The sequence below is a fragment of the Dendrobates tinctorius genome, unplaced genomic scaffold (assembly GCF_039654945.1).
Source record: "Dendrobates tinctorius isolate UK_male_01 unplaced genomic scaffold, ASM3965494v1 ptg000384l, whole genome shotgun sequence".
Taxonomy (NCBI): Eukaryota; Metazoa; Chordata; class Amphibia; order Anura; family Dendrobatidae; genus Dendrobates; species Dendrobates tinctorius.
The window spans coordinates 2,139,038-2,283,216 of record NW_027362050.1 but is presented as its reverse complement, the minus strand read 5'-3'; the positions used below and the strand labels follow the sequence as shown (position 1 = coordinate 2,283,216).

Here is a 144,179-nt window from a genome sequence, read left to right as displayed (position 1 = left end):
GGCAATGAGAAAGTTTCCAGTAACATAAGAGGGCTGGCTTCTTATTGTGGTGCTATTGGGCCCCACTGCACTTATCCTACAATGGCAGGTTGCCATAAGACTTGCCAGTGTGATGAAGATAATAAATGAGAGACCGTAAAAGCCAATGCCATATAACCAATGTTGGAAGAAGATGATGCACAGAGCCGAAAAGATTTGCCCAGACTCCTGGAACAGTAAACACATTTCCTGGGCACTGCTGAAACTTCCAGTAAAGGATCGCTTCCATCCCTGTGCATAGCGCAGAGATGCTCCATCATCAGGCAGAAGCCAAGTGTCTAATCATACATGCAGGAGGTGGTAAATGGGATGTAACCTGCTAAAGAGAATTTGTCATATGGTTCATGATTCTCAATCCACGGGCAACATGAATCAGCTCAATAAATTCAGTTATCTTAGAAAACTTCATTCATGTCAAAGGTTTTCTTATTTTATTTGATGAGTGATCCCATTTCCTTTTGGCACCTACTATTTGGAGTTGTGCAGACCCCTTATATAGTCACTTTGGAACATTGCAGCCTTTAAGAGAAAATATCCTTACAAAGCTGGGACTATATACTGTATTTTTTGGACTATAAGACGCACTGGACCATAAGACGCACCCCAAATTTTCAGAAGGAAAATAGGGAAAAAACTGAATGCATCAAATGGGGGGTCCATCTTACAGTCCGAATTCAGCTTATGGGGGTGTGGAGGGAACGGCAGCATTGGTGGAGCGGGGGTACAGGAGATTTCGGTGGTCTGGCGATGATTTGACTCCCATCCCAGACTGGTGAGGGGCTGTTTGGAGAAAGGGGTGATGTAACTCCTTTGTAGATAACATAGAAAAAAACAGCCTTAATCATGGATGACTGTTTTACAGTCAGAAACGCATACAAGATTTATTCTATGCTGCTGGATTAAATTTAAGATTTCATTCTTTTTTTAATTGCACTGGAAAAAATTTCTATTTTGTACCTGGATTTTCGGCTAGAGGAGTTTTCTATTGGATCTATACAGCGCCAAGTCTAGCAGGAGTGTCTTTCCCCATGCCAAGCATCTCAGTCATAAAGCAGGAGTAAGCTGCACCTTCAGAGTCTTCTCTATATGGCTTAAGAACCCCTCAGGTAGTTTGGGCACAAACAGAGACACAGTCCAGTTGCAACTTAAAACATAGAACTTTACTTCTTTCTTTGCGCAGCGCATCCATATTAGATACAACATCAGCATAGGGTTCCATACAATCCACAGTCTTTTCTATCCCTGCACTCTTTCCTATGTCCTTCAGTACGTGTCCAGGTCGTACTGTCTCATCCGATACCGCAGCATCCTCCCTGTTCAGACTGTGAAGAAGAAGGGGTAGGGAGCACCACCAAGGGGCAAAAAAAACATATAAATTAGAAAATAAGCAAGAGGTGCTGCAGAATGCATAGGTAGAGACAAATGATCAAAAGGAGAAAAAAAACCTCAGCATATAGAGCGCACACCCAAGACAATGAGGTATGTGATCAATACATATCAATTTTATTAGAAGACAAAAACACACAATAAAAACATTTAAAAAAGCAAATATAGGAAAGTTATAATCACTGCTTGGTCCTTGGATTAACTCCTTGTGAACTTTGGACTGGAACAGCGCGATCCTGAAAGCCGGACTTCTCTCCTTCCTATATATGCAATTCTAGTGACCGGCTGATTGCTGCAGTTCATCGGATCCTACCCATTTGTGCTTATGGTTGTTGTGTTCCACACAACTGAACCAGGTGAGTGGATCCATATCTGTTGAAACGTTTATATCATTGGATAAGACCCTATTGTGCGCTTCTGTCTCCCCCTTATTTAAAAAAGCAAGGCACACCCCCAAATGTCCCAAACAGATCAGACAATAAACCCTAATAAACAGACATCACTAGTAAGAGATGTGTAATTAGACAAAATGTACATAATAATACATAGACCATGACCCAACAACCCTAAATCTGGGCGTCCCCAGAGGAAAAAAAAAAAGAATGACACAGCGGCTCACTAAAAAATGGTTATCAAGAGACCCAGGAGGCACTATAGGTGATGTAGACATCCACTACAGGAGTAGAGAGAGTAAGGGTACCGTTACGCATAACAATGTCCCAGCGATCCCACCAACGATCCGAAGTGGATGGGATCGCTGGGACATTGTTAGCTGATCGCTGGTGAGCTGTAAGATAGATGAGTCGCCCTCCCAGGGCCGTGGGGTACTCGGTACCAGGCCGGTGTCTGCGGGATGTGTCACAGCAGCGGTGACCCAGTTCATGGCCCTGGGCGCCCAAATCAATGGGGGAATGTAAATGGTGGAATGGAATAGTTCGTGACGCCACCTGTGGTGTTCGGCAAGTAGGATGTTAGGCCGACGCTGCATGCAGATCCTCTGGGGCTAGTGGTGGGTTGCAGCCTAGATGGTGTAGCTCCCCACAGGTGAAGCTGTAGCCCCAGGGCAGCGTGGATGCAATGAAAGAGGAGAGGTGCAGGGGGTGTGGAGAATGGTACCCAGCTATAGCGGTGCTGAATGTGTTAGCGCACAAAAGAATGGAGGACACCGGGGCTTGTAGTTCCAAAGCTTTACTCACAGTCCGTTGTACACACACACAGGTGCCTGCCTCCGAGTCGTGTCCTCTGGGTCAGAGACTCAATCAACCTCCGGGCAAGTTAGGATTCTCCCCTCCAACACTCCGCCAACATGTACCTTTCTGAACGACTCCTCTATAGCGCCTTAAAGTGTGAAGATCTCCTAGTACTGAGTTACACTGGAGTTCCTCCTGTCAGATGTTCCCAAGAACTCTACTTGTACGGCAGACAGCTGTAGCCTGCTTCAGGGACTCCCTTCTCCTGAGTCCCGGCTCTCTATCCGATTGCTGTTGTGCCCCTAGTCCTAGATGGGAGTAGTGCATTTACAGCCAACTACTCCACCAGTGTCTGCTGCAGAACCATAAGTGTCCATACAACCTCGGGGACCGGGCCCCGGCCTTGCGCTGAGAACCTATAGGAAGGGTTCCTCCTCTAACCCACGTCCTCTCTGTTCTCTCTACTCCTTCGTTCCGTACTTGTCTTTCTTTCTTATGGAAGCTTAGATTTCAGTTCTACGTCTTTCTCCTTCTTTTCCTTTCCCATGCCAGCTGGCTCAGATCACTGAGGCAGCTGCAGCACTCCTTCCTCCATCCCTTCTTCCAGGGATCCTCACTCCTGTCTGAGTGACTTCCTACCCGACTGACCTTCTGTCAGACTGACCTGTCCTCCTACACTTTCCTACTATTTTATGTATCTTAACTCCACCCACCTCCCAGCACGTCCAGTGTTCCAAGCAGAGAACCACCAAAGGTGCTCTGCTACCCTCTGAGCAAGGAGCCGCAATGTGGTTGTGCAGAAATACCCTGTTGTGTGGGGTGCGAGGGTTGGAGTGTGGAAAGGAGCTACCAGCTTACCCGGATAGTGGGGCACTACACCTTAGGAGAAGGTGCAGTACCTCTGTGGCGACTGAGCCTCAGGGGCGCCACATACACAGCCCCTCCAGCGAGCACGCAGCGAGCACGCAGCGAGCACGCTGGTTACCATCGTAAACATCGGACTTCACTTGCCGCGGGGCCCTTAGAAACCCGATGTTTACCCTAGATACCAGTGTGCACTGCAGGCAGGGCGGGAGGTGGAGGCAGAGCGGCGCAGACAGATCGGTGTAGCTCTGCAATCTGCTACTCCGGTCAGACAGACTGAAGTAGCAGATAGAAGAGCTACTCCAGTCTGTGCGCCGCTCTGCCTCCACCTCCCGCCCTGCCTGCAGTGCACGCTGGTATCTAGGGTAAACATCGGGTTTCTAAGGGCCCCGCAGCCCTTAGAATCCCGATGTTTTCGTTGGTAACCAGCATGCAGCATCGCTGGCTCCCGCTGCAACACGCAGCGATGCGCACTGGCCAGCGGGAGACCAGCGATGAAAAAACGGGCCAGGACGATCCAGCACGATCAGCGATACCCCGCAGGGGGGCCGATCGCTGCTGGATGTCACACACAGCGATCTCGCTGGAGAGATCGCTGATGTGTCACAAAATCAGTGATCTCGCCAGTGAGATCGCTGTGTGTAACGGGCCCTTAATACACCAACAAACACTCCAAAAAAAGGCCACATAAAATAAGAGGGGCCCTATAGGGAACCCTGGTAAAAGAGGGAGCAGGAGACCATCCAATATAGGGATGGACAGAAAGTCAGGACTGAAAAGGAATAACTAAGGGCAGAAAGATATATAAGGATGCCACAAAAAAACATGAGAAAATGGTAAAAGATGGAGTCACCATAAGAAGCAGTCCAACATGCAACGTCAGGGCTCAGGTTGTCAGTGGAAGGTGGTCCCGGGACGAAGCTGCACTTAGCAGCGATATGCGTGGGGCTCCCCACACCCCCTCGGTCCCGGGACCACCTTCCTCTGACGACCTGACCCCTGACGTTGCATGTAGGACTGCTTCTTATGGTGACTCCATCTTTTACCATTTTCTCATGTTTTTTTGTGGCATCCTTATATACCTTTCAGCCTGTAGTTATTCCTTTTCAGTCCAGACTTGCTTGTCCATCCCTATATTGGATGGTCTCCTGCTTCCTCTTTTACCATGGTTCCCTATAGGGCCTGTCATGATCCAGGCTGGATCTGACAGTTTAAATGGACAAAGTTGAACTTTTTTTCCTTTGGCTAGGTGCCAAAGTGATGTAATTGCCCCCAGTGGCCATTAGAATTATTACACGTGGTGTTTCATTCTAAGTTGCCCGGTGGTGGTGAGTGGTATCGCACCTTAGTTTTAGGGTTAATGTGCACGCAATTACAAATCAGGTGTTAGGCTCAAAAAAAGGGAGCCAGGTGGGTTCAATCACTGTTGGTGATATTGTGTGTTAGTCATTCACAAGGAAGCCTGGGTGAATGAAGGAGCTGAACATGAGTCCTGCGCAGCCCAGCCAGAGGGGACGAGTGGCAGCTAGGTGGTCTGCAAGAAGGGCTGGCATGGCGTGGTAGAGTCACAGTTTATGGTGTTGGCAGGAAGTGCTTGCATGGCTTGGTGGAGTGACGACTATGGAGAGAGTTGCACTCAGCTTGCGGGACTTGGTTGCTGAGAGCTGGACTCAAGCATGCTTGACTTTTTGGGCAGGAGCTGAACTCATCTTTGGGACTCTGTTACTGGACTTCTACAATTGGTGGTGGACTCTGCTCCAAGGCTGCACTATGGTGAAGGATCCAGTTATGGTGATGGATCCGGGTGGAGGAGAAGATGCACACAGGTGGTGGTGTTGTTAGTTCATTTTCCCCTTCACCGTCGATGTCTGATGAACTCCCTCTTCTGGTGAAGGAAGGTAGTGAGGCTGATTACCAAACACCTGATCTGTTAGATGATGACTGGTTAACAGGAACTTCTGACTGGATGTAAGGCAGCCGACGCCCTTCTGAGTCGCTGGTGATTTCTCTGCTGGATTCTTGGAGACCAGTCTGATTCCTGCTTCCCAAAGATAAGTTTTTGCTCTGCTATTGAACTTATTAGTTTTGTTTTGTTTACCTTGTTTTTTGGAGTTCAGCCATCCCCGGTCGGGGGTGTGCTGAGTTCCATTTTTGTCTCTGATCAGTTTGTCTCTTTGCTCTGTCTCCAGAATTTACCTGAGTGCTGATATAGTCATTTTGAAGTCCTAGCAACTTCAGGGCCTGTTTTTCCTATCAGACGGTTGGGACATTTTTTGGTAGGGTTTTTTACGGATTGCAGACAGCAGCTTTTCTATCCTGTCCTTTTTAGTTAGCTTGGGCCCCATCGTTTGCTCAACCTATCTTTCTATCTGTGTTAGTGTTTTCATCTTGCTTCACCGTCATTATATGTTGGGGGCTGCCTATTGCTTTGGGGTCTGCTCTGGGGCAGTTTAGATTTCCCCTTTCTTTCTTTAGGCCTATTTAGTTCTCCGGCTGTGATCGAGGGGTCTAGGGCATCGTAGGAACCCCCCACGGCTACTGTTAGTTGTTGTGGATAGGATCAGGGGTCTGCAATCCGATAGCTACCAACCTCTCCGGTTTTCTGGACTTAGCTTGTATTTTTGTTTTTTCCTCCTTCGGTGACTCATTCATAACAGAATCACCAGCCATACCGCAGATCCTAGGGTACTCAATAGCAGGAAAGAATTGTAAAAAAAAAAAAGAGTTTGTCAGAATTTTTTTTTTTTGTGTATATTTTTTCCTCTATGTCTCTGAGGCCGTAGTGGGAATTTTTTTTTTCTTTCTCAATGGAGATGAAGCAATTGTCTGATCGTGTGGAGCAGCTCACTGCTGAAGTGCGGGGAATTTCCGCCTATCTTGCTCATTCACATGCTGCTGAACCAAAGATCCCTACTCCTGATGTGTTTTTTGGGGATCGGTCTAAATTTTTGAATTTTAAGAATAATTGTAAATTATTTTTTGCCTTGAAGCCTAACTCGTCGGGGAGTTCCGCGCAGCAGGTTAAAATTGTCATCTCTTTGCTGCACGGCGATCCCCAGGATTGGGCGTTTTCTTTGAAACCTGATGATCCTAATCTTACTAATGTCAACGCATTTTTTCAAGCCTTGGGGTTGTTGTATGATGAACCTAATGCTATTGATCAGGCTGAAAAGGCCCTGTTGGCATTGAGCCAGGGTCGGGATTCTGCAGAGTTGTACTGTCAAAAATTCCAAAAGTGGGCGCTCCTTACTACCTGGAATGATGGTGCCTTGGCAGCTCTCTTTCGGAAGGGTTTGTCAGAAACCGTAAAAGATACTATGGTGGGATTTCCTGTTCCCTCTGGTCTTGACGATTCTATGTCATTAGCCATTCAGGTTGATCGGCGTTTGCGTGAACGCAAAACCGCACGAGAGGTGTTGCCACCTGTTGAACAAATGTCTGAACCTATGCAATGTGATAGAGTTTTGTCTAGGGCGCAACGTCAGGAGTTCAGAAGGCGTAATAAGCTGTGTTTCTTCTGTGGTGATGCCTTGCATATTATTTCTGTCTGCCCTAAACGAGAGAAACGTTTTGCACACACATTTGCTGTGGGTGGTGTTCAACCTAAGTTTCTTCTGGCAATTACTCTGATCTGCTCCCTGTCCACATTTTCCGCTAAGGCTTTTGTAGATTCGGGAGCAGCTCTGAACCTGATGGACTTGGATTTTGCTAAACGTTGTGGATTTCCTATGACATCTCTGCGGACGCCTATCCCTTTGAGGGGTACTGATGCTACTCCTTTGGCGAAGAATAAACCTCAGTTTTGGACCCAGGTGGTAATGCGGGTCGCCCCAGACCATCAAGAGAATTGCAGATTTTTGGTGTTGCATAATTTGCATGATACCATTGTTCTGGGGTTTCCCTGGTTGCAAATCCATAATCCAGTTTTGGATTGGAAATCTGTGTCTGTGGTGAGTTGGGGTTGTCGGTGTGCCCTTAGTGATGCTCCTGTTTTCTCCACCTCTCCCCAGTCGCATGATGTTCCTGACTATTTGGCTGATTTTTATGATGTATTTAGTGAGAATGAGTCTGCGTCTTTGCCTCCTCATAGGAGTTATGACTGTGCAATTGAGCTGAGCCCTGGGTGTAAATTTCCCAAGGGTCGACTTTTCAATTTATCTGTACCCGAGCACGAGGCTATGCGATCCTATATTAAGGAGTCGTTGGAGAAGGGTCATATTAGACCATCCTCGTCACCCTTAGGTGCTGTTTTTTTTTTCGTGGCTAAGAAAGATGGGTCATTAAGGCCTTGTATTGACTATCGTTCCCTCAACAAAATTACTGTTAAATATCAGTATCCGTTACCCCTGATTTCTGATCTATTCTCCAGAGTTAAAGGTGCTTGCTGGTTTACCAAGCTTGACCTCAGGGGGGCGTATATTCTTATTCGCATTAAGCATGGGGATGAATGGAAGACGGCGTTTAATACTCCGGAGGGACATTTTGAGTACCTGGTGATGCCTTTTGGGCTCACTAATGCCCCTTCTGTCTTCCAGTGCTTCATGAATGAGATTTTCCGAGACTTTGTGGATAAATTTTTGATCATCTATCTGGATGATATTTTGATCTTTTCCAAGGATTGGGACTCTCATGTGGAACATGTTTGGACTGTGTTCCGGATTTTGAGGGAGAATTCCCTGTATGTCAAGGGATCGAAATGCCTTTTTGGTGTACAGAGGATTTCATTTTTGGGATTTATTTTGTCTCCGTCAACTATTGAAATGGACCCGGCCAAGGTACAGGCCATTTATGATTGGGTTCAGCCCACTTCTTTGAAGGCCCTCCAGAAGTTTTTGGGTTTTGCTAATTAATTTTTATCGTAAATTTATAGCTAATGTTTCTGGAATTGCCAAACCATTTACTGATTTGACTAAGAAGGGTGCTGATGTGCTGAATTTGTCTCCGGAGGCTGTTTCTTTCTTTCAGGAGCTGAAGCGAAGGTTCACTTCTGCTCCGGTTTTGCGGCAACCTGATGTCTCACTCCCGTTTCAGGTAGAGGTGGACGCTTCTGAGATTGGTGCAGGAGCTGTTTTGTCCCAAAAAGATCCTGTAACATCTAAAATGAATCCCTGTGCTTTCTTTTCCCGAAAGTTCTCCCCATCTGAACGCAACTATGATGTGGGGAATCGGGAACTGTTAGCCATGAAATGGGCATTTGAGGAGTGGAGACATTGGTTGGAGGGAGCTAAACATCAAGTCGTGGTCCTTACTGACCACAAGAATTTGATTTACCTGGAATTGGCCACAGTGGCGTATCCAGGGGGGGGCAGCCGGGGCAGTTGCCCCGGGCGCAGGCAGCAGGGGGGCGCAGTCGAGCCGCCCGGCCGCCTAATGCAGCGGTCCGCAGTATGCCAGTATCCACCCACCCCCCCCCGGCGGCTGTGTTCTGCCGCTACCAGTCCTGGGAGTCGGCGGTTCTCTGTGTCGGCTGTCAAGCTGACAGCCGACGCAGAGAAGGAGGCCGCGCCGACTCCCAGGCAGCAATTGTACTTGGCGTCTATAGACGCCAGTACAATTGAAGCTCTGACCGCTGGGTCAGAGCGACGTCAGCAGCGTGATCAGGTCATGTGATCACGCTGCTGACGTCACTCCCGGCGCCCAGAGCGAACGCTGGTGGTAAGTGTCCTCCTCTGTGGAGCTGAAGAACCACCGAAGATGGGGATGGGGGTTAATGAGCGGAGATGGGGGTTAATGAGTGGAGAGGGGGGTTAATGTGGGGGTGGGGGTTAATGAGTGGAGATGGGGGTTAATGAGTGGAGAGGGGGGTTAATGAGTGGAGATGGGGGTTAATGAGTGGAGATGGGGATTAATGTGCGGGGGTTAATGAGTGGAGATGGGATTAATGTGGGGATGGGGGTTAATGAGTGGGGGGTTAATGAGTGGAGATGGGGGTTAATGTGTGGGGGTTAATGAGTGGAGATGGGGGTTAATGTGTGGGGATGGGGGTTAATGAGTGGAGATGGGGGTTAATGTGTGGGGATGGGGGTTAATGAGTGGAGATGGGGGTTAATGTGTGGAGATGGGGTTAATGAGTGGAGATGGGATTAATGTGGGGGGTTAATGTGGGGATTGGGGTTAATGAGTGGAGATGGGGGATTAATGAGTGGAGATGGGGGTTAATGTGTGGAGGGGTTAATGAGTGGGGATGGGGGTTAATGTGTGGGGGGGATTTGGAGTGGGGGTACATAATGTGTGGGGGGATTTGGAGTGGGGGTACATAATGTGTGGGGGGGATTTGGAGTGGGGGTACATAATGTGTGGGGGGATTTGGAGTGGGGGTACATAATGTGTGTGGGGATTTGGAGTGGGGGTACATAATGTGTGGGGGGATTTGGAGTGGGTGTACATAATGTGTGGGGGGATTTGGAGTGGGGGTACATAATGTGTGGGGGGATTTGGAGTGGGGGTACATAATGTGTGGGGGGATTTGGGAGTAGGGACGAGGGGTTAGTGAGTGGGGATGGGGGGTACTTAATGTGTGTGGGGGATTGGGGATGGGGGGGATTTGGAGTGGGGATGGTATTTAATGTATGTGGGGAGATTTGAGGACACAAAATGAAGAGTATGTATGAGGGCATGTATGAGGAAACAGTATGGGGGATGGGTGCAGACAGTAAGGGGTGCGAACGGGTGAATGCATGTGGACACAGTATGGGGAGTCGGGGATATGTGTGAGCAGACAGTATAGAGAGTGAGGGGGTAAATATATGAGGAGACAGTATGAGGAGGGAGGGGAATAGTGTGAGGAGACAGTATATTGCAGATATTTGTATTTAGGGACATTATAATGACACTTCTATCTTTAAGGGCATCGTGTGGGGATTTGCTGCAGAAGACCGTTGAAGATGGAAGTCTGCAGAGACGAGATGTGGATGAGAAAACTCATCATGGGGTCTGGACAAGAAGAAGAAAAGGAGACTGACTCCAGAGATGACGTCATCTATAAGGTACCTGGATGTAAATATTATTTGTGATACTGACTAATTCTCATGTTTTTTATTTATGTCAGGAGCATTACAGGGGTTGTCCAGGTCTGTGCTGAGTCTGCAGACATTCTATGTGACTGCAGACTTCTGAATTCTCACAGTGCTCACTGAATGCTGTCAGGATTCTCTCATGCTGGTAATTTGCATACATGCGGTCACATGCTGACTAGACATGTGTGGCCTCACTCAATGAAAGTGAACGGAGCGAGGCCGGGCACGTCTAGTTGGAATGTGGCCAGAAGTATACAAATCACATACTTGTGTTGACATGACTGTATATCGGCAAGGGAGAATCCTAAATGTGTGCAGTGCATTCGTTGTGAGAATTCAGAAGCTGCAATGTCAGGATTCAGCTCTGCAGGTTCCAGTAGTCATCACATGGACACCTCACTCATATGCGATTTTCATAGTTATGGTCCTGTGACAACGAGCTTCTCTTCCTGCTTTCAGTTTTTTACTGAACATTGAGAGCATTAGGGAGAGCAGCTCGTGGGTACATGACTAACTGTGCAAGTCGCATTTGTACTTGGGGGGGCGCCGAACCAAATTCTTGCCCCGGGTGCCAGAAAGCCTAGATACGCCTCTGGTTGGCCAAACGCTTGAATCCTAGACAGGCTAGGTGGGCCTTGTTTTTCACACGTTTTGATTTTGTGGTCTCTTTTCTTCCGGGCACTAAGAATGTCAAGGCAGATGCCCTCTCTAGGAGTTTCTTTGCTGATTCTCCTGTTGTGACCAAGCCTGCTACCATCTTAGGTGAGGGGTACATAATGTGTGGGGGGATTTGGGAGTAGGGACGAGGGGTTAGTGAGTGGGGATGGGGGGTACTTAATGTGTGTATTTCTGCCATCTCGCCCGATTTGAGACGTGCTCTGGAAGAGATTCAGGAGGACAAACCTGAGCGCTGTCCCATTGGAAAATTGTATGTTCCTGACCAGTGGAGGAAGAGAGTGATGTCTGAAGTTCATTGCTCTGCATTAGCTGGTCATCCAGGTATTTTTGGTACTAGAGATTTGGTGAGTCGGTCTTTTTGGTGGCCCGCCTTGTCTCGTGATGTCAGGAATTTTGTGCAGTCCTGTGGGACTTGCTCTCGCTCTAAACCTTGTTCTCGCTCTAGTGGGTTGTTGATGCCTTTGCCGGTGCCCAGGAGGCCATGGACCCATATTTCAATGGATTTTATCTCTGATATGCCTGTCTCTCAGAGAATGACTGTTATTTGGGTGATTTGTGATAGATTCTCTAAGATGGTCCATCTTGTACCATTCCCTAAGTTGCCATCTTCCTCAGAGTTGGTGCCCTTGTTTTTGCAACAGGTGGTTCGCTTTCACGGGATTCCTGAGAACATTGTATCTGACAGAGGAGTTCAGTTTGAGTCTAGATTTTGGAGGACTTTCTGTTCCAAGCTGGGAATTCAGTTGTCCTTCTCCTCTGCGTTTCACCCTCAGACCAATGGGCAGACGGAGAGAACAAACCAGACTTTGGAGTCGTATTTGAGATGTTTTATTTCTACTGATCAGGATGATTGGGTTTCATTTTTGCCCTTGGCCGAATTTGCTTTAAATAATAGAGCTAGTTCTGCCACTTTGATGTCACCTTTTTTTTGTAACTTTGGGTTTCATCCTCGATTCTCTTCAGGGCAGGTGGATCCTTCTGCCTGCCCAGGTGTTGACACTGTGGTGGAGAGAATGCACCAGATCTGGGACCAAGTGGTGGATAAGTTGTCTCTCTCCCAGGAAAAGGCCCAGCGGTTTTCCAACCGGCATAGGACCATTGGTCCCCAGTTTAAGGTGGGTGATATGGTTTGGTTGTCATCAAAGAATATCGCTATGAAGGTGGCTTCTCCAAAGTTTAAACCTATATTTATTGGACCTTACAAGATTTTGGAGATTCTTAATCCAGTCTCTTTTCGATTGGCTCTTCCTGTTACATTTAAGATCCATAATTGTTGAGCCAGTAGTTCCTGTGGTGGCACCTCCTGACCCGGTATTGGTTGAAGGTAATGTGGAATATGAGGTTGAGAAGATACTGGATTCTCGCCTGGCTAGACGGAGACTCCAGTATTTGGTTAAATGGAAGGGTTAAGGCCAGGAGGATAATTCTTGGGTCCCTGCATCCGATATTCATGCCGAAAGATTGGTTCGTGCCTTTCATCTGGCCCATCCTGATCGCCCTGGTGGCGTGGATGAGGGTTCGGTGACCCCTCCTCAAGGGGGAGGTACTGCTGTGAGTTAATTTTCCCCTTCACCGTCGATGTCTGATGAACTCCTTCTTCTGGTGAAAGAAGGTAGTGAGGCTGATTACCAAACACCTGATCTGGTAGATGATGACTGGGTAACAGGAACTTCTGACTGGATATAAGGCAGCCGACGCCCTTCTGAGTCGCTGGTGATTTCTCTGCTGGATTCTTCGAGACGAGTCTGATTCCTGCTTCCCAAAGATAAGTTTTTGCTCTGCTATTGAACTTATTAGTTTTGTTTTGTTTACCTTGTTTTTTGGAGTTCAGCCATCCCCGGTCGGGGGTGTGCTGAGTTCCATTTTTGTCTCTGATCAGTTTGTCTCTTTGCTCTGTCTTCAGAATTTACCTGAGTGCTGATATAGTCATTTTGAAGTCCTAGCGACTTCAGGGCCTGTTTTTCCTATCAGACGGTTGGGACATTTTTTGGTAGGGTTTTTTACGGATTGCAGACAGCAGCTTTTCTATCCTGTCCTTTTTAGTTAGCTTGGGCCCCATCGTTAGCTTAGCTTGTATTTTTGTTTTTTCCTCCTTCGGTGACTCATTCATAACATGGTGGGCTCTGTTGCTAGGAGCGTACGCAACAGAGCAAAGCTAAGTGGTGTTTTCCCTGTTTTGTCATCTTTCCTCATGTGTGTTTTAGTGCAGTGGTGGGATTAGTTTCCGCACCGACCAATTCCCTAGTGAGGGTTTAGGCCAGGACGAGCTAGGGTTTTTAGGTTCCTGTTGCGCGCCCGGTGCGGAACCGGCATAGGGAACGTTAGGAGTGCAGGGACACTGGCTCAGGGGAGCTCAGGAGGTCTCTACTTCCCTATTCCCTATCACAGGTCCCACCATTGTTAATGTTTCCCAGGTTTTCCTTATTATTTAAATTCGCCTTACTGGAGGCGGGGTTTCCAGACTTGTATATACGTGTAATGTCTAAATTCGCCAGTTGGAGGCGGTGTATCCAGCTGCACGTGTTTATTATTTAAATTCGCCTCACTGGAGGCGGTGTATCCAGGGTCACGTGCGTCACATGGGTTCGCCTTGCGTTACTCGCTGCGTCCAGAGACACGTGATCGTGACAGGGCCCCTCTTATTTTAAGGGGCCTTTTTTTGGAGTGTGTGTTGGTGTATTACTCTCTCTACTCCTATAGTGGATGGCTACTTCACCTATAGTGCCTCCTGGTCTCTTGATAACCATTTTTCAGTGAGCAACTGCGTGTCATTATTTTTTTTTCTCTGGGGATGCCCAGATTTAGGGTTGTTGGGTCATGTTCTATTTATTATTATGTACATTTTGTCTAATTACACATCTCTTACTAGTGATGTCTGTTTATTAGGGTTTATTGTCTGATCTGTTTGGGACATTTGGGGGTGTGCCTTGCTTTTTAAATGTTTTTATCGTGTGTTTTTGTCTTCTAATAAAATTGATATGTATTGATCACACACCTCATTGTCTTGGGTGTGCGCTCTATATGCTCGACTCCCTGTTCAGACTCACTATGCTTAGGAGTTCCCTCATCCGTTTCGCCCCAGAAATGAGGGCATCTGCCCAAGCAGTGAGCTGCCACATTGTAGAGCAACCTGTGTCCCTGTACTGTGGTGACCTCTGCTGTAGCTTCTGTTCCACCACTGTTGTCACCACTGCTGCCTTGGCTGCACTTCTGATCCACTGGGCCCTGGACGGCTGGGTCCTTTACTTTCAAACGTTACGGAGCTGTCTTCCCTAAATGGGCTACATGGCCCTACTCCTCTAAAAAGGGAAAATCCTCTATCTTATACACGGTTGGCTACTCCTAATGAATTATTTACTCTACATACCCCATCTAGTAGACCGACTAAGGTACTGTGCTTTCCCTATTTAACACCATATATACATTATACTACATATATTCCTATACACTTAGTAACAACAGATAAATATATATATGTATATATCATACAAGGCAATAGCTAAATTAAGGAAGGGAGTGGCGTATTACACGGTCCCGGTACACCCCTTACATTCTCCCTCCCTTTAATAATGGTCATCCTTGACCATTCACACGGAAAATTTTATTATATACAGGGCATACTCCATGCAAGGAGGCAAAAGAGATTAATATACACCGCTCAATGTGAGCAAAGTTCTTTTAAACGACGCTTGAGAGTCTCTCCTCTCTTAAGAGGTGCCTGGCGCACAGTCCTCCTGGAGACACCCGCAGTATATAATCCAACGTATCTACAAGCACATGACCTTTCCATACATAACGTGAACAATCAATAGTACTTGGGGAAAGGCGCCCCCCTGAATTTAAACTGAGTACTGCCCTTGAATGACAGGTGCATTGCCTTTCCTGAGAACAGTCTGTTGCTGCAGTTGCACACAGTCCTTGACCCAGTATAGGGAACAGCAGGAACGCGGGATGCAGAAACGGACTGGAGGCAGAGCAAGGGTTAAAGGGAGTTTAATAATACAGTGGATACTCCATGGAGGGAGAAGTGGGGAAATGGGCCTACTTCAGCGGGGATATTATAACTAGGAAAAACATGTTTAGGCAAATAAGGCAAGAAGTTCAGAAGTTTTAAACTTATCAAACCAGCGACTTCAGCAGTTGGAGTCCTGGGTGTAAATGTTGGTGCCAAGGCTGTGGCACATATGGGGTCCGGCGTGGTCGTGGAGAAGGTGGCGTCCTGGATCCTGGCGACGGCGGTGATTCCTCGCGGTCTTGGTGACAGTCTTTGGTCCGGAAGATGAGGGAACGGAGAGGATAAAGTCTCTATCCGGGGCAGTGTTTATCACTGCGCGGCAACTGTATGCGGACTTATCAGGGCACAGTTCAAAATGGGTCATACAGCTTTCCTGCCAGTATGGGCACGTGTTTACATTTCTACATTCCTACCACTGGCCTTATGACTCACTATCAGATGTGTCAGCGACGTCAATGGTGTCAGCGGTAGCAGCGGGGTCGGAGATGTCAGCAGTAGCAGTGGAGTCAGTGATGTCAGTCAGTGGTAGCAGTGGAGTCGGCGGACACAAGGCAAGTGTCTGTCGACAGTCTCTGGTGGTGGCCCTGCGGCCCTTCAGGCTTGGACCTGCTCCATCGCGATGCTCTGAGGTCGGAGCACTCACGCTGTCCACTTGAACGATGTGCGTTCCCGCCAAGTCTGAACTGTTTCCTGCACGCTGCAGCCTTTTTAGCTTAGCCGTGCCCCCCCTGACACTGGGTGCAAAAGTCGGTCCGGGGCCTTAAGCTTTCCCCGTGCAACAGAGGTGACAGCCCCGACAGTTCCGGATCAGTGCTGGAAAAGTTATGCCTGTCTTGGTTCTTCCCCTTACAACAGTCCCAGAGCAAGGTCCTGCTTTCCTGCAGAAAAGGCGCAACAGGCGCAACAAAACATATCTTCAATGGAAACAACATTCACTCCTGGCCGTACCGGCTGTATTACTCCCAACTCTAAGAGAGTTCCAGGGCTTCTCTGCCCATAGGGACGCAGAACAGTCCCGTATGATCCTTTACTCTGTCATGGTGCAACGAGCACAATTTTTTTTTCTTTTACAGAAAGTTCCTCACGGTTCTGCGGCATGCGTCCCGTGCCGCTTTATCCAATTTAACATCCCATGCCTGTGTTCAGGCTGAAGAGGACTCTGCAGCCGCAGAGCCAGTGGGCTGCCAGGAGATGGCAGGGGCAGTGTTGGACTGGAGGGTAGATGGGGTACAGGGAACCGACCGAGCCTGGTCCGGACCTGTGAACAACTCCAAGTCCTCCTCACTGCCACTGCAAAATAGCCCCTGGGACAGTCTTCTTTATAGAAGGAGACCCAGTCCCCCTCATCCAGGTGTCTCTCAAACTTTACAGAGGTGGCGATGACGTATATCTTATCGTTGGTGCCAACCTCATGTGCCCCTAACAGCCGTGGGTGGAACTACGATCCACCCGCGGCTGTTAACATGTTAAATGCTGCTGTCAATCTCTGACACAGCATTTAACTTGTGCTTACCGGAAGCGCGTCACTAACTACACCCATCAGCAGAACTGTCACATGATCGTGGGGCACCGGTAGGTTGGCATGACCACCCGAGGTCTCTGGGAGACCCTCATGGCTGTCATTGCTGATCTGCTATGAGCGCCACCCGGTGGTCGGTGTTCATTGCAGATGTGCATTTCTTCTACACATAGCAGGGCAGAAGCCTGCTCTGTTTAACACAAGTGATCAGAAGATTACAGGTTGAAGTCTCCTAAGGAGACTATTGAAGCAGCTAAAAAGTGCAACAAAGTTAAAAAAATACATTAAAAAATGTTTAAAAATGCAAAAACATGGAATAACGGGTGATCAAAACATCATATGTATCCCAAAATTGTATCAATAAAAACGTGAGCTCGGAGTGCGAAAAATAAGCCGTCACCCAACCCCGGATCCCAAAAAATGTAGAAGATACAGGTAGCGGAAAATGGTGCCATTTTATATTTTTTAACCCCTTTCCTACATTAGATGTACTATTCCGTCCATGTGACCTGAGACCTAAGTCCCAAGGACGGAATAGTACGTCTAACACGATCAGCGGCGCTCACGGGGGGGAGCGCCGCTGATTGCGGCCGGGTGTCAGCTGATTATCACAGCTGACACCTGGCACTATGTATCAGGGGCGGTCACGGACCGCCCCCGGCACATTAACCCCCGGCACACTACGAACAAACATAATTGCAGTGTACCCGAGGATCAGGGAAGCATCGGCAGGGAGGGGGCTCCCTCTGTGCTTCCCTGAGACTCCTGGAGCAGTGCTGCTGCGGGGGCCTCCTTCCCTGCAGGTCCCCGGATCCAATATGGCCTCGGGGGCCTTCAGGGGCCTGCAGGGAGGTGGCTTCCTCAGTGCCTGCAGAGCGCAGGCATGAGGAAGCCTTGTGCAGCGCCTGTCAGATCGCTGATGACAGTAATGTCCCCCCCTGGGACAATGTAGTAAAGTAAAAAAAAAAAAGAGTATAAAAATAATTTATAAAAAATCGCTAAGTAAATAATAAAAAAAAATATTCCCTAATAAATTAATTTTTTGAAAATAATAAAAAAAACAATAAAAGTACACATATTTAGTATCACTGCGTCCGTAACGACCCGCCCTATAAAACTGTCTCACTAGTTAACCCCTTTATTGAACCCCTTAAAAAATAAAAATAAAAAACGAAGCAAAAAATAATCCTTTATCATCAAGCCGCCGAACAAAAAGTGCAATGACGCGCGATGAAAAAGACGGATATAAATAACCATGGTACCGTTGAAAACGTTATCTTGTCCCGCAAAAAACGAGCCACAATACAGCATCATCAATGCAAAAATAAAAAAGTTATAGCTCGCAGAATAAAGCGATGCAAAAATAATTATTTTTTATATAAAATTGTTTTCATTGCATAAAAGCGCCAAAACATTAAAAAAAGACATAAATGAGGTATCGCTGTAACCGTACTGACCCGAAGAATAAAACCGGTTTATCAATTTTACCACACTCGGAACGGTGTAAACGCACCCCCCAAAAGAAATTCTTGAAATGCTGTTTTTTGTTCATTCTGCGTCCCAAAAATCGGAATAAAAAGCGATCAAAAAATGTCACGTGCCCGACAATGGTACCAATAAAAACGTCAACTCGTCCTGCAAAAAATAAGACCCCATATGACTCGGTGGGTCAAAATATGGAAAAATTATAGCTCTCAAAATGTGGTGATGCAAAAATTATTTTTACAATAAAAAGCGGCTATTAGCGTGTGACAGCTGCCAAAAATAAAAACCAGCTAAAAATAGTAAATCAAACCCCCTGTTAGCACCCCCTTAGTTAGGAAAAAAACTAATAAAATTTAAAAAAAATGTATTTATTTCCATTTTCCCATTAGGGTTAGGGCTAGGGTTAGAGTTAGGGCCAGGACTAGGGTTAGGGCTAGGGATAGGGTTGGGATTAGGGATAGGGGTGTGTTGGGGTTAGGGTTGGAGTTAGAATTGGGGGGTTTCCACTGTTTGGGCTCATCAGGTGCTCTCCAAACGCAACATGGCGTCTGATCTCAATTTCAGCCAATTCTGCGTTGAAAAAGTCAAACGGTGCTCCTTCCCTTCCAAGCTCTGCCATGCGCCCAAACAGTGTTTTACCCCCACATATAGGGTATCAGCCTACTCAAGACAAATTGTACAACAACTTTTGGTGTCCAATTTCTCCTGAGACCCTTGGGAAAATAAAAAATTGGGGGTAAAAATATCATTTTTGTGGAAAAAATATCTTTTTTTATTTTTATGGCCCTATGTTATAAACTTCTGTGAAGCATTTGGGGGTTCAAAGTGCTCACCACACATCTAAATAAGTTCCGTGGGGGGTCTAGTTTCCAAAATGGGGTCACTTGTGGGAGTTTCAACAGATTAGGCACATCAGAGGCTCTCCAAACGCGACATGATACCCGCAGACCATTCCATCAAAGTCTGCATTCCAGAACGTCACTACTTCCCTTCCGAGCCCCGACGTGTGCCCATACAGTAGTTTTCTCCCACATATGGGATATCAGCGTACTCAGGACAAATTGGACAACAACTTTTGGGGTCCAATTTCTCCTGTTACCCTTTGGAAAATAAAAAAATTGGGGACTGAAAGATCATGTTTGTGGAAAAAATATGATTTTTTTTATTTTCACGCCAAGAACTTGGGGGTTCAAAGTGCTCACCACACGTCTACACTCTGTACAGAATTATTAGGCAAATGAGTATTTTGATCACATCATCCTTTTTATACATGTTGTCCTACTCCAAGCTGTATAGGCTTGAAAGCCAACTGCCAATTATGTAAATCTGGTGATTTGCATCTCTGTTAAGAGGAGGGGTGTGGTCTAATGACATAAACACCCTATATAAGGTGTGCTTACTTATTAGGCAACTTCCTTTCCTTTGGCAAAATGGGTCAGAAGAGAGATTTGACGGACTCTGAAAAGTCAAAAATTGTGAGATGTCTTGCAGAGGGATGCAGCAGTCTTGAAATTGCCAAACTTTTGAAGCGTGATCACTGAACAATCAAACATTTCATAGCAAATATCCAACAGGGTCGCAAGATGCATGTTGATAAAAAAGGCGCAAAATAACTGCCCATGAATTGAGGAAAATCAAGCGTCAAGCTGCCAAGATGCCATTTGTCACCAGTTTTGCCATATTTCAGAGCTGCACCGTTACTGGAGTATCAAAAAGCACAAGGTGTGACATACTCAGGGACATGGTCAAGGTAAGGAAGGCTGAAAAACGACCACCTTTGAACAAGAAACATAAGATAAAACGTCAAGACTGGGCCAAGAAATATCTTAAGACTGATTTTTCTAAAGTTTTATGGACTGATGAAATGAGAGTGACTCTTGATTGGCCAGATGGTTGGGCCCAAGACTGGATCAGTAAAGGGCAGAGAGCTCCACTCCGACTCAGACGCCAGCAAGGTGGAGGTGGGGTACTGGTATGGGCTGGTATCATCAAAGATGAACTTGTGGGACCTTTTCGGGTTGAAGGTGGAGTGAAGCTCAACTCCCAGACCTACTGGCAGTTTCTGGAAGACAACTTCTTCAAGCAGTGGTACAGGAAGAAGTTGGTATCGCTCCAAAAAAACATGATTTTCATGCAGGACAATGCTCCATCACATGCATCCAAATACTCCACAGCGTGGCTGGCCAGTAAAGGTCTAAAAGAAGAAAAAATAACGACATGGGCCCCCTTGTTCACCTGATCTGAACCCCATAGAGAACCTGTGGTCTCTCATAAAATGTGAGATCTACAGGGAGGGAAAACAGTACACCTCTCCGAACAGTGTCTGGGAGGCTGTGGTGGCTGCGGCACGCAATGTTGATCGTAAACAGATCAAGCAACTGACAGAATCTATGGATGGAAGGCTTTTGAGTGTCATCGTAAAGAAAGGTGGCTATATTGGTCACTGATTTTTTGTTTTTTGTTTTTGAATGTCAGAAATGTTTATTTCTAAATTTTGTGTTGTTATTTTGGTTTACCTGGTGAAAATAAACAAGTGAGATGGGTATATATTTGTTTTTTATTAAGTTGCCTAATAAATCTATACAGTAATACCTGCACAAACAGATATCCTGCTAAGATAGCCAAATCTAAAAAAAAATCCCACTCCAACTTCCAAAAATATTAAGCTTTGATATTTATGAGTCTTTTGGTTTGATTGAGAACATAGTTGTTGTTCAATAATAAAAAGAATCCTCTCAAATACAACTTGCCTAATAATCCTGCACTCAGTGTAGATAAGTTCCTTAGGGGGTCTAATTTCCAAAATGGTGTCATTTGTGGGGGGGTTTCCACTGTTTTGGCACATCAGGGGCTTTCCAAACGCGACATGGCGTCCGATCTCAATTCCAGCCAAAAAAGTCAAATGGCGCTGCTTCCCTTCCGAGCTCTGCCATGCGTCCAAATAGTGGTTTACCCCCACATGTGGGGTGTCAGCGTACTCAGGACAAATTGCACAATAACTTTTTGGGTCCTGTTGTTAGGGCTAGCGAAACGCACCAAATAATAAAATAATAGTCCATCGTGCAGGGGTGGTAAACTGCTGCTTAGTAATGGCGGAAGTATAAAGTGGTGTACAAAAGGTCACACGTGGGTTAACGTCACCCAGTGTGAACAGAAGCGAACTCTGTTAACTCACAGAGCCGCGCTACTGCAGAACATAAATGCCGGTGCCTGTTTAGCTCACAGAGCCCGGTAACGGAGCGCACAGAAAGTGGTCACAGAGCTCTGCCCCAAGGACACGGGGTCAGAGTCCCTCTAGACCTTCTGAGCGCGCGTCGTTGCACCTGCGGATGCCACTATAGACGCTGACCATGGAGTGTTGAGCATGTGTGCCATGGACACTGATGCCTGTCTCAGACTCTGTCCTACCTACAGTTGTGGCCAAAAGTATTGACACCCCTGCAATTTTGTCAGATAATACTCAGTTTCTTCCTGAAAATAATTGCAAACACAAATTCTTTGGTATTATTATCTTCATTTAATTTGTCTTAAATGAAAAAACACAAAAGAGAATGAAGCAAAAAGCAAAACATTGATCATTTCACACAAAACTCCAAAAATGGGCCAGACAAAAGTATTGGCACCCTCAGCCTAATACTTGGTTGCACAACCTTTAGCCAAAATAACTGCGACCAACCGCTTCCGGTAACCATCAATGAGTTTCTTACAATGCTCTGCTGGAATTTTAGACCATTCTTCTTTGGCAAACTGCTCCAGGTCCCTGATATTTGAAGGGTGCCTTCTCCAAACTGCCATTTTTAGATCTCTCCACAGGTGTTCTATGGGATTCAGGTCTGGACTCATTGCTGGCCACCTTAGAAGTCTCCAGTGCTTTCTCTCAAACCATTTTCTAGTGCTTTTTGAAGTGTGTTTTGGGTCATCGTCCTGCTGGAAGACCCATGACCTCTGAGGGAGACCCAGCTTTCTCACACTGGGCCCTACATTATGCTGCAAAATTTGTTGGTAGTCTTCAGACTTCATATTGCCATGCACACGGTCAAGCAGTCCAGTGCCAGAGGCAGCAAAGCAACCCCAAAACATCAGGGAACCTCCGCCATGTTTGACTGCAGGGACGGTGTTTTTTTCTTTGAATGCCTCTTTTTTTCTCCTGTAAACTCTATGTTGATGCCTTTGCCCAAAAAGCTCTACTTTTAGTTACTGCCAACACCTGTTAGGTGCCACAGGTAAGTTACAGGTGCTGTTAATTACACAAATTAGAGAAGCATCACATGATTTTTCGAACATTGCGAATACTTTTGTCCACCCTCTTTTTTATGTTTAGTGTGGTATTATATTCAATTTGGCTTTAGGACAATTTTTTTTGTGTTTTTTCATTTAAGACAAATTAAATGAAGATAATAATACCAAAGAATTTGTTTGCAATCATTTTCAGGAAGAAACTGAGTATTATCTGACAGAATTGCAGGGGTGTCAATACTTTTGGCCACATCTGTACACCTAAGCCTGGGCGCTTAACAGGCTAGGCTGCACAACACATGCATACCAAGGGTAGGGGTTTCTTAATGAGTCATTCACCAGAGACATTCAAACATGCATACGACACTCAGTCCTCATAGTCTGATAATGCAGTCTATACTAGCGCATGGCCGAGCGGCCATGCGAACCTTTTATAGCCGCGTCCTTCCGGGACCTTCCTGACCTTTCTGATGGTCCAATCCGAGCTGGAGAAGGACCTGAGCATGTGACCTCCGATCTCCGATGGGAGATCGTCCCTGGAGTAGCTCGCTGCTGACCTGGGCCAGAGGTGGCAGCAGCAGCAACCAAACCCACAGAGCTGGTTTGAGCAGAGCACTGGGCTCAATGAGTCTGCTGAGCAGGCTCTTCTGCGGCCGAAGAGTATTGGGAGACTGCCAGATGCAAGGTTTGGGATTCCTGCTGCGCATTGACTGGAACCTAACACCTGTTACCCTTGGGAAAATAAAAATTAGGGATGAAAAAATAATTTTTGTGGAAAAAATATGATTTTTTAACTGTACGGCTGTACGTTATAAACTTCTGTGAAGCCCTTGGGGGTTCAAAATGCTCACCACACATCTAGATAAGTTCCTTTGGGGGTCTAGTTTCCAAATGGGGCCACTAGTGGGGGGATTCCACTGTTTAGGCACATCAGGGGCTCCCCAAACGTGACATGGCATCCCATCTGAATTCCAGCCAAATTTGCAGTGAAAAAGTCAAACGGCGCTCCTTCCCTTCCGAGCTCTGCCATGCGCCCAAACAGTGGTTCCCCCCCACATATCAGGTATCAGCGTACTCAGGACAAATTGCACAATAACTTTTGCAGTCCAATTTCTCCTGTTACCCTTGTTAAAATAAAAAATTTGAACCTGAAGTAATTTTTTTTGTGAAAAAAAGTTAAATGTTCATTTTTTTTAAACATTCAAAAAATTCCTGTGAAGCACCTGAAGGGTTAATAAACTTCTTGAATGTGGTTTTGAGCACCTTGAGGGGTGCAGTTTTTAGAATGGTGTCACTTTTGGGTATTTTCTATGATATAGACCCCTCAAAGTGGCTTCAAATGTGATGTGGTCCCTAAAAATAAAATGGTGTTGTAAAAATGAAAAATCGCTGGTCAACTTTTAACCCTTATAACTTCCTAACAAAAAAAAATTTTGGTTCCAAAATTGTGCTGATGTAAAGTAAACATGTGGGAAATGTTACTTATTAAGTTTTTTGTGTGCCATATCTCTGTGATTTAAGAGCATAAAAATTCAAAGTTGAAAAATTGCGAAATTTACGTTTTTTTCACAAATAAACGCAAGTTATATCAGTGAAATTTCACCACTAACATGAAGTGCAATATGTCACAAGAAAACAATGTCAGAATCACCGGGATCCATGGAAGCGTTCCAGAGTTATTACCTCATAAAGGGACAGTGGTCAGAATTGTAATAATTGGCCCGGTCATTAACGTGCAAACCACCCTTGGTAGTGAAGGGGTTAAGAAACTTGGGATTTTTTGTTCACCACTTAAATAAAAAAGAACCTAGACATGTTTGGTGTCTATGAACTCGTAATGACCTGGAGAATCATAATGGCGGTTCAGTTTTAGCATTTAGTGAACACTGTAAATAAAAACCAACAACAACCAATTGTGGAAATTTCCCTTTTTTTTGCCAATTTCAACCCATTTGGAATTTTTTTTCCTGTTTTCCAGAGCATTGTATGGTAAATTCAATGGTGTCTATCAAAAATACAGCTCGTCCTGCAAAAAAACAAGCCCTGACTTGGCCATATTGACCTCTGGGAAGAAGGGGAGCAAGAAAAAAAAAAAGAAGAAAACTGAAAACGGCCCGAGGGTGAAGGGGATAAAAATTTCACCCCCACTTTTAAATTCAAATCTACAAATAATAAAAAAAAACTTGTACATTCACAAAGAACATAACAAAAATAAGAGCAAAAATTAAAAAAAAGAAAAAAAAAAAAGTAGAAAAAATATCCTTGGAGGTTTAAAGGGATTTTTATAACAGGGAAATCTTCAATGCAGTACTTATAAAAGAGCCCAGTCACGATTTCTTGTCTTATTCAAGATATATTGTCATTTCCTCACATTTAATGTTGAGAATATGAAATGTTTAAAAAAAAACTAAAACATCTGGAGAATGCGGGCATCGATCCCGCTACCTCTCGCATGCTAAGCGAGCGCTCTACCATTTGAGCTAATTCCCCTGCTTTATGTTGCTGTGTGGCGCTTGGTAACAGGAGGGTGATCCCGGCACCCAATAGGAGGACAGCTTTTCTGGCGCCGGGCTTGACTGTGCGCATGCTCCAATGTGACTGGCGGCTGCGGGGGACGTGGCTTTGGTCGGTTCTGAGCGCTGTCGGGCGCTGCTCTCTCTCAGCTGTAAGCTGCGCCTGGCGGAGGAGGAGGATGCGAGCGGCGGAGCCCGGTGTCCATCTCTGTGACCGGGAGTAACGAGGTAGGAGCGGGGCCGGAGGTCCATCCTGCGTTATCGCTGCGCTCCTATATATAGCGCTGTGTGTGTCAGATGAGGGGCTAACAATGGCGCAGTCCCGGAATCGTGTCCATCCCCTGTATGTGTTCTCTGGGGGCTTCAGGGCCCGGTGCTGTCACATTTACCAGCAGGTATATGGCGCTGGCTGCGCGTCACATTCACCATTACTTGCGCCATATTGGGCCACCTGCGCCGTATTCCACCGTGCCGTCTGAACACGCTTCCAAAAGCGACGCGTCAAAAAACTTTGCAGCATCTTCCAACACTTTGGTGCAATTTGAAAGACAGGCCTCTTGTTACCTGGAGGCGAGGGGTTAATGATGGAGGTGTTGGGCGCCACGACGATGGCAGGACGGTCCTCCACGGTTCCCCCTCAATATGTGGTCCTCGGATACGGCGCAGAGACGGGTTTCAGACCTCCGCCGCGTATTCAGGATGTGAACATGACTGAGGATGTGGTATTACAGCGGGTTCCTGAAGGTGGGCAGAAATGTGCAGAGCGCAGAACGTGATTTTGTCATTTTCTCACTTGGTGGTTTATATCACTAGTCATCGTGGCAGGAATGCCTGAAATGTGCCCGAACGCGTGCCCCTTCCATGAGAGCATCTGTCATACCGGATTTTGGCCCCGTCCTGCCATGTTCTCTGTGTGGCGGCTGTTTTCGGTGTTGCAGCTTTGTGAATGGCACTACACGATGCAGCCGCGTCTCCTCATCCGTCCGGCACTACACGATGCAGCCGCGTATCCTCATCCGTCCAGCTCTAGATGGTGCCAGCCGCTTCCCCTCATCCGTCCGACATTAGACGATTCAGCCGTGTATCCTTATTCATCCAGCTCTAGATGGTGCCAGCCGCTTCCCCTCATCCGTCCGACATTAGACGATTCAGCCGCGTATCCTTATTCATCCAGCTCTAGATGGTGCCAGCCGCTTCCCCTCATCCGTCCGACATTAGACGATTCAGCCGTGTATCCTTATTCATCCAGCTCTAGATGGTGCCAGCCGCTTCCCCTCATCCGTCCGACATTAGACGATTCAGCCGCGTATCCTTATTCATCCAGCTCTAGATGGTGCCAGCCGCTTCCCCTCATCCGTCCGACATTAGACGATTCAGCCGTGTATCCTTATTCATCCAGCTCTAGATGGTGCCAGCCGCTTCCCCTCATCCGTCCGACATTAGACGATTCAGCCGCGTATCCTTATTCATCCAGCTCTAGATGGTGCCAGCCGCTTCCCCTCATCCGTCCGACATTAGACGATTCAGCCGTGTATCCTTATTCATCCAGCTCTAGATGGTACCAGCCGCTTCCCCTCATCCGTCCGACATTAGACGATGCAGCCGCGTATCCTCATCCGTCCAGCTCTAGATGGTGCCAGCCGCTTCCCCTCATCCGTCCGACATTAGACGATTCAGCCGTGTATCCTTATTCATCCAGCTCTAGATGGTGCCAGCCGCTTCCCCTCATCCGTCCGACATTAGACGATTCAGCCGCGTATCCTTATTCATCCAGCTCTAGATGGTGCCAGCCGCTTCCCCTCATCCGTCCGACATTAGACGATTCAGCCGCGTATCCTTATTCATCCAGCTCTAGATGGTGCCAGCCGCTTCCCCTCATCCGTCCGACATTAGACGATTCAGCCGCGTATCCTTATTCATCCAGCTCTAGATGGTACCAGCCGTGTATCCTCATCTGTCCGGCACTAGACGATGCAGCCGGGTATCCTCATCCGTCCAGCTCTAGATGGTGCCAGCCGCTTCCCCTCATCCGTCCGACATTAGACGATTCAGCCGCGTATCCTTATTCGTCCAGCTCTAGATGGTACCAGCCGTGTATCCTCATCTGTCCGGCACTAGACGGTGCCAGCCGCTTCCTCTCATCCTTCCGGCTCTAGACAATGCAGCCGCATCTCCTAATCCGTCCGGCACTAGACGGTGCCAGCCGCTTCCTCTCATCCTTCCGGCTCTAGACAATGCAGCCGCATCTCCTAATCCGTCCGGCACTAGACGGTGCCAGCCGCATCGCCTAATCTGTCCGGCTCTAGACGGTGCCAGCCGCTTCCTCTCATGCGTCCGGCTCTAGACGGTGCCAGCCGCTTCCTCTCATCCGTCCGGCTCTAGACGGTGCCAGCCGCTTCCTCTCATCCGTCCGGCTCTAGACGGTGCCAGCCCCTTCCTCTCATCCGTCCGGCTCTAGACGGTGCCAGCCCCTTCCTCTCATCCGTCCGGCTCTAGACGGTGCCAGCCCCTTCCTCTCATCCGTCCGGCTCTAGACGGTGCCAGCCCCTTCCTCTCATCCGTCCGGCTCTAGACGGTGCCAGCCCCTTCCTCTCATCCGTCTGGCTCTAGACGGTGCCAGCCCCTTCCTCTCATCCGTCCGGCACTAGACGGTGCCAGCCCCTTCCTCTCATCCGTCCGGCTCTAGACGGTGCCAGCCCCTTCCTCTCATCCGTCCGGCTCTAGACGGTGCCAGCCCCTTCCTCTCATCCGTCCGGCTCTAGACGGTGCCAGCCCCTTCCTCTCATCCGTCCGGCTCTAGACGGTGCCAGCGGCGTCTCCTCATCCGTCCGGCTCTAGACGGTGCCAGCGGCGTCTCCTCATCCGTCCGGCTCTAGACGGTGCCAGCGGCGTCTCCTCATCCGTCCGGCTCTAGACGGTGCCAGCGGCGTCTCCTCATCCGTCCAGCTCTAGATGGTGCCAGCCGCTTCCCCTCATCCGTCCGACATTAGACGATTCAGCCGCGTATCCTTATTCATCCAGCTCTAGATGGTACCAGCCGTGTATCCTCATCTGTCCGGCACTAGACGATGCAGCCACGTATCCTCATCCGTCCAGCTCTAGATGGTGCCAGCCGCTTCCCCTCATCCGTCCGACATTAGACGATTCAGCCGCGTATCCTTATTCGTCCAGCTCTAGATGGTACCAGCCGTGTATCCTCATCTGTCTGGCACTAGACGGTGCCAGCCGCTTCCTCTCATCCTTCCGGCTCTAGACAATGCAGCCGCATCTCCTAATACGTCCGGCACTAGACGGTGCCAGCCGCATCGCCTAATCTGTCCGGCTCTAGACGGTGCCAGCCGCTTCCTCTCATCGGTCCGGCTCTAGACGGTGCCAGCCGCTTCCTCTCATCGGTCCGGCTCTAGACGGTGCCAGCCGCTTCCTCTCATCCGTCCGGCTCTAGACGGTGCCAGCCGCTTCCTCTCATCCGTCCGGCTCTAGACGGTGCCAGCCGCTTCCTCTCATCCGTCCGGCTCTAGACGGTGCCAGCCGCTTCCTCTCATCCGTCCGGCTCTAGACGGTGCCAGCCGCTTCCTCTCATCCGTCCGGCTCTAGACGGTGCCAGCCGCTTCCTCTCATCCGTCCGGCTCTAGACGGTGCCAGCCGCTTCCTCTCATCCGTCCGGCTCTAGACGGTGCCAGCCGCTTCCTCTCATCCGTCCGGCTCTAGACGGTGCCAGCCGCTTCCTCTCATCCGTCCGGCTCTAGACGGTGCCAGCCCCTTCCTCTCATCCGTCCGGCTCTAGACGGTGCCAGCCCCTTCCTCTCATCCGTCCGGCTCTAGACGGTGCCAGCCCCTTCCTCTCATCCGTCCGGCTCTAGACGGTGCCAGCCCCTTCCTCTCATCCGTCCGGCTCTAGACGGTGCCAGCCCCTTCCTCTCATCCGTCCGGCTCTAGACGGTGCCAGCCCCTTCCTCTCATCCGTCCGGCTCTAGACGGTGCCAGCCCCTTCCTCTCATCCGTCCGGCTCTAGACGGTGCCAGCCCCTTCCTCTCATCCGTCCGGCTCTAGACGGTGCCAGCCCCTTCCTCTCATCCGTCCGGCTCTAGACGGTGCCAGCGGCGTCTCCTCATCCGTCCGGCTCTAGACGGTGCCAGCGGCGTCTCCTCATCCGTCCGGCTCTAGACGGTGCCAGCCCCTTCCTCTCATCCGTCCGGCTCTAGACGGTGCCAGCCCCTTCCTCTCATCCGTCCGGCTCTAGACGGTGCCAGCCCCTTCCTCTCATCCGTCTGGCTCTAGACGGTGCCAGCCCCTTCCTCTCATCCGTCCGGCTCTAGACGGTGCCAGCGGCGTCTCCTCATCCGTCCGGCTCTAGACGGTGCCAGCGGCGTCTCCTCATCCGTCCGGCTCTAGACGGTGCCAGCGGCGTCTCCTCATCCGTCCGGCACTAGACGGTGCCAGCGGCGTCTGCTCAACCGTCTGGCACTAGACGGTGCTGCCACATCTTCCCCCACCACGTCCGGCACTAGACTGTGCAGCCTCATCTTCCCCCACCACGTCCGGCACTAGACGGTGCAGCCACATCTTCCCCCACCACGTCCGGCACTAGACGGTGCAGCCACATCTTCCCCCACCACGTCCGGCACTAGACGGTGCAGCCACATCTTCCCCCACCACGTCCGGCACTAGACGGTGCAGCCGCATCTCTTCCAAATATGGACGTCCGTGTCCTCACCAGCTGTGTCTCCTGATTCAAACTCAAGTTTCATAGACAAATATGATACTGTTGAGTTCAGGAGACTCGTGGCTGGTGTGGACATCATCATCCGTACTCGGATCTTGAGTGCTATACACATGAATCTGGCTTAATGTGATATCCACGAGGGTTGGAGTTGTTGTGCCAGTGCAGGAAAATCTGCACCAAATCCTGTAGATTTTGGTGAGGACTTCCATGCAGATGGCAGCTAATCTGCAACCACGGCGCTGCGCTAGGCCGGCTAATCAAAAGAAGAGACGTGGATGTCTGAAGTTAGGAGGCATTTCTCAGGGCTCCTGATCACTGACGTGGCTGGTGTGTCGGGTCCTGTGAATCGACTTGCACCAACTCTAGTTGCATTTTTGATTTTCCAGGAATTTTACTTTGGGTTTTTTATCCTCACGCTTTTACATCTTGGCTAAAAAAAAAAAAAAAAAAAAAAATCTGCATGGGTTTTCCAACCTAATGGTTGCGTTCATACAAAGCATTTTTTTGCCACAATTTTGCAAAATTTCAGCAAAACCGCAGCGTTTTTTTGCCTTGATTTTGGAATACCGCGATTAAAAAAAAGCAACATGCCAGCTTCCACTTACCGTATTTCTTTCAATTGACAACTCTCGGGTCACCAACCATCAGCACTTGTGTCGCTAGCTGGCATTGTTTCATCAGCGCTCCCCCACTCAATCAGGTTTTTTCTCTACAGGGAATACAGCCATTTTACCTGCAAGACAAAGTGGCCGATCAAAATAGTCACAAAGTTTTGCAGACAAAACGCTGTTTCCTTTTAATATGTAGTGATTGTGCCGGGGAGCAGTGGTAAAACTGCGGCGACGCGCCGGCCACCATGGACCCTCCATACGTCCGTTAGCTCTGGCACACTCTGGGAGGCTGTGTTCACACATTTCAGGATTTTTGAAATTTATTTATTTTATTTATTTTTTATACATTTTTAACTTGTTTAAGTCCAAATTTGAACATGTTTCATCAGAGAGAACAAATTGGAAACAAATTTCCAGTAGCAGATTTATGCACATATTATTTGGAACCTTTGCATGCCACATGTACCGGAGTTATTAAAAGCGATTTCCAGCCAATTATATATTCGCTCGTACTTTTCATATTTGCAAATGATAATTTTTTTCATTTTTTGCTGTATAACCTGACCTGCAGTGTGTGATTGAAATAATACATGTCAATTTCTCTTGCGGGTATGATGAGTTTTATGTGCGGATTATCCCAAACATTTGCATTAGATTCAGAAAATTTGCAGGTAAAAACTAGTGATGAGCGAACGGGCCGGGATAAGGTGTTATCTGAGCATGCTCCGGTGATCTTCGGCGTGCTCAAAAAATATTTGAGTTCTCGCGGCTGCATGTCTCGCGCAGGAATTACCTAACAAACAGTTAATCCCTGCATATGTAATCCTCACAAGACCTTATCAATAACGTTTCGTATCAAAAATAAAGCAACTTTATTTAAAACATGACACACCAAAAAGAGACAAAAACACCATTGTCAAAAAGTTGATTAAAACGCAAATGAAAAAAACCCAAGTGACCTAATTTACATCATAGGTGCCGAAAATCTGCAACAACAAAAACTCAACTAATACTCACTGTTGGAACATATTTATTCCCAACTTAAAATTGATTCTTAGGATGGGTTCAGACTGCGTCTTTTTCTGGCAGTCAAACATATCCGTTGTTTCAGGAACCTCTCACTTTTTCTGGAGTTTGGTAAACTTGAAGCAACTTTTTTTTTTTTTTTTTTTACTTTGTCGCTTTTTGTGCACCTTTTTTACTTGTTATTTAGTAAGGGAATATATATAACATATATATTTTATCTGCCATTTTTGTCACTTTTTTATAGCAAAAAAAGAGAAACTGAAAAAAAACGATGACATAAAAGAAGCCCGGGCGTCTTCTTTACATCTTTTTAGCTTTCCCATCAACTTCTACCATAAAGTAATGCCCGTTTTGCCTGCAGAAAATGGCCAAAGAGTTTTCCCATGCAAATAAGTAGGGCCATTCTTTTGATCGTTTTGTTAGCTCTTTTTCCGCCATTTTTCTGAGTGGACCCGCTTAAAAACATTAGAAAAAAGACCTGTTTGAACATCGCCTTAAAAGGACTCCAATTGGTTAAAAATAAACACATAAATGATCCCGTACTTGCTCTCAGAGATCCCCATGACGCTTGCACGCTCCCCGCTGGTCTGTGCTTCCAGTTCCCGACCCACTGGAAATGCCTGCTCAGCCGATCAACCAGGGACGCCGGGAGGGTAAGTTATAATTTTCTTGATTTTGTCTTTTTTTTTTTTAACCAGTTGAAGCCCTTGTAAGAGTAAGTGTCATCAGTTGGAAAATCCCTTAAAATAGTCAAAAAGCTTTGTCTAAATCAGTATTACAAGTGACTATAAGAAACCTTTTAATATTTCAAAGAGGAGAAATCTGCTTCTTTTACCAGTTATCCGCCACTTCTTCTCCCCTTCCTTTGACTTCTGAAATTATCGTTCACTCTGCGGGAACGAAAAAACAAACAGATATTTTGGTCAAAGCAAGGTGAACTGCCATGTCACTGAGAGATCACATTACAGCTATTGAAGTCTACAGAGAGCGGAAGGAAAATTGCCGTTGTGGTGCCAGGGCGCTACCATGTAGGAAAGGTGAACTTGCAGTACCTGAAATAGTTGATCCAACTGCGAAACGCGTTGTTTTAAAGCTTTTTAAAATAAATCTGATCTCCTACACTTGGTTCACCTTTACTCTTTGGCAGTGCCCGTACACCACCGCCACAATTTTCCTCTCGCATCTTGATTCTCTCCTCCATCTGCTGGGTGCAAGTTCAGCAGCCTTCCATCCTTTGGCTCTATATCTACAATGGAGTTGTGCCGCACACAACTCATCCAAGTGATCGACATACATCCTGCCATCCTGTCAATCACTCTGCGGTATTGTACAGGGTGCGCGCCCTCTTTCTTTTTCTCTTTGCAGAGAGTGAGAGGGGCATGGACATCTTTAGTAATTTTCTTTCCCCAGTGCTGGATTTACAGCTACACTGCTCAGTAATGGTGTATAATGTCCTCCATGCAGCTTCTAAATATGTGCTACATACAACAGGAGAACCAAATTCCCTCTTTTGTGTGTGGGCAATGCACAGAAGACATCATAGCAGGTACTATCCACCCACTAGCTCAGCGGCAACTGAAATTTGGAAATAGCGCCTGCAGAGGGGACAATTTAATAAAAATATAGTATATAAGTCATATGGTGGACAGAAATTGTTCTATTCTTCATGTACACACATAATTTTTTTTTTTTCCAGATCAGCAAGTCGGCTGGTTTACACAGATCGGTAGGAAGGAAATTCAGTGAGAAAACAACTAGAGGAGAAGGATGGCCAGAACCTTGTCCGTTCTTCTCACATGCAAAACTGTCGTATAAATCAACGTCACAAGCGGTTTTATAGAACGACCTTCATTTACAAAGAGTCATCTCATGTAGCCTTACACCAGAGCTAACGTTGAGAGTATCCCACCTAAGATAGGACGTACCAAAATAGAGAAGACTGAAAAGCGGTCGTATTAATAGTACTTACTAGCTACTAAATAAAGAGAAGCTAGTCCAAAGGTTGAGCTGATGTTTTGTAAGGAGCTGCTGGGACCCCTCGTCTTGTGAACATCGAGGTTTGAGCTTTCACCAGAGTAAGTGGCTGAAATCGGAATACACCTTCAACAAATCCGTATATTTTGTCAGGCGGATCTCAATGTCCCATTAGATTTTTCTAAAGCCCCTAAAATAATAGTATATAACTTACACTTTATAGACATTGTGGAGGTCATCACACTGCGCCATACTGGCACCTAAACAGGGCTATAAATTGAAGAAATGCGCCAGTAAATGCCCATCTACCACAACCTATCTTATTAACATTTTAACATTAAAGGGGTTGTCAACTACACAAACAACCCCCTCTCAATTACTATGTTCTTGTATGTAGAATAAAACCATCCTGTACTCCTCTCTGATGTGGGGGCGCCATTGCGTCAATGTCTGCCGCCACCAATTGATTGTAGGGCTCCCGTGAACGTGACACAAGTGTCATGTGAACTCGTGTTTTTACGGTGAGTACAAGCTGTTTCGATTTTATTTTACATAGAGGGAATATAGTAATTGCGGAGTGGTTATCCAGAGTGGTGGACATCCACTTTAAGTGCCATTTACCTGAGGTTTACCTCTATATCTGCAGGTAAATTGTGTTTCTAAAGGTGACCATATCCCTTTAAATGAAACGTTTGCCTACGTTACAAATTATATGTAGACATTTAGAACATCTCATCAGATATGACACTTGTACACACAGACTTAGGTGCTTAGGTCCTGGTGGACTCCGACCATCCATTATTATGTCCAGTTACAATCAGGGCTGTGGAGTCGGTAAGCCAAACCTCCGACTCCTCAATTTCCATAACACTGACTCCACCTCCGACTCCCTCCTACCAGGGCTGTGGTGTCAATAAGCCAAACCTCCGACTCCTGAATTTCCATAACACTGACTCCACCTCCGACTTCCTCATACCAGGGCTGTGGTGTCGGTAAGCAGAACCTCCGACTCCTCAAGTTCCATGACTCTGACTCAGACTCCGACTCCACCAAAATGGGCTCCGACTCCGCAGCCCTGTGGCTGCATGCAATACTAACTTTTTCCTGTAGTAGGTGCTGCAGCGAATTTTGGCTGCCACCTCCAATTTTTCTCTAGGCAAGAATAACCGTTGTCTTTGGGTCTCATTTTAAGAGATATCTTAAGTGAAAGAGTCATCCATTCATCTTGAAATAATTCGTTTTTACAATGACCATTCGAACATGTCACTGTAGGTTTGGGGGTGTCAGAAGTGGGCAATGTTTTTTAAATAAAAACATTTTAGGGACTGCCTGTTTAGAGCCTCTTTTTTTCCAACACCCCACGCTTATGCCAGAGATGTCATTTTTCAGTCATCTGCTCACCCCCAAAATATGGTAAAAACAAAAAAAGCCAAGTCGTATGTACCCCAATATAAACTACAGATTGGCAAGAATACGGTGACATAGAACAGTTTTAATGTCTTCTTTACATTTTACCGTAAAAATAAAGTTACGACTTTGGATGGGGGAGAGTGGTGGGGTAAAGCGAAAAATAGCTGTGGCTGGAAGGGGTTAACAAAACATTACAAAAGCGAAGGCCTATAGCGAACCGGGATTCGATAAGTTTTCTGCATTCGAGCCGACCTTACATCATGTCTCCTGGCTTCTCTCTGGATATCATTATGTCGCGGGGATTTAAACATTTACATCTGCAAATGTAAACCTGGGGGTTGTTAGGGGAAGTTTACAGAAAGCTGCAGCAGCTTCTTCGTACTGTCTGTCTGCGTGAATAAAGAAGAACTCCAGTTTTTGTAAGGAGCTTGAATGCTCGATGTGGATTAAAGAACATCTGGTCGTTGCGTCTGGAATACAGACGGCAAACTCGTGGATGAGATGTTAGACTGTGGCTAGTAGCCCCATGTAAGAATTGTTGTGTAACCTATGCTAGATTTCTCAAAGAAAGAAGTGGGAGTAGGAAGACTTTTTTTCTTTTTTTTTTTAGCGGTATAACTACCCAAAGATATTAGATGGCTGTCGGCGAAACTTCAGCTTTATCTCTGGGCCCAGGAATGTTTGACGCCTTTGTGTTCTATAAGAGAACTGCTGCTGGACTCCTTGACAAAAAGAAGGAAATTCAACAGGTCAGACCCTTCTTCTATCCCCACTGACATCATCAATTGAGAGAAAGTCAGGAGGTCCTATACATTAGATGGCTGTTTGCGAAACATCAACTCTCTCTCCGGGTTCAGAAATGTTCGGCGCCGGTGTTCTTGTTTTCTATATAAGAGAGCTGCTGCTGGACTCCTCTGGTTCGGCTTACCTCTCTGGCAAAAAAGGAAATTTAGCAGGTCAGATCCTTTCCCCCCTCCCCCCGACGTCATCAATCGAGAGAGAGTCGGGAGGTCCTATTCATTAGAACATTAGCTGGCGAAACGTCAACTCTCTCCGGGCTCGGAAATGTTCGGTGCCTGTGTTCTTGTTCTCTATAAGAGAGCTTCTGCTGGACTCCTCTGGAAGCGGCTTATCTTCCCAACTAAACCCAAGAAATTGAACAGGTCAGATCACTCTCTCCTCCAGCCTTTTCAATCGAGGGAGATTCAAGAGGCCACATGCACAAGATGGTCAGCTGAGCCCACTGAGATTGGTAGGTTTTGCCATCCTATCTAATGTGTACTAGGGTCTTTACTCCATGGTAATTATGTTGGAGGTTTTTTCGTATAAGGATTTATTTTTTTATGTAAATATATGAGTTATCCAGCATGAATTTGGATGTTTTGCAAATTCATATTAATTAAAAAGTTGTGCATCCCTGAAGAAATATTTTGAAAACCCTGCAGCTTCCCGAATCTTAACAGTGTGTAATGTACACACCAATAGGATTTGGCTCACCTTGTCACGTGATCAAAGTATGTGATTTGCAAAGTTGGGGACATGGGTAAAGTACAGTTTTCCACAAAGGTTCCACTTGCCACAAATTAATTCAATGGTGGGGAACCCCTTTAAATTTACTAATGTGTTTTAATCATAAGATCTGCTGCACGGTACTGATTTCATATTCTCCTCTGCTTCTTATTTCATCACGAGCTTACCCTCGATCCTTATTTTTCTATGAATTGATTAAAATGGATCTGCTCATTCAACAAACTTTGCATTAAAGGGGTTGTCCGTTCTAAATTGATAAGTCTGCAGTCACTCTGCATGCCTGCAGACCAATGACTCCCCCTAGCTCACACACTGTGTGCTGCGAGGATTTGTCGGTGCCTGAGCCGGGGCCGTCAGGTATGTGTGCATTACAGCCTCACTTGTATTGAGCGAGGTTGCGCTCACTGGACGGTCTCGTCACTTATCAGAGAATTCTGCTTCTTTCTCCACTTATGTGACGCTTCTAATTTCCCTTCGTCATCTACTTTGAAAATACACCTTATTTCCGTCTTTCTCAGACCAGATGCGCTGCCGGTACAGCGAGGGGTCAAGTTACGCTTTCTTTTATACTCTGAAGAGGAGATATGAAATGAGGAGGAACACACTGAGAAAACAAGTCTTTCACCTAACCCCAGTGTGCTGGCTTCACATCTACACTGCTCAGTACTGTCGTATGATTTCTTCCATACTTCTCACTGCTTCGCACTCCGGGATCTTTACTGGATTTTTCGTTTCATGATGCGCCAAATGTTTTCTATTGGCGAAAGGTCTGTACTGCAGGACCCAAACTCTTCTTCTGTGGAGCCATGCTGTTGTGATGATATGGAAGTTCCACCCTGTCTGGATGGAGCATATGTTGTTCTAACACATCTATATATTGCTCAGCATTAATGGCGCATTTCATGTGTGCGCTGTCTATGCCATAAGCCCTATTGCAGCCCCTATACCATCAGATTTGCACGAATTCTGCGTGGATAACAAGCTGGATGGTCCCTCTGCTCCTGAGTCCACAAGAAGTCTAACAGTATAAAACAGATCAGTGACTAGACCTCTTTGACAAGATAATGGTAGCGATCGGTCAATATATTCATACATTTCTTGGAAGAATAACAGAGGAACAGTGAAATTCAGAGTGCTAAGAAAAGATGCTCCAGAATAGTTCTTTTCTAACACATTAATGAAAAGGAACAGGTCCACATTAAGGTCTGAAGATTGAGGTTTTATGGCTCAGAAAGCCTTTATTTGTTCATCTCCCTTTTTTTTACGAGAAAAAAATATTACAAATGAGAATAATCACTTTTGATGATTACGAGAGAATGGGGTTAAGCAGTTCAAGTACAGCGGCATCTACCCATTAGAGATACTCGGGAATTGCCAAGACGTGTTTATAATGGAATTGGATCAAACAGGCAATTTTCGGAAAAGACTTAAAAAGACATTTAGTTACTGTTCGCTCAGGCTGGAAAAGCCTGCGAAACTGGGTATAAAAGGCTGTAAGTCACTTAGATGTGAACGTTTTTGTTTTTTTTTTTGTCTTTCTAGAATGGTAGAATGGGAATTTAAAGGTTTTAGTGTTTTTTGTTTTAAAGTAAAAATCTGCACTGTGATTGCTTTTTACGACTTCGACATGACGCGCAAGCCATTAAGGCGCAGCTGTGTGTCCCCACCTTCAGTTATTTCAGCTGTCATAGTGAGCACAGTCGTGCATATAGATGAGCCGATGTGCCTAGAGATGAAGAGGCCACAGTGCTCCCTCTCCTTCATGCTGCCGATTGTTGGGGTCCTGCAGTCGGGTTGCAGCAATTACACAAAAAAGTCCTATCCTATTGAGGGGCCTAAAGACTACTACTGTTAAAAACCTGTAAAAAATGGGGGCCCCGTTGAAGATTTGGTATTGGGGGCAACAAGATTCAAGTTACACAACAGCCTAGCCCTAAAAATTTGTAGGTCAGACATGAAGATCCTTTACAGCTTTTCCGCACAGCGTTTCGCTGTGATTTCATGTCTTCATCTGGGGCTTTTAGTCTGAATACCTGAAAACTGTGATTGAACAGGGTAAACAAAGTTTAAACAAAAAATGACATTTTGGTTCTTACTTGCAATTCATTTCGGGAGTGTCCGTTTTCCAACCAGGCACAAAAACCTAGTGTGCCCTCTAAGAAAGGAGCGCCATCGTTGACCTCCGCTTGTTTAATTGCACTTAATGGCTCCATCAGGAGTTCTGTCTAAATTTTTATTTTTTTTTTTCAGGGATTCACATGCAATCTTTGAGGGGGAGTCATCAGTGTAGGGGCTAAATGCAGCTTCTTACGCCATTTAGGTTGTGTTCACACGACTTTTAGGTAGACGTTTAAGGCATGCGCTCAAATGTATGTGTTAAGCGAATGCTTCAGATGGATGCAACATTGAGCCGCTAAGCTCGCTGATTGGCTTCAGTGCTGCAGATACTTGGCGCTGGACCTGGAAAGAGGGAATAAAGAATTTTTTTTTAAAACCAGAAAACCTTTATAATTAATAAAATTTAAAAGGATCTGTGAACCTAATAATCACTTATTGCCAGATACAGTTATAGATTACTTCATAAGTGTGAGCGACACATTAATAACCTCGGGAAATGCTGGGAACGTCAGATTACCCCCTGTTATTGTACAGAAGCCTTAGCGGCGGTCTTCATCTAATGTCCGTGCTGACAGTGTCCGCTGTGCCCCCCCCCGCTCAGGATCACAGCTACATGTTATCTTGACATTTAACACACAGTTAGAGAATTCCTTTTAAAACCTTTCCCGGCTGAACCATTATTAGCAAAAACAATATTGAGCCGGAAAAGTTTTAAAGGTCTCGCCTAGTGGTGTAGGCGGCTTCTCTGATTGCATGATTTTGGGTCCCTACATACTGGAAAAGCCTCTAGGTAATGGGGTCCTCTATGATCTGCTCTTGGAGCAGTATATATAGACAGACTTTACTGGTGAAATAGAACTTTTATGGAGTTTATTACTCTTTGGAGATGCACATTGCCTCTTAAGAGAGGAAGAGAACTTGAACTCTAGTGCCACCTATTGGAAGTAGCAAAGCTTCCAATAGGTGGCACTAGAGTTCAATTCCATGCTAAAAAGGCAATTTGCATATTTAAATTCCCAGAGGAGCAAGAATGGACGATAAGTCTCCTCACTTTGACATGCCAGGCCTGGCTTGTCACTCTACACAAGGAGAAACATTTCCCCTTAAATCCTTACTCTTTGGGGGGAATTTATCACAAGTGGCCTTTTCTACACCACTAGTTCTGATCATAAAAACACCCTGGAGTAAGATGCTTCAGTTGTTTTGTTTTCTTTTTGTTATAAAGAGGGGCGCTTATTAGCCGACCAGTGGGCCATAAAATGAAATGCGACCCGATTGCTGATATACTTAACAGTAGAGTTGAGCGATTTTGGTCGGATCGGGTTTCGGGAAACCCGACAAACAAAATTTGAGTTGGATGAAACTGGTCCGACTAGGGCAAAAAAAGTCGGAGTTTCGTCCGAAACCCGACCCCAATGCAAGTCAATGGGGAATAGAAGTCGGCATTGAGTGGATGAATGTCATCCGCTCAATGCCGACTTCTATTTCCCATTGACTTGCATTGGGGTTGGGTTTCGGACGAAACTCCGACTTTTTTTGCCCTAGTCGGACCAGTTTCATCCAACTTAAATTTTGTTTCATGAAACCCGATCCGACCAAAGTCGCTCAACTCTACTTAACAGCAATTTTCCTTCTGGCATTAATTATTGTACTTTTAGTTGTAAGGGGGCTAATCACATCCCTATTGCCAAACACCATTTTCTTGTGTGCAAAAAGTCACTACATTTTTACATAATACAAATTTGGATCTAAATAATCTAAAATAAAGAAAAAAAAAAGGTGTACTCCCTCTTTAAATCTCCTTCTCTGGTGGTCCTCGTCTGCTCTATATGTGATGGCGGGCCACCTTGCTTATGGTATCAGTCTTTAGCCTCAGCGGTTAAGTGCAGACATTCCCATTGAGGCCACTGATTAGTTGTAGCGGTGTCTTATTACTGGGACATAAGAGTGGGGACCACCGGATCGTTGTCATTGGCGGCGCAAGTGGTAATTTTTACGCATTTCTTTATTTTAGTAGATCCGTCCATTCTCTTTGACAATTTTTTTTTTTTTTTTAAATCCCAGAAAGTTCCTTTTAAAGGGTTGTCCCCATCTTGTTAAAAGAGTAAAATTGCAATATGCTGGTCACCACAAACAACTTTTAAATTTACCTCTTATTAAAAATCTCCATTCTTAAGAATAATGGATTTGTAATTATGTAACTTACTACTCATTGCCTATCAGCCGTGGCCAGCCTCTTAGGCAAGGAATGCGGCTTACAAGCTGGATCCGGATAGATTTATTTAGTCTCTCTGAGAGCAAATACAGGTGCATCTCACAAAATTAGAATATCATCAAAAAGTTAATTTTAATTCTTCAATACAAAAAGTGAAACTCATATAGAGTTATTACAGAGTGATCTATTTCAAGTGTTTATTCCTTGTGGTGTAATGACCACTGTGTCCACTAGGGGGCACTGTGTGGATGTCCTAGGAGAAAGGATGAATGGCAGAAACATGAAGGACCGTTATGTATCTCAAGGTGGGTGGCCTTGAGATGGAGACTGATGCATTTATTGACCAGCAGTGATACTGCTGAGGTGTCGTTTCTACTTGTTAGGGAGAAGTCTCCAGGTAACTAGAGAGTTGGGTGGGCCTGGTTACCTACAAACCCACCCAAGGGATGTGTCGGGAAACGCCTGTAGTAAAGATGTGTGAGTGCTTGAAGGACCTGTGATGAGGTCATAGCCATGTGACCCGGTGGGCGTGGCTACGGACCATATAAGGCAGCCAGGGTAGGTCACATGTGGTGTATACAGGGACCTGGTTGGTCCAGAGCAGAATGTCCCGCTAGGAGAGTTGTCTCCTGCCACACAGCAAGAGAAGTGGCTGTGTTGAATGGTTGCCAGCGTCTGGGAGTTCCCAGAGGAAGGAAAGGAACGTCTGCAGTGAGGTGTAACTGCCATGAGGTAAACCCTGAGAGAGGTGAGGAATCTGTGAGGCTGAAGAGCCTGAGTACTGGACATTGAGACCCTGTGTGACCATAGGCTTAACAGAGGACAGCTCTGTAATGGACGCTATGCTGATGATATGAGCTGTATGTTATTGGTCACGGTTTATGCTGCATAATAAACCGCAGGGACTGATATAGCTTTATGAAAACCTGTGCCGGACGTGATTATTCGCTGCCAAGCGACTGTTCCCCAACCCTGAATGACAGCGCTACCTCACAGCCTGTTAATGTTGATGATTATGGCTTACAGCCAATGAAAACCCAAAAGTCATTATCTCAGTAAATTAGAATAGAATAGGTCCCAGAGTCTGGAGGAAGAGTAGAGAGGCCACAACCCAAGCTGCTGGAGGTCTAGTGTGAAGTTTCCACAATGACAGGGATGATTTGGGGAGCCATGTCATCTGCTGGTGTAGGTCCACTGTGTTTTACCAAGACCAAAGTCAGCGCAGCCGTCTACCAGGAAATTTTGGAGCACTTCATGCTTCTCTCTGCCGACAAGCTTTTTGGAAATGGATATTTCATTCTCCAGCAGGACTTGGCACCTGTCCACACTGCCAAAAGTACCAATACCTGGTATAAAAACAACAGTATCACTGTGCTTGATTGGCCAGAAAACTCGCCTGACCTTGTCAGGTAATGTCAAGAGGAAGATGAGAGACACCAGACCCAACAATGCAGACGAGCTGAAGGCTGCTATCAAAGCAACCTGGGCTTCCATAACCCCTCAGCAGTGAAACACGCTGATCGCCTCCATGCCACGCCGCATTGGTGCAGTAATTGATGCAAAAGAGGCCCTGACCAAGTATTGACGGCATTTACTGAATATACATGTCAGTTGGCCAATATTTCGGATTTTAAAATCATTATTCAATTCTCTCAGCCACTAGATCGTACACCTGAGAGGCCCGTCCCCCATCCCCCCCGACACTATGAGGCCATATGTCAATGATATAGCATGTGCTGGTGCCTGTGGTTGGAAACATAAATGTTCAAAAGAGGTGGACACGTGGAGCAGCCCACCCCCCCCAGAGCCAGGGACCTAATGTAACATTGAAGTTGAAAGTATTGTAGCCAATATCTTGGCACTCGTCCCTTGTCTCCCAAGATTTCCTCCAAGGACTTGATACCAGACTGACTAGTCACATGCTTAATACGCGGTATAGATCCCTGAATGATAGGAGGAATTGTAGAAGTTGATCCTGTAACACAGTGGGGAGCTGGGGATTATCAACCAGAGGGGTCAAGGGTCCAGGTATGTTTGCCAGCGAGAAACGCTTTGCAAAACGTCTCCAAGCAAGTGCTATGGAATGCAAAGTAGGAGAGATATCGATCTTCCCCAAGTTAATTTCATATGGCAACCAAAACACCCCTTGATATAAATTCGGAGATATTTCATGTTCGATGTCCACCCAAAGTTTAGATGTCTTATTATTTAAAAGATCTAGTATGCAGTTTTTAATATTCGCCGCATAATATGCCCGCAAGTCTGGAAGTCCCGCTCCTCCATTGTCCCGCAAGTCTGGAAGTCCCGCTCCTCCATTGTCCCGCAAGTCTGGAAGTCCCGCTCCTCCATTGTCCCCCAAGTCTGGAAGTCCCGCTCCTCCATTGTCCCCCAAGTCTGGAAGTCCCGCTCCTCCATTGTCCCGCAAGTCTGGAAGTCCCGCTCCTCCATTGTCCCGCAAGTCTGGAAGTCCCGCTCCTCCATTGTCCCGCAAGTCTGGAAGTCCCGCTCCTCCATTGTCCCGCAAGTCTGGAAGTCCCGCTCCTCCATTGTCCCGCAAGTCTGGAAGTCCCGCTCCTCCATTGTTCCGCAAGTCTAGAAGTCCCGCTCCTCCATTTTCTTTGTGTCTAACTAGTTGGGCATGACTCACGCGCGAGCCGCCAATGTGCCATACAAATTTTCTCATTATCTTGCGTAACCTATCAAAAAAGGGGTTTTTCTATATCCCATGGAATGGCCTGAAAGAAATATAGTATTTTAGGGCAGACTATCCATCTTAAGGGCATTTATTCTCCCAAACCAAGAGAGTGGAAGACTATAGGGCATGTCACACTAAGAGATATCGCTAGCAATATCGCTATAACTAGTGAAGTTATAGCGATATTGCTAGCGATATCTCTGTGTCTGATACTTACCTCCGACCGGCTCCCCCGCTGGTTATCGCTCATCGCGCGAGAACGTCCTGGACCGTTTCTCGTCGTCAGCTTCCTGTGGCGCTTCCTGCTGTGAGGACGAGCGACGCGTGGAGCCGGGCGGGAGGACGCAGGATCGCCTGGTGTGACAGGTAAGTAGCGATCCCCGTCCCCAGCGATGTCTGAGGATCTATTTTCTGAGGAAATATTTGTCTGAGGATCTCTAGGGATACTGATACCTAAATATTTAATAGAGTGTTGGCTCCAGCTAAAAGAAAAATTGGACTTGAGTCTGTCTACTTCATACTCTGATAAGGTTATATTAAGGATTTCTGGAGGTTCAGCTTAAAATTACTCAACCTATTGAATCTACCGAATTCTTTCAATATAGATGGGAGACTAATTCTGGGAGAGGAGAAGTACATTAGAAGATCGTCTGCGAACAGGGCTAATTTACCGTATGTTCTGTATGACCCTCCCAAATCCCCTTTATAGACAGGTTTTGCATAAGAGCATTTGCCAATGATTCCATTACTAAGATATACAGATACGGAGACAACGGGCAGCCCTGCCTAGTCCCATTTCTTATTGTAAATGGAGCTGACAGGTGTCCATAAGACAACCCGTTTTAAAAATATAATAAATTTATTTCATTTTTTAAGTTTATTTGCTGATAGATCTTCTTTAAAGAATATGTATAAGGCAAGTTTAAAAGAGATTTTTACTGCAATTCTTACGTGAATTTTCAAAGAAAGTACATCAGTCTCACCAGGTCAAATTTTCTAAAGTTGTGCTTTTAGACTAAAATTTGTGGTGATTTGGAAAATCAGAAACCAGGTTTCAATGTACAGTGGTATGATAAAGTGTTTGCCCCCTTCCTGATTCCCTATTCTTTTGCATGTTTGTCACACACAAATGTTTCAGATCATCAAACAAATGTAAATATTAGACAAAGAAAACACAATCACAAAATGCAGTTTATAAACGAAGGTCTTTATTAAAGGGAATCTGTCACCCTTTTTTTTTGACTATCAGCTGCCGGCATTGACATCAGGGGCTTATCTACAGCATTCTGTAATGCTGAAGATAAGCCCCCGATGTAACCTGAAAGATAAGAAAAACACGTTATACTCACCGGAGGGGGCGGTCCGGTCCGACGCCTCCCATCTTCATACGATGTCGTCCTCTTCTTCCCTTCCTGTAGTGGACCCGGTGCAGGCGCACTCCTCTGCCCTGTTGAGGGCAGAGCAGAGTCCTGCAGTGCGCAGGCGTTGGAAGAGGTACGATGCCTGTGCACTGCAGTATTCCGCTCTGCCCTCAACAGGGCAGAGGAGTGCGCCTGCACCGGGTCCACTACAGGAAGGGAAGAAGAGGACGACATCGTATGAAGATGGGAGGCGTCGGACCGGACCGCGACACCCATCGAACCGGACCGCCCCCTCTGGTGAGTATAATCTAATGTGTTTTTCTTATCTTTCAGGTTACATCGGGGCCTGATGTCAATGCCGGCAGCTGAAAGTAAAAAAAAAAAAAAAAAAGGGTGAAAGATTCCCTTTAAGGGAAACAGAAATCCAAACCTACTGGGCCGTGTGTGGGGGAAAAAAAAAATATGATTGCCCGCTAAACCTAATAACTGTTTGGGCCGCCCTTAGCAGCAACAACTGCTATCAAGCGTTTGCGATATCTGGCAATGAATCTTTTACAACGCTCTGGAGGAATTTTGGCCCACTCATCTTTGCAAAATTGTTGTAATTCAGCCACATTGGACAGTTTCCGAACATGAACCGCCTTTTTAAGCTCATGCCACAGCATATCAATCAGAATCAGATTAAGGTCAGGACTTTGACTAGGCCACTCCAAAGTCTTAATTTTGTTTTTCTTAAGCCATTCAGAGGTGGACTTGCTGGTGAGTTTTGGATAATTGCCCTGCTGTATAACCCAAGTGTGCTTCAGCTTTAGGTCACAAACATATGGCTGGACACTCTCCTTCAGGATTTTTTGGTAGACAGCAGAATTCATGATTCCATTTACCACATCAAGTCTTCCAGATCCTGAAGCAGCAATATGGCCCCAGACCATCACACTACCACCACCATATTTTACTGTTGGTGTGATGTTCTTTTTCTGAAATGCTGTGTTATTTCTGCGGAAGTAATGGGACACACACCTTCCAAAAAGTTCAACTTTTGTCTCGTCAGTCCACAGAGTATTCTCCCAAAAGTCTTGGGAATCATCAAAATGTTTTCTGGCAAAACTGAGACAAGCCTTTATGTCCTTATTACTCAGCAGTAGTTTTCGTCTTGGACCCTATCATGCAGGCCATTTTTACCCAGTCTGTTTCTTATAGTGAAGTCATGAACACCGACCTTAACTGAGGCAAGCTGTCTAGCTGTTGAGGAACTTTTGGTCTACTTCATTTTGTCAAGCAGGTCCTATTTAAGTGATTTCTTGATTGAGAACAGGTGTGGTAGTAATCAGACCTGGGAGTGGATAGGGAATTTGAACTCCTCTTGCAAAAAAAAAAAGATACTTAAGAGTTGCTCATCTTCAACATAAAGTTCTATAGGTGACATGAATGGTGTAAAAATAAAAATGGGCATATTCCCCTGTTTTCACCCCCACACTGTCCAGCACAGGTCATTCCGGTAGTTGTTGTCTGGACCAGAAGTGAAGATGTCTTGTTTTTTTCTGTTACCTACCGCTGAGGCCTGTGATTGTCTGCAGCGATCAGGTGAGCGTAAAGGTTCATCACATATATATATATATATATATATATATATATATATATATATATATATATATATATATGCACAATATAACATTGACTTTGCAGAAATAACTAGTAAAACTGTTTTCAGATGGCTGAGCAATTATAAGGCTTTGGACGCATGGTTTTTAAGTAAGTACACCTGCCTCATCAGGTCTATGTACAAATGTGTGCATTTTGAAATCTGTAGACAAATTCACTTCATAAATAGGATTTCTAAACTGAAGGCTAAAATGATCATCGGGTGGTGTGGCGATCATAGCCCTTTAGAAGGAGAGAGGCTTCTCCTGGCGCCTTCGTATTCGACAGTCTCCCCTGTAGACTGCAGAAGGGTTGTGAGCGGACGGTAATTCTCAGTGTAAGACCACAGCCTTTACTTTGTAAAACTATAAGCACAGATAAATTTCTTTTGGTTTTTAGCAACATCCTGTTAAGGAGGAAACAGCAGCTAAATTGATGTCTCTAAGGTGTGTGCCGAGCTGTGGTTCCAGGATTAACCCTTCGCAGTGTAAAGGCTTTTGCTTTTTTTTGTTTTTGCGTTTTCCATACTTTACATTATTATTTAGGTCGTCATTTTCAAGTATGATATTTACCCTTTGCAGTCAATGCCGTTATTGCTTCTGTGCATGTAAAATAATAATAAAAAAGAAGCAACCTTGCAAATGTACCACCTTGTGTTTCGTGCTGCTGAGCGAACTTGTGTCTCCCTAGTAACAGACTACAAACCACGGCTCTGCGTAGTCAGACCTGCCGGCATCGAAATCCTCACCCCTGGCGAATGACCCTTCTCGCTCATTGGCTGATTCTCAGCCTGTTTGGTCACGCAATCATTTCCTAAGAACGCTCGCTCGCTGATTATTTGCTCATCTCAATTGGTCGTTATTTGTACAGAATATTTATTCTCCTCCATAAAGACTTTTATAATACTTGGATGTCAATTTTCAGCCTGTTTTCAGTATTACGTTTCTCGTTTTCAACCACTTTACTTCCTTCCCTAGCAGTTTTTTTTTTTTTTTTTTTGGGGGGGGGGTAATATTCCTCAAATTATATTTTAGAGGTGTGAGAAGTTCCATCATTAAAAAACTACCCTAATTGCTTGGATTGCCGATCAAGATAGGAGCACGGACCGGACCGGCTTAAGTTCCCATCTCAAGTGTTGGAGCCGATACTGTGGAATGTAATGTGATCCTACAGTGATGGCTTCTTCCCCTGGACACAGGAGAGATGCCTGGTCGCCGGGCCGTCCATTGATCCAGGATTGAAGGGAGTCATATTGCGACTGTTAGATAGGTGATAACTTTTTGTGCGGTGTGGGTCTGACCGATGGGATCTGAACTGGTTAGCAGAACGGGGCCGTTGAATGGAACCGCTCGACCACCACGCCATTCGATCCCAATGGGGCTGGTAAGAGCTGCACTCAACTTTTTTTTTTTTTGGCAGCCCTATTGGGAATGAATGGGGCGGCGGTTGGGCATCAGATCTGCTGCTCCATTTTTTAGTGGTGATAAAAATCCCCTTGTCGGGCATTTAAATTCACCATTCTGCCCGTCAGCGCAGCTCTCAGCAGTCCGACCCCCACGATCAGTAAGATATCTTGTGATGACTTGTTTTCACCAGACAACCCTATTACCCACTGAGATCCAGGGTTAGCTCTAAATTAAAAGAAATTTGTACGATTTTTACCAAATCTTCCCTGCAATATCAGATAAGTATTATCTACCTCTTGATTACCTCCGTGCCGCAGCTTCTTTAAACCCCCTCTAGTACCATAAGTGATGATGCTCTATCAACCAGTCACCTGACCGCTGCAGCCGATCACTGTGCTCAGTGGTCACTTCGTAAACATGGACATGTGACCGCTGAGGCCAGCGATTGGCTCCATCAGTCAGGTGACACATGGAGTGGACAGAGTCACTTTTAGAACCAGTATGGACCACCGGAGTGGCGGAGTATGAAAGGAGTAAGTAATGCTTATTTCTATATAGATTTCCTACACTGGGGTAGAGTTTTGTAAAATGATGGAAAATCCCTTTAAATGTGCGTGGTTAATGCGCTGCTTCTTCTGAGTGTGTGACTAGTGCGACGGTTTGGAGATCACCATGATTTTTCTGATGCCGCAGGTTTTGTGCCGCTATCGCAGTGCACGGACTAGTATAAGAAGAAAAAAAACTTATGTTAACGCAAAAGAAGTAAGAATTTTGCAAACAAAGGGACACGCAGAGTTCAGGATGTCGACGATTAGACATTATTATTCATTCCTGTGGTCAGAATGTACTTGGCAATGACGAGTAACCACAAAATATGTTCTTCCCTTAATTTTTAACATAGGGAAGTCGGTGATGCACATTTTTTTTTCCGACCATTTGTTATCCTGCTTGTCCTAAGACTTAGATCCCCATTCATCATGTGGGTTTTTTGTCACTTTTTTTGCCAAAATTCTTCAAAATGGCGCATTTGGCTGAGGAATTTTGCGCAGAATAAAAACCATTTCTTATTTTTTTGTCTTTTAACCTTCTTTATGTCATTTTAGGCCAAAAAGGTCTAATTTCCCACGAAAATGTTGCAAAATTTGCCCAAAATTTCATGCATAAAATCAGTGCAAGGGCAGGCTGGGGTACAATTGCGCCAAATTTTTGTGACTTTTTTTTTTCAAACCTGCAATTTACCTGCTGGTGTAATACACATTGTGACTGAGAGGATCACTTTAACCCTTTCACAGACTTTACCGCACAGGAACGTTGTGTGCATGGATGGAGTGAGCTCAGGAGCTGGGCTCACTCTATATTTGACAGGTTCTGGCTGTGTTACACGGACTATGTACAATAAAGGTCGTAAAGAAGAAGAAAAAAATTCCAAATGCCAGAAATAGCCATTTTCTCGATCCTTTCACCTTCCGAAAACTGAAATAAGAAGCGATCAAGAAGTGCTATGCATCCCAGAATCGTACAAAAATTCCATCACACAGATGCAAAAATTTGGAAACTGATGCAATAATAAAGTAATTACTAGTAGAAGGGGGGGGGGGAAGTGAAACTCAAAAATGGAACCTGACCTGGTTAAGGGGGTTCTATGCTACAGCTGTACTCATGCTATAAGTAAGACAACCATAAGAAAAGTAGAAACTAACTTTGTATGGATGTAAGTTTTCTGTAAATCTTACTTTACTTTTTCAGATGATTGCTGCCTTGGCATGATGACATCTTTTACTAAGAAAATTGCTCTGAAAGGTATCCAAGTCACCAGGTTTTTGCTATGTAATCTGAGAGCAGAGTGATATAGGGACAGAGACCCTGATTCCAGCGATGTATCCCTTACTTGGCACAGTTTTGATGAAATCATTGCTTTTTTTCTGCTGTACATCAACCAGCTGTCTAAATTCTCGGCGCTGTATAACCCCGCCCACACCACTGGTTGGCTGCTTTCTGTGTACACTGTGCATAGGCATAAAGCTGCCAATCGGGGGTGTGGGCGGGGCTATACAGAGCTCAGCATTCAGAGAACTGGTAATCACCTGCAGATAAAACAGTGATTTTATTAAAACTGCAGTAATGAGCCCAGTAAGTGACACATCGTTGGAATCGGTGTCTTTGTCTCTGCATCAGATGGGGTAGAAAAACCTGGTGGCAGATTCCCTTTTAAGGATTTGTACTTGGATAGTAAAAAAAAAAAAAAAAGTTGCATTTGTGGAGTACCGTAGTTGTTTTATAAATCCATATTGACCGCTGAATTTACTATCTATAGCTCCGACAAACAATATAATGATTCTCATGGGAACAAGCCCGGTTTAAAAAAAAAAAAAAAGCCAAAAGAGCCTCCAACTTTCTGTTTTCCATTACTTAATGTTTAACCAGCCTCAAATAAGCAACTTCTGGCTTTTCTCCCATGTTCTCTTCATGTCTGTATCTAAATGTATTTGCTTTTTTTAGGCTTGTATATATTTTTAGGCAGAATTTTTAAAAAAATAGAATATTTAAGGTCATAGTTTGTCTTCTTTAGAGAAACCGGTTTCTAGAATTACTAGATGGAGAATTTTCCATTAAACCGCCAATCTATTTTTATGGAGAGATTCTCACAGTGGTTTTTAATATGGATGAATTTTATAAAAAGGTTTTAGGCTAAACCCTGTCTATAGGATAGGGGCAACTTGCTGATCACTGGGGACCCCAGTGATCCCGAGAGCAGAACTCCCCATCCTGAATGGAGAGGAGCTGCACATGCTTGTTCTCTGCTCTATTCATTGTCTATGGGACTGCTCGACAAAGCCGGGGACCATTTCCGGCAGTCTCATTAACAATGACTGGACCACATGCACAGCTCTGCTCCATTCAAGACCGAGCTGTAAAGCCCCGATCTGTGGATTGCTGAAGATCACAGCAGTCAAACACCAATTGATTGGCAAGTTAATGAATTTGGCAAGTTATTGAATTTGGCATGTCTTACTCGAGCACATCCTTCACCAATAGTTATGTACAAAATGCTCTTTATTAAGGATCTGGGCCTTATAAGTTTATTCTCATCTTCTACTGTATGTTTGGGAGTGCACTGCACCACCTCCTCCTGGTTTCTTGCTTGCTAGTGGCAGTGCACTCCTGAAGCTTGACAGATCGGATCAGCCACATGGCTTAACCATTGGCCCTGAACTGTGCACCCTATAATACTGCAAAAAGATGAAGCTTTGCCTCTCCAGCTTCGGAGGCGCACAGGTGGAACTGGTCAGCATGAGAGCAGCACTTACAAGCTCTTTGCTTTACAGCTTGTAAGTACTGATGAACGAACGTGCTCTGATAAGGTGTTATCTGAGCATGCTCAGGTGCTAACAGAGTGTCGTCGATGTACTAAAAAATGTTTCAGGACCCCGCGGCTGCATGTCTCACTTGTTTGTTAGACAATCCGCACATATATTGCGGCTGTCGAACAGCCGCGAGACATGCAGCCACGGGAACTCGAACATATTTTTCGAGCACGCCAATGACACTCAGCACCAGAGCATGCTCAGATAACACCTTATCAGAGCACGATCGATCACTGCTGATAGCCAACAGGGGTGGCCGGTAATGTAAGCAGGGAGGAGTAAACTATACAATTTAAAAAAAAATCCATTTGTTCTTGAGAATTGAGAGGATAATTAATGCAAGGAGGTAAAGTTGCTTGTTTTTACGAGCAATGTTCCCCATTTAAGAAGTTGAGACTTTTCATGTTATTAAATATAAATGAAAAAAGGATGAGTGGGGGAAAAAAAACATTAAAATTCTGTTAGTCTGAAAGAATTGCCTAAATGATCCTGAATGAATCCTTCCATTGACTGTTACCCTCACTTAGAAGATTTTTTTGTTCTTTATGGTCTAAAAGTTTTGATTTCATTTTTGTTTTAGGGCTCTTTTGAGTTTCTTCTGAGTCCCAAGATTGTGTACATACTCACATTAGCCCGTTTCTCTTATGGACAGCAAAAAATACAGGTATGAGATTGATCTTACAAATTGTATTGTATAAATTTCCAATATGGAGGCCTTCCCATGACATTGTGGTTTAATAACGTCTTCTAGGCTTACCAGTTGGTAAAAGTTATATTTTCCTTTTTTGCCACATTGTGGAAAAATTCCCACTGTCAGTCGGACAAATGAACAATGAGGAGAGAAATATAACTGCTGCCAGCGGCTTATCTTCCATAATAGTAAAAGATTGGGCATGTTGATATCCAACATGTCAGATCCTTCTCTCAATGGACATCTGCTGTGGTGGGAGAGTGAGCACAGCCCCATAGAGATTATGCACTGCTCAAAAAATAAAGGGAACACGTAAACAAAAGAATATAACCCCAAGTAAATCAAACTTCTGTGAAATCAAACTGTCCACTTAGGAAGCAACACTGATTGACAATCAATTTCACATGCTGTTGTGCAAAAGGAATAGGCAACAGGTGGAAATTATTAGCAATTATCAAGACACCCTTAATAAAGGAGTGGTTCTGCAGGTGGGGACCACAGACCACATCTCGGTACCAATGCTTCTGGCTGATGTTTTGGTCATTTTTGAATGTTGGTTATGCTTTCACACTCGTGGTAGCATGAAACGGACTCTACAACCCACACAAGTGGCTCAGGTAGTGTAGCTCATCCAGGAGGGCACATCAATGCGAGCTGTAGCAAGAAGGTTTGCTGTGTCTGTCAGCGTAGTGTCCAGAGGCTGGAGGCCCTACCAGGAGACAGGCCAGTACACCAGGAGATGTGGAGGGGGCTGTAGGAGGGCAACACCCCAGCAGCAGGATCGCTACCTCTGCCTTTGTGTAAGGAGGAACAGGAGGAGCACTGCCAGAGCCCTGCAAAATGACCTCCAGCAGGCCACAAATGTGCATGTGTCTGCACAAATGGTTAGAAACGGACTCCATGACGATGGTCTGAGGGCCCAACGTCCCCAAATGGGGGTTGTGCTCACAGTCCAACACCGTGCAGGATGCTTGGTATTTGCCACAGAACACCAGGAATGGCAAATTCGCCACATGTGACAGAGTCTGGAGATGCCTGCTGCCTGCAACATTCTTCAGCATGACCGGTTTGGCAGTGGGTCAGTAATGGTGTGGGGTGGCATTTCTTTGGAGGGCCGCACAGTCCTCCATTTGTTCGCCAGAGGTAGCCTGACTGCCATTAGGTACTGAGATGAGATCCTCAGACCCCTTATGCTGGTGCAGTTGGCCCTGGGTTCCTCCTAATGCAGGACAATGCGAGACCTCATGTGGCTGGAGTGTGTCAGCAGTTCCTGCAAGATGAAGGCATTGAAGCTATGGACTGGCCCGCACGTTCCCCAGACCTGGATCCGATTGAGCACATCTGGGACATCATGTCTAGCTCCATCCACCAACGTCACGTTGCACCACAGACTGTCCAGGAGATGACAGATGCTTTAGTCCAGCTCTGGGAGGAGATCCCTTAGGTTTAGTAGACCATCCGCCACCTCATCCGGAGCATGCCCAGGTGTTGTACAGTAGGGAGGTCATACAGGCATGTGGAGGCCACACACAATACTGAGCATCTTTTCCTTGTCTCGAGGCATTTCCACTGAAGTTGGATCAACCTGTAATTTGATTTTCCACTTTGATTTTGAGTATGTCCAAATCCAGACCTCCATGGGATATTCATTTTGATTTACATTGATAATTGTTATGTTTTATTGTTCTGAACACATTCCACTATGAAATGAATAAAGATTTGCAACTGGAATATTTCATTCAGAATTATCTAGGATGTGGTATTTTAGTGTTCCCTTTATTTTTTTTGAGCAGTGTATAAACGGTTGGTCACAGTCTTTGCCTAAAATTCATAGAGGCTGTGATTGACTGTGTGACCCAATCCGCAATGAAATCTAGCAAAAAATATTGCCATACCGTCCATGGGCATTAGAGGAACACATTTTTATTCTCCTAATTAAAGTTAATGATGTGTGGTGATTGCTAGTAAAGAATGCCAAGAAAGTATAACACAGACTGTATGGAAAATATGTAACGGTCCCCCAACTGGACAGGGATAAGGCACAAAGTGATGTCACAAAACAGTACATGGATAATAAATGCCACAGTGATGTCACAGTACGGGGATAATACACAATGATGTCACAGTACAGGGATGATACACAATGATGTCACAGTACAGGGATGATACACAGTGATGTCACAGTACAGGGAGAATACACAGCGATGTCACAGGACAGGGAGAATACACAGCGATGTCACAGTACAGGGAGGATACACAGCGATGTCACAGTACAGGGATGATACACAGCGATGTCACAGTACAGGGATGATACACAGCGATGTCACAGTACAGGGAGAATACACAGCGATGTCACAGTACAGGGAGAATACACAGCGATGTCACAGTACAGGGAGAATACACAGCGATGTCACAGTACAGGGAGAATACACAGCGATGTCACAGTACAGGGATGATACACAGCGATGTCACAGTACAGGGAGAATACACAGCGATGTCACAGTACAGGGAGAATACACAGCAATGTCACAGTACAGGGACGATACACAGCGATGTCACAGTACAGGGACGATACACAGCGATGTCACAGTACAGGGACGATACACAGCGATGTCACAGTACAGGGACGATACACAGCGATGTCACAGTACAGGGACGATACACAGCGATGTCACAGTACAGGGATGATACACAGCGATGTCACAGTACAGGGATGATACACAGCGATGTCACAGTACAGGGAGAATACACAGCGATGTCACAGTACAAGGAGAATACACAGCGATGTCACAGTACAAGGAGAATACACAGCGATGTCACAGTACAGGGAGAATACACAGCGATGTCACAGTACAGGGAGAATACACACAGTGATGTCAAAGTACAGGGAGAATACACACAGTGATGTCACAGTACAGGGAGAATACACACAGTGATGTCACAGTACAGGGATAATACACACAGTGATGTCACAGTACAGGGAGAATACACACAGTGATGTCACTGTCTAGGGAGAATACACAGTGATGTCACTGTCTAGGGAGAATACACACTGTGATGTCACCGTACAGGGAGAATACACACAGGGATGTCACAGTATAGGGAGAATACACAGCAATGTCAGTCTAGGGAGACTTTACTGTAAGAGCAGTGAGTTATGGAACTCTCTGCCATATGATGTTGTAATGAGTGATTCCCTACTAAAATTTAAGAAGGGACTGGATGCCTTTCTTGAAAAGTATAATATTACAGGGTATATACACTAGTTTCCTTAGTGTTGCGTTGATCCAGGGAGCTAGTCTGATTGCCGTATGTGGAGTCGGGAAGGAATTTTTTTCCCCAATGTGAAGCTTACTGACATGGGTTTTTTTTTGCCTTCCTCTGGATCAACATGTTAGGGCAAGTTAGGATAGGATATGGGTTGAACTAGATGGACTTAAAGACTCCCTTCAACCTTAATAACTATGTTAGTATGTTAGAATACACACAGTGATGTCCCAGTATGGAGATAATACACACAGTGATGTCCCAGTATGGAGATAATATACACAGTGATGTCCCAGTACGGAGATAATACACACAGTGATGTCACAGTACAGAGAGAATACACACAGGGATCTCACAGCACAGAGAGAATACACACAGGGATCTCACAGTACGGAGATAATACACACAGTGATGTCACAGTACAGAGAGAATACACACAGGGATGTCACAGTACAGAGAGAATACACACAGGGATGTCACAGTAGAGAGGTGTTAAAATAGCATAATGAACCAATAACACACAGAGACATCACAAAAAAGGATAAGAGATACAACATCCTAGTACTAGTGGATACAAAATCCTAGTTTTCCACTTTTCCCCGTGTGTTACACGTTGTAGCGAGACGCATCCTTCAGATTTCTGTGGTTTTACCATTTCTTGTAACTCATTTCATCATGAGAATTGTATTCTGCACATTAAGCACAAATGAGATGAAAGTGGGTCTGTTTATATCCCGGCCCTCTCTGATGTCCATAATGTCCTGTCACATCGGGAATCATCCCACACACATTTCTGTCCAGTGATTCATTGCATCCATTGCCCCCCTCTCCAAAGTCTGGTCCTGCTTAACCATTGATGTGTAAAGCTGCTCGAGACGCCGTGAAATGTTACATTTGCATCATGAGCAGCTGGGAATTCTGTTTGCAGGGGACCTTACTACTCCTTACTACTACGTCATAACGATCCAATTAAAGACATTTATCATTATTAAAGGACCTATTGTTTAAATCTATATTTTTTTGTGTTACATGTATTATTAATCTTAGACTTTCACACTCGCTACTTGGGTTTTTTAGACTCGTACTTTGTTCTTTGAGGAAGAGTTTTCAGCAGTCTCATTATTTTCAAAGGCAGGATTAAAATGACAGGTAACACCTCTACACACAGCTGTTAACGCAGGATCCACCATTTACCATAGGCGACTTCTCCCTTCACAATGACTTTTGCACACTCTCATTAGATGCCTCAATACTAAAGCTAGGGTTAGAGTCTGTTCTTTGTGGCTATATACAAACGTATACTCTCCAACCTCAGCAACGCCGTTCCAGCAATGTCAGAGCTGCTGTCATGTGACTGCTGCAGGAGTGGCAAATTTAAACAACAGATTAGAATAAAAATAAGAGCAAAAATTGACACGTACTCTTTTAAATTCCATAAAATTGAATTTCATACTGTAAGCAGGAAAAATATTAGCGGTACAATTTTCTCTGTCCCTGCTCACCAATGATCTCTACAATCCAGATGTGAAGGAGAGCTGAACCCCAATGAATTACTAAAGTGATTTCCTTGTATGTGCTTTACTCCCTATCTGCAGCTTGTTTTTTGTCAGCACTCTTTAAGAACTTAGATGCTTTCCCCACTCTCCGCTTTCTGATCTGTTGTGTACTTTGTGGGGGAAAGCAGAGAGAGTAGTTAGCGTACAGGAATTAGGAGACCAATTGTGGACACAGGGTTCTGTCCATAAATCTGTGTACACAAATGCACAATTTTAAAGAGACTTGCCCATGGTAAGACCCGAATCCAGCCAGAAATACTGAAATAAAAGATTTGTTCCGTGAGTCATCTGTTCTGGGCTTCTATGTGTCATTTCTAAGTGTCTATATATTCCAAATTCACCCGGACAAGATCTTGTATCAGAAGAAGGACAAAATGTTTGCAGGATTTAGAGGCTGCCCCCTCCTTGAAGACACGGCATGGTAACATGTTAGACCACATCTGCTGAGCCGTTTCCACTTTGTTTTTCCACAAGCAGAAATTTAAGAAGAGACTTTTTCTTATGGGAGAAACGGATCCATTGTGAACAACAAAGACGAGGCTGAAGCGGTCACTTTGTCCCTTTAAACATGAAAGAATGATAGCGGTCATGGCAAGGGTTAAACATCAAGAGCCAAGGAAGGATATTAAGCAAAATGTCTTATGCCATCTGAGGATTTTGGATTCTTCATTGTGATGAATTGCAGATTGGGAGAAAAAGCGAACTTGGGAAAAGTCCAAACCACTGTGTATATTAGACATTCATACATACGCTCAGCGTTGGCATCGACACAAAGCATAGACCGGCCATGATGTCATTATTTGCAGGAATGGTTTAACAGAGCATCACTTCATTTAAGAAGTCCATGCTGTTCGTCGGGGTCGGCTCCTGATGCTTGGAGCTAAGCGTTTCCTCTGTCTAAAAGTGAAGCGTAGCCACCGTCTAATGAAAAGTTCTGCAACTCCCTGATAGACTTTGTACACGGATTTCTCAGTCTTCCAGATCTCTGCTTGCAGTCAGGAATAACAACCTTGACCCGTTTGCTTTCAGGGCTGCAAACCTGTACGGTTCAGTTCATGGACACGTCTTAGCAATGTTTTTTTTCACCATTAATTTCAAAAATTAATGGTAAAAAGACTTCAAAAACTCATGAAAAATTCATAAAAACATGCATACTCTACACAGTGGGTTTTCCTGCCAAAATCCACAGCGAAAATGCTACTTGTGAACATGCCCTAAATTTATTAGAGCTCTTGCAGAGGTAAATGCAGGATTACTCAACTTCCTAATAAATCTTCATTAATAATTCCCTATCATTTTGCTGCTGTAGAGCTTGGGTAACACCTTCACCTAGCTGGCTGCTCAGAAAAAGTTGTAGTTTGGTGTCACGGATGTGTCAGATGCAACAGACTGTCGCTCTGCATCTTGCTGCAGAAGGTCTTTGCGTTTGGCATTACAGACACCTCCTTAATCCTTCTGACTCTTGGACCCAACTGCAACCTCCCTTTGGCTCTAGTTGACACACCTGGACCTGGGGGTTTATAAATCCCCAGTCTACTTCAGAGAGTCGCCAGTGATATTCACATTTTTCCCTTGTGAAGGCTTGGAGTTATAGCAGTTGGCTAACTTGTTCTCTGGAGCTGTTTGGTGTTACCTCTGAGTCTGCTCAAGCTAAATTCATTCCTTTTGTCTGTCTACCATTATATCTTTAGTTTACAGTGGGGATAGACCAGTGCCCATCCCCTCCCCTTCACTATCCAGGGCCTAGCTCTAGGGATATACATTGCTTAGGTTCCTGCACTGCGATTGGTGAGAAACCAATTTAGGAATGGTAGGGCAGATAAGGTGTTATCAGATCTGCCTAAGGGTCTCCACTCACCCTTTCCCTTGTGTCTGGACTCCCTTCCCCCCTCATCCCTTCATGTTGCACTTAGTCTTCCCACGCTGAGCGTAACATTTGGTTTCTGCTCACCAAAACAGGCTATTTCATCAGCACTCTACTTCTGGGACTAGGCTCTCTCTGCTCTCCCAATCCATTCTATTAGTGTTAGAAATGGCAACGGAAAGGAGATTTTATACAGCAGATGAGTGTGGAGAGTGGGGAAAGCATGTATGTTCTAAAGGAGAGCTGTCAACATAGGCTGCAGATAGGGGGGAAAGTAGATGATTCATGAGAGCACACACAAACCTCAGTGTATGTTACTAGGAGGGACATGACCATGAGAGGAGAAAGCAAAAAGTCGGAACAAGCTACAAACTGCATATCAGGAGGTCTGAAAATGAATGGAGGAATGAAGATTGCAAACTGAAACTTACAAGAAAAAGAATGTAATAAGTACATAGATTAATAACTAAAAGTATTCATTCAAACTCTGTGGGTTTACCAACCAGCAACACCAGGGTAATACATGTCCTGTTTTCTCGATATATTTCTGCATTTTATATAACAAGACTATATGGCTCAACTCAACAGGCCGCTCTGCTGCAGTCTTTCTAATATATAATTTGTGGTCACTGCTTGTCTTGTATTTTCCTGTTTTGATTCCAACCCCTTCTGTAAGGGCTATAATTTGGGGCTGTTTTTCCCAAACTCCTCTTTTTGTAACCCAATAAAAGTTGTTTTATACATAAAATAGACTTAGAATGTAACGTGTGTCATCTGAAGTCATTGGTGTGTGGTTTATTATTTAATTTTTTATTTGTAGTTTACATACAACCCCATTTTTATTCCTTCAGGCTCAGTCTTAATCCGTAGTTCTCATCCTGAATTTTATTCCTTTTACTACGCTTTGCTAAAAAATCACATGATGCAGAGCATCAATGATCTGCTAGAGCCAGTGCCTTCTGGGATGACTGTGATTATCATTCTCTTTATATTGTACTAAGTAAATGACTGTTATAAGATCACATCCAGGAAGCTGAACTGTGATTTCCATCACTAAAACTGTGTGACAGGAGCTGTGCAATCATCATCAGTAACGGTGATAAGTGTGGATTAAGTGTGTGGTGCAGTCCATGCAATTTCACAGGCGGTTCTGGTTCCTGAGATGGTAACTTTCTACAGTGAACGTAAAGGCATGTATTTCTCAGGGGATCGCAATCTGATCAAAATGAGGAGAATTATATAATCAACTAAATAACGTAGTACAAACTGATTTATGTATTTTGGGAATTAGTGACGGGATAAGTTAAAAAACTTAGTGCTACTTTCACTTTTGTATTTTTCTTTTCATATATTGATCTTTTTTTTTTACGATGTGATGTACAGACATAAACAGTAAAATAACAAAGTATGACCTAACAATTAACAAAGATATCTCTAGGGTCCTTCTTCATAATAAATAGATGGGGTAAGGTGCTTTGACACTCAGGACAGGAATTACATTTCTAACTTTAATTTTGCCAAAAGTGATGATCGTACATGCTGGGATAAGGTGTTATCTGAGCATGCTCAGGTGCTAACAGAGTGACTTCAGCGTGCTGAAATAATATGTTTGAGTCCCCGCGGCTGCATGCTGTTTGACAGCTGCAACACATGCAGGGATTGCCTAACAAACAGGCAATCGAACAGCTGCGAGACATTCTGCTGCGGGGACTGGGGCATATTTTTTGAGCACACATGGCTTATCTGTACAGGCTGGGACATCACATTACTGTCAACTGTCATTAGGTGAGACAATGATTATCTTCTCCAGAGCAATACTAAGAACCAAGAGTTATCTCCTAATTAGGAAAAGTGGCAGAAAGTATTGTGCCCCCCTCTAATTTCCCTCTAGTCTCATGCCAGGTGACCAGGTATATTATGTGTAAGATTATACTTTTTGGCTTCCACAGCTCATAGGTTACAATAGTGATTGAGAATTGGCACAATATTATCAGTATATGTACTTTCATAATGGGATAACATTATGGTAATTCCTCTCTTGTGTTTTTTTTCCAAGGCTCTGACATGAAGAAAGACATTGAGGCTTTAATAGCACAGGAAAGAGCCGACATAATCAGCAAATATGAGCGGGTATGTGTTCAATAGATGCATGAAACCAGAACGCAGTCCCAAGTCCATGGCTACCAGTTACCGCACACCATGGGTTTGCTACTATTTCTAATGGAAAGTAACATATATACTGACATTTTATCTTTTAAAGTGAGTTTATCACTAAGATCAACCCTCCTAAGTTGTCTACGAGGGCATGTATGTCATAAGAAGATGAATTATACAATACCTTGATATCTTCGATACAATGCTTTATTCCAAAGAAATCCAAGTTTTTCTTAATATGTAAATGAGCTGTTAAGATCTGTGGGCCGAATATAGATCTCCCCAAGAATCTGCCTCCAGAGCTTATTTGAAATGAAAGGGGCATTATCTATGTGAGCCATGTAGATCAAGAGATCATACTGTCAGCCATTACATGGAGGTGGATTTTCAGGAAGATCTATGTCCGGCCCATAGATCTTAGGAGTTGAGCTGCAGTACTGAGAATGGCCACTATGTAGTGTATGGAGTTGTGGTATTTCAGTACCTTACACCGTGTACTTCCGTCAGCCACAGGGTCCATTAGCCATTATGGGGTTGGACCTTCACCGATCTGATCTGACTTTTATCATGTATCCTAAAGGCAAGTTCAATACCATAGTCTTAGACAACCCTTTTATCTCCATTCTTCATCACGACCTCGATGTTCCCAGCTTGGCCACTTATGAAGGTTCATGTACTGTGTGCAGTATTATTAAATAGAGGTGGCTGATGGATGGGCTCGGTCATGCGCCTCTTCATCATCTGCCATGTTCGGACCGGAGAGACCTGCACAAAGTGATGAGGATTGCCGATAACAAGGGGGTGGCACCTTGCAAGTTAGGTCAGCCTCGCAGTGAATGACTATGTGCTGTTTTTAACACATTTGTAAAATTTAACATAAAGGGGCCGCCCCTCCTTTAAAACGTTAAATGGTCGTTCAATCAGAACCATGCAGCTAATTTTGCTGCAAGCTGGCTAGATATTTCTCTGCGACGGCGACCCCCAAATGGCGAATGTATTAACATCATCCATTCAGTTGAATGACCGCCCATGTAACGTAATGATGGCTTGAGTCTGGCAGAAACAAAGCTGCTGGAGCTAAGCGGTCCTCTGGTCTTGCTCATATTGGGAGGTGCCGAGCGGGGGGTCCCCTCTTCATGATGTCAGAAAACATACAGTTACAGTTGTGGCCAAAAGTATTGACACCCCTGCAATTCTGTCAGATAATACTCAGTTTCTTCCTGAAAATGATTGCAAACACAAATTCTTTGGTATTACTATCTTCATTTAATTTGTCTTAAATGAAAAAACACAAAAAGAATTGTCCTAAAGCCAAATTGGATGATATTCCACACCAAACATAAAAAAGAGGGTGGACAAAAGTATTGGCACTGTTCGAAAAATCATGTGATGCTTCTCTAATTTGTGTAATTAACAGCACCTGTAACTTACCTGTGGCACCTAACAGGTGTTGGCAATAACTAAATCACACTTGCAGCCGGTTGACATGGATTAAAGTTGACTCAACCTCTGTCCTGTGTCCTTGTGTGTACCACATTGAGCATGGAGAAAAGAAAGAAGACCTAAGAACTGTCTGAGGACTTGAGAAACCAAATTGTGAGGAAGCATGAGCAATCTCAAGGCTACAAGTCCATCTCCAAAGACCTGAATGTTCCTGTGTCTACCGTATGCAGTGTCATCAAGAAGTTTAAAGCCCATGGCACTGTGGCTAACCTCCCTAGATGTGGATGGAAAAGAAAAATTGACAAGAAATTTCAACGCAAGATTGTGCGGATGTTGGATAAAGAACCTCGACTAACATCCAAACAAGTTCAAGCTGCCCTGCAGTCCGAGGGTACAACAGTGTCAACCCGTACTATCCGTCGGTGTCTGAATGAAAAGGGACTGTATGGTATGAGACCCAGGGAGACCCCACTTCTTACCCCGAGACACAAAAAAGCCAGGCTGGAGTTTGCCAAAATTACCTGAAAAAGCCTAAAACGTTTTGGAAGAATGTTCTCTGGTCAGATGAGACAAAAGTAGAGCTTTTTGGGCAAAGGCATCAACATAGAGTTTACAGGAGAAAAAAGAGGCATTCAAAGAAAAGAACATGGTCCCTACAGTCAAACATGGCGGAGGTTCCCTGATGTTTTGGGGTTGCTTTGCTGCCTCTGGCACTGGACTGCTTGACCGTGTGCATGGCATTATGAAGTCTGAAGACTACCAACAAATTTTGCAGCATAATGTAGGGCCCAGTGTGAGAAAGCTGGGTCTCCCTCAGAGGTCATGGGTCTTCCAGCAGGACAATGACCCAAAACACACTTCAAAAAGCACTAGAAAATGGTTTGAGAGAAAGCACTGGAGACTTCTAAGGTGGCCAGCAATGAGTCCAGACCTGAATCCCATAGAACACCTGTGGAGAGATCTAAAAATGGCAGTTTGGAGAAGGCACCCTTCAAATATCAGGGACCTGGAGCAGTTTGCCAAAGAAGAATGGTCTAAAATTCCAGCAGAGCATTGTAAGAAACTCATTGATGGTTACCGGAAGCGGTTGGTCGCAGTTATTTTGGCTAAAGGTTGTGCAACCAAGTATTAGGCTGAGGGTGCCAATACTTTTGTCTGGCCCATTTTTGGAGTTTTGTGTGAAATGATCAATGTTTTGCTTTTTGCTTCACTCCCTTTTAATTTAAGACATTAAATGAAGATAATACCAAAGAATTTGTGTTTGCAATCATTTTCAGGAAGAAACTGAGTATTATCTGGCAGAATTGCAGGGGTGTCAATACTTTTGGCCACAACTGTATGTATCGCTGGATAGCGAGTTCCCACTACTTTGTGAAGTTGGATCCTATAGTGACTTGTCATCCTAGACCCTCTGCCCCCCCCCCCCCCCCCCTGCAAAGCTGAGGATAGAGATCACATAACTGAAGGGTCAAACTACACACAAGGTTTGTTTGTGGCCTGTAACCACAAAGATCCGGAGACATGGCTCAGCATAGGAGATGGTATACATTGTCTTCACCATTGTTTTTTCAGGGAAGGCAGACGGGAGCGGAGATTGACCTGTGGGAAGATGCGGATTTTGCATTGTACAAAGTTACCGACAGATTTGGATTCTTACAGTAAGTGCGACCCAGTGGTCTAATGGGGGTCTCTATAAAGTTCTCGCCCTCCCCCCATTGGCTATCCCTGTCTGTGTATTGGCTGCCGCAGTGATGTCACGTCAACAGCTTACATCACCGCTGCAGCCAATCACTGATGTAGACGTGCGAGCCGTTAAGCTCAAAGATTGGCTGCAGCTCTGTCGATGTTACAAAACAACTGCAGTCAAACCGAGATGAGGACGGTAGCGGGGGACAGCGGTGGAGCGTGAGTACTATCTGGCGCCGTTGTTTTACATTACTGGAATTGTTTGGAGCCCACTCTTCTAAAAGTTGAAAATGCCTTTAAATTTTAGCAAAGAAATAAGATTTGCAAAATACAATTAAAAAAAAAAAAAGAGTCAACGCAAATGAAAAACTTTGTATAATTGTAGCCCATCCAGTGTAATACTGTACATTATACAATGTAACACAAAAAAAAATCACTATCCGCAGCAAATCTCTGTAATGGATGATGGTCTACCATATTACCAGTGATCCCGGCAAACCCTCGGGCGGGCGCCAGTTGACCAGTCCTTGGGCGGACGCTGGCTGAGCCTTAGGCAAGCGCCTGTTGGTCAGCCCTTAAGCAGGCGCTAGTCAGCCAAACCTTAGTAGGGTGCTGGTTGACCGGCCCTTTGGCTGCTGCCGGCAGAGCCTTAGGCAAGCACCAGTAGGTCAGCCCTTAAATGGGCGCTGGCCGTCTGACTCTTACACTTCTTATGTAAAAGAACTCTAAGAAAAGTGAATGGGGCTTGTGTCAAGTGATCAAATCTTGTTCTCCATATTCTCGTAATCTCGCAGGACATTACCCATCAACTGATATATTGTTTTTTTTATTTTCTCTAGTGAACATGAGTTGCCTTCACGGACCGCTGCAGAGGAGAAGGTATTGGCTTTTTTAAATTATTTTTTTTGCTTTTTATTAATTATCCCTACTTCTTGGAAGAAATCCAATCAATAAATCGGCAGCTAAGTGAAGCAGCGGCAGGCAGTCTTGTCATTCGTCTCACAGTCACCATGAACGCGCTAAACTAAATCCATGTAGACATGCGTACATAACCAGAACTAGATTTAAAAATGTAAGAAAAACATATCGCTTTTCTCCAACCCCATTTATCTTCGTATTGAAGGGAATGTGTCATCACCCATTGTGTGTGTGTGTGTGTGTGTGTGTGTGTGTGTGATCAGTCAGTGTACAAGAGGAGGAGGAGGTGAGCTGTGACATCACCTATTGTAAGTGGTCAATCCTGTGTTATCTACTGTATATGGAGGTGTCATCAGTCATACAGGAGGAGGAGGTGAGCTGTGACATCACCTATTGTGAGTGGTCAATCCTGTGTTATCCACTGTATATGGAGGTGTCATCAGTCATACAGGAGGAGGAGGTGAGCTGTGACATCACCTATTGTGAGTGGTGTATCCTGTGTTATCTACTGTATATAGAGGTGGCATCAGTCGTTCTAATCCTGTCTCCGATGATGAGACTGATAAAAAGTTATATATTAGATGAGTGGTCATTATAACTGCAAGATTTCAGGGTGATTTTTTTCAAATATATATATATATATATATATATATATATATATATATATATATATATAGAATGACATGTAAAATTGAGATAAACATTATTAAAAAAATGGAAAATAAATACTTTTGATGAAAACTTTATTTCAGCAATAGGTCATTTTCTAATGACACATTAGCAGAAGGAATATGGAACAACCATGGTGTTGTGAATGCAGCTTTACACTTTTTTTTTTCTTGTTTCTCTCTCTTGTGATGATTTGTGGCTTTTTTGTTCTCCCTTTTTCGCTAATCTCATTGTTATGATTGCTTTTCTGCGACTTTCATATTTTTCATTATATCATCTGATATTTAATAATCAGCAAAAACTGCAGGAAATCGAGCGCGTGGACAAGTGGCTGAAGATGTTAAAGAAGTGGACAAAATACAGGAACAGCGAGAAGGTGCGTGCAAGGGAAAGAGAACCAGGACGGTATAACATGGTCATAATAATAATGAGGGGGCCGGGGACCCGTTACAGAACGCAGCTCCGCCGAAAAATGATGTCGTCGTATTATATGTGCTTTAGAAGCCATTGTGCAGAGCTGACTACTTATCTCCGTATTTTTGTTTTATGTTTGTTTTACTTTTCTTTTTTTTTTACTTAGATGTTTCGCAGGGTTTATAAAGGAATCCCTCTGCAAGTCAGGGGGCAGGTGTGGTCGCTGCTTTTAGATGTTGAGGCGATGAAGTCCGAGAACGGCGGTAAATACGAGGTATGTCAGAATCGAGTTCCCGTTTCATTTTTGGGAAACGTTTGACCTCACCACCCATTGACACTGACTGAAGGGGTCCCCCCGTCTACAATTTGTTTTCTCGCTCCCCAGATCCATCGTCAAGTCTCCGCCGCTTCTTCCGGAGTCCTTGACTGCCGTCATGTCGACAGCGCTGCAGCCAATCAGTGAGCCTTGTGACTGATGGCACAGAACCGCTGAGCTCAATGATTGACTGCAGAGCTATCAACGTGACGTCAGCTAGGCAGACAATTAGACACCAGGAACAGCGGCAGAGACTCCCTTTAAGGAATTGCATGAATAGCAGTCGTTAAATTCTATGTTATTTATCTGCATGAATTTTGGTTGGAGGGAATAGACCAAGGGGAAATGGCTAAAACTAAAGGACTTGTAGGGCTTCATCCTTTTTTTCTGGTGTATCAGATAGCTGGAAAGATAGACGTTTTCCAAGACTTTGATATTGACTTATTCTTAGGATTTCGGCTCGGTAAAGGGCCCTCTCAGCTCCAGACTCCCCACGATCAGCTGATTGAATGGGCCGTGGTGCTCCGGTCACATCTCCTTTATCAAACAAAGCCCTGTACGTTTTGTAGTGACCGTTCCTGGTCCTGCGGCTCCGTCTTATTCACTTGATTAGCGCTGAGCTGCAGTACCAGGCGCGGCCACTACTAAATGTATGGCGCTGCGCCTTGGAAGACATTGCTTCACCACTGATCCTAATTATAGGCCACAAGTATCAGAAGTTCCGGAAAGCGTCTTTAGACCGACCACTTCCTACATAAACCTAATATTGAAACCCCAGTCATAGTTTGCTAATGTTTTTAGTTAAATCGCCCAGTATAGCGCCGATCACGAACATCCCCCTACAAGAAAGTCAACGCTTTTAAAGGGATTGTTTTCCTTTTGGAGGACTATTATTATTATTATTTTATTTAAACGCATGTATTTTTGTCTACAAATCATTATTGTGATCGGGTTTCATTACAAATGTTGCACCGTTTGTCTTTTACAGTTTTTATTTTGCAATGTTTATTACTAGCCATCCAGTGAGTGAACTGAGGATCTGTCAGTGAGCTCATTCTGTGACGGTCCAAGGGGAGATTTTATAGCTCCTTTTATTTGTTTGCATCTGAGCTCCTCTAAGCTAATCTATGACCACAGCGAAGTCGAATAAAGAGAGTCTGAAACGATGCTAAAAATTTTAACGAAACCTTAAAATGCGCAGGATAAATTGACGTGCTGTGTATCTCAAACCGTCAGCTCTTGTCAATTCACGCTGCGTATGTTCTGCTCAGCTTGTGCATGAGCGTTCTACAAATGTCGTGTACTATGGCGGCACCCTATAGCAGAGCGGATTTTCGGTAAGTGAATATGAAGCAAGAAAATCCAGTGTAGCAAAGAGGTTCTCCACCCTAGCCAAAATATCCATGTTGTAGTCCACTCTTGGGGGCATTGTTGGCCATCGTCTCTCTAGACAAGAGTGTAACTCTAGTGGCTGCAGGGTTGCAGCCGCACCCGGGGTCTGGAGGGGGGACCTAAAAGGTTCCTTCTGACCCATATGACGAGACTGATACTAATAAAGTTTCCGTGATCATTGGACATTTTTCCTTAGAGCCCACGAGATCCACTTTACACCACTGACTCCAGATCTCCATTGTTACGCGTTTCTATATTTGCACTTCCTTTTCCGATCCTTAGAAAATGAAAGATCTGGCCAAGATGTATTCAACGGAAATCAAGCAGATCGACTTGGATGTGAACCGGACGTTCCGCAATCACATTATGTTCAGGGAGCGATACGGTGTCAAGTGAGTAGCAACCGCCGGCAACGATGATCTGATGAGACAGAAGCGCTGCAGCCGATCAGCGCCCACTGATTGACTGCAGCACTCCTGTGAGTCATGAGTCTCCTTCGCCTCATTGGGGGACACAGATACTGTGGGGTGTATGCTTCTGCTGCTAGCAGGCTGACACTAAGTGAAAAAAAGAGGTTAGCTCCTCCTCCGTCGTATACACCCTCGCCCCTATTGCGGGCGGAACTCCGTTTTTTGCTTAGTGTCCATGGAGGCACACACGTCTGGTTTTGCTCCAGACTTTTTCTTTTTTTGTTTTTTTCCCATGAAGATGAGACAGGGGGCGACGGACCCTATTGAAAGGGTCCGATCTCCCCAAACCATCAACAGGCGAGCATGTGTTGAGTATCGTCTCCACGTATCCTCTCCCGCACCGTGGGACATATCTGGGCCGTTTTCCCCAGACCTTTTTTTATTTTATTTTTACCGTCTATGAAGATAAGACAGGGGCAACGGATCCTATTGAAAGGGTCCGATTTCCCCAAACCATCAACGGGCGAGCACGTGCGAGTGTCCCTCCACGTATCCTCTCCCGCGATGTGGGACACAATGCCGGACTTAGCCCTGACCACCCCTAGGTATTGAAACCATGGGCTGTACAGAGGCACAAGACTAGTCTGTGCGGCCCCCACTGCTCCACCAATGCTTAGACTGCAGTGCTGCAAGCAGCGGATGGTCCCTCTCCTCACCCCCTGAAGGAGTTAGATGGAGCTAGGGTGCCTGCACCATCCTATTTTGTCAAGGCCCCCTCACATATCTGAGCTGGGAAGCTGAAGTGGATCGTCAGTGAGGAGAGGGCCTGGGAGGGCTCCTGCGGCGAAGATCCGGGGCTGGAGCCCTTAGCTGTCAGATGCCACCGGCCAGTGGCTGCAGAGCAGTGCGGAGAATCCCGCGCCAGTAAGTAGCGCCATTTTTTTGTGGTTCCATGGAGTTCGCGCCCCCCCCCCCCCCGTCGCGGGCAGGGGATAAATTGAGGCCACGGCTTGCCTTTAGCCAAAGCTAGGCCGCGACCGGAAGTTCCGCGTCACTTCCGGCGGCCCGCCCCCAGGCCGGGCGGCGGGGGATAAATTTAGTCCCCGGCTTCGGAGTGCGGCTAGGCCGCAGACCCGTAAGTACCGCCCCTGGACCGGTTTATATGCTGGCGGTCCGCCCCACAGCTGGTGGCGCGCGATTTTTGTGCGGAGGCGTCCAGGAACGGGGGGGCACAGGACTGGGGTAAGTGCTGCCCGGGAGACCACAGGGAAAATGAGGTGCTACCTCCTTCCCCCACATCCCCAGCAGCGGACAGATACAGCATGTCCGAAGAAGCAGCATGCATCTCTTGTCGGGCTGCATTTCCGCGGGCACAGAGCAAGCGATTATGCAAAGCCGGCGACTCCAAACGCGCCCAGGAGCCCTCCCCTGCGACTGAACCCACAATGCTGGTGTGGGCAGACCGCAGAGGACAAGGCTCGAGATTCCCGCTGTGCAGCACCCGGAACCCGACGCCTAACAGAACCTCAGTGTCCGTCCTCCCCTGCGACCGCGACCAATGTGCCAAGCCCCCCAGAGTGGGCCTATCACTGTCACAGTTCATGCAATTGAGTCCCTTCAGGCCCCAATCCCACGGATTGCCTCATAGAGAGCTCAGTGTGCTCAGTATATGAGGCATCAGGATCAGCGCTCTCTCCCTCGTTCGCAGCAACTTGGGTAGCCAAGGCCATGATCTTATGGTCAGAATCATTAAACAAGGTCGCGCAAGAGCTACCTGCAAAAAGATCGGAAATCGTGATTCAGATCGCGATGGCTGGTGATTACGTAATCAATGCGTCTTTGGATGCGGTAATTACTCTGCACTTGCGGCCGCTAACGCAATTTCTATCAGAAGAGCTCTATAGTTAAGGACATGGCATGGCCGTAGAATCTTGAAGTTGGATAAACTTATATCCGACTCCACAGGAGGAAAGAGCGGTTTTCTCCCTCAACAAAAGGTCAAATCGTCTTTTCGCCACCCTTTTTAGGCACGTTTTCGGCCTTTCGCAACCCCGGCTGGACCACAGCGGCCAATTCCGTCGCTTCAGGCCGCCCCAACCAGGATAGGGGCGGCAGGTCTCAAAAGAACCAACCCATTGGGGAGAATGCGAGCTCAACAGCCAGATCGAGAGGATCCAGATCCCGAAGATCGTCAGCCAAATGACTCCAGGCGCTTGCCACACGACACCAGCAAGGTGGGCAGCCGGCTACTCTGGTTTCGCCGCGTCTGGTTCAGTGTCGCGCACGACGCATGGGTAAAGGAGTTGGTGGCCTCAGGTTACAAAATAGAATTTGTCAGATACCCTCAAAGACGGTTTTTTTCTTGCTCGTCTTCCCAGGGTGGATACCCAGGCAGGAGCTCTGTTGGAACCATCGAATCGCTCCAGCGCAATGGGATCATTGTTCCCGTGCCAGAGCACGAAAGGACTCAGGGCTTCTATTCTAACCTGTTTGCGGTTCCCATAAAGGACGGGTATGTCAGACCGATTTTGGACCTCAAACATCTGAACAAATTCATCAGGATCAGAGATTTCCAGGTGGAGTCTTTCCGTTCAGTTATATCGGCCAAGGAGCAGGGAGAATACTTGGCCTCGGTCGACATCCCTTGTGCCAGCTCAGAGGATCTCCTTCTTAGGAATGATCTTCGACACTTGCCGAGGGTTGGTAATTCTCCGGCAGGGAGTCCGGACTCTTAGCCAACCAGTCCCTCATACCATTCGTTTCGGGATGAGGATTCTAGGGAAAATGGTGGCAGCAATGGGAGCCGTACCGTTCGCCCAGTTCCATTGTCGCCCCCTGCAGTACGCCCTCTTGGCAGCCTGGGATAAGAATCCTTTCACGCTCGATCGGCGGTGCCGACTGTCCTCTCAAGTCAGGCTGTCGCTCTGATGGTGGATAACCAGTTCCTCTCTGACCCGGGGAAATCCTTCCCCCCAGACCATTGGTTGGTGGTAACAACCGTCGCCAGTCTCCTCGGGTGGGGAGCGGTGTTTCACCACCATACAACCTAGGGACGGTGGTCGCCACAGGAGGCACGTCTCCCGATCAACTTATTGGAGATACGAGCGATTCGGCAGGCTCTGCAGCAGTTTCATCACTTCTTAGCAGGCCGCCCCGTCCGAATTCAATCGGACAACGCCACGGCGGTGGCTTACATAAATCACCAAGGGTGCACCCGCAGCAGAGCAACTATGCGTGAGGTGGGGCACGTTCTTCAGTGGGCCGAAGCAAACCAGTCAGTGATTTCGGCAGTCCACTTCCCGGGTGTGGAGAACTGGGCGGCAGACTTTCTCAGCCGGCGGGGTCTTGCGTCCGGAGAGTGGTCACTACATTCTGAGGTCTTCCAGCATATTTGTCAACTGTGTGGAACTCCGGATGTGGACCTGATGGCTTTCAGGGTGAACGCCAAGGTACCCACATATGTCGCTCGGGCCAGGGACCCGCAAGCGATCACTGTGGAGGTGTTGGTTCCGCCATGGAACCAGTTCCGCCTCCCATATCTATTTCCCCTGCTGCCACTACTTCCGAGAGTTATCAAAAAGACCAGGACGGAAAAGGTTCCGGCGATTCTGCGGTCTCCGCATGGGCCCGTCGAGTGTGGTACGCAGATCTAATGCAGCTGCTCGCCAGCGTTCCTTGGCGACTGTCAGAGCGCCCAGATCTACTTTCTCAAGGGCCGATCTGCCACCCGAACTCAGGGGCCCTGTGTTTGACGGCATGGCCGTTGAATCTTGGATTCTAACCCAGGCAGGGTTTGGGAGCAAGGTGGTCGCTACAATGATTAGCGCCCGGAAGCCGGCTTCAGTACGAATTTACCACCACACCTGGAAGGTGGTGTTTGCTTGATGTCGAGGCCGCTGAGATTCTCAATCCCCAACATCTTGGCTTTTCTCCAGTCGAGCCTAGACTCGGGCTTGGCCCCAAGTTCCCTCAGGAGACAAATATCGGCCTTATCCATCCTGTTCCAGCGCAGAATTGCTACCAATTTGCAGGTGAAGACTTTCATCCAGGGAGTCTCCCACTTGGTACCTCCCTATAAGGCGCCTATGGACGCCTGGGACCTTAACCTGGTCCTAAGTGTTCTGCAGGAAGCTCCATTTGAACCGCTTCAGGATATCGCTTTGAGGTACCTTTCCTGGAAAGTGATGTTCCTAGTGGCCATCACTTCTATCAGGCGGGTTTCAGAGCTGGCGACCCTATCCTGCCGAGCTCCGTTCATCATTATCCATAAGGATAAGGTGGTGCTCAGACCAGCCCCTCCTTTTCTGCAGGAAGTCGTGTCCTCATTTCACATTAATGAGGATGTTGTCTTGCCTTCATTTGGTCCAGCACCGGTGCACCGTATGGAAAAGGCTCTTCACACGTTAGACCTGGTAAGAGCCCTCCGGAGGTACGTGTCGCGGACACGCTATTCGTGCTCCCTGAAGGGCGCAGGAAGGAACTCGCCTCAAAATCGACCATAGCCAGATGGATTTGTTTGACTATTCGGGAGTCCTACCGCATTAGAGGCACGCCGATCCAAGCAGGGATCAGAGCGCACGCTACTCAGGCAGTGGGCGCCTCTTGGGCACTTCGGCATCAGGCTTCGGCAGAACAGGTTTGCAAAGCAGCAACCTGGTTCAGCCTGCACACATTTGCCAGACATTATAATAGTCATACTCAGGCCTCGGATGCGAGCCGGGGTAGAAGGATTCTCCAAGCAGCGGTGGCGCACCTTTAAACAAGAGGTGCATGTAGCTTGGATCGGTGAGTCAATCTCCCACCCAGGGACTGCTTTAGGACGTCCCACAATATCTGTGTCCCCCACTGAGGCGAAGGAGAAACATGGATTTTTGTGATAAACTCACCGTAAAATCCTTTTCTCCGAGACGCTCATTGGGGGACACAGCACCCACCCTATTAGCCAGTTGGCTCTGTTTTTGTTTAATTAATACGCATTTATTTATGTGATATAAGGGTGGCCCTTTTCTGGACATGTTGTACCTGTATTAAGGCTGATTTTGTTGTCCTCCTACTGCTTTGGCACCAAACTGAGTTCCGCCCGCAATAGGGGCGAGGGTGTATACGACGGAGGAGGAGCTAACCTTTTTTTCACTTAGTGTCAGCCTCCTAGCGGCTGAAGCATACACCCCACAGTATCTGTGTCCCCCAATGAGCGTCTCGGGGAAAAGGATTTTACGGTGAGTTTATCACAAAAATCCATGTTTTTTTATTAACCTCCCTGTGCCTAACAATAAAGGATCGTCCAGTGGTTGACAACCCCTTTAAATGTACAGTGATCCCCCAGGATCTGCCTTGTTTCCAAGACTGATTGACCCACATTTAAAGTGTAGTTTCTATAAATGTCACATTACTGTGCAGATCCATAAATACTGGTATACCTACAGATCGAAGGCAGCATAAACCCCAGCTTTTGTTACGCATGTTAGCCAAAATCGCCATGTACCAGAATGTCCCTGATCACCAGCATAGCTGCTCCTATAGTATAGTGACTGCTAATTAAAGACTCGTTCTTGGTGCCGTAACCCAGTGCTCTGTTATGTGCAGCAAAGTCTCTTAGTAATTGGCCTTTCAATTGGTTGCGCTTTTGCGCTGTGGACATGTTGCACATTTTGTGCGGAGTGACCCTATAAATGTATTTTCCCCCCAGGCAGACGGCCTTGTTCGATGTATTATCGGCCTATTCTGTCTACAATACGGTAAGTTCGTAACGGATCTTACAAAATATATCTAAATGTCACGGTCTTGTTTTCCACCAGGCACAAAAGGCATATGCCTGTAGGAGATCATGTATTAATTGGGGGGGGGGGGGATCAGCTCTGATTTCTGCTGTTAAATGCCAGTTTTTAATCTCTGGACAGCGGCATTTATGGCGCAAAATCCAAAGGAACCCCGATATAACTCTGAACCCTTCATGGCTGCTATCTCCCATAAAGCCCAGAACAAGCGACCGTAAAAGTGATCCAACGAGTACAAGTAGGAAAAACATACTTAGTGTTTTTTAATTTATTTTTTTTTAGTAATTTGTCTTTTCACTTTTCTCAGTTTAAAAGAATTAGGGAAAAAACATATTTTATGGCCACCTTCATAAATGGCATTAAGCAAAAAAAAAAAGAGAAACTCCAGTCACTGAACCCCATGTCACGCAATGCAGAAAAAGTAGAGATGAGTGAATAAATTAAAGTGGACTACTCAAGTTTTACCAAAATCCAGACTCCCCAAAATGCAGATTTTTGTAACTCGTGGATTCAGCAGAATGGAGGCCGCTGGTCAACATTTTCCTGAACCATAATGGACAATCAAAAGGTTTAAGAAAAATCCTTTTACTCCTCTCACTTCTACGGCCCCCTCCACTACTCACTGCCAACCGGCCAACTTCTGATCCCCCCTCCTCTCCTGCCCCCTTTTTCTATTCACCGCCACCTGTCCGGTCCTTGCCGCATCTTTTGATCCACTGCACTCTGACCCCCTCCGCTACTCACTGCCACCAGTCTGGTCCTTGCCACATCTTCTGATCCCCCCCTCTCTGGCCCCCTCCATTACTCACCGCCACCTGTCCGGTCCTTGCCGCATTTTCTGATCCCCCCTCTCTTACCCCCTCCACTACTCACAACCACCTGTCCGGTCCTTGCCGCAGCTTCTGATCCCCCGCTCTATAACCCCCTCAGCTACTCACCGCCACCTGTCCGGTCCTTGCCGCATCTTCTGATTCCCCTCTCTGACCGCCTCTGCTACTCACCGCCACCTGTCTGGTCCTTGCCGCATCTTCTGATCCCCCCTCTCTGACCGCCTCTGCTACTCACCGCCACCTGTCTGGTCCTTGCCACATCTTCTGATCCCCCCTCTCTTACCCCCTCCGCTACTCACTGCCAACTGTCCGGTCCTTGCCGCATCTTCTGATCCCCTGCGCTATAACCCCCTCAGCTACTCACCGCCACCTGTCCGGTCCTTGCCGCATCTTCTGATTCCCCTCTCTGACCCCCTCAGCTACTCACCGCCACCTGTCCGGTCCTTGCCGCATCTTCTGATCCCCCCTCTTACCCCCTCCGCTACTCACTGCCACCTGTCCGGTCCTTGTCGCATCTTCTGATCCCCCACGCTATAACCCCCTCAGCTACTCACCGCCACCTGTCCGGTCCTTGCCGCATCTTCTGATTCCCCTCTCTGACCCCCTCTGCTAATCACCGCCACCTGTCTGGTCCTTGCCGCATCTTCTGATTCCCCCTCTCTGGCCCCCTCCATTACTCACCGCCACCTGTCCGGTCCTTGCCGCATCTTCTGATCCCCCCTCTCTGACCCTCTCCATTACTCACCGCCACCTGTCTGGTCCTTGCCGCATCTTCTGATTCCCCTCTCTGACCGCCTCTGCTACTCACCGCCACCTGTCTGGTCCTTTCCGCATCTTCTGATCCTCCCTCTCTGACCGCCTCTGCTACTCACCACCACCTGTCTGGTCCTTGGCGCATCTTCTGATTCCCCCCCCCTCTCTGACCCCCTCAGCTACTCACCGCCACCTGTCTGGTCCTTGCCGCATCTTCTGATCCTCCCTCTCTGACCGCCTCTGCTACTCACCGCCACCTGTCTGGTCCTTGCCGCATCTTCTGATCCTCCCTATCTGACCGCCTCTGCTACTCACCACCACCTGTCTGGTCCTTGGCGCATCTTCTGATCCCCCCCTCTCTGACCCCCTCAGCTACTCACCGCCACCTGTCTGGTCCTTGCCGCATCTTCTGATTCCCCTCTGACTCCCTCAGCTACTCACCGCCACCTGTCTGTTCCTTGCCGCATCTTCTGATTCCCCCTCTCTGGCCCCCTCCATTACTCACCGCCACCTGTCCGGTCCTTGCCGCATCTTCTGATCCCCCCTCTCTGACCCTCTCCATTACTCACCGCCACCTGTCTGGTCCTTGCCGCATCTTCTGATTCCCCTCTCTGACCGCCTCTGCTACTCACCGCCACCTGTCTGGTCCTTGCCGCATTTTCTGATCCCCCCTCTCTGGCCCCCTCCATTACTCACCGCCACCTGTCCGGTCCTTGCCGCATCTTCTGATCCCCCCTCTCTGGCCCCCTCCATTACTCACCGCCACCTGTCTGGTCCTTGCCGCATCTTCTGATTCCCCTCTCTGACCGCCTCTGCTACTCACCGCCACCTGTCTGGTCCTTGCCGCATCTTCTGATCCCCCCTCTCTGACCCCCTCAGCTACTCACCGCCACCTGTCTGGTCCTTGCCGCATCTTCTGATCCTCCCTATCTGACCGCCTCTGCTACTCACCACCACCTGTCTGGTCCTTGGCGCATCTTCTGATCCCCCCCTCTCTGACCCCCTCAGCTACTCACCGCCACCTGTCTGGTCCTTGCCGCATCTTCTGATTCCCCTCTCTGACCGCCTCTGCTACTCACCGCCACCTGTCTGGTCCTTGCCGCATCTTCTGATTCCCCTCTGACTCCCTCAGCTACTCACCGCCACCTGTCTGTTCCTTGCCGCATCTTCTGATTCCCCCTCTCTGGCCCCCTCCATTACTCACCGCCACCTGTCCGGTCCTTGCCGCATCTTCTGATCCCCCCTCTCTGACCCTCTCCATTACTCACCGCCACCTGTCTGGTCCTTGCCGCATCTTCTGATTCCCCTCTCTGACCGCCTCTGCTACTCACCGCCACCTGTCTGGTCCTTGCCGCATTTTCTGATCCCCCCTCTCTGGCCCCCTCCATTACTCACCGCCACCTGTCCGGTCCTTGCCGCATCTTCTGATCCCCCCTCTCTGGCCCCCTCCATTACTCACCGCCACCTGTCTGGTCCTTGCCGCATCTTCTGATTCCCCTCTCTGACCGCCTCTGCTACTCACCGCCACCTGTCTGGTCCTTGCCGCATCTTCTGATCCCCCCTCTCTGACCCCCTCAGCTACTCACCGCCACCTGTCTGGTCCTTGCCGCATCTTCTGATCCTCCCTCTCTGACCGCCTCTGCTACTCACCGCCACCTGTCTGGTCCTTGCCGCATCTTCTGATCCTCCCTATCTGACCCCCTCAGCTACTCACCGCCACCTGTCTGGTCCTTGCCGCATCTTCTGATTCCCCTCTCTGACCGCCTCTGCTACTCACCGCCACCTGTCTGTTCCTTGCCGCATCTTCTGATTCCCCCTCTCTGGCCCCCTCCATTACTCACCGCCACCTGTCCGGTCCTTGCCGCATCTTCTGATCCCCCCTCTCCGACCCTCTCCATTACTCACCGCCACCTGTCTGGTCCTTGCCGCATCTTCTGATTCCCCTCTCTGACCGCCTCTGCTACTCACCGCCACCTGTCTGGTCCTTGCCGCATTTTCTGATCCCCCCTCTCTGGCCCCCTCCATTACTCACCGCCACCTGTCCGGTCCTTGCCGCATCTTCTGATCCCCCCTCTCTGGCCCCCTCCATTACTCACCGCCACCTGTCTGGTCCTTGCCGCATCTTCTGATTCCCCTCTCTGACCGCCTCTGCTACTCACCGCCACCTGTCTGGTCCTTGCCGCATCTTCTGATCCCCCCTCTCTGACCCCCTCAGCTACTCACCGCCACCTGTCTGGTCCTTGCCGCATCTTCTGATTCCCCTCTCTGACCGCCTCTGCTACTCACCGCCACCTGTCTGGTCTTTGCCGCATCTTCTGATCCCCCCTCTCTGGCCCCCTCCTTTACTCACCGCCACCTGTCTGGTCCTTGCCGCATCTTCTGATCCCCCCTCTCTGACCCCCTCAGCTACTCACCTCCACCTGTCTGGTCCTTGCCGCATCTTCTAATTCCCCCTCTCTGACCCCCTCCATTACTCACCGCCACCTGTCTGGTCCTTTCCGCATCTTCTGATCCCCCCCTCTCTGACCCCCTCAGCTACTCACCGCCACCTGTCCGGTCCCTGCCGCATCTTCTGATCCCCCCTCTCTGACCCCCTTAGCTACTCACCGCCACCTGTCTGGTCCTTGCCGCATCTTCTGATCCTCCCTCTCTGACCGCCTCTGCTACTCACCGCCACCTGTCTGGTCCTTGCCGCATCTTCTGATCCCCCCTCTCTGGCCCCCTCCATTACTCACTGCCACCTGTCCGGTCCTTGCCGCATCTTCTGATCCCCCCCCTCTCTGACCCCCTCAGCTACTCACCGCCACCTGTCTGGTCCTTGCCGCATCTTCTGATTCCCCTCTCTGACCGCCTCTGCTACTCACCGCCACCTGTCTGGTCCTTGCCGCATCTTCTGATCCCCCCCTCTCTGACCCCCTCAGCTACTCACCGCCACCTGTCCGGTCCTTGCCGCATCTTCTGATTCCCCTCTGACCCCCTCAGCTACTCATGGCCACCTGTCTGTTCCTTGCCGCATCTTCTGATTCCCCTCTCTGACCGCCTCTGCTACTCACCGCCACCTGTCTGGTCCTTGCCGTATCTTCTGATCCCCCCTCTCTGGCCCCCTCCATTACTCACCGCCACCTGTCCAGTCCTTGCCGCATCTTCTGATCCCCCCTCTCTGACCCTCTCCATTACTCACCGCCACCTGTCTGGTCCTTGCCGCATCTTCTGATTCCCCTCTCTGACCGCCTCTGCTACTCACCGCCACCTGTCTGGTCCTTGCCGCATTTTCTGATCCCCCCTCTCTGGCCCCCTCCATTACTCACCGCCACCTGTCTCGATCCTTGCCGCATCTTCTGATCCCCCCTCTCTGGCCCCCTCCATTACTCACCGCCACCTGTCTGGTCCTTGCCGCATTTTCTGATCCCCCCTCTCTGGCCCCCTCCATTACTCACCGCCACCTGTCCGATCCTTGCCGCATCTTCTGATCCCCCCCCTCTCTGGCCCCCTCCATTACTCACCGCCACATGTCTGATCCTTGCCGCATCTTCTGATCACCCCTCTCTGGCCCCCTCAGCTACTCACCTCCACCTGTCTGGTCCTTGCCGCATCTTCTGATCCCCCCTCTCTGACCCCCTCAGCTACTCACCGCCACCTGTCCGGTCCTTGCCGCATCTTCTGATCCCCCCTCTCTGACCCCCTCAGCTACTCACCTCCACCTGTCTGGTCCTTGCCGCATCTTCTGATCCCCCCTCTCTGACCCCCTCAGCTACTCACCTCCACCTGTCTGGTCCTTGCCGCATCTTCTGATCCCCCCTCTCTGACCCCCTCAGCTACTCACCTCCACCTGTCTGGTCCTTGCCGCATCTTCTGATCCCCCCTCTCTGACCCCCTCAGCTACTCACCTCCACCTGTCTGGTCCTTGCCGCATCTTCTGATTCCCCTCTCTGACCGCCTCTGCTACTCACCGCCACCTGTCTGGTCCTTGCCGCATCTTCTGATTCCCCTCTCTGACCGCCTCTGCTACTCACCGCCACCTGTCTGGTCCTTGCCGCATCTTCTGATTCCCCTCTCTGACCGCCTCTGCTACTCACCGCCACCTGTCTGGTCCTTGCCGCATCTTCTGATCCCCCTCTCTGACCCCCTCAGCTACTCACCTCCACTTGTCTGGTCCTTGCCGCATCTTCTAATTCCCCTCTCTGACCCCCTTCATTACTCACCGCCACCTGTCTGGACCTTGCCGCATCTTCTGATCAGAAGATGCAACGATGACTGGACGGTTGGTGGGACCGGAGAGGTGAGTGGCAAGAGGAGTATAGAGATTTTTTTTTTCTCTTTTTTTTTTTTTACTTATTACCTTTGTTATGCTCTATGGTGTGGAGAGACCCCAAAGCATAATAAAGGCCATTAAATTTGCGGAGCATAACTTTTCCACTGATCGAATTTCCCTGGATAATCCACACAAACAGGCAAATTTTTCCTGATATTCTCATCTCTAATAAAAAAAAAAGCGGAAAAACATTTTTTCTACCCTAAAATGCCACCAGTATAAGCACGAGCTCCCCATGCAAAAAAAAAAACACCATGCCCTGATCGATGAAGAAATGAAAGAAAGCTACGGGTCTCAGAAAATGGCAACACAATTCTATTTTTTCTCTAATTTTTGTTTTTTCACTATAGTATTTCTGTAGTCAAAATGGCCTGGAGGATCCTGTCATTTGGCTTTTTTTTTTTTTTTTTATATACTTTTTTTTCTTTTTTTTGTAACACCACAATTTATCCCCACCCACCAAAAATAAAAAAAAAACTGCAGAAATGTGTTTTTTTGCATTGCAATTTTTCCCCATTTTCCCAGTACGTCATATGGTTAAAAAAAAAATGGTGACTTTCAAAACTAAAACACATCCCACACAGAAACAAAAAGCAAAAAATGTAGAAAATAAAATACTGTAGTTGTGGCTTCTGAAAAAAGGGGGAGGAAAAAAAAAAGCAGAAATGCAAAAATGAAAAAATAGTCTGTGTGAAGGGGTTAATGGGTCCTGGGTTCATATGTAGCGCCTGCGTGGAGGTTTCTGTTCTTGCGGGTTATCACCTGCAGGGGATCAATCCCTCGGATCCTTCCTATGACCTATTGTGTGAGATCTGGCGGTATAATGTGTGCGGCTCCGCAGAATATATTGTGCCGTGTATAAATAGAAATCACTTGCCTCCCGCAGAACACAGCGACGCCTCCATGTATTGTGCTGCACACTAACGACACTGTATGTGATCTCCACAGGAAGTTAGTTATTGTCAAGGGATGAGTCAAATTGCAGCTGTGCTGCTCATGTATCTGAACGAGGAGGACGCCTTCTGGGCCCTGGCTCAGCTCTTAACCAACCAAAGGCACGCGATGCACGGTGAGTCCACGGCACATTCTCCACTCGGGGGAAAAACCTGTATTCAGTGAAGACAGATATCTCCCCTAACTGAAATAGATGACAGTTGGTGCCTATAAGATTCTATGGAGAGGGGAGGAGCTAGAGGCAGAAACATTCCGCTGCATATTCTCTTTAAACCACATTTCTCCATAGAACTTTATGAGCACCAACTGTCATCCCCTATATTAGTAATGAAAAAAAAAGTCTGTATTCAGTGAAGATGGATTTTGCCATTACTGAAATAGATGACAGTTGGTACCCATAACATTCCATGCATGGAGGAGGAGAACATTCCCCTGCGAGTTCTCCTAAAATGACAGATACAACTCTGAATAGAACTTTATGAGCACCAATTGTAATTCCCTATTAAGATAGGGAATTACAATTGGTGCTCATAAAGTTCTATTAGAATGTAATGGAAACAAACGTCTGTATTCAGTGAAGACAGATGTTCCCGTTACTGAAATAATGACAGTTGGTGCCCATAGCATTCTGTGGAGGGAGGAGGAGCTAGAGACAGACACAGAACATTCCCCTGCAAGTCCTCCTAAAAAGACGGGTACAGTTCTCCATAGAACTTTATGAGCTCCAACTGTCAGCCCCTATAATAGTAATAGGAAAATCTGTATCCACTATATCCATTCTCAAAATTGAGAATCTTGAGAATGATTGATCAGTCCAGAAGGAAGAAGATTTCTATAATAAGATATATTCCAAAATTGCTTATTTTCACATGTACGATTGATTTATGAAATACAAAAAAAAATAAAAGGACGGCTACGCTTTAAGAAATGTAAATATTATGTCAGCAGTAATTGCCATTTCTCAATAATAAAGGCAGGAAAATGGAATCAAATAATGAAAAAATAAATTACTCATCTATTCAATCCCTGCCATTTCTGCATCAATCATTTATAGGATCACCGCAACCAATAAGAGGTGTGATATAGTTGTATGTCATCTTATAATGATGTTGAGGCCACTGTTGGTTCCTTCTACACCCAAAGCTGATCACACGTGTGTAGATTAGAAGAACACAAGTGACTGAAACAAAATCACTGTTATTCTGCAGAGAAATCGTCTTTAAAATTGATATGCAAATGAGGCTGGAAGTGCTTTGGGTGGGGCAGAGCACTTCCACCACCTAAGCCTAACTCCTCCCCCCATTCAGTCATTGACAGCGCTGCTGCAGCATGTTTGTCACCTAGTTAAGGGTGGAAATAAGCGGAGAATGGAGGAAGGAGCCAAGGCAGTGGAAGTGATCTGTACTACACACGCATAGAAAGCAAAAGTGCAACCTACCCCCTCCCTTAAAAATAAATAAAAATATGGAAAATCTATTTTTTCTTAATAAATAAAATTAATTTTGCTACATCTGATTAAAAAAGTACTATATATATTCATAATTACCCAAAGAATTTGTTTAAACGCAGTGGCTAGTATGAAATTTGAAAGATGTGCACTTAACTTTTTGTCCTGCATATAAGACTTTTCATTAGTCTTATCATCATCAGAGGCAGGATTAGAATGTCCAGTAACAGTTCTATACGCAGCTGATAACAAAGAATCCACCATTCACAATAGGTGATGTCACAGCTGACCTCTTCCTCCTCTCTTCCCAATGACCTTTGCACATGCTCATTAGATGCTTCAAAACAAAAGATAAAGTAGGGGACTGATCATTGTGGCTCTGTACATGTGTTGTTTCCTGAAACAAGAATTTAGAACTTAAAAGCGCCAGTGTCCAGTGTAAAAATGAAAAGATTTCTATTTTTTTTTTTAAACACAGGGAAAAATAATTACGTTCAGGACCCCGTAGGACGGTGAGGACTCATTGGCCTCCGCTATCTTTAGCTATTTATGACACTCCGTCATCTCAGAAATAATTGAGTTGACACTTTTAGAATATCTAAATTTCTTTTCACAAGTTACTGAGACATGAATACCCAGAACATAACATGATAGCTCAAGGTCCTTCTCTGCTAGGAAAGTTCTCGCTAATGTCAATCAGCACCACAGTATAAATGGAAATCTGACTTGTTTTCTTGTCTGTATGAATGAATCACTTAATTCACTTAATTTATCACTTAATTCCAAAATTCTGAGAAAACTAATCAAATTTGGATTTTAAATTGAGTATGCCATTATAATTATACGTTATAGTCCACAGTCGTGTGTATAAGTCTGCAGGCTTCAGAGCTGAACTCTCCCAGCATTTCCTTCTCGGCTTGAATGCCCCTTTAATAAAATGGGGTCACCATTTCCAGTAGGCCAAAATACTGTTTTACAGGGTGAGCACTATTTAAGAAGGACCTGCCACCAGATCACTTTTCACTCTTACTTTGTTCCCGACACTCCCCCTTTTTTTTTTTTTTTTAAATCCGCCATATGGTTCCACAGATAAGGGCCTTTTTATTTAGTACTAATTTTTATGGTCTTTGCCAAGGGGGTGGTAGCAATACAGAGCAACCTAAAGACACGCCCCAGAGGATCCTGTGAGCCACGCCCCCTAGGAAAGACCATAAAAAATTAGCACTAAATAAAAAGTCTGGGAGCAACAGGAATAATATAAGAGCAGAAAGCAGCCACTTTACATAGGATGACATGTCCTCTTTAAGTGTTATCACTATTAAAGGGGTTGTCTGCTATTATAAAAGTTCATATTTATGGGCCCAGAGCGGCGAAAGGAAAAAACAACCTATACTCGCCTCTAAGACATATGCTGCTCTTACCACCTATGTATTATGTCCCCCACCTATTCTCCAGGCACCAATAAGCAGGGAGGAGTTTATTAAATAATGTTACACTGATTGGCTGCAGCCTTCATTCTCCATCCAAACAGGAAAAAAACTTTTTGAAGGCTGCAGCTGATCAGTGGCTACCGATTGTCAGCTGTGGTCACATAAACTCCCCATGCCAGATGTTAATGCTAGGGGACCGACGTGGGAAACAGTACAGAATGACTAGTTGTGGCGCTGGTCCAGGAGTCCATTTAAAGGAGTTTTGCACTTTTAGGGACAATTTTTTTTCTATCTATATACATGTGTTTGGGGCTAAAACATCGTTTTGCATTTTGGTGTTATTAAAAATGTGGCCTGTGGTTATAAATCAGCTGAGAGGAGCTCCAAGAAAGACAGGTATAAGAGATAAAAACTCGCCTGTCATTTGATCTGAATGAGCTCGCTGACAGATTCTCAGTTGACTTATTCTGAGGACAGCAGTAGACAGTGCAAAACAGAGTGTATAAAAGGCTAACGGGGCAAAATTGTTAATGAAACCCAAAATGATTTTTTAGCCCCAAATACATGCCTTTATATAAAGAAAAGAGTGGACATCCCTTCTAAGTCCCATTCATTGATGCAGCACTCATCCTAGTAATGTCCCCAGAATGGCCACTTTGGGCATGGTTTATATAAACCTCATCCCGGGCAGCTATGTGGTAGCTGTTAGCCAAGCCCTCCCTTGTGTTGCCATCATCACAGAACTTGGATCCGTCTACAATCTAAACTTGTGAAATAGTTTGGGAAGAAATGCTTTTCTGGTTTTGCTGACATTACCAGACATAATTCTCAGTTGCTGGGTGAACATCGGATGTGTGCGTCTTGTCTGTCGCTTTGTAAACTGGAGAACGTCGGGGATCTGAAAACCTGATCACGTTCTCCAGAGAAAAGCCGTTTTGTCGTTTGACTAACAGAGGTCTCTCCATTTCTTTAAAAGGGTTCTTCATCCCCGGCTTCCCCAAACTTCAAAGATTTCAGAGTCATCATGAGCAAATTCTCAGCAAGTTGTTCCCCAAGTTAAAAAAACACATGGTAACCTTCTTATTTGGTATCTTTGGTTTTGGATGTCTTTTTATTTTTTGAAATGTCTCCATAAATGAAAATGTCAGTTTTGTCCACTCCATCTAATCTCATGGTTATGTTTTATAGGATAAAGAAGACATGTCCACCGGAATTTATACAACAAAGTGGTTTTTGCAATGCTTCTTGGATCGGGTAAAGACTGTAAACCTCCTAGTACTACTGGTATTAACCCTTTGAGGATCGGGCAATTTTTCATTTTTCCTCTTTCATCTTTTTTCCTCTTCATTCTTTTTTTGCACATTGTCATATGAGGGGTTGTTTTGTTTTTTTGGCGGAGGAGTTGTAGTTTTGAATGACAGTGTCACCATTAACTCCTTTTTTTTTTTTTTTTCTGGAGAGAACTACATCGCCCAAGATAGTCCATGTCGCCTTCAGTATTGTTTTTCACAGTTCGCCATTTTTTTTTTTTTTTTTTTTACAGACACCTTTTACTCTCACTTTGAGACTATGGGACATCTATATCTTGGAGGGTGAGCGCGTGCTTCCAGCCATGGCGTACACTATACTGAAACTGCACAAAAGTAAGACTCATTGCTGTTTATTTCTAGGCCAGATGATGATGGAGGGTTTGATGTCGCACAAGTTGTTAGTTTTGGTAAAGTTTTAAAACGTTTTTGTAAGAAAAATGCCGACTGTGTAGTGTACGGGCCCGAATATCATTTTCATACTTAACACTGTAGTGCCCAGCACCTGGCATTTGCTGTACTGTGCCAATTATTGTCATATCTTGTTTTCGTGGGCAGAGCGTCTGCTGAAGATGTCCATGGAGGATCTACGGGAGTTTCTGCAAGAAAAGATTGCACGGTCTCTGAGCTATGATGATGATATTGTGGTAGAGCAGCTGCAGACATCTATGGCCGAATTGAGGAAGATGAAACTAGAGCTGCCGCCACCAGGTACAGTCGTCTAATAATATCACCTTTTTTGTGGGTTTTTTTTTTCCCATTGTCTGCTGCACTTTTTCATGCTGCTGACTGTAATAGAATGATTATGACCTCTCTCTTCCCCTCCCTCTCCCACTCTATCCCTCTCCCACTCTATCCCTCTCCCACTCTATCCCTCTCCCGCTCTATCCCTCTCTCCTCTTTGTCTATACCTGTCTCCTCTCTACCCATCTCTCTTTATCCCTCTCTGTTCTCTCTCCCTCTCTTTCTTCTTTCCTTCTCTTTCCTCCTCTCTAATTTAATAGCTGCCCACTAGAAACTTACAATAAAATCAGCAGTGAGCAATTATATGTTAACAGAACTTCCTGTTTGATGAAACTGTATAGCGTGTACCACTGACGTTCAACAGGTCTTCCGAGAACATTTACTGATGATGACTACACAGCTCCTGCTACACAGTTTTAAAGTAGTTGTCCAGTGCTAAAACAATTAATGCCCTGTCCTTTATAATGAGATCAGTCCAACACCCGACATCCCAGAATTATCAGGCAAAACTTGCTCTGACAGTTGTGAGATATCAGCAATGTGGAACAAAGCCCTGTAGTTGCCGCTGCTAGTTACCGGTAGGGTTTTTGTTTTTTTGTTTTTTAACACCTTTAGTACTTGAAAGTTTACTAAGAAGAATTTTTCTGTCAACAATATTTTGTGGAGGCCTTTACACTCAATTTGTATTATTCCCTTTCCAACATACAGGAAAAAAAGTGTATGTCTTGCCGCGCTCACCAGGAGGCGGGGCTTCGGTCCCGACGTCACTCCCTCCGCTACGGCGGTCCCTCCGGGGCCTCCGTCGGGTGCACACACGCAGCTCTCGTCCTAGGGGCTCCTCCTCCATGTCACGTTTGCGCTTGTGCGCTCCTGTCGGTGCTGTCTCCGGGTCAGTCTCCTCTATGGCAATGGAGGACCTGATCCGGAAGCTGTAGTGGTCATGTGCTTTCTGGCTAGGATCTGACCCGGAACCTGTCTTGGTCATGTGCTATATATCAGGCCATCCTCCCCTATGGGAGGTGCCAGATTATTGTTGTTGTGCTTCCTGGCTGGGTCTGCTTAGTCCCAGCCGGGCCGTGCGCTGTTCTCAGGTCCTATGCTCTGTCTGGCATTCTATTGTGCTCCTAGCACTTGCTCTGAACGTTTACATTGCTTCATGCTCAGTAGTGCCTCTTGGCACACTCTAGTATCCTGTCTCTGTCCCTTGCTCTGTCGTACCTCCTGGTACTCTCTGTCCCTGTGCTCTGTAACACCTCCTGGCACGACTGCTGCTCCATTCAGTACTCTGTCGTGCTCCTGGCACGCGTCCTGCTTTGTTTACCTCCGGACGTATTACTCGCTATACTCCATACGTGCTCACGGCTACCTGTCTCGCACTATCTGTAGCTTGCGCACTTCCGTGTACACTCCTTGTGTTCCTGGTACCCAGTTCCCATATACCCATCCGTGCCTCCTGTGAGCCACCCCTCTTGGTACCGGCTGTCGCGGTTCTGACCTCTGCGGTCCTGCCCCTAACGATCCCTGTATAGGGGTCGGTCATCACCTGGTGTGCTCGGCCCAGGGGCTCCAGATCCGCGACCCAGAGGGTCCACTCTTAGACGTTGTCTGCTCCTGAAACGTCACAGTGTAATAATTGTAACCTTTTTAAAATTTTCATCTAATCTTAGGAAAGGCTGAAGAATTCCCCAAGAAGACCTTGGGTCAGGATATCCCTGTTCATCTGCTTCCTGTTAAAGCGACGGTAGAGTGTGATCTGGTGGACAGAACGGACGACGGCGGTACGTCACAAAGCTCGAAGCCTTCTGCAGATGTCAATGAGAACAACTCAAACACTGGGGATAAAAGCAAGTCTATCATCTCCGCTCCACAACACAATGGTGGATCTAGACTCGTGATGGAGGCCACGAAACCTGTCGAATCACAACCAGTAATATCAGATTGCCACAAGATGGTGGCGCAGCAAAAACTCAAGTCGGATCTAGCAAAAATAGCAGAAAATGATGCTAAACAGGAGGACAGCACGGGTCATGAAAGTCAACCGGACTGTGTGCTCGAGAATAAGGAGTGCAATAAAGTATTTTCTGAACCAAGTATTATAGGTGACAAGGCAGCACAAGATTCCCTGTCGTCTACTATGAAACCTGAAAGCTTTAATGTGCCAGATGCCAATTCCCACGTTGTGGATTGTAATAATGATTGTAAGGAAAAGGCAACAATTAGGAATGTAACGAGCGAGGGCCAACGGCAGCAGCATTTGCTGTATGAAGGAAAAGGAGACGTTTCTCTGCTTTCGGACTCCGAAACAAGTCTTTTCCAACCATGTTCTGTGGTGTTAACACCGTCACAAAGTGATGACCCTCATTCTTGTGATACTTTGCCCGTCACGCAAGGAAGCGAATGTGACCTTTCTACTCCCGAAGATGAGAGCACTGTTCAGACTGGACAACTGACCTCTCTTCTGCCGCCAGAATTGGACATTAGAAGATGTTCTTCCCAGTATGATAATATGTCAGATTTCGATCAAGAATGGCCACCATGCCCTACAGACTCGTCCTTGGGTGAACTGGAAACGGACAAGTGGCAGTCAAGCATATGTAATGCTCTTGACTTGTCAACAGAGGAGCCAACTGATTTGACCAAGTTCCCGCAATTCTCCCCTTCTGTGTTTTGCCAACATGGACCCTCGGGCAGTGTTCCTACATTACTTGCTACCCAACCTGACCAGCAAGAAAATAGGAGTTCTCTTACCAAGTCATCTCCATCATTAACTCATACCTTTAGCGCCTACCAAGTTGTTACGACCGTTACGGCCATCCAGGTGTCTCATGCTAGTAAGCAAGGCTTCCAGGAAGGGAAACGTGTAGCACATCCCTTGTCCCATAGCCTCAAACATGTGCTTACATTTGGTATCCAGACACTGGAAGAACAAAGTCCTATACCACCACACCAATATATAAACGGCCTCATAAGTCCAAGCACAAATCTCCCAACTTCACCCCAAACATCCAAGCTAAAGCAATCCGAAAAACCCCTTATCCTCAAAGCCCTTTCCGATAACAATTTCTACTCATCCGACCAAACTGTGCGGCAGATGTCCAAATCCATCACATTCTGACCGAGCGAGGTGCATGCTCCCCTTCTTTGTATTTGCTTCATCGTGCTTTGCGGTGTATTAGCCATTTTTATGCAGGACATAAAAAATAGGCCCGGTCCATAGCACAGCCTTGAGAAGACGACCACCAGCTGCACTGGTTTCGTTGGCTCAATTTTTTTTTTTGTTTACTTTTTTTATGTTATGTTTTTTATTATCACAAAGTGCTTGTTATACTTATTTATTATTTTATTTCATTTCTATCCTTAAAAAAAAACGCTTGCACACAGTCATGTATTACTAATGTTGTCTGTATGACCTGTATAAAGAGATGCCACTGTATCACCTCCGAGATCATTCATAAAATCGTTGTGACCCAATCAAGACATATTGGCAGAAGAAAAAAGTGTCGATACCTATGTCAGCATGTTGTCCTTGTCGATTGTAAGCTGTCCTGGCGACTGGCATTACTGTAAAACCGTCTGCCATATAGGTTTTTCTTTTTGGCCATACGAGATCTTGGGATCCACTAATTACTTTCTTGCAGGATTTTACTATAATTTTACACATTTATTAGTCATTTATTGCACTTTTTGACAATTTTTTGCGTGGATTCAAAATCTGATGATTATGCAGACGCGAGATCATTGATGTGTCTGCGTATCCGCTGCTCACCATCAGAATCATTGTCTGTCGACAGCATGCGTCCCTCAAGTGAAAAGGGATTTCCTGTCGACAGTAATGAAACTTAACATGAGCAATAGATCACAATAAATCACTTTCGGTGCCAATGATTACAAGGAAATCGAGTGCTGATCAACTTGCTGTTTTTTGTTTCAAGCAAGCGGAAAAGAGTTCCCATGTTAAAGGATTGTAAGTCAGAGATTTTTTTTCCAGGTTTTTTGTTCTATGATTTTTTTTTTTTTTTTATTATTATTATTTAATATTGGATTTATTTTCATTTGTTTTACATCCCATAAAAAGTCCTCCATTTGCATCGTTTATTATGGCATTTCTTAGTCCAGAGCGAGTCTCTTCTGCTAGTCCCACTGTCTGTTGGTGTCAGCAGCACGGACGCCACATCAACAGCGCTGCAGTCACTGAACTCAGCATCTCGTGTCGTCATTTGTTGTCCGCAGGGCTAAGTCACGTCAACAGCACTTCAACCAATCAGTGAGTTCAGTGGCTGGTGCTGCCTGTTGACAGTGCTGCAGCCAATCAGGTAGTTTAGGTTCTCATGCAGTGTATTGTCTACAGCCCCAATTCATGTCGACAGCGCTGCAGCCCATCAGTGAGTACAGCTACTGTTTTCAGTAGCGCAGTCACATTATCAGCTCTGCAGCCAATTAGTGAGTTCTTCGGCTCTTGTCTGTTGTCTTCAGTGCCGAGTCACGTCGCCAGCACTGCAGCCAATCAATGAGTTTAGCAGATTGATCCATCTACACAGGCAGGGCCGCTGAGCTCACTAGTTAGCTGCAGTGCTGTCAACAATACAGACAGTGAGTGGTAGAAGGTTAGTAAAGCAGTTTTTTGTTTTTTTTAACAAACTGTGCCTGGAACACAACTGAAAACCCCTTCAGTCTAAGCCAGCGGCAAGGTTGTGACTACGTCTTTAAAAAGAGTACAGAATGACTGTACAAACCAAGCACAGGCTCTCCGTGCACCCTTAGCTACTAAATATTGACGTGTGCCTTCCCACCTGTTTGTTTTCCATCTGTATTTATCCCCCCCCTCTTCTTTTGATTAACAGCTCTGGCCTTATAGTCATAGAAGGACGGAGATGGTGGGAAGGGGCACTGAACTGTGCGGCGTCGCCATGGTGCACCGAGCGCCTGTGCTTGGTTTGAACAGTCATTCTGTGCTGACAGAGTCCCTTTAAAGACACTCTTGTGTCTCTGTTTTATCACCATATAGCGTTAAAGAATTTTTTGGACCACTGTCATTTTATGAAAACAATTTGATCCTACCCTAATAGTAGCAGTGACCTCATGAAACTGAGCAGTGACTGATTACTCCTTTTTCCTTCCATTCTTAGTAAATCTCTTCGTGATTTAGTCCACAGGATCTAAATACATCTAATGTGTGCTGGTCCCACTTCTGAGAAATTCACAGTCAGATATGCCCAGTGGTGAGAGGCAGTGGATAATCCTTCTAAATCCATCCAAAGTGTTATCAATCCTTGTTCAAGAGGTTCTTATAATAAGAGGGAGGTGTGCCCGGTCACCCCTTTTTTGAGATATCATATAATGATATTCAATTGTGTGTCACATAAGGATTCTCTTAGTACTTTTGCTTCCCCCTGACCCCGCACCTTTCATACATAAATACCTTTTTTATATCGGTTCAGATGTATGTAAACTGCCGCTGTCCGGTCCGCTGGGCGGGGCTTATTCACCTTCTCCCCCCCCGTCTTGCTCTATGCATTTCTTCTTGAGTAGCGCAAGACGGAGGGGGGAGCAGGTGAATAAGCCCCGCCCATCGGCAGTTTACATACATCTGAACCGATATAAAAAAGGTATTTATGCATGAAAGGTGCGGGGTCAGGGGGAAGCAAAAGTACTAAGAGAATCCTTATGTGACATATCATTCAATTGTATCTCAAAAAAGGGGTGACAGATTCCCTTTAAATCAAGTTTGTCTACACAAAGTAACTGTTAAAGCCAAGCACTTGGTGCACCTTTGCCGCGGCCGAGCAGCTTAGTGCACCCTTCCCACCTACTGGTTTTCCACTGAACTCTGCTTTCCTCTGGCTCCTTTAAAGTCAGAAGTCAATCGAGGAAGAGGAGAGCGGAGATAGATGGGAAAACAAGTAGGGGGGAAGGTGCAGTGAACTGCTCGGCCATAGCAAAGGTGCATGGAGCACTTGGGCTTAGTTTGAACCGTAATTTTGTACACACAGATTGCATTTAAAGTAAACCTGAGAGATGATACATGCTGTCCGTACCACAGTTAACATAGTCCAGACACTGGTTCTACCATTTTTCTCCACCTAAATATATTGCAGTCCTCGTATTATACAGCTCTGTGTACTTACAATTGCTCATTTTGCCTTTCTACCCAGTTCCTTCTCTTTCCTCTGTTCTATGTAGAAACAGGAAGTCTCTCTTTTCCCTGCATTTATCATTCCCCTCTTCATCTCCTGACCGGCTGCTCCTTTCTGCCAAGGACTTTTGCAGTAACTAATGCACGGATCTGTGCACCTTTTGAATAATGTCTAAAGCTGCCATACCCATTGGATCGCCGTCTGCCGATCGTTCAGCCGCCCATATGCCACACACAACCGAGTAACTTCCGTTTTAATGATTCTTTCATAAATCAATAGTACGCATAAAAATAAGCAACCTTTCAAGTTTGTCTTGGCAGAGAAATCTAATTCTGTCTCCTCCTTCATTGTTCTTTCACTCTCAATTCATGGGTGAAATCTGTATTCAGGTCAGGGTATTTTTCCTATTATTTAGAGGTCAGTTGGTGCTTTTAAATATCTACGACTGGGGGAAAGTGACGCTAGAGGCAAACCCACAGACATCCAAAAAAATAACTTCTCCATAAAACATTATGAGCACCAATTGTCATCAATATCAGTAGTTCAGGGAAGACAAGTTTTAACCATGAATTGAGAATGAAATATCGGATTAAGAGGAAAAAGAACCAGATTCTCTGATAATATATTAAAAAGTTTGAGTACTTTCGAGTTATGGGAAACAAAATAATTAAATGATTGTTCTTGAAGTATTGCTGTAAATTATTACTATTGTGCTCCTTTAATGCACATATAAAATAATGTATGTGTGGAGTACCACAAGGTTTTTGTATAAAAAAACATTTATAAAAGGAAATGATCTCAAAGGTAACATCATGGCCCGTACGGGGATCGAACCCGCAACCTTGGCGTTATTAGCACCACGCTCTAACCAACTGAGCTAACCGGCCAGATAATCTGCTGGAGTATGTGACAGGGAAGCTTGCTTACACCAATCCATACGTCTTCTATTGTATTAATGGGGTTGTCCACTATTCTGATTACCTATTCTTAGGATAGGTAATCAATATACGATCCATGGTTTTCTGACGTCTCCCACTGATCAGCTCTGGCTGGTTGTAAACCGTGTACGGAGCTGAAACAGCGCAGCGCTGTATACAGTGTTAGTAGCTGCAGCTGTGTACTACAGCTCAGGGCCTATTTGCGTCGATGATCTGAAGTGCAGTACCTGGGCGTGGCCACTAAACAGTACACAGCGCTGTGCTACTAGTCCAGCTCTATACACTTGGACAACCCCTTTAATTCAAGAGATACCAGTAATTTTTTGATCTATTCATATTGAGTAAATGTTATCCAGTTTCACAAAATAACAGGTAAAAACAAGGTTTGGCATGAAATAAAGCAACCAAAAAAAAAAAATACTCCTTCCATTGTTAATCCTTGAAAATGGGGGTGGAAATGTCACTGAGAAAAAGAAAACCCGAATAGGGACATTGATTCATGTCACCAGCTGCTGAAAAGTATAAGAAAAAGCCATTACGGATTTGCTACAATGGACGGGGGGCAGGCTCTAAGGAGGTGGACAGAGGTTTGGGCTCAAAGTACAAAAAAATGAAAATGGGTTGCCAAAGATAAAGGGTCAAAGAGCCGGACCACAGCCCTTTAACCCTTTTCTGTACCAACCAATTTATTTTTTGTGCTTTCACTTTCCCCCCTTCTAAGAGTCCAAAACTTTCTTGTATCACCATCCATAGCCAGCCGAGGATTTACATTGTGCAAAACAAGTTGTAATTTTGAACCACAAAATATATTGGAAAAAGATGGATTTTTGGTTCTTACCGTAAAATCTCTTTCTTGGAGCCTTCATTGGGGGACACAGAACACCATGGGTGTATGCTGCTGCTGCTGCTAGGAGGCTGACACTATGCAAAAACAGAAAATTAGCTCCTCCCCGGCAGTATACACCCACCGACAGGCACCAAGCACCTCAGTTGGTGGAGAAGCAACGAGAAAAACTCGAAACATATGTACCAACCCAACAAGGGACTCTAAGACCCAACACGGTACAACTTAAACAGGGAGGGTGCTGTGTCCCCCAATGAAGGCTCCAAGAAAGAGATTTTACGGTAAGAACCAAAAATCCATCTATCTTTATCGCCTTATTGGGGGACACAGAACACCATGGGACGTCCCAAAGCAGTCCCAAGGGTGGGAATAGCAAAAAGGAACAAAGGTAACCGAAAGGATCAGGTCAGCCGGTGCACCACCGCCGCCTGCAGAACCTTCCTACCAACCACAGCATCAGACGAAGCCTGGGTATGAACCCTGTAGAACCTCGTGAAGGTGTGCAAAGATGACCAGGTTGCAGCTTTGCAAATTTGCATGGCCGAGGCCTGGTGACGAGCAGCCCACGAAGCCGCCACAGCCCGGGTGGAGTGAGCTCTTACTCCCGGAGGGGGCCGCTTTTCCTGAAGACGATACGCTTCCAGAATGGTAGAACGAATCCAGCGAGCGATCGTGGATTTGGAAGCCGGAAGGCCCTTCTGGCGACCTTCAGAGATGATCAGCAAGAAATCGGACAGACGAAAGGAAGAGGTCCTGGCAAGATAGACACGCAGGGCTCTAACTACGTCCAGTTTGTGGAGAGACTTCTCAAGAGGATGAGATGGAGCCGGACAAAAAGAAGGAAGGACGATATCCTCATTGATATGGAAAGCGGAAACCACCTTTGGAAGAAAGGAAGGAACGGGCCTGAGGACGGCCTTGTCCTGATGAAGAATGAGGTAAGGAGAACGACATGACAAGGCCGCCAATTCAGAAACTCTTCTGATGGATGAAATGGCGATCAAAAAGGTGACCTTCCAAGAGAGAAGGGACAAAGGAATGTCCTGGAGAGGCTCGAACGGCGCCTTCTGGAGCGCGCTAAGGACGAGGTTGAGATCCCACGGGTCTATTGGCGAACGATGAGGAGCCACGTGGGAAACCCCTTGTAGAAAGGTCTTGACCTGTGGTAGAGAAGCTAGCTCTCTTTGGAAGAGGATAGAGAGAGCGGAAACCTGGCCCTTGAGCGTACTGAGGGACAGACCCGCGTCTAACCCAGCCTGAAGAAAACCCAGGATAGACGGGATAGAAAAAGACATCGGGAAGACTCTTATCATCGCACCAACGTAAAAAAGCCTTCCAGTACCTATAGTAAATGCGGGAAGAGGCTGGTTTCCTGGCTCTGATCATAGTTTGAATAACCTAACTGAATTTGACGGCATGGCCGTTGAGACCGCAATTCTGAAGGAATCAGGTCTGTCCAGAGACTGAGAATTCTCGTGGTAAAGGGGGCCTTGCGAGAGAAGGTCTGGACTGTCCGGAAGCCTCCAGGGAACGTCCGCGAGTATGTTGACCAGTTCCGCGTACCAAGGCCGTCTTGGCCAATCTGGAGCGACTAGAATCACTGGTACGCCTTCCGATTTTATCTTTTTGACCACCCGAGGGATCAATGCCAGAGGCGGGAACAGATACAGAAGTTGAAACTGGGACCACGGAGTCACCAGTGCGTCGCATGCGACGGCTAGAGGGTCCCTGGACCTGGCTACGAACTGCGGCACCTTGTGGTTCATCCGAGATGCCATGAGATCGACATCCGGGGTGCCCCAACGGTCGCATATCTGAAAGAAAACCGCGGGGTGCAGGGACCATTCGCCGGACGCTAGGCCCTGGCGACTCAAAGTCGGCTGCCCAATTTTCCACCCCTGGAATATGGACGGCGGAGATTGTCGGAACGTAACGTTCTGCCCAGCGTAGTATCTTGGCCACTTCTGACATTACTTGTTTGCTGCGCGTGCCCCCCTGATGGTTTATGTACGCCACGGCCGTGGCGTTGTCCGACTGAATACGGACCGGCTTGCCGGAGAGGAGGGGCTGCCAGTGAAGGGCCAGGAAAATTGCCCTGATCTCCAAAAGATTGATTGGAAGGAGAGACTCCTGTGGCTGCCAGCGGCCTTGGGCCGCTTTCTGATGGAACACGGCTCCCCATCCTAGGAGGCTCGCATCGGTGGTGATGATTCGCCACTGAGGCGGAAGGAAAGACCTCCCTTGGAGAACTGACGCTGGCCGTAGCCACCAAGTGAGAGACTGCCTCACTCTGAGAGGAAGCCGAATAGGACGGTCCAAGGACCTCGTGGTCTTGTCCCAGGCTGAAAGCAGAAATAGCTGAAGGGGGCGAAGGTGAAACTGCGCAAAGGGCACTGCTTCCATGGAGGCCACCATCTTCCCCAGGACCTTCATGCAGAACCGAATGGGAATGGGAGCAGGCCTCTTGAGAGTTCTGATGCCCTTGGCCAGAGTTGTAAATTTGTCCTTTGGAAGAAAAACACGGGCTAGCTCCGTGTCGAATTCCATACCCAGAAAGGTCAGACGCTGGGTGGGGATCAGAATGGACTTCTCCTTGTTGACCAGCCAACCTAGGCGGCTGAGAGTGTCCAGGGTTATCTGAAGGCTCCGGAGACAGTCCCGGCGAGACGAACCCTTGATCAAAAGATCGTCTAGATAAGGGATGATGAGGATCCCTCTGGAGCGAAGGATGGCCATGACGGTCGCCATCACCTTCGTGAAAACCCGGGGCGCTGAAGCTAGGCCGAAAGGGAGAGCTGTGAACTGAAAGTGGTCTCCCTGAAACGCAAATCGAAGATACTTCTGATGTTGCACACATATTGGAATGTGCAGATAGGCATCCCGAATGTCCACCGAGCAGAGAAATTCCCCGGGCTCCATGGAAGCAATCACCGACCGAAGAGACTCCATCCTGAAATGAAGAATCTTCACGTGGCGATTGAGCAATTTGAGGTCCAGAATAGGACGAAGAGAGCCGTCTTTTTTCGGGACTACAAAGAGATTGGAGTAGAACCCGGAAAACCGTTCGTCTGAGGGAACGGGAACAATGACTCCGGCAGAAAGGAGGGAGGAAATGGCCTGCAGAAAACCCGGAACCTGGGCCCGCTGTCGCGGAGGCAGAGACCGGAAAAACCGTCTGTTCGGGAGTGAAGCAAATTCGATTTTGTAACCGGATGCGACGAGTTCTCTGACCCAAGCGTCGTCTACAACGGACAGCCAAGCATCCGCGAAAAAGGAAAGTCTGCCGCCCACCCTGGAAGAAATTCCAGGTGGGGGTGACCCGTCACTTAGATGAAAATCTGCCGGAATTGGCTCCTGCAGATCTGGAATATTGTCCTCTAGATCTCCAGCGAGGAGCGGGCTTGTAGGAAGGTTTCCTCTGATCCCGCTCCCTGGTGGCAGGCGGCCGATCCTGTTGAGTGACTCTCTCCGTGGCAGGGAAGGGACGAAAGGGCCTGAATGGTCGAAACCCCCTTCTGTTGAAGGGACGTTTTGGTCGAGACTGGGGAAGCGAAGTACTTTTACCTCCAGTGGCATCGGAAATTATCTGATCCAGCTTTGCTCCAAAGAGCCTAGAGCCATGGAACGGCAGATTGGTAAGCGACTTTTTCGAAGTAGTGTCCGCATTCCATGACTTTAGCCAAAGGACTCGGCGTACAGCTACTATGTTGCTGTTAGCCCTTGCTACGCAGCCGGCCGCGTCCAAGGAGGCGGCCAAAAGGTATTTCCCCGCCTGGTTAATCTGATCTGCAAGATCTGCCAACTCGTCTTGAGGAGCTGACGCTAAGATGCCTCTGCGAAGAATTTTTGCCCAAGCGGAAATGACCTTCGCCACCCAGGCGGATGCGAAAATAGGGCAGAGAGAGGCGCCTGATGCCTCAAAGATAGATTTAGCCAGAGATTCAATCTGCCTGTCAGTAGGATCTTTGAGCGATGCCCCGTCGGGCAGGGAGAGCACCGTTTTAGAGGCTATCCGGGATACTGGAGGATCTACCTCTGGAGCCTTGGACCACTTAGAGAGCAGTTCTGCGTCAAAGGGGTACAGAACGTCCAAGTACTTGCGGCCTGAGAAACGTTGCTCAGGGCGCTCCCAGTGTTTGGATAAGGTAGTATCGAAATCGTTGTGATTGGGAAATGTTCGAGACGGAGGTCTGGTTCGTCTAAGGAGAACCGAGCTTTCCTGAGCTGGAGCCTCATCCTGTTTAAGCTTTAGTGTTTGGAAGATAGCTGCAAGAAGACTATCGACCATGTCCCGCGTTTTAGAAACGCTGTTCCCCTCTGAGCTAGCTTCCGAATGAGAATCATCGCCTGACTGAAGGCTGTCCTCCGAGGAGGGAGAAGGAGGCCTGGGAGCGGAAGGGCCCTGCGAGCTCGAGGACGAAGTGGACAGAGCCCGCTTCCGAGAAGTCCTTCCCTGTCTGTCTCTCTGAAGGTCGCGGTCAGGTGCGGACGACTCACCCCGAGAGGTGGTCGGGGAAGAGGTGGCTGAGGATAGCTGAGGTAATCGTTCTAAGACCTGGACCAGCGACTGTGATACTTTTGTCAAGTCAGAAACAGACTGTGACATTGTAACGGCCCAATCCGGAGGGAGAGAGGAGGGAAGAGCGCCCTCCGCCCGGGATTCTGTGCGTTCCTGAGATGCTGACATATTGGAAGGACTGCAGGGGGGGCAGAATGGGGACGACTGACCCGATGCCCACTTCTTTTTACAGCGCGCACAGGCGTAATAGGTAGCGGTGGGCCTGAAGCAGAGATCCCCTGAAGGGTTGGGCATAAGTGAACTGCACTGAATGGCCGCAGAAATTAGGGAATAACTGCCGAGGAGAGCTAATCCCTGTGCCAGAGCCGAGCCTACCGAGATTCTGTGCGAGCAGCAGAAGAAACGCCGAAGTGTCCCCCAAGCAGCGCAGGAAGGAGTGAAAAACCAGGAAATCCTTGTGCTGGAAGAAGGGGGCGGAGCTTAGCGGCTGCGCCGTGATTGGCTATCAGCGACGGAGGGGCCTGACCGAGAGGGGAGGCTGGCAGTCCAAAGAGAAAGAAGCCCTGTGATGGGCTAGAAAAGGCGCGCTGAAAGAGCGCGCTCAGGAACGGAGGAGGGAGCAGAGAAATTCCCTTGGTTGAGGGAAAGTGAAAGTGACGGCGCCCGCACCGGCGCTGCAACCCCTTGCCTACCCCGACATACCGCGCTCAGGAATCAATATGAAGCGGTCCCCTGCTTGCGACGCTGCTGCGGTGAGTGAAGGGATCCGCAGCGTCTCCCTGACTAGAAGAGGGGAAGGGATAGTGTCTGCATTCCATTGTGTGAGCGCGCGGCAGGCAGAAAGGGCGGGAGATTCAAAAACAGTGGACCTGTAATCCCAAGGTCCAACTTCTCCCATGCACTGGAGCTTATGCGGGGGCCGGAGGGAACGTACAGGCACTTACCTGACGTCCCTGAAGAGGATGACCACAGGGGCCCACGGGGAAACGGCAGGCCGCTGGGAGGGGAAGGAGTCCTCTGTACCCGCATCCTGCAGAAGACGGCTTGAACCACCTGCGATCGCCGTCTTCCTCTCAGCCCTGTCCCGAGAGAGGGGTGAGGAGGGGGATTCGGCAAGGACCAGCCACCTGTCCGCAACCCTTATCACCGGAAGGTGATAGGGAAAAGTCCTGCCTGCGGTACTGAGAGTTGCGATGTGGATGACACCACACTGCTCGCTCAGCCGCATGATATAGGAAATCAGGGTGATAAGTATACCCTGTTTCCTAACGGAAAAACCTAAAAGATAAAAGAAGAAAAGATTAAAAAGTTCAAACTAAACCCTGAAAGGAAAAATTGGATTAATAACTGCGGATCTGGGGAGATCCCGGTCCGCCTCCTACAGACACTAAGCACAAACTGAGGTACTTGGTGCCTGTCGGTGGGTGTATACTGCCGGGGAGGAGCTAATTTTCTGTTTTTGCATAGTGTCAGCCTCCTAGCAGCACCAGCATACACCCATGGTGTTCTGTGTCCCCCAATAAGGCGATAAAGAAATGTTTTTGTTTTTTTTTTGCAGTTTTGCCTTTTTTATTTTACAGTGTCAAATAAGTGGCTAAAAAGGAAACAATTACAGCAGAATTCACTATCGGCTGCAGTGAAGGGCTTTATTTTTCGTAGGCTCCTGGCTACAATGTCAGTGCCCCATGAGTTAGAGGGGAAGGAATAGGCATCGGAACGGACCCTCGTTCACAGATTCACACCACGTCCCTACTTATGTGCCGCGTTTATTAAACAGCAGTGATCACAGCTGGCTCGACTGCTGCCATTGGTATATAGCACAGCCAGCACCCGCTCAGCTCCTGAGCCTGCTCCATAGGCCATGTTAGAACTAGAGCCGAGCTATGCACAATGTCATTTATTTACGCTTAACGATATGGCGCCATCATATTCCACAGCGCTTTACAGACATCACTGTCCCCATTGGGGCTCACAATCTAGATTCCCTACCAGTATGTCTTTATAGTGTAGGAGGAAACCGGAAAACACCCACGGAAACATGGGGAGAGGTTACAAACTCCTTGCAGATGTTGTCCTTGGTGGGATTTAAAGCCAGCATTTTATAAAAGATCACGACCGGATCTTGAGTCAGCCCCTGCGTCTTCCATGGAGGCGTCCACCCCGCAGTTTCCTCGCCACCCTACTTTATAAAAACGTGTGTAAAGAAAAGCACTGACGCGCAGAAACTGTTTTAATGTGTTTTTAGTTATTCAATAAGTTTCTTAGACTTAAAAAACCTCCTCAGGTAGACGACCTGCCACGTGGCGAGAGCGACGAGACAAAACATGGAGAAGGCGCTGAAGTAGAGGACGCGCAAACTGGTCGACTCTGGGGAGAAGAAAAAAAAAAGTCATCAATGTATCAGTGCTGTGAATAACTCGGCCATACTCGTCCCCCTCCTGATCCCTCCACTCATGAAGAATCTGATATAGATCCAGATCGGGAGACGGGACATCCGGGCATTGCCTGCATGCAGAACATGACCCCGCGCTCCATCTTCTCGGACCCTTATAACGTTTATACCCCTTTTATTATAATCTTTGTAACTATATCCGTTTATCACGTGACTGGGATATTACTCGCTCAGGCCGGGTTCCCACAATGCGGATTTTCCGAGTCGATTTGCAGAACGTAGTCCCAATGAAGGAGACGATGTTTCAACAGATCTGAACGTTGCTGAAAATTTTTCAAAAATGTGATAAAATCTACACGTAGGATACGAGGATGATTGCTGCAGATATGCAAGGAAAAAGTCTGCAGTGTGTGAACTTAAGGCCCCGTCTCACTAAGCAATCTCGGTAGCGAGATCGCTGCTGAGTCACAACTTCTGTGACATAACAGCGATCTCACCAGCGAGATCGCTGTGTGTGACAGCGATCAGCGAGCGGCCCCCCTGCCGGGATCGCTGGAAGAAACCTCTGGACATTTCTTTGGTCGCTGGTCTCCCGCTGGCCAGCACGCATCGCTGTGTGTGACAGGCGGGAGACCAGCGATCAGGTGTAAAAAAATAATAAAATAATAAAACATATAGTTATTCTCACCTTCCGACGTCCCGTTAAGCCATCTGCCTCTCTCCACGCTCCGGTCCCAGTGATCCTTTGCATGAATGACCGCGAGACTTTATCCCGCGAGACCGTGACATCTCGCGGTCATTCTCGCAAAGGATCACTGGGACCGGAGCGTGGAGAGAGGCAGGACGGCTGAACGGGACGTCGGAAGGTGAGAATAACTATATTTTTTATTTTGATACTATTTTCTACAGCGATAGCCAGCGATGCCGGGCGCTCGGCATCGCTGTGCTGATCGCTGGTGAAGCTGTCTGTGTGACAGCTCACAAGCGATCACATAGCGACTTACTAGCGATCCTGACACCTTCATATCGGTGTCGGGATCGCTGGTAAGTCGCTTAGTGTGACGGGGCCTTTACCCTTTCAGGAAAGTAAGCCCTAAACTGTAAAATACAGATATTGGTGTAAGCATGGACCAGCCACGGGGTAGGGGGCTGCGGGGGTCTCCTAACCTGACAGCCTCATGTATCCCTATTACAGACATCTGAATTAGGCTTTATATACGCACAGGGAAAAAGTTACATCTGTGTGTATGACCAAGAAATTCCGGACAGTTAAAGGCTATGTGCAGACGTTGCGGATCCGCTGCAGATTGGCTAGTGATTTACAGTACAATGTTATTCTATGGGAAAACAAAATCCGCTGTGCACATGCTGTGGAAAAATCCGCGGTTTATTTTCCACAGCATGTCAATTGTTTGTGCGGATTCCGCAGCGTTTTTACACCCATTCCATTATAGGAATCCGCAGGTGTAAAATCCGCATAAAAAACGCATGGATTTTGACCTGCGGATTCTCCCAAAATATGCAGATTCCGCGTGGAAAATTACGCACAGCAATCCGCAACCTGTGCACATAACCTTAGGGTATGTGCACACGTTGCAGATTCCACTGCGGATTTTTCCACGTGGATTCTGCAGAATCCACAGGTAACATGACCTGCATTTTACCTGCAGATTTCCCCTGCGTTTTTACACCTGCGGATTCCTATAATGGAATGGGTGTAATAACGCTGCGAAATGCGCACAAAGAATTGACATGCTGCGGGAAATAAACCGCTGCGTTTCTGCGTGGAATTTTCTGCAGCATGTGCACAGCGGATTTTGTTTTCCATAGGTTTACATGGTACTGTACACCGGATGGAAAACTGGATCCACTGGAGCCAAATCCGCTGCGGATCCGCAGACAAACCTGCATCGTGTGCATATACCCTTAAAGGGGTTGTCCGGTGATAACTTATTAATTGTGGGGGGTCCAACCACTGGTATCCGCACTGATCAGCAGAATGGGCCACTTCAATCCCCATCACTATTCATTCCCTATGGGCTAGAGAGCGTTGTGCTCAGATTTTCCAGCAGCCCCTTGTAGAATGATGAAGCCGTGGTCGACCCTTCACTACATTCCATATCGGACATAAAAACTCCCTATTTTGACGATCGCTGGGGGTCCCAGTGGTCAGACACCCATAGGCTGCCCTATATAACTTACTGATGAGGGTCTGACAGCTGGAATCCGCACAGATCGGGAAAACAGGGCACTTTTTGAAACAAGCTGGAAATTCCCGAATGTTTTGTGCTTGTCTAACAGTTGTGAAACATGCGGCCGCAGATATTATAGCAGGTCACTCGAGCACCGGCGATATTCGGTGCATCTCGGGTAATGAGCACTTGGGCTCATCACTACTTATGATGAGCATCTAGACCCCATGGGCCCAAGTCTATAGGTGGGGGTGACTGTTCTATACGGCAGCCCATTTGGAATCCCCATCCATATTTTGGGGACAGGCGATAATGGATCTGACAATCACGTGATCGCTGGCAGAGGGGGCGATAGCGAGGGATCAAGGATGCAGAGACAACAGACCGCACGGCTGCTGCAGCGCCTCTTCTTCGGCTCTACATTTACTCACCATTTGTGTCCCTCATTTCTTCCTCTCTTTTCTTCATGTAAGAGAAGTCCTTGACGATGGAGTCGGACAAGTCCTCCAGGCGCCTCAGCTCCACCTCCAGGGGCTTCAGCTTCTCAGCCTTCGCCAACTAAAGACAGACACAGACCGCCATGAAGCTTCTACGCGGCAAGAAGCGCCGTCCTGTCTGGAGATTCAGGGGTGGCCGCTCCAGTCATTTCCACAGCACCCCGTATCTCAGCTGCCAAGATGCCTGGGTGTTTGGATGTAGAACCGCCAAACCTGAATTTCCATGTCTGTGGTGGAGTAGATACTGCGAGGAATGCGGGACACTCAGCCGACACTTACGTCTTCATAGTTCTTCGCCTCCACGCCATGTTTAACATTGAGGACAATCAGCTGCTCCGGAGATCGCGATGAATCTGGGGGGGGGGGGAGAAAAGAAGAGACCGCCGTTATATACAATCAATGGGGGGGGGATAAAGTCTATATTCTAACACTGACCAGTGGAGGCGCTGTTCTCGAAGCAGACTTCATACACATCATAGTCGTCGGTGGTGAAGGCGAATTTGCCCTTTTTCGCTTCTTCTTTGGAAAACAGAATGTGTCCGGCCGAGTCTGTGACCTGCAAGAGGCGCAAGGGCAGCGAAAGTGAGAAAATTCTGATATTCTGCAAGAAGAGAATCTGGAGACCCCCCCCCCCCATTGCAGGGGGCGATGGAGGTGGATGCTGAAAACAAAAGCTCTGGCCACCAGGGCACATTGGCACATTGCCCCCACACGCCCTTTCGTTCCCCGGCCCTATAGAATGGGGCAGCGGAGGGGCGTCCAGCAGGCCCAGCCATCATGTGACAGGGATAAAAGTCCCCCGCCTATCAGTAAGTCATCGGTGGACATCCCTTCTAAGAGACTTTAACGCCAGAATATAACCAGTCCAACGAGACGTCCAGCCTCCCTCATCCCGGAGAAGAGGGAGTGATGACGCGACAGAGACTCAGCGCCGCTTACATTCCCATCTGCCACGGAAAAAAGGGGCGATCGGATGACAGGAGGACAACAGAGCTAGAAGAGTCAACGTCGTTAAAGGGTTTTTTTTTTTTACTTAAATCCATTAAATTGGGGTTAAATATAATATTTGCTATCGTGTTTCATTAGAAATTTTGCACTGTTTGGCTTTTTACAGGCCCTCAGTTTCCCTGCAACAATCGGTGGTGATAAATGGGCTGAGAAGAAATGAGAAAAAGATTTAAAAAAAAAAAAAAAAAAAAGCGAGAGCTCACTGACAGATTCCAAGTTAACTCCTTCTGCAGCCTGGAATAAAAGAGTGCAGCACAGGGGCATCACATACGAGTATGGAGGTAAAGAAGGTGGAGGACCCCTCTAATACTCAGTGACTATGGGGGGTCCACAGGGACACGGAGGGTGGGCTCCCCCGGGGTCTGCAGCCGGACACGTCACTCACTCTCAGGTGTGTGACGGCTCCCGGCAGCTCCGCCACCTCGTACTCCCCGGTCACCAGCACATCTTTATGGATCTCTTCCTTCAGGCATTTCTTGCCGTCTGCGGGGAGGTAGAAGGAGATGGCGCCGGTACCGGGCAGCAGAACACAGGCGCCAACGAGCAGCAGCAGCCACAGACCGGCCATGATGGAAGGATGCTGCATCCGGGTCTAAGAGGGCGGGGTTAGTGGCTGAGAAGACAGGGCGGGGCCAGCACGGGAGACGTCTTCTCTGGGCCAATAAGCGCTGTCAAATGTAGTGAGGAAGGTCACGTGAGTCTACGTTCACTTGTTATTGGCTGAGGAGAGCTGCGCTGTGGGAGGACGTGTGCGGGGCTGGAGCTGGGGAAGGGGCAGAAGACGTTTGCCGCACATTCATGCTCAGCAGAATCAAGCGTGCGTGCGTATAGGGCAGTTTTAGGCTATGTGCACACGTACCGGAACTCTCGCGGAAATTACCGCGAGAATTCCGGAATTCCAGTCCGCGGGAAAATCGCATTTTAAATTCTCGCGATTTTCCCGCGGAAAAACTAGCGCTTTCCAAGCAATCTGTAGCATCGCTTGGAGAACTGATTGACAGGTTGGTCACACTCGTCAAACATAGTGTTTGATGTGTGTGACCAACTTTTTACTACTGAGGCCGCCTATGCAGCATCAGTAGTAAAAGATAGAATGTAAAAAAAAAATAAAAAACGGTGTTATTCTCACCCTCCGACGTCCCGCGCATCCGTTCCCAGTAATCCTTTACGAAAATGCCCGCGATGACGTTGCGCGAATTACCGCGAGACTTCGCGATCCCGCGAGAGCGGACGCCATTGCGGGCATTTTCGCAAAGGACTACTGGGAACGGGAGCGTGGAGAGAGGCGGGAAGGCTGCACGGGACGTCGGAGGGTGAGAATAACAATATTTTTTATTTTAAATTCTATTTTTTACAGGGATATGGTACCCGGAGGACAGTCTCCTCTCCTCCGGACCGTGGGTACCATCCGCAAATGTTCTGCTTACTTTCCGCATGGTGTGCACAGCCATATGCAGGGAGTAAGCGGAACAATGCATTCCTATGGGTGCGGGATCGCCGTGATTCCGCAAATTAATGAGCATGCTGCGGTTTTTACCGCGAAGCGATTCCGCCGCGGTGAAAACCGCAGCATTAGCACAGCATTGCGGAATCCCATAGGAATGCATGGGATGCTTATTTTTCGCGTTTTCGCGGTTAAAACTGCCGCGGAAACGCGAAAAAAACGCCACGTGTGAACTCAGCCTTAGGCTGTGTGCACACGCTGCGGAATCCGCTGCGGATTAATCCGCACGGATTTTGCAAAAACCGCAGATAATCCGCAGGTCCAAAGACCTGCGGATTATCTGCGGTTTGGTCCTGCGGATTCACTATCTCCACAATGGTGGAGATAGGAACCCGCAGCGGTTTCCGCAGAAAGAATTGACATGCAATTCTTTCTGCGGATTCAAAACCGCAGCAAATCCGCGCGGTTTTTTCCGCAGCGTCGGCACAGCGTTTTTTTTTTACCATTCAAATGAATGGTACTGTACACCGCAGCTAAAACTGCTGCATGTCCACAGCAGCCAAAACCGCTGCGGAAACGCAGCGGAATCCGCAGCGTGTGCACACAGCCTAAGGGTAATTTGTCCACAGATCTTGGGAACAGGGTTCTGACAAGTCTATAGACTGATGGAAAGATGAATCCAGCCCTTCTAGCTGCCCTTATGGTGGGTGAAGAGATCAGCAACAAGTGATATGGATGTAACTGGGTGTAACAATCGCGGTTACAGAGGGAGCAACAGCGCCCCGGTGGGAGGGGGGGGCCGCCAGCCAATGTCACCTGGACGGCCGTCACCAGACGCACATTCAGCTGAAATGTATTGTGGCGCAGAGACCCGCTGGCTCCCTGCACTGCAATACACGCTGCTGGCCATCAGAAACTGCATCTGGTGTCAGCGTAATGGGCGGTGCTTGGCAGTGCCATCGTGTGTTACCCGTGAAAGCAGAGTGAAGTCTGCCACTATAGAGGAGGGCACCGCACATCAAGGGAGCCGGGGAAGGTGAGAAGAATCGTTTGAATCTTTTTAAAATGTGCTGGAGAAGAATAGAAGGAGCCTAGATGTGAACATTATACCAGGAAGGAGCCAAGGATGGAGGGGACATTATACCAGGAAAGGGCAAAGGATGGAGGGGACATTATACCAGGAAAGGGCAAAGGATGGAGGGGACATTATACCAGGAAAGGGCTGAGGATGGAGGGGACATTATACCAGGAAAGGGCCGAGGATGGAGGGGACATAATACCAGGAAGGAGCCAAGGATGGAGGGGACATTATACCAGGAAAGGGCTGAGGATGGAGGGGACATTATACCAGGAAAGGGCTGAGGATGGAGGGGGCATTATACCAGGAAGGGGCCAAGGGTGGAGGGGACATTATACCAGGAAGGAGCCAAGGATGGAGGGGACATTATACCAGGAAGGGGCCGAGGATGGAGGGGGCTTTATACCAGGAAGGGGCCGAGGGTGGAGGGGACATTATACCAGGAAGGGGCCGAGGATGGAGGGGACATTATACCAGGAAGGGGCCGAGGATGGAGGGGGCTTTATACCAGGAAGGGGCCGAGGATGGAGGGGGCTTTATACCAGGAAGGGGCCGAGGATGGAGGGGGCTTTATACCAGAAAGGGGCAGAGGATGGAGGGGACATTATACCAGGAAGGGGCCGAGGGTGGAGGTGACATTATACCAGGAAGGGGCCGAGGGTGGAGGGGACATTATACCAGGAAGGGGCCGAGGGTGGAGGGGACATTATACCAGGAAGGGGCCGAGGGTGGAGGGGACATTATACCAGGAAGGGGCCGAGGGTGGAGGGGACATTATACCAGGAAGGGGCCGAGGGTGGAGGGGACATTATACCAGGAAGAGGCCGAGGGTGGAGGGGACATTATACCAGGAAGAGGCCGAGGGTGGAGGGGACATTATACCAGGAAAGGGCCGAGGGTGGAAGGGACATTATACCAGGAAAGGGCCAAGGATGGAGGAGACATTATACCAGGAAGGGGCCGAGGATGGAAGGGGCATTATACCAGGAAGGGGCCGAGGGTGGAGGGGACATTATACCAGGAAGGAGCCGAGGATGGAGGGGGCTTTATACCAGGAAGGGGCCGAGGATGGAGGGGACATTATACCAGGAAGGGGCCGAGGATGGAGGGGACATTATACCAGGAAGGAGCCGAGGGTGGAGGGGACATTATACCAGGAAGGAGCCGAGGGTGGAGGGGACATTATACCAGGAAGGGGCCGAGGGTGGAGGGGACATTATACCAGGAAGGAGCCAAGGATGGAGGGGACATTATACCAGGAAAGGGCTGAGGATGGAGGGGACATTATACCAGGAAAGGGCTGAGGATGGAGGGGGCATTATACCAGGAAGGGGCCAAGGGTGGAGGGGACATTATACCAGGAAGGAGCCAAGGATGGAGGGGACATTATACCAGGAAGGGGCCGAGGATGGAGGGGGCTTTATACCAGGAAGGGGCCGAGGGTGGAGGGGACATTATACCAGGAAGGGGCCGAGGATGGAGGGGACATTATACCAGGAAGGGGCCGAGGATGGAGGGGGCTTTATACCAGGAAGGGGCCGAGGATGGAGGGGGCTTTATACCAGGAAGGGGCCGAGGATGGAGGGGGCTTTATACCAGAAAGGGGCAGAGGATGGAGGGGACATTATACCAGGAAGGGGCCGAGGGTGGAGGTGACATTATACCAGGAAGGGGCCGAGGGTGGAGGGGACATTATACCAGGAAGGGGCCGAGGGTGGAGGGGACATTATACCAGGAAGGGGCCGAGGGTGGAGGGGACATTATACCAGGAAGGGGCCGAGGGTGGAGGGGACATTATACCAGGAAGGGGCCGAGGGTGGAGGGGACATTATACCAGGAAGAGGCCGAGGGTGGAGGGGACATTATACCAGGAAGAGGCCGAGGGTGGAGGGGACATTATACCAGGAAAGGGCCGAGGGTGGAAGGGACATTATACCAGGAAAGGGCCAAGGATGGAGGAGACATTATACCAGGAAGGGGCCGAGGATGGAAGGGGCATTATACCAGGAAGGGGCCGAGGGTGGAGGGGACATTATACCAGGAAGGAGCCGAGGATGGAGGGGGCTTTATACCAGGAAGGGGCCGAGGATGGAGGGGACATTATACCAGGAAGGGGCCGAGGATGGAGGGGACATTATACCAGGAAGGAGCCGAGGGTGGAGGGGACATTATACCAGGAAGGAGCCGAGGGTGGAGGGGACATTATACCAGGAAGGGGCCGAGGGTGGAGGGGACATTATACCAGGAAGGAGCCAAGGATGGAGGGGACATTATACCAGGAAGAGGCCGAGGGTGGAGGGGACATTATACCAGGAAAGGGCCAAGGATGGAAGGGGCATTATACCAGGAAAGGGTGGAGGGGACATTATACCAGGAAAGGGCCGAGGATGGAGGGGACATTATACCAGGAAGGGGCCAAGGATGGAGGGGACATTATACCAGGAAAGGGCCGAGGATGGAGGGGGCATTATACCAGGAAAGGCCGAGGGTGGAGGGGACATTATACCAGGAAGTGTCCGAGGATGGAGGGGACATTATACCAGGAAGGGGCCGAGGATGGAGGGGACATTATACCAGGAAAGGGCCGAGGATGGAGGGGACATTATACCAGGAAGGGGTCTGTTAGGGTTGCAGATTGCACTAAATATAAAATATAAAAGAAGTGCGATCGCAACCCGGGGTCCACCGTGCAGAGATGGAAAACTGCTGCTCAGTAATGGAGGACGTGATATGGCAGTATAATGAAGGAACACACCGGGTTAACTTCACCCTGTGTGTACGGAGGCGGATTCTGTTAACCTCACCGAGTGGCACGGCCGCCAAACATAAATGCTGTGGCCTGTTTAAGCTCACAGAGCACGGCAGTGTGAACACTAGTGTATAGTCACAGGACTCTACCCCGAGACACTGGGTCAGAGTCCCTCTAGACACACTAGTGCTCGACACCGGAACTGCAGTGCCAGGAGGAAGCAACTAAATAGATAAAGTGCACTACGTGCGCACTGCACCGCTCTGAGGACTTCCCACGGGCATGCTCAGTGGGCCGAAAGGACAGGGTATTGTTATAGTCACCGAAGGAGGAAAAAACAAAATACTAGCTAAGTCCAGAAAAACCAGAGCGGTTGGCAGCTATCGGATTGCAGACCCCTGAATCTATCCACAACAACTAGCAGTAGCCGTGGGGGGTTCCTACGGTGCCCTAGACCCCTTGATCACAGCCGGAGAACTACATAGCCTAAAGACAGAAAGGGGAAAAACTAAACTGCCCCAGAGCAGACCCCAAAGCAATAGGCAGCCCCCAACATATAATGACGGTGAAGCAAGATGAAAACACTAACACAGATAGAAAGATAGGTTGAGCAAATGATGGGGCCCAAGCTAACTAGATAGGACAGGATAGGAAAGCTGCTGTCTGCAATCCGCAAAAACCCTATCAAAATGAGCCAACCGACTGATAGGAAAAACAGGCCCTGAAGTTGCTAGGCTTCAAAAGACTAAATCAGCACTCAGGTATATTCTGAAGACAGAGCAAAAGATCAACAGATCAGAGACAAAAATGGAGTTCAGCTCACCCCTGGCCGGGGATGGCAGAACTCCCAAAAAACAAGGCAAAACAAAAACAAAACTGAAGTGTACAAAGCAGAGCAGAAAAGCTTAGCTTTGAGACGCAGGAATCAGACTGGTCTCCAAGAATCCAGCAGGATCACCAGCCAGGAAGAAGGGCGTCGGCTGCCTTATATCCAGTCCTCAATTCCAGCCACCCAGTCATCATCTAGCTGCTCAGGTGTTTGGTAATCAGCCTCACTACCTTCCTTCACCAGAGGAGGGAGTTCATCAGACCTCAACGGTGAAGGGAAAAATGAACTCACAACAGGGTATTTGCACACGGTGCAGATTCTGCTGCAGTTCTGCAACAGATTTGGCCCTGCGGAACTGCAGCAGAACTGCAAGTGATGTACAGAAACATTTAAGGCTATGTAAAACAAAAAACGCTGTGCACATGCTGCAGATTTTTCCGTGCAGAATTGGTGCGGATTTAAGACAGCATGTCACTTCTTTTGTGCAGCTCTGCAACAGTTTTATATCTGCTCCATTATAGAAATCCGCAGGTGTAAAAACTGCAGGGGAAATCCGCAGGTAATTTTACCTGCGGATTTAGCAAAATTTGCGTGGAAAATTCCCCTGCAGAATCTGCAACGTGTGCACATACCCTTAGGATATGTGCACACTTTGCGGACTCTGCTGCGGATCCGCAGCAGATTTGGCCCTGCGGACCCGCAGCGGTTTCCGCAGCGGTGTACAGTACCATGTTAGCCTATACAAAACAAAAATCGCTGTGCAGATGCTGCGGATTTTTCCGCGGATTACAATCCGCAGCATGTCAATTGTTTGTGCGGAATCCGCAGCGGTTTCACACCTTATCCTTATGAGGTGTGAAACCGCAGGGCAAAACCGCAGGCTAATCCGCAGGACTTTTGTCCTGCCGATTTACCTGCGGATTTCACCAAATCTGCGCGGAAAAATCCGCAGCGTGTGCACATAGCCTGTGTCCCAAGAGCTGCTGGCTATTGCAGGTTACTATAGCTGAACCCTGTTTGGCAGCAGTAACAAAAGCCAACAGTAGTAGACTCAGAAAGATGCCAGGATCGACGTATTTGCTAAGCAGGCTCCACTGGAGCCGGAGAGGAATGGGAGACCGCAGATGGCAAGGCTCGAGATTCCTCTTGTGCAGAGGCAGGAACCCAATGCCTAACGGGGTCAAAGATGGAGGGGACATTATACTAGGAAGGGGCCGAGGGTGGAGGCGACATTATACCAGGGAAGGGCTGAGGATGGAGGGGGCATTGTACCAGGAAAGGGCTGAGGATGGAGAGGACATTATACCAGGAAAGGTCAGAGGATGGAGGGGACACTGTACCAGGAAGGAGCCGAGGATGGAGGGGACATTATACCAGGAAAGGGCTGAGGATGGAGGGGACACTGTACCAGGAAGGGGCCAAGGATGGAGGGGGATTTATACCAGGAAGGGGCCGAGGATGGAGGGGACATTGCACCAGAAAAGAGCTGAGGATGGAGGGGACATTATACCAGGAAGGGGCCGAGGATGGAAGGGGCTTTATACCAGGAAGGGGCATTATACCAGGAAGGGGGCGAGGATGGAAGCGGGCATTATACCAGGAAAGGGCTGATGTTGCAAGGGACATTAAAACAAGATGGGGTCCAGAATGAGGTACATTATACTGGGAGGGGCCCCAGGATTGAGGGGTGATTATAACAGGAGGCCCAGGATGAGTGACATTATACCAGGAAGAGATCCAGGATGGGGGTGTTATATCAGGAAGGGGTCGAGAATGGAGTGGACTTTATACAGGAAGAGGCCAAAGATGGGGGACATTATACCAGGATGGGGAACATTATTACTGAAAGGAGCCAGGATAGGGGGCATTATAACATGTGGGGCGAACACGCATGTCTTTATAGGAGTGAGAACACTACAAGGGCCCATACATCTGACCAACATGCAGGTGAGGGCCCAGGTCCAAATTTTGCACTGGGGTAGATCAGAATCTAGTTATGCCACTGGTTAAAAATTCTCCATTCTACTGGTCCTGGTGGTGGACCCCCACTGATCAGCAAGTTATCAGCTATCCTACTTGTTTTCAATGGACAACCCCTTCAAATATTGTGTGTCTGGAGCAGACAGTATGGTCATCAGTGATCAGGGATTGTATAAGGAATAAAGGTAACGAGGCATGTCATACCACTACTGACCACTAGGTGGCACTGCAGTACAATACTAGTCTATATCATCTTTTTGAGCCTATGTAGAACCTGTGTGAAGTTCACAGGTCTATGTAGAACTTAGTACAGATCTGATTGGTGATTTTTACACCTCTTTCCTTTGCTCTTGTTTTCCTAACTTTCTTTCTCAGTCCCTATCGTAGATCTTGCTATGTTGGGGCATCTGACTGATGTTCATTATACTACAATATTAGCTAAAGGGGTTGTCCGGACATACAATATTGATGACCTTTTCTTAGGCTGGGTCATCACTATCAGATCAGTATAGATTTGACACCTGGCGGCACCCGAACTGATCGGCTGGCATTAGATCCACTGATGGTGCCATTGCCCAGAATTGCAGCTCAGCTCCTATACTCTTCAATAGGAGATGGTCTGCAGCTTTTCTGCTCCATCCACTGCCAGAGCTGATAATAGCTGTCAGTAGCGGTGCTGGCTGTCACTAAAGGCACTTTATCGTGGAAGTTGGGTTTACTGTACTAACCTGCCCACAACTATATGATACCGATGCCAGCTAATGCCAAATAATACCATCATATAAAGCAGGAGTAATGCATCACAGAGCGCCCAGTGCTGCTGCCATGTGATCAGCAGGTAACATTCTCATGTAGGGGGTACATGCATCATTACTGAGGCTGATCACCAGAAGAAATTCCAGGATTAATGTCCCATTTGCAGAAATCCAGGAGCCAAAACTCGTAATATTAGATTTCTCTAGAAACTTCTTCAGGGTATCATCCATAGCAGCGCGGTGCATCTTCCGTCACAGCAGAGTGCAGTGTATCGCCCAGCACATTGCAGTGTATCGCCCAGCACAGTGCATTGCATCGCCCAGCACAGTGTAGTGTATCGCCCAGCACAGTGTATTGTATCGCCCAGCACAGTGCAGTGTATCGCCCAGCACAGTGCAGTGTATCGCCCAGCACAGTGCAGTGTATCACCCAGCACAGTGCAGTGTATCGCCCAGCACAGTGTATTGTATCGCCCAGCACAGTGCAGTGTATCGCCCAGCACACTACATTGTATCGCCCAGCACAGTGTAGTGTATCGCCCAGCACAGTGTATTGTATCGCCAAGCACAGTGCAGTGTATCGCCCAGCACACTGCATTGCATCGCCCAGCACAGTGTAGTGTATCGCCCAGCACAGTGTATTGTATCGCCCAGCACAGTGCAGTGTATCGCCCAGCACAGTGCAGTGTATCGCCCAGCACAGTGCAGTGTATCGCCCAGCACAGTGTATTGTATCGCCCAGCACAGTGCAGTGTATCGCCCAGCACAGTGCAATGTATCGCCCAGCACAGTGCAGTGTATCGCCCAGCACAGTGCAGTGCATCGCCCAGCACAGTGTATTGTATCGCCCAGCACAGTGCAGTGTATCACGCAGCACAGTGCAGTGTATTGCCCAGCACAGTGCAGTGCATCGCCCAGCACACTGCAGTGTATCGCCCAGCACAGTGCATTGTATCGCCCAGCACAGTGTATTGTATCGCCCAGCACAGTGCAGTGTATCGCCCAGCACACTGCAGTGTATCGCCCAGCACAGTGCATTGAATCGCCCAGCACATTGCAGTGTATCGCCCAGTACAGTGCATTGTATCGCCCAGCACAGTGCAGTGTATCGCCCAGCACAGTGCATTGTATCGCCCAGCACAGTGCAGTATATCGCCCAGCACACTGCATTGCATCGCCCAGCACAGTGTATTGTATCGCCCAGCACAGTGTATTGTATCGCCCAGCACAGTGCAGTGTATCGCCCAGCACAGTGCAGTGTATCGCCCAGCACAGTGCATTGTATCGCCCAGCACAGTGTATTGTATCGCCCAGCACAGTGCAGTGTATCGCTCAGCACACTGCATTGTATCGCCCAGCACAGTGCAGTGTATCGCCCAGCACAGTGCAGTGTATCGCCCAGCACAGTGTATTGTATCGCCCAGCACAGTGCAGTGTATCGCCCAGCACAGTGCAGTGTATCGCCCAGCACACTGCATTGTATCGCCCAGCACAGTGCAGTGTATCGCCCAGCACAGTGCATTGTATCGCCCAGCACAGTGTATTGTATCGCCCAGCACAGTGCAGTGTATCGCCCAGCACAGTGCAGTGTATCGCCCAGCACACTGCATTGTATCGCCCAGCACAGTGCAGTGTATCGCCCAGCACAGTGTATTGTATCGCCCAGCACATTGCAGTGTATCGCCCAGCACATTGCAGTGTATCGCCCAGCACAGTGCAGTGTATCGCCCAGCACAGTGTATTGTATCGCCCAGCACAGTGCAGTGTATCGCCCAGCACACTGCAGTGTATCGCCCAGTGCAGTGTATCGCCCAGCACAGTGTATTGTATCGCCCAGCACAGTGCAGTGTATCGCCCAGCACAGTGTATTGTATCGCCCAGCACAGTGCAGTGTATCACCCAGCACACTGCAGTGTATCGCCCAGCACAGTGTATTGTATCGCCCAGCACATTGCAGTGTATCGCCCAGCACAGTGCAGTGTATCGCCCAGCACAGTGTATTGTATCGCCCAGCACAGTGCAGTGTATTGCCCAGTACAGTGCAGTGTATCGCCAGCACAGTGCAGTGTATCGCCCAGCACAGTGCATTGTATCGCCCAGCACACTGCAGTGTATCGCCCAGCACACTGCATTATATCGCCCAGCACAGTGCATTGTATCGCCCAGCACATTGCAGTGTATCGCCCAGCACAGTGCATTGTATCGCCCAGCACAGTGCAGTGTATCGCCCAGCACAGTGCATTGTATCGCCCAGCACACTGCAGTGTATCGCCCAGCACAGTGGAGTGTATCGCCCAGCACAGTGCATTGTATCGCCCAGCACATTGCAGTGTATCGCCCAGCACAGTGCAGTGTATCGCCCAGCACAGTGCATTGTATCGCCCAGCACAGTGCATTGTATCGCCCAGCACATTGCATTGTATCGCCCAGCACACTGCAGTGTATCGCCCAGCACAGTGGAGTGTATCGCCCAGCACAGTGCATTGTATCGCCCAGCACATTGCATTGTATCGCCCAGCACATTGCAGTGTATCGCCCAGCACATTGCAGTGTATCGCCCAGCACAGTGTATTGTATCGCCCAGCACACTGCATTGTATCGCCCAGCACAGTGCATTGTATCGCCCAGCACAGTGCATTGTATCGCCCAGCACATTGCATTGTATCGCCCAGCACACTGCAGTGTATCGCCCAGCACAGTGCAGTGTATCGCCCAGCACAGTGCATTGTATCGCCCAGCACAGTGCATTGTATCGCCCAGCACATTGCAGTGTATCGCCCAGCACATTGCAGTGTATCGCCCAGCACAGTGTATTGTATCGCCCAGCACACTGCAGTGTATCGCCCAGCACACTGCATTGTATCGCCCAGCACAGTGCATTGTATCGCCCAGCACATTGCAGTGTATCGCCCAGCACATTGCAGTGTATCGCCCAGCACATTGCAGTGTATCGCCCAGCACATTGCAGTGTATCGCCCAGTACAGTGCAGTGTATCGCCCAGCACAGTGGAGTGTATCGCCCAGCACATTGCAGTGTATCGCCCAGTACAGTGCATTGTATCGCCCAGCACATTGCAGTGTATCGCCCAGTATAGTGCAGTGTATCGCCCAGCACAGTGCAGTGTATCGCCCAGCACACTGCAGAGTATAGCCCAGCACACTGCAGTGTATCGCCCAGCACAGTGCAGTGTGTCGCCCAGCACATTGCAGTGTATCGCCCAGCACAGTGCATTGTATCGCCCAGCACATTGCAGTGTATCGCCCAGCACATTGCAGTGTATCGCCCAGCACAGTGCATTGTATCGCCCAGCACATTGCAGTGTATCGCCCAGCACATTGCAGTGTATCGCCCAGCACACTGCAGAGTATAGCCCAGCACACTGCAGTGTATCGCCCAGCACAGTGCATTGTATCGCCCAGCACAGTGCAGTGTATCGCCCAGTACAGTGCATTGTATCGCCCAGCACAGTGCAGTGTATCGCCCAGTACAGTGCATTGTATCGCCCACCACAGTGCAGTGTATCGCCCAGCACACTGCAGAGTATAGCCCAGCACACTGCAGTGTATCGCCCAGCACAGTGCATTGTATCGCCCAGCACAGTGCAGTGTGTCGCCCAGCACATTGCAGTGTATCGCCCAGCACAGTGCATTGTATCGCCCAGCACATTGCAGTGTATCGCCCAGCACAGTGCATTGTATCGCCCAGCACATTGCAGTGTATCGCCCAGCACATTGCAGTGTATCGCCCAGCACACTGCAGAGTATAGCCCAGCACACTGCAGTGTATCGCCCAGCACAGTGCATTGTATCGCCCAGCACAGTGCAGTGTATCGCCCAGTACAGTGCAGTGTATCGCCCAGCACAGTGCATTGTATCGCCCAGCACAGTGCAGTGTATCGCCCAGCACACTGCAGAGTATAGCCCAGCACACTCTAGAGTATCGCCCAGCACAGTGGAGTGTATCGCCCAGCACAGTGCATTGTATCGCCCAGCACATTGCAATGTATCGCCCAGCACATTGCAGTGTATCGCCCAGCACATTGCAGTGTATCGCCCAGCACATTGCAGTGTATCGCCCAGTACAGTGCATTGTATCGCCCAGCACAGTGCAGTGTATCGCCCAGCACATTTCAGTGTGTCGCTCAGCTCAGCATACTGCAGTGTATCGCCCAGCACAGTGTATTGTATCGCCCAGCACATTGCAGTGTATCGCCCAGCACAGTGCAGTGTATCGCCCAGCACATTGCAGTGTGTCGCCCAGCACAGTGCAGTGTATCGCCCAGCACATTGCAGTGTATCGCCCAGTACAGTGCATTGTATCGCCCAGCACAGTGTATTGTATCGCCCAGCACATTGCAGTGTATCGCCCAGCACAGTGTATTGTATCGCCCAGCACACTGCAGTGTATCGCCCAGCACACTGCAGAGTATCGCCCAGCACAGTGGAGTGTATCGCCCAGCACAGTGCATTGTATCGCCCAGCACATTGCAGTGTATCGCCCAGTACAGTGCATTGTATCGCCCAGCACATTGCAGTGTATCGCCCAGCACAGTGCAGTGTATCGCCCAGCACAGTGTATTGTATCGCCCAGCACACTGCAGTGTATCGCCCATCACAGTGCATTATATCGCCCAGCACAGTGCATTGTATCGCCCAGCACATTGCAGTGTATCGCCCAGCACATTGCAGTGTATCGCCCAGCACAGTGCATTGTATCGCCCAGCACAGTGCAGTGTATCGCCCAGCACAGTGGAGTGTATCGCCCAGCACAGTGCATTGTATCGCCCAGCACAGTGCAGTGTATCGCCCAGCACAGTGCAGTGTATCGCCCAGCACAGTGCAGTGTATCGCCCAGCACAGTGCATTGTATCGCCCAGCACATTGCATTGTATCGCCCAGCACATTGCAGTGTATCGCCCAGCACAGTGTATTGTATCGCCCAGCACACTGCAGTGTATCGCCCAGCACACTGCAGTGTATCGCCCAGCACAGTGCATTGTATCGCCCAGCACAGTGCATTGTATCGCCCAGCACAGTGCATTGTATCGCCCAGCACATTGCATTGTATCGCCCAGCATATTGTAGTGTATCGCCCAGCACAGTGTATTGTATCGCCCAGCACACTGCAGTGTATCGCCCAGCACACTGCATTGTATCGCCCAGCACATTGCAGTGTATCGCCCAGCACATTGCAGTGTATCGCCCAGCACATTGCAGTGTATCGCCCAGCACATTGCAGTGTATTGCCCAGCACATTGCAGTGTATCGCCCAGTACAGTGCAGTGTATCGCCCAGCACAGTGGAGTGTATCGCCCAGCACATTGGAGTGTATCGCCCAGTACAGTGCATTGTATCGCCCAGCACATTGCAGTGTATCGCCCAGTATAGTGCAGTGTATCGCCCAGCACAGTGCAGTGTATCGCCCAGCACACTGCAGAATATAGCCCAGCACACTGCAGCGTATCGTCCAGCACAGTGGAGTGTATCGCCCAGCACAGTGCAGTGTATCGCCCAGTACAGTGCATTGTATCGCCCAGCACAGTGCAGTGTATCGCCCAGTACAGTGCATTGTATCGCCCAGCACAGTGCAGTGTATCGCCCAGTACAGTGCATTGTATCGCCCAGCACATTGCAGTGTATCGCCCAGCGCACTGCAGAGTATAGCCCAGCACACTGCAGTGTATCGCCCAGCACAGTGCATTGTATAGCCCAGCACAGTGCAGTGTATCGCCCAGTACAGTGCATTGTATCGCCCAGCACATTGCAGTGTATCGCCCAGCACACTGCAGAGTATAGCCCAGCACACTGCAGAGTATCGCCCAGCACAGTGCATTGTATCGCCCAGCACAGTGCATTGTATCGCCCAGCACATTGCAGTGTATCGCCCAGCACATTGCAGTTTATCGCCCAGCACATTGCAGTGTATCGCCCAGCACACTGCAGAGTATAGCCCAGCACACTGCAGTGTATCGCCCAGCACAGTGCATTGTATCGCCCAGCACAGTGCAGTGTATCGCCCAGTACAGTGCATTGTATCGCCCAGCACATTGCAGTGTATCGCCCAGCACAGTGGAGTGTATCGCCCAGCACACTGCAGAGTATCGCCCAGCACAGTGGAGTGTATCGCCCAGCACAGTGCAGTGTATCGCCCAGCACATTGCAGTGTATCGCCCAGCACAGTGCAGTGTATCGCCCAGCACATTGCAGTGTATCGCCCAGTACAGTGCATTGTATCGCCCAGCACAGTGCAGTGTATCGCCCAGCACATTTCAGTGTGTCGCTCAGCTCAGCACACTGCAGTGTATCGCCCATCACAGTGTATTGTATCGCCCAGCACATTGCAGTGTATCGCCCAGCACAGTGCAGTGTATCGCCCAGCACATTGCAGTGTATCGCCCAGCACATTGCAGTGTATCGCCCAGTACAGTGCATTGTATCGCCCAGCACAGTGCAGTGTATCGCCCAGCACATTTCAGTGTGTCGCTCAGCTCAGCACACTGCAGTGTATCGCCCAGCACAGTGCATTGTATCACCCAGCACAGTGCATTGTATCGCCCAGCACAGTGCATTGTATCGCCCAGCACATTGCAGTGTATCGCCCAGTACAGTGCATTGTATCGCCCAGCACATTGCAGTGTATCGCCCAGTACAGTGGAGTGTATCGCCAGCACAGTGCAGTGTATCGCCCAGCACAGTGCATTGTATCGCCCAGCACAGTGCAGTGTATCGCCCAGCACAGTGTATTGTATCGCCCAGCACACTGCAGTGTATCGCCCAGCACAGTGCATTATATCGCCCAGCACAGTGCATTGTATCGCCCAGCACATTGCAGTGTATCGCCCAGCACATTGCAGTGTATCGCCCAGCACAGTGCATTGTATCGCCCAGCACAGTGCAGTGTATCGCCCAGCACAGTGGAGTGTATCGCCCAGCACAGTGCATTGTATCGCCCAGCACATTGCAGTGTATCGCCCAGCACAGTGCAGTGTATCGCCCAGCACACTGCAGTGTATCGCCCAGCACAGTGCAGTGTATCGCCCAGCACAGTGCATTGTATCGCCCAGCACATTGCATTGTATCGCCCAGCACATTGCAGTGTATCGCCCAGCACAGTGTATTGTATCGCCCAGCACACTGCAGTGTATCGCCCAGCACAGTGCATTGTATCGCCCAGCACAGTGCATTGTATCGCCCAGCACAGTGCATTGTATCGCCCAGCACATTGCATTGTATCGCCCAGCATATTGTAGTGTATCGCCCAGCACAGTGTATTGTATCGCCCAGCACACTGCAGTGTATCGCCCAGCACACTGCATTGTATCGCCCAGCACATTGCAGTGTATCGCCCAGCACATTGCAGTGTATTGCCCAGCACATTGCAGTGTATCGCCCAGCACATTGCAGTGTATTGCCCAGCACATTGCAGTGTATCGCCCAGTACAGTGCAGTGTATCGCCCAGCACAGTGGAGTGTATCGCCCAGCACATTGGAGTGTATCGCCCAGTACAGTGCATTGTATCGCCCAGCACATTGCAGTGTATCGCCCAGTATAGTGCAGTGTATCGCCCAGCACAGTGCAGTGTATCGCCCAGCACACTGCAGAATATAGCCCAGCACACTGCAGCGTATCGTCCAGCACAGTGGAGTGTATCGCCCAGCACAGTGCAGTGTATCGCCCAGTACAGTGCATTGTATCGCCCAGCACAGTGCAGTGTATCGCCCAGTACAGTGCATTGTATCGCCCAGCACAGTGCAGTGTATCGCCCAGTACAGTGCATTGTATCGCCCAGCACATTGCATTGTATCGCCCAGCACATTGCAGTGTATCGCCCAGCACATTGCAGTGTATCGCCCAGCACATTGCAGTGTATTGCCCAGCACATTGCAGTGTATCGCCCAGTACAGTGCAGTGTATCGCCCAGCACAGTGGAGTGTATCGCCCAGCACATTGCAGTGTATCGCCCAGTATAGTGCAGTGTATCGCCCAGCACAGTGCAGTGTATCGCCCAGCACACTGCAGAATATAGCCCAGCACACTGCAGCGTATCGTCCAGCACAGTGGAGTGTATCGCCCAGCACAGTGCAGTGTATCGCCCAGTACAGTGCATTGTATCGCCCAGCACAGTGCAGTGTATCGCCCAGTACAGTGCATTGTATCGCCCAGCACAGTGCAGTGTATCGCCCAGTACAGTGCATTGTATCGCCCAGCACATTGCAGTGTATCGCCCAGCGCACTGCAGAGTATAGCCCAGCACACTGCAGTGTATCGCCCAGCACAGTGCATTGTATAGCCCAGCACAGTGCAGTGTATCGCCCAGTACAGTGCATTGTATCGCCCAGCACATTGCAGTGTATCGCCCAGCACACTGCAGAGTATAGCCCAGCACACTGCAGAGTATCGCCCAGCACAGTGCATTGTATCGCCCAGCACAGTGCATTGTATCGCCCAGCACATTGCAATGTATCGCCCAGCACATTGCAGTGTATCGCCCAGCACATTGCAGTGTATCGCCCAGCACACTGCAGAGTATAGCCCAGCACACTGCAGTGTATCGCCCAGCACAGTGCATTGTATCGCCCAGCACAGTGCAGTGTATCGCCCAGTACAGTGCATTGTATCGCCCAGCACATTGCAGTGTATCGCCCAGCACAGTGGAGTGTATCGCCCAGCACACTGCAGAGTATCGCCCAGCACAGTGGAGTGTATCGCCCAGCACAGTGCAGTGTATCGCCCAGCACATTGCAGTGTATCGCCCAGCACAGTGCAGTGTATCGCCCAGCACATTGCAGTGTATCGCCCAGTACAGTGCATTGTATCGCCCAGCACAGTGCAGTGTATCGCCCAGCACATTTCAGTGTGTCGCTCAGCTCAGCACACTGCAGTGTATCGCCCATCACAGTGTATTGTATCGCCCAGCACATTGCAGTGTATCGCCCAGCACAGTGCAGTGTATCGCCCAGCACATTGCAGTGTATCGCCCAGCACATTGCAGTGTATCGCCCAGTACAGTGCATTGTATCGCCCAGCACAGTGCAGTGTATCGCCCAGCACATTTCAGTGTGTCGCTCAGCTCAGCACACTGCAGTGTTTCGCCCATCACAGTGTATTGTATCGCCCAGCACATTGCAGTGTATCGCCCAGCATAGTGCAGTGTATCGCCCAGCACATTGCAGTGTATCGCCCAGCACATTGCAGTGTATCGCCCAGTACAGTGCATTGTATCGCCCAGCACAGTGCAGTGTATCGCCCAGCACATTTCAGTGTGTCGCTCAGCTCAGCACACTGCAGTGTATCGCCCAGCACAGTGCATTGTATCACCCAGCACAGTGCATTGTATCGCCCAGCACAGTGCATTGTATCGCCCAGCACATTGCAGTGTATCGCCCAGTACAGTGCATTGTATCGCCCAGCACATTGCAGTGTATCGCCCAGTACAGTGGAGTGTATCGCCAGCACAGTGCAGTGTATCGCCCAGCACAGTGCATTGTATCGCCCAGCACAGTGCAGTGTATCGCCCAGCACAGTGTATTGTATCGCCCAGCACACTGCAGTGTATCGCCCAGCACAGTGCATTATATCGCCCAGCACAGTGCATTGTATCGCCCAGCACATTGCAGTGTATCGCCCAGCACATTGCAGTGTATCGCCCAGCACAGTGCAGTGTATCGCCCAGCACAGTGCAGTGTATCGCCCAGCACAGTGCAGTGTATCGCCCAGCACAGTGCATTGTATCGCCCAGCACATTGCATTGTATCGCCCAGCACATTGCAGTGTATCGCCCAGCACAGTGTATTGTATCGCCCAGCACACTGCAGTGTATCGCCCAGCACAGTGCATTGTATCGCCCAGCACAGTGCATTGTATCGCCCAGCACAGTGCATTGTATCGCCCAGCACATTGCATTGTATCGCCCAGCATATTGTAGTGTATCGCCCAGCACAGTGTATTGTATCGCCCAGCACACTGCAGTGTATCGCCCAGCACACTGCATTGTATCGCCCAGCACATTGCAGTGTATCGCCCAGCACATTGCAGTGTATTGCCCAGCACATTGCAGTGTATCGCCCAGCACATTGCAGTGTATTGCCCAGCACATTGCAGTGTATCGCCCAGTACAGTGCAGTGTATCGCCCAGCACAGTGGAGTGTATCGCCCAGCACATTGGAGTGTATCGCCCAGTACAGTGCATTGTATCGCCCAGCACATTGCAGTGTATCGCCCAGTATAGTGCAGTGTATCGCCCAGCACAGTGCAGTGTATCGCCCAGCACACTGCAGCGTATCGTCCAGCACAGTGGAGTGTATCGCCCAGCACAGTGCAGTGTATCGCCCAGTACAGTGCATTGTATCGCCCAGCACAGTGCAGTGTATCGCCCAGTACAGTGCATTGTATCGCCCAGCACAGTGCAGTGTATCGCCCAGTACAGTGCATTGTATCGCCCAGCACATTGCAGTGTATCGCCCAGCACATTGCAGTGTATAGCCCAGCACATTGCAGTGTATCGCCCAGCACATTGCAGTGTATTGCCCAGCACATTGCAGTGTATCGCCCAGTACAGTGCAGTGTATCGCCCAGCACAGTGGAGTGTATCGCCCAGCACATTGCAGTGTATCGCCCAGTATAGTGCAGTGTATCGCCCAGCACAGTGCAGTGTATCGCCCAGCACACTGCAGAATATAGCCCAGCACACTGCAGCGTATCGTCCAGCACAGTGGAGTGTATCGCCCAGCACATTGCAGTGTATCGCCCAGCACACTGCAGAGTATCGCCCAGCACAGTGCATTGTATCGCCCAGCACAGTGCATTGTATCGCCCAGCACATTGCAATGTATCGCCCAGCACATTGCAGTGTATCGCCCAGCACATTGCAGTGTATCGCCCAGCACACTGCAGAGTATAGCCCAGCACACTGCAGTGTATCGCCCAGCACAGTGCATTGTATCGCCCAGCACAGTGCAGTGTATCGCCCAGTACAGTGCATTGTATCGCCCAGCACATTGCAGTGTATCGCCCAGCACAGTGGAGTGTATCGCCCAGCACACTGCAGAGTATCGCCCAGCACAGTGGAGTGTATCGCCCAGCACAGTGCAGTGTATCGCCCAGCACATTGCAGTGTATCGCCCAGCACAGTGCAGTGTATCGCCCAGCACATTGCAGTGTATCGCCCAGTACAGTGCATTGTATCGCCCAGCACAGTGCAGTGTATCGCCCAGCACATTTCAGTGTGTCGCTCAGCTCAGCACACTGCAGTGTATCGCCCATCACAGTGTATTGTATCGCCCAGCACATTGCAGTGTATCGCCCAGCACAGTGCAGTGTATCGCCCAGCACATTGCAGTGTATCGCCCAGCACATTGCAGTGTATCGCCCAGTACAGTGCATTGTATCGCCCAGCACAGTGCAGTGTATCGCCCAGCACATTTCAGTGTGTCGCTCAGCTCAGCACACTGCAGTGTATCGCCCATCACAGTGTATTGTATCGCCCAGCACATTGCAGTGTATCGCCCAGCATAGTGCAGTGTATCGCCCAGCACATTGCAGTGTATCGCCCAGCACATTGCAGTGTATCGCCCAGTACAGTGCATTGTATCGCCCAGCACAGTGCAGTGTATCGCCCAGCACATTTCAGTGTGTCGCTCAGCTCAGCACACTGCAGTGTATCGCCCAGCACAGTGCATTGTATCACCCAGCACAGTGCATTGTATCGCCCAGCACAGTGCATTGTATCGCCCAGCACATTGCAGTGTATCGCCCAGTACAGTGCATTGTATCGCCCAGCACATTGCAGTGTATCGCCCAGTACAGTGGAGTGTATCGCCAGCACAGTGCAGTGTATCGCCCAGCACAGTGCATTGTATCGCCCAGCACAGTGCAGTGTATCGCCCAGCACAGTGTATTGTATCGCCCAGCACACTGCAGTGTATCGCCCAGCACAGTGCATTATATCGCCCAGCACAGTGCATTGTATCGCCCAGCACATTGCAGTGTATCGCCCAGCACATTGCAGTGTATCGCCCAGCACAGTGCATTGTATCGCCCAGCACAGTGCAGTGTATCGCCCAGCACAGTGGAGTGTATCGCCCAGCACAGTGCATTGTATCGCCCAGCACATTGCAGTGTATCGCCCAGCACAGTGCAGTGTATCGCCCAGCACAGTGCAGTGTATCGCCCAGCACAGTGCATTGTATCGCCCAGCACATTGCATTGTATCGCCCAGCACATTGCAGTGTATCGCCCAGCACAGTGTATTGTATCGCCCAGCACACTGCAGTGTATCGCCCAGCACAGTGCATTGTATCGCCCAGCACAGTGCATTGTATCGCCCAGCACAGTGCATTGTATCGCCCAGTACATTGCATTGTATCGCCCAGCATATTGTAGTGTATCGCCCAGCACACTGCAGTGTATCGCCCAGCACACTGCATTGTATCGCCCAGCACATTGCAGTGTATCGCCCAGCACATTGCAGTGTATTGCCCAGCACATTGCAGTGTATCGCCCAGCACATCGCAGTGTATTGCCCAGCACATTGCAGTGTATCGCCCAGTACAGTGCAGTGTATCGCCCAGCACAGTGGAGTGTATCGCCCAGCACATTGGAGTGTATCGCCCAGTACAGTGCATTGTATCGCCCAGCACATTGCAGTGTATCGCCCAGTATAGTGCAGTGTATCGCCCAGCACAGTGCAGTGTATCGCCCAGCACACTGCAGAATATAGCCCAGCACACTGCAGCGTATCGTCCAGCACAGTGGAGTGTATCGCCCAGCACAGTGCAGTGTATCGCCCAGTACAGTGCATTGTATCGCCCAGCACAGTGCAGTGTATCGCCCAGTACAGTGCATTGTATCGCCCAGCACAGTGCAGTGTATCGCCCAGTACAGTGCATTGTATCGCCCAGCACATTGCAGTGTATCGCCCAGCGCACTGCAGAGTATAGCCCAGCACACTGCAGTGTATCGCCCAGCACAGTGCATTGTATAGCCCAGCACAGTGCAGTGTATCGCCCAGTACAGTGCATTGTATCGCCCAGCACATTGCAGTGTATCGCCCAGCACACTGCAGAGTATAGCCCAGCACACTGCAGAGTATCGCCCAGCACAGTGCATTGTATCGCCCAGCACAGTGCATTGTATCGCCCAGCACATTGCAATGTATCGCCCAGCACATTGCAGTGTATCGCCCAGCACATTGCAGTGTATCGCCCAGCACACTGCAGAGTATAGCCCAGCACACTGCAGTGTATCGCCCAGCACAGTGCATTGTATCGCCCAGCACAGTGCAGTGTATCGCCCAGTACAGTGCATTGTATCGCCCAGCACATTGCAGTGTATCGCCCAGCACAGTGGAGTGTATCGCCCAGCACACTGCAGAGTATCGCCCAGCACAGTGGAGTGTATCGCCCAGCACAGTGCAGTGTATCGCCCAGCACATTGCAGTGTATCGCCCAGCACAGTGCAGTGTATCGCCCAGCACATTGCAGTGTATCGCCCAGTACAGTGCATTGTATCGCCCAGCACAGTGCAGTGTATCGCCCAGCACATTTCAGTGTGTCGCTCAGCTCAGCACACTGCAGTGTATCGCCCATCACAGTGTATTGTATCGCCCAGCACATTGCAGTGTATCGCCCAGCACAGTGCAGTGTATCGCCCAGCACATTGCAGTGTATCGCCCAGCACATTGCAGTGTATCGCCCAGTACAGTGCATTGTATCGCCCAGCACAGTGCAGTGTATCGCCCAGCACATTTCAGTGTGTCGCTCAGCTCAGCACACTGCAGTGTATCGCCCATCACAGTGTATTGTATCGCCCAGCACATTGCAGTGTATCGCCCAGCACAGTGCAGTGTATCGCCCAGCACATTGCAGTGTATCGCCCAGCACATTGCAGTGTATCGCCCAGCACATTTCAGTGTGTCGCTCAGCTCAGCACACTGCAGTGTATCGCCCAGCACAGTGCATTGTATCACCCAGCACAGTGCATTGTATCGCCCAGCACAGTGCATTGTATCGCCCAGCACAGTGCAGTGTATCGCCCAGCACATTGCAGTGTATCGCCCAGCACAGTGCATTGCATAGCACAGTGCAGTGTATCGCCCAGCACAGTGCAGTGTGTTGCCCAGCACAGTGCAGTGTATCCCTCGTCATGCTGCAGTATATCGCCCAGCATAGTGCAGTGTGACAGATGACTGCACCTTTTATTATATCAGTGGCAGACATGACAAGTAGTGACAGTAGTTCCAGTACAATGTCATTTACTGATGAAAGTGAACAGCCACCAGGGGGAGACATGAATGAATAATGTATTGCATTACACGGATGTTTAGAGAAGAATTCCTTTCTACTTACTCTGACTCATCACAGTTTATTTCACAATGATACATAAGCTAATTACAAAAAAGTCTCCTTTTCTCACGCGCCGTCTAATGGATCCCTAAATTATATTTAGACATGTTTGATTCATGTCCTGAGCACCAGAATATAGTATACAAAGGCTAAAAAGTCTAATACTGAACATGACAGTTTCCTTACATAATGGCAACTGTCCGGTGATACATAAAGAAGGAGACCATATGGAGAAATGGCACACATACAAAGATTTCTTCATTGAAGTCTATGGAAGTATTGTGCACATGCTTAAATTGCAGTTGCAAATAGAGCACATGGTCCTAAGGTTTCCCATGGAATACAGCAGATCGTCCTTCCGGGTCAATCTCATCAAGTCTCCAATATCCAACATATTGCAAAAATACATCAGCATTCTTGAAAATCAGGCTTGTTTCTTCATAGTTCCATAAAAAGAACAATAAAGTAAAGCTTATCACAAGCCTCTTTTCACGTGCTTGAGATCAGCGCTGTAAGTGCTTCCATGTCACCTAGTAGTGTCCCAGAAAGCATAACGTTCCTTTGTTTTATTTAATGGAGGGAGGAGAGCTCTGCATCAGCAGAACAGCACTTGCGCCACAGCTAGCAAGCAAGTAGGGGTGAGTAGCACTCACTATAAGGTGCAGCAGAGAGGCCATAGAGAGACAAAAGAGGGCTCCAGCTTGAGATGCACTCGAAAGAGAATTGTCCACCTGCATAAGAATAAAGAACTGAGAATAAAGGACTGAAACTCTGTAACTGGGCGAGAAGGCCACAAGAGTGATGGCAATATGTCTTCCTCATCTGATCTTTTGGGGTCACCGATGGTCAGATGTAAACAGTGAACGGAACCAAACATCACAGCTCCCATTATCAATCACTGTCCATTGTCAAGAACTGCAGCTCATGTCCTATTGAAGTGAACCAGAGCAGAGCTTCAGATCTGGAACACAGCCATTATGCAGTTAACAGAGCTTTTCTAGCTCCATACAGTGTTTATATCTGGTGATCGCTGGAGGTTAAAAACAGCTGATGTTGATTCTATATCCTTTGGATAGGTAATCAATATCATAAGCCTGTAAAAACCCTATAAGAGTCACTGTTGTTTTAATTTTTATTTCATAAATCAATAGTGCACATGAAAGTAATAGATCTCATCAGAGAAATGTCCTTCTTTCTTCAGGACTGATCATTCACTCTCAATTCATGGATTAAATCTGTAAAATCTGTATTCAGTGAAGACTGATCTTCCTATTACCTAGAGAGGAGATGACAGTTGGTGCTTCTAAAATTCTATGCAGTGGGGAGGAGCTAGAGATAGACAGCAAATGGCAGTTGGTGATTCTAAATTCTATAGAGCGCGTAGGAGCTAGAGGCATAAACAGAACATTCTCCTGAAACGACAGCTACTGATCTCCATAGAACTTTATGGGCACCAACTGTCATCTCCTATCTCAGTAATGGGAAAATCTGTATTCACTGAAACTATGATTTTTACCTTTTAATTTGATTATAAATGATCCATCAAGGAGGAGAAAGGAGCAGATTTCTGTGATAAGATATATCACAAATGTTCTTATTTCCAAGTATACTATTGAATTATGAAAAAAGCTAAATAAAATGGCTCTTATTCTTTTTATCAAGTAAAAAATGTATGTCCAAAAGTATAGTCTATACAGCATTAATGCAGCTCATAAGCCATATAGTGCACACTTGTATCTGCTTGTTTGTATTCTACAGTCGTCTCTCCTGATTTCTGTAGCGTTAGATGTTTGTCAATCATAGTGATCAGAGAAGGAAATTAGAGGAGGGATCCGCCCTGCAGACTCTTCTGTCAGAGCCCAGCATGTAACACTAACTGGGAAACAGTTTTTTTTTTTTTCAAAAACATCAGTGCATTAGAGTAAAACATTGTTCAACAGAATTATGGCACTTGCTACTAAATCATGCTGGCCACTGTTTCATGACTGGCTACGTATAACTCTTTTCCCAACATGTGATGTACATGTACTATCTTCTACATATTAGAGGGGTTCTCCAAAAATGTAATAAAATGGACCCCATTATGTAATTCAAGCGGCAACCTGTTCTAGTCCCATGTCAGGATTGGCTGCAGTCTGACAAAACGCAGTTCTCAGATCGATGTCTCAACTGACAGAAAAGCTGTATCATAAGCACTACCTGCTGGAGAAGAGTTGTGACAGGAGAAGAAATAAATCTTCTTGGCTGATCAAGCTCAAAGGATTTTTTTCTTCAGCCTCAGTCCTCCAGCGTCAGCTGAGAAGATTGATTTATTCTCTTGTCAGAGTCCTTCTCCGGCTCCTCACCAATATGTGTGCTTATGATTTAGCTCCTCTGTCATTGAGACACAGGTCTCGGGAGCAGCAATTCTTCAGACTGAAGACGATCCTGACATGTGACTAGGACTGGCTGATGTTTGAAATATGTGATGGGGGCCATTTTACTACATTGATGGAGAACCCTATGTTTGAGATAGTACATGTACATCACATGTTGGGAATGCCCACAGTCAGTAGTGAAACATGGCATCTAAGAATTTAGACCAAGGGCTCCTGTAACTTCACAGCACAACACCCTCCACATCGCGACTGTAAGTTACCGATGGGTAGTCAAGGCTAAATAGGAGGATGTTGGTGATGTGCAGCATTACAGAACCAGTGTTTAAAATTAAACAACAAAAAAAATGCAACTAAAAAAATAACAAAGTTTAAAACATTTAAAATGATAAATAAATCAAAATATAAAAGTTTTAATCACTCATGTTTTCATTTTATCTAAAATAAATTAATTATAACCAGAAAAATTGTAAACCTCACTTTATGCATCCGGAAATGACCAATCTATTAAAATAATACCTTATTTATCCTGCACGGTGAACAGAATTGCTGGGTTTTTTTTTTACAATTTTGTTATATGGTAGACTAAATGATGCCATTAGAAAATATGATTGCTCGAGCATGTGACCTAATTCCAATGAGATTGTGCAATTAAATTAATCACTAAATGCCAAGTTCAACTAGGTTTATTGCGTGGATAGCGCTCCTTAGTGTACATTGTACACATGCCAGACGTGACGATATTCTGCCAGTCTCTCATACCCACCCAGTTGGTTAAATACAGAGGCAGATTGTGTAACCTGATCTCACACATCCGATCTGGTAACATGAGAATATCATCACCTAATACCAGGGGTGGGCAATTAATCTACCTGAGGGGCCACATGAGAGACCGTGACTGTTGTGGAGGCCAAACTAATAATTAATTCTGCTCAATATGAATATTAACATATCAATTGCAAATGTTTATATTTATATTAATTGTATCACTTAATATGATTAAGTATGCTGACACCTCCTATATACAGTATGAGTCCACACACAGCCGCCTATATACAGTATGAGTCCACACACAGCCCCCTATATACAGTATGAGCCCACACACAGCCCTCTATATACAATATGAGTCCACACACAGCCCCCTATATACAGTATGAGCCCACACACAGCCCTCTATATACAATATGAGTCCACACACAGCCCCCTATATACAGTATGAGCCCACACACAGCCCTCTATATACAATATGAGTCCAAACACAGCCCCCTATGTACAGTATGAGCCCACACACAGCCCACTATATACAGTATGAGTCCACACACAGCCCCCTATGTACAGTATGAGCCCACACACAGCCCTCTATATACAATATGAGTCCACACACAGCCCCCTATATACAGTATGAGCCCACACACAGCCCTCTATATACAATATGAGTCCAAACACAGCCCCCTATGTACAGTATGAGCCCACACACAGCCCACTATGTACAGTATGAGTCCACACACAGCCCCCTATGTACAGTATGAGCCCACACACAGCCCCCTATGTGCAGTATGAGTCCACACACAGCCCCTATGTACAGTGTGAGCCCACACACAGCCCCCTATGTACAGTATGAGCCCACACACAGCCCCCTATGTACAGTATGAGCCCACACACAGCCCTCTATATACAATATGAGTCCACACACAGCCCCCTATATACAGTATGAGCCCACACACAGCCCTCTATATACAATATGAGTCCACACACAGCCCCCTATATACAGTATGAGCCCACACACAGCCCTCTATATACAATATGAGTCCAAACACAGCCCCCTATGTACAGTATGAGCCCACACACAGCCCACTATATACAGTATGAGTCCACACACAGCCCCCTATGTACAGTATGAGCCCACACACAGCCCTCTATATACAATATGAGTCCACACACAGCCCCCTATATACAGTATGAGCCCACACACAGCCCTCTATATACAATATGAGTCCAAACACAGCCCCCTATGTACAGTATGAGCCCACACACAGCCCACTATGTACAGTATGAGTCCACACACAGCCCCCTATGTACAGTATGAGCCCACACACAGCCCCCTATGTGCAGTATGAGTCCACACACAGCCCCTATGTACAGTGTGAGCCCACACACAGCCCCCTATGTACAGTATGAGCCCACACACAGCCCCCTATGTACAGTATGAGCCCACACACAGCCCCCTATGTACAGTATGAGTCCACACACAGCCCCTATGTACAGTATGAGCCCACACACAGCCCCCTATGTGCAGTATGAGTCCACACACAGCCCCCTATGTGCAGTATGAGCCCACACACAGCCCTCTATGTGCAGTATGAGTCCACACACAGTCCCCTATGTCCTATGTACAGTATGAGCCCACACACAGCCCCTATGTAAAGTATGAGTCCACACACAGCCCCCTATGTCCTATGTACAGTATGAGCCCACACACAGCCCCCTATGTGCAGTATGAGTCCACACACAGTCCCCTATGTCCTATGTACACTATGAGCCCACACACAGCCCCCTATGTGCAGTATGAGTCCACACACAGCCCCCTATGTCCTATGTACAGTATGAGCCCACACACAGCCCCCTATGTCCTATGTACAGTATGAGCCCACACACAGCCCCCTATGTACAGTATGAGCCCACACACAGCCCCTATGTACAGTATGAGTCCACACACAGCCCCCTATGTCCTATGTACAGTATGAGCCCACACACAGCCCCCTATGTGCAGTATGAGTCCACACACAGCCCCCTATGTACAGTATGAGCCCACACACAGCCCCTATGTACAGTGTGAGCCCACACACAGCCCCCTATGTACAGTATGAGCCCACACACAGCCCCTATGTACAGTGTGAGCCCACACACAGCCCCCTATGTACAGTATGAGTCCACACACAGCCCCTATGTCCTATGTACAGTATGAGCCCACACACAGCCCCCTATGTACAGTATGAGCCCACACACAGCCCCTATGTACAGTGTGAGCCCACACACAGCCCCCTATGTACAGTATGAGTCCACACACAGCCCCTATGTCCTATGTACAGTATGAGCCCACACACAGCCCCCTATGTACAGTATGAGCCCACACACAGCCCCCTATGTGCAGTATGAGTCCACACACAGCCCCCTATGTGCAGTATGAGTCCACACACAGCCCCCTATGTACAGTAAGAGTCCACACAGAGCCCCCTATGTACAGTATGAGCCCACACACAGCCCCCTATGAATAGTATGAGTCCACACACAGCCCCCTATGTGCAGTATGAGTCCACACACAGCCCCCTATGTGCAGTATGAGTCCACACACAGCCCCCTATGTACAGTATGTACAGAATGCTGGAGATAAGCCCCTGATGACGGTGGCCACAGCTTATAGTTGAAAAAATAGGTGACAGATTCCCTTTAGGTCTCCTCATCTCGGCATGCTTAGCATGTCAATGTCTGCAAGGAGACACAATACTTCTTGATTAAGGGGGTATTCGCAAAAAAAGTTTTCCTCTGTCCAATTGAAAGGGGATAACTTCCTGATCGCTGCAGGTCCAACCTCTATGACCCCCAATGATCCGGAGAACTGGGGCTCTGAAGACCTCCATGTGAATGGATCTTAGGTTGATCAGGCGCACTTCCTTTCCATGAGTTCTTGATAACAATGCTGGAGATTGCCAAGCGCAGCACTTGGCTGGAATTTGGGAACTCCTATGAGACTAAATGGAATGTCAGTGAGCATCATCGACCAATGCTCCATTCATACGGGGATCTTCAGTGCTCTGGTTCTCAGAATCGGTGTGGCTTCCCATGGTCTGACCCCAGCGATTGGGAACTTATTCACTATCCCATGGATCATTCATAAAAACATTACAAGGTATGGAAACCATTATTAAAGGGGTTGTCCAGGACTTTATCATTGATGGACTATCCTTAGGATAGGTCATCAATGTCTGATTGGAGGGAGTGCGAAACCAGGCACCTCCGTCGATCAGCTGCTCCCAATGTTGGCGGCAACCGGAACTGCACAGCACAGGTCTGTTGATAAAATTATCGAATTACATGACCACTCAAGAGCAGCTGAATGTGGGAGTCCACATTTGGGGGGATCCTCTCAACATAAAGGGGGTTGTTCGCATTGAACGTCTTGTAGAGCAGGATTGAAGATGCTGCTAGCGGGTCACCCGATCAGCACCAGATGTCCACGTTATTGCAATTTATTAAAGAAACCAAAAGTTCCCTGGTTATAAATCCGCCCTGAGCTCTAGTAGTTACCCCGGTACTGTCACTCATCATTTGGAAGGGAAATGCGAGTTTATGATTCATGATAATGATGTAACTTTTCTGTAACGTCCTTTTTCATAAACTGCCTTGAACTTTGCGAGAAAGACTCTTCCCTTCACCTTATTACACACCCTGGTCTCTATGTATAAGCAGTGGACGGCTTATTTCCAGGCTTACATATAGGTGGCCATGTGTCACTATGTCAGATCTGTCAATTACTAGCTTTACGCCTTATACTCCTAATTTTTGGGATGTGTGATGAAAAGCAAATGTTTCCCGCGTCAAGGTGTCCTAATACCGCGATGATGGGATGGGCGGGCGTCCTGATACACCCCTATGTCCCCCCTTCTTCTGCAAAACATTAAAGGGGAATATCGAGAGACGTCTCAAAGAGAAGAAATAGCACTCGGGTAACTACTCCTACCCCCTATATACCGTGTGAGCCTCCATATAGCCCCCTACAAACAGTATGAGTGCCCACATAGTCTCCTATAGTGCTACACCTGAAACTCATATACTCTACATACCGTGTGAGTGGCACATGTTACCTGAGACTATTACTGATTTCCACCTATTACAACATTTACTATGAGTCATAATTAATCTCTAACAAAAGCCTGGCAGGGTGAGGTTTCCCCTTTTACAAATGCCAACTATATTGCTAAGTCATCCTAACCTACGTGAAACTCGATTTTAGGAATATTATGCATTTAATTAAAAAAAAAATATATTATAAATATTATTTTTCAACCTTATTGCAAAATTTACAAAATTTTCTGCATTTTAAAAAAAGACAAAAAAACGGTGACGGCGGTGGGTGTGGACCCGTTGCGCCACTGGCCAGGCTTACCCAGGAGGAGCGTAACTAAGTGGCTATCTGGTCTTCACTAGAGCCTCTGATGGCGAGGATAGGTTTGGGCCATTAGGGTAGCCACCAGGTACCACTCCAGGGCAGTGATCGAAACTGCAGACGCTGACCGAAGGGTCAGAGGTATAACAAAAGGTGTCGACGGAAAGGACAGAGACATAATCAGACAGTCCGAGGTCAGGGCGGGCAGCACAGGATCAAAATACGAAGCCGAAGTCAAGAGTGGAGAGGTCAGACAAAACAGGTGAACAAGCCAGGTCGGTAATAGGAAAGTGAAAACAACCATGCACTTTGACAGATTGCTTGAGACGGACTAAAACTAGGAACCTAAATTCAGGCACAGTGTGAAGGGAGGAGCTGCCTTAATATATCCTCTGCTGGCATAGGATAGGCCAGAGAAGCAAAACTCTGCAGGACACAGCGGGTTAAATCCCTGCAGAGTCCAGCCGCACCTCCCTATAGCCAGGTGGAGACTCTCCTGCCACATGTGGATGCAGCAGTGCTGGGAGTGCTGCTAGAGGCAGTTCAGCGTGATGGCCTAACACTGGGAGGAGCAGAGCGGTGATTGCAGTGAGCAGGACGGCACTAAGAAAACATACATACAATTTATTGTCAAGACACAAACAAGAATGATAGCACTGCACAACTAATTTAACAAGTGGTTTCTCCGAATTCATCCCAAAATACAACTTTTAATGACTACACTATGCCTTAGCCTTAGGGCTTTTTTTTTCACGTAGACTGAGACTTCATGTAAAAAAAATCTAAAATGCAATAATCTCATCTGAGTGTTGGATGAGATTTGCATCAGTCTTGAGTGCAGTTGCCTTTTGTGATGATAAGCTTTGTAAAGTACTCGAAGCAGTGAGTTGTTCTGAACACAGATGTATATTACGCTGAATGTCTCCTCACAGTGGGATATTCATCACTGCTCCTGTAGGACTGGTGCATATACATCACATAGGAGCCATTGAGGCTGCAGCATATACATCACATAGGAGACACTGGGGCTGGAGCATATACATCACATAGGAGACACTGTGGCTGGAGCATATACATCACAGGAGACACTGGAGCTGATTATATAGAATAGGAGACACTGGGATTGGAGCTTATACATCACATAGGGGACACTGGCTGCAGCATCTACATCACAGGAGTCAGGATCATATACACTCAGTAAGAATCAGAAGGGCAGAAAATGGACAAAATCGTCAAATATTAGAAACATCTGAAAACAGGCTGAATTAAAAACAGGAATGACCACTAGAACTGGAGGAGCTGAACACTGAGGTGTGAACCATGTAAGCAGCACTTCATTTGATAGGAGCGGTTTGGGTAAAGATTCTGCCTCTTGCCTAGTTTCACTTAATTTTTCTGGCTCAGAACATTGCTCCAGTTCAGTACTGGCCACATGTTCTACCTTGTCAACCCCTCTGGGACAGGAGTTATAGGCTCTTCAGAAACCTATGGCTCCACAGGCTCCATCACTGGGACAGACTCAGGCTACTTTCACATTTCCGTTTTGAAGCATCAGGCGCGATGCGGCGAAAAATGGAAAAACCGGATCCGGCGCCTGCTGCCACTGGATCCGGCTTTTTTCCCATAGACTTACATTATCGCCGCATTGCGCCTGATGGCCATGCGGCGTGTCCGGCTTTAGCCGGAAACGGCAAAAAATGCCTGTCCGGCGTCTGCAAAAAAAGTTCCATGCAATGTTTTTTGACAGCGCCGGACCGCCTTTTTGCCGAGCGCATGCGCAAAGACTCTCTTTCCCTCTCCCTCTCCTGCACCCGCCGGATTTAAAATCCGGAAATATGAAAGTAGCCTTATTGGTTCAGGATCAGGTTTCGGCATTACCAGCTCAGTAGTTGGTAGTTTCCAACAGTGCATGTATAGTTGGATGTAGTTCTGCTGCCTTGTGGACAGACTCTTCTACCACTTCAGCTACTGTCTCCTGTATTACAGGTCAAGACTAGAGATGAGCAAACCCGAATATTAAAGTTCAGGGTTTTGTACCGGACAGTTAGTGTTCGGTGCTGAACACTGAACACAGTCTTCTCCCGGAAGTCAGTTTTAATGTTCGGAGTTCCGGTGAAGTCCGAGTGGATAAAGAGATGGGGTTCAGCCTGGATTCCGTTTCACTTAGCTGCTTTCTCAAAGGGGTGACCTGACTTTCCTGCCAGCCCGCTCCATCGTCCAGTGGCGACTTTGGGGATCTAACCTTGGGTACCCATGTTAGTCCAAATTCCTGTACAGGAGTTAGAGGTTGAAGTCCAGAGTTCCCATGGGACTTGATAGTCTGAGTAGCTAGTGCAAAAAAGACTGCTGGCAGCTCTAAATAGGGCTTCCAGTATTACAGTATATCTGGCCAGGAATTAACTCCAAAACTCCCTAACTGGGATGCAATACAAGTCGCTGGAATTAAACAGGACTTCAGAAGCGGAAACAGATGAGACAGGTAGCGGCATGGATATTACACCTGTGCCTTCTGGTGATGGACATCGAGATGAAACATCATTTGGATCTCAAGCCGTTCCCAAGCAATTTCTATATTCCGGCTGACATAATTGAATTTAATTGAACAATATATAGATAGTCATCTTGATCCATATGAAGTAATTTCCTATTTACCACTATGGCCCAAAAAAATCTTAATATTTACTGTAGGTGAACACTGATTGTTTTGCTCTGCTTTTATGCTTTCCTTAGTCTGGTGTTGATTACCTTTGCATGTTTCCGTCTTTTGATTCTGACTGCTTCAGCTGTGCCATTTCCGTGACCTGTGGCTACGAACAACCACAAGGCGGCCTTCTAAATGTGTAACTCGATTTCCCTAACTTGTTTATCAGCAGTCGGCGAAAAGGCATGAAAAGGCAATTATGAACTGGTAAGTGTTACTGTCCCAGTGGTCTGAGGTTTTGTACGCAGATACAGTATATAATCTCTATATTCGGTGACGACAAGGAATCTGTCAGATCGGTTATACCACGTTCTCTCAGGTCATTTGTGTGTATTTGTGCATCAGTTTTTAAAAATTTACAGCCATCAAGAATTCCGCCGTGCAGAAAAAGTCCAATTATTTGCATTTTTGCTGCCCCTGAATTCTGAATTCTCACGAAGCACAATAACTTCTAATAGCCCATTTAGCCGATCCAATAATCGGGTAACAGGCCTGCAAAATCATTCCAATACGAGAAAACGCTCATTCTTCAGGTGTGATGATTTTTTAATCTGTTTAAAAATCATCATTCTCGGCAGCCCGCTGCTCTGTGTAAACAGGAAATGTGCTGCCGAGAACAGTGACAGTCTATGTGCACAGGTATGATCGCTCTGTGTGCATAGAATGTTCTTCAGCTGGTGGAACCAGAGGCATTTCCATCTTGTGACTTGATAAATGTCAGATTACATTCCCAGGCTTAGGGACCTGTATAGATACAGTCATGAGGTCTCTTGTCTGCAGGACCTTTTGGAGTAAAAGGTCCTGCACAAGTCTGGGATCTGTGCACCACTGTGTCTTTGAGGTTTTCACCGTCATTTGCAGGAATAATGCAAAGAAAATCACCGTGTCGCCCCAGCCTTAGTGGGATTGATAAATGTCAGATATTCTGGATTATTAATTGGTCATGAAAAAATATATAAGGCAGTTTTCTGATTGGTTCTCTCTGCTCAGTCTTGTTGTCAGATGCTGGATTATCAGACTTTCTGGATGATCAGATGCAGGATTTCAGGAATTTTCCGGCACGGATCTGCATACCGATCATTCTTTTCTAATGTTGCCAACTCTTCTCGTTTCAATGGGCAGTGTGCGGATCTGTACGAGTGATTGAATCTTTCACTTCTTGTTTTATTGGTTTCAAACTTTCACTTTGTGGAAGTGACTCATAAAAAGTGAATGAAGGAAGATTACTCAGAGCTGAACAATGCGGCGGAGAAATAAATGCCATTGTGCCCCATGTCCTCTCCGGTACTGATGAAATGATAGACCATGACAGGTGGAGGCAGTCGTCGCAGCTTCTCCCTCTATTATCTATGTAGGAGTAGGTGTGCGTTACTCATGCACTCAGTAGGATAATGTTTGATGCATTGTATAGCTGCCAGCAGAGGAGGCGCGAAAACAGGGAAAATCGACGTCCGCATCTGCGCTGAAAAAGACAAAAGAGCAAAAACTGCGAAGGCTTCTCTTCCACCAAAGCTAGTTTGAACATCAGCTAAAAGATGAGACAGATGTCCTAAACCTTAGCCATAAGGCCAGCATATTTTACTCATGGCACTAAAAGGATGTGCGAACAAGAATCTGTATTGGACCTCGTTCAGACTAGCGCATTAAATGTCCTTGTAAATCTGTATTGCAAAGCCACAAAAAAAGGCAAATACAGTTTTGCATCTTAATAATTGTAATGGCTCCATTAAAGACATATGACATACTGATGGTATTGGTATCCCATATGTGATCCATTTTTGCGCACCCATTGACTGATTAGTCTGATCTGGAATACGGTCCGTGTGTGAAAACATTCATGTGAATTCCTACGTTGAATCGCATTGCCCTTACGTTACCCATTTTACATACTGACTGCACGCAATCGTATAATGAGGACCTGTCAATTGCTAAAAACATTGAGTTAAATACATTGTAAAAATCCCTGAGCTGTCCTGATTCTGCCGCTCTTTTCCGTTGTGCGCTGCGTCACATTATTTCAGAAATATTAACATTTGTTGCTTTTGGAGCGCAACATGTGAAATCTCTGCTTGCAGACCAACTGGACATTTCTTAAGAGTCTTTTTTTCTGGAGGAGTGTTCTTTCACACCTTCCAGATGCTGCCAATCACATCTACAGACTGCTAGATCAGTTGTGATTGGCAACATCTGGAAGGGAGGTGTGAAGGTGCACGCCAACAGAGAAGACTCTGAAGAAACACCTAGTTGGACTGCATGCAGAGATTTCACATACTGCGCTCCAAAAGCAACAAATGCAAATATCTCTGCAATGGAGCGACACAGCACAAAACAGAAATAAAGCTGCAAAATTGGGAGAGCTCAAGGTTTTTTTTTACAAGGTATTTCACTCTATTTTTTTAGCAAGTGACAGATCCTCTAAATACACTTGTCTAAACAAGCCCTTAGACTGTTAGTTCAGGTCTGTAGACCCGCGGTCAGTCTTGGAATTGGAGCCAGAGCATGGACCTTATAATAGAGATATGTGATTTCAGTCTTAAAGGGCTGTCGGGGCTAAAATAAACATAAAATTACTAAAGGCATGAAACATGCTACAGTAAAAAAACAAAACCTCATGCATGTTAATTCCAGTGTTACCTCCCTGGTGGACACGTGGATCTTTCACTTGTCTTGTAAAGATGATATGCTACTCATACACACGTGACCGCTGCAGTCAATCACTGCTCCCAGTGTGGTGATGGTTAGGTTGGGACAAGGCCCGTTATATGCTACGTTGCGCATCATATCTGCAGGACAGGTCGAAGACTGACCACCGTAGTGGTGGCACTTCAGCTACCGTTATATTTTTCATTTTATCACATTTCCTGCCTTTGTGAAATTTATTTATTTGCTTTTTTATATCCGACATGTTATCTAACCCATAAAAATATTAATATTGAAAAAGAAATAGAAAATCTAGTGTATGTGCACAGACATGCTACATGCATACGGTACGTGTACTGAGGGGATCAGCGGAGGAAAGTGCAGCCGGGTCTGACCTCAACCCTACCAGGAGTGATGCCTTTAACGTTCTCCCGGTAAAACCCAACACCATGAAATCTCATTAGCGAAACTGTCACCCAATGCCGTTAAAGAGGCCATAGCACTTCCAGCTCATTGCCTTGTGGTCTTGTTGCCAGATTCCCCTTCCTTTCTCTGGTTTCCCCTCGTTTTTAGTCATTTTCCTTGGCACCGGATTAAATAATCATAAGGATATAGAGGATTCCTCTGCTGTGAGGGAAGAGGGACCCTCATCATAGTGGAATGTGTTTCTTATCCAGGAGCACAAAGGGGATTTTTACACCGGTCTATAAAAACACCACTGGAATGTGTAACAGACCATAATTCAAGGTGCTAAAGTGAATCCAGAAACCACAAGTCAGTGACAGATCTGGAATATGAGCAGTGGTGCAGCTTACTGTATGGTCACACATCGTACATCGAGGTATGAGGACCCCTCCACATTACACTTTTTTGCCCATTCATCCAGAAGAGAGGCCGGGCTCACAATCTCCGATCTGGTTCACGTGGTTGTGCGTCATGGTCTTCCACCCAACTCCCCCAACCATTTCTGTATGGACCTTGTGCACTGGGCAGGGTGATGGGGAACAGAAAAGGGTCTTCTCCAAACTGTTCCCACAAAGGCAGAAACTATAACTGTACAAAATGTCTTGTGCTGAAGAATTAAGATTTCTCTTCACTGGAAGTAAGCAGCAAAGGCGACTCCTGAAAAACAAGCCAGTAGCATTATCCTCCTCTACCAAACGTTCTCCTGGCACTAACCAAACCCAGGCATCAGATAGAGAAGTGTGATCCATCACTGTACGGAACACATTTACTCCAGAGTCCAGTGGTGACGGCTTTACACCACTCCATCCGACGCTCAGCATTGTGCTTGGTAATGTAAGGCTGCATGCAACTGCTCGGCCATGAAGCTCCTGGTGGGGGCGCAGTGTTTGTTCTGATGTTAATATAAGAGCAGGTCTGGACTCTACAGTTATGGAGTCAGCAGAATGGTGCTGACTTTTCTGCCCTCTGCTCCTCAGCACTTAGTGACCCTGCTCTGTAACGTTACAGGGTCTCCACTTCGTGGCTGAGTTGCTGCTGTTCCTCCAACTTCCCAATAATATCACTCACAGGGGACGATTTAGGAGGGAAGAAATAGGAGATAGGGGACGATTTAGGAGGGAAGAAATAGGAGATAGGGGACGATTTAGGAGGGAAGAAATGTCATGAATGGGCTTGTTACACCGGTGGCTCCTATTACAGGACCGCGCCGGTATCAGGGCGCTCTGTACCACCGGTCGATCTGTCACATATTAGTAAATGCAGATGGTTATCGAGGGTCTGGATGTTATACACCAGGGGTGAGGGTTCAGATGTTATATACCAAACGGCGAGGGTCCGCATGCGAATATTATATACTAGGGGAAATGAGGGCGGATATAATAGACCAGGGGTGAGGGGCGAAAGGTTATACACCGGGGGCGAAGGAGGGGATTTTATAAACAAGGGGTCAGATGTTATACACCAGGGGTGATGGGTTGGATGTTATACACAGGGGGCGAGTGTCTGGCGATTATACACTAGGGGTGAGAGGCTAGATGTTATACACCGGATGACGAGTGACCGGGTGTTATACATTGGTAGGTTAGTGGCCGAATCATATTCACTGGGGGGAGGGGCCAGATGTTATATACCAGGGAATGAGGAGTTAGATGTTATACACCGTGGGACAAGAGGCTGGGTGTTATACACCAGGGGGTGTGAGGCCAGATTATAATATACACTGGTGTCAAAGGGCTGGATGTTATATACTGGGGGTGAGGGACAGGATGTTATACACCAGGGGTGAGGGGCTGGATGTTATACACCAGGGGTGAGGGGCTGGATGTGGATTTTGTATACGGGGAGGCAATGAGGACAGATGTTATACACCAGGGGCGAGGGTCCGGATGTTATATACTGGGGGACGAGGGGCCAGATGTTATACACAGGGGGACGAGGAGCTAGCTGATTTATAATGGAGCAATGGAACTTAAGGTAAACCCTGAAATCAATGAGTAAGATGTGGGGCCAAATACTATTGTCCACATAATAAATCTCCACCTACAACTTGATCAGCCAGAACGTTAGAACCGGCGCCTGCCTAATATTATGAAGGTCTTGCTTGTGCCCCCAAAGAGCTCTGCTCTATGGAGGCATGGACTCCACAAGATGTCTCAAGGTTACTGTGGTGTCTGACACCACAGATCCTATACAGTGGGGAAAAAAAGTCTTTAATCAGCCAACAATTGTGCAATTTCTCCCATTTAAAAAGATGAGCGAGGCCTGTAATTGACATCATAGGTAGATCACAACTATGAGAGTCAAAATGAGAAAACAAATCCTGGAAATCACCTTGTCTGATTTGACAAGATTTATTTTGCAAATTATGGTGGAAAATAAGTATTTGGTCATTAACGAAAGTTCATCTCAATATTTTGTTATATATCCTATGTTAGCAATAACAGAGGTCAAACGTTTTCGTTTTCTGTAAGTCTTCACAAGGTTGGCACACACTGTTGGTGGTATGTTGGCCCATCCCTCCATGCAGATCTCCTCTAGAGTAGTGATGGTTTGGGCCTGTCTCTGGGCAACATGGACTTTCAAATCCCTCCAAAGGTTTTCTATGGGGTTGAGATCTGGAGACTGGCTAGGCCACTCCAGGACCTTCATATGCTTCTTACAAAGCCACTCCTTTGTTGCCCTGGTGGTGTGCTTGGGATCATTATGCTGAAAGACCCATCCACGTTTCTTCAATGCCCTTGCTGATGGAAAGAGGTTTGCACGCAAACTCTCACAATACATGGCCCCTTTCATTCTTTCATGTACACGGCGTATCAGTCGTCCTAGTGCCTTTGCAGAGAAACAGCCCCAAAGCATGATGCTGCCACCCCCATGCTTCACAGTAGGTATGGTGTTCTTTGGATGCAACTCAGCATTTTATCTCCTCCAAACACGACGAGTTTTGTTTCTACCAAACAGTTCTACTTTGGTTTCATCAGACCATACGACATTCTCCCAATATTCTTCTAGATAATCCAACTGCTCTCTAGCAAACTTCAGATGGGCCCGGACATGTACTGGCTTAAGCAGGGGGACATGATTGGCACTGCAGGATCTGAGTCCCTGGAGGCGTAGTGTATTACTGATGGTAGCCTTTGTTACCGTGGTCCCAGCTCTAAGCAGGTCATTCACTAGGTCCCCCGTGTGTTTCTGGGATTTTTGCTCACCGTTCTTGTGATCATTCTGACCCCACGGGGTGGTATTTTGCGTGGAGCCCCAGATCGAGGTAGATTATCAGTGGTCTTGTATGTCTTCCATTTTCTTATTATTGCTCCCACAGTTGATTTCATCACACCACGCTGCTTGCCTATTGCAGATTCAGTCTTCCCAGCCTGGTGCAGGGCTACAATTTTGTTTCTGGTGTCCTTCAACAGCTCTTTGGTCTTCACCATAGTGGAGTTTGGAGTCAGACTGTTTGAGGTTGTGGACAGGTGTCTTTTTATACTGATAACAAGTTCAAACAGGTGCTATTACTACAGGTAATGAGTGGAGGACAGAGGAGACTCTTAAAGAAGAAGTTACAGGTCTGTGAGAGCCAGAAATCTTGCATGTTTTTAGGTGACCAAATACTTATTTTCCACCATAATTAGCTAAATAAATCTTGCCAAATCAGACAAGGTGATTTTCTGGATTTGTTTTCTCATTTTGACTCTCATAGTTGTGGTCTACCTATGATGTCAATTACAGGCCTCGCTCATCTTTTTAAGTGGGAGAATTTGCACAATTGGTGGCTGACTAAATAC

At 47.5% G+C, this 144,179-nt stretch overlaps 2 protein-coding genes and 1 non-coding gene across 3 annotated transcripts; 1 reads left to right on the top strand and 2 right to left on the bottom strand.

The window, feature by feature from the left end:
- Positions 1-25,015: 25,015 nt before the first annotated feature.
- LOC141075998 (uncharacterized) lies at positions 25,016-88,783 on the top strand. The gene is made up of 15 exons (XM_073563224.1): positions 25,016-25,169; positions 51,597-51,680; positions 60,451-60,524; positions 63,564-63,649; positions 64,517-64,556; positions 65,560-65,640; positions 65,845-65,952; positions 67,669-67,778; positions 73,486-73,534; positions 80,417-80,537; positions 84,276-84,370; positions 84,488-84,553; positions 84,843-84,942; positions 85,165-85,317; positions 87,018-88,783. The coding sequence occupies exons 3-15, from the start codon at positions 60,459-60,461 to the stop codon at positions 88,463-88,465; spliced, it is 2,523 nt and encodes an 840-aa protein (XP_073419325.1). The 5' UTR covers positions 25,016-25,169; positions 51,597-51,680; positions 60,451-60,458; the 3' UTR covers positions 88,466-88,783.
- Positions 88,784-92,297: 3,514 nt separating this feature from the next.
- On the bottom strand, positions 92,298-92,371 carry TRNAI-AAU (transfer RNA isoleucine (anticodon AAU)). The gene has a single exon. It is a non-coding gene; the product is annotated as a tRNA-Ile (tRNA).
- A 7,637-nt stretch (positions 92,372-100,008) lies between these two features.
- Positions 100,009-104,517, bottom strand: LOC141075999 (transmembrane emp24 domain-containing protein 10-like). Its single transcript, XM_073563225.1, has 5 exons — positions 104,260-104,517; positions 103,302-103,422; positions 103,146-103,219; positions 102,801-102,927; positions 100,009-100,152 (listed from the first exon to the last, which is right to left on the bottom strand). Exons 1-5 carry the CDS (start codon positions 104,458-104,460, stop codon positions 100,031-100,033), a joined length of 645 nt encoding a protein of 214 aa, XP_073419326.1. The 5' UTR covers positions 104,461-104,517; the 3' UTR covers positions 100,009-100,030.
- Positions 104,518-144,179: the final 39,662 nt, after the last annotated feature.

Excerpts from the sequence above, each read along its gene's own strand:
- LOC141075998 (XM_073563224.1), top strand. The coding sequence starts at position 60,459 with ATGAAGAAAGACATTGAGGCTTTAATAGCACAGGAAAGAGCCGACATA. Across the intron at positions 84,943-85,164 it reads TATACTGAAACTGCACAAAA|AGCGTCTGCTGAAGATGTCC; the intron begins GTAAGACTCATT and ends TTTCGTGGGCAG. Across the intron at positions 85,318-87,017 it reads ACTAGAGCTGCCGCCACCAG|GAAAGGCTGAAGAATTCCCC; the intron begins GTACAGTCGTCT and ends ATCTAATCTTAG.
- LOC141075999 (XM_073563225.1), bottom strand. The coding sequence starts at position 104,460 with ATGCAGCATCCTTCCATCATGGCCGGTCTGTGGCTGCTGCTGCTCGTT. Across the intron at positions 103,423-104,259 it reads GAGCCGTCACACACCTGAGA|GTCACAGACTCGGCCGGACA; the intron begins GTGAGTGACGTG and ends CGCCTCTTGCAG. Across the intron at positions 103,220-103,301 it reads CGAGAACAGCGCCTCCACTG|ATTCATCGCGATCTCCGGAG; the intron begins GTCAGTGTTAGA and ends CCCCCCCCCCAG.